Below are 127,844 nucleotides of genomic sequence, written 5' to 3' on the forward strand. Positions count from 1 at the left end.
GCTATAATAAAAAAACAGACAATAACAAGTGTTGAAATAGAGAAACCACAACCCTCACACATCACCAATGGGAATGTGAGATGGTGCAGCTGCTTTGGAGAACAATTTGTTCCTCAAAAAGTTAAACATAGCTTTATGATAGGACCCAACAATTCTCCTAGGGATCTAAGAGAACTGGAAACATGTGCACACAAAAACGTGTACACAGATGTTCATAACAGCATTCTTCACAAAAGTCAAAAAGAGGAAACAACCCAAAAATGTCCATCAACTGATGAACAGATAAACAAAATGTTGCATATCCATCTTGAAGTTTCATTCAGAGGCTCAAGCAACATTTCAGAAGGCTTTTGATCACTCTGGCGGTCAACCATGAAACCACCTATTTATGCCTACATCTATCATACTAGACTCTGGAATGCCAGTGACAGAGACCCAATTGGAAAGCAGCTTAGGCCTCCCAGCATGATTCTAAAGTGCCCCCTTACCCCCGCCCTCCTGCTGGATCCTTGGGTAGGCTCTGGCCAGCAAGGTGATCCTGCATCCCAATTGGCCCTGGACATTCTGGATGCAGCATACTGCCCCCAGCAGAGTTAACAGTTCCCCCGTTCACTCAATAGGGTCAGCGTTTGGACTGCGAGCCGGTCGACCCCTCTGGACCGGCACTGGGAGGGTAGGAATCCACATCCGCAGCCCCGCATGCTGCCAGCCCATGCCTATGCAGAAACCCCTGGGGTCACAGGGGCCGGCCCTGTCTCGACACACGGAGGCCACCCCACCTCTGTGTCGCCATCTGTCAGGTGAGGGGACTGCACTGATTTCTGTGGAGCCTGCCAGCCTCAGGGCTTCCTGACACACTCTCCTGGGCTCCCGGACGTTCTCTTAGTCTTAGGTCCAACAGTCGGTCGGAATTCTGAGAATTATGACAATCGTCAAACCTTCTTCCAGCCGCCCTTTGCAATGTTAACACGCACAGGGTTGCACTGCACGATCAGCCAAACGTGTATTTCCAAATGCTGTTTCTTTACATTTCCCCCCAAACCCTGGACAGGTTTTCATGCAACGCGGGGGCCCTCCTCTCTGGACAACCAGTCCCCCGGATATGTGGACTCGGCCATGATGGCCGGAGGCCCGCGCCCCGAGCTGGACATCCCCTGTGTACCGCGCCGCCGTACTGAGCGCCGCGCGTGGAGCACCCGGGGAGGCGGCCCCGGCGGGGGGTGGGGGGGCGCGCGGGGCGCCGCGAGGGGCGCGCAGCGGGGCACGCGTCGGGGGGGAGGGGGGCGCTGAGGGGGCGCGCAGGCCCGGAGTCGGCGTCCGCCCGGTGCGCGCGCCCGCCAGGGGGCGCCGGCCCCGCGCCCGCCCGCTCGGCACGGCTACGGCGGCGGCGCTTCCGCCTGGCGGGCCGGCGGGGCAGCGGCGCGCGATGTGGCTGGGGCCGGAGGAGGTGCTGGTGGCCAACGCGCTGTGGGTGACGGAGCGAGCCAACCCCTTCTTCGTGCTGCAGCGGCGCCGCGGCCACGGCAAGGGCGGCGGCCTCACGGGTGAGAGGCGCGGGGGCCGGCGGCCCGCACGGGCCTGGGCGCGGCCGGGCGGGCGCGCTCGCGGCAGCAGGCCGGGCGGGAGACGGGGACGGGGCGCCGCGTGGAGGCTGGCGGCGGCCTGCGCCCGCGCCCGGTGCCCGGCGGCTTCCCGGCGGCCGGCCGAGCGCCTGGCGCTTCCTGGAGCGGGGCGCCGCCGCTGAATGTCGGCGACGTCGCCGGGTCCTGGCCCTCCGCCTCAGTTTCCCCAAGCGCTCTGAGGGACAGGGGACACGGGCACACGTTTCCTTCTGCGCCTTTCGTTGCCCCCTCACCAGAGAATTGCCGCTGCAGCGAGAGCAGAGGTCGCCGAGTCGCCCCCGCTGCCCTCTGAGCCCCGGGCGCGCGGCGCTGGGGACGCGGCCTGGCCGGACTGCCGCGCGCCGCCGGGAAGCGAGCCGGGCACGCCGCCGGCCCCGAGGAGGCTGGGCGGCGTGCGCACCCGCGAGCGCCCACCGGGGCTCGTGCTCCGGGCCTGGCCGCCGCCCCGCCCCAGCCCGGCCGCTCCGCTCTGCGGCCCGGTGTCGGCGGACGGGACTTCCGGCCGGCGTGGCGGGTCCTCCGGCCCCCGGAGCGGACATTCTGTGGGCGCCCGCCGCGGCCCGGGGAAACCGGCGCCCCTCCGCGCCTCGGGCCTCCGCGCAGCCTGGGGCCCGGCCGCGCCCCTCTGCGCTCCGCCTCCGCCGAGACGGGCTCCCCCGGCGAACGCCCCGCTGCAGGCGGCTGGGGCGAGCCGGGCTGCCACCCCTGCCGCGGCCTGCCCTGCGCCGGCCTCCTGTCCCGGCTCCGGACCGTCGTCTCCGGGGAGGGGCGGCCGGCGCCACCCGGCCTCTGCCTCGAAGAGTAAGCCTATGCCGAGCTGCCCGCCGCGTGAAAAGCCCTCAGGTCTCGGTCGACCCGGTGGCCCAGCGGCTCAGTCCGCTGCGGCGGCCCAGGGTGTCGCCGGTTCGGATCCCGGGCGCGGACACGGCACCGCTCCTCAAGCCTTGCTGAGGCGGCGTCCCACGTGCCACAACTAGAAGGACCCACAACTAAAAATACACAACTATGTACAGGGGGGCTGTGGGAGAAAAAGGAAAACATAATCTCTAAAAACAAACAGCTCTCAGGTCTTACAACGTGAAGATGCCAACGTATAAAGATGAAAATTTCCAAGACCAGAAGAGAAACCCCAAAAGAAGACATGAAAAAAAATGTATTCCAAACGCTGATAAACTTGAATAAGCCCTTTATCTGCAATTTAGAGAGACATTTTAGAGCATTTCATTAAACCAAGTGAAAGATTAGAGACTGCTGGCTCGGGTGTATGTGAAGAGTACCTTCTTTTGTAATCGGTAATTTTATTAATTAAAGACTAGACAGAAAAATATAGTTAAAAATGGAATATGAAACAAGGGTTAAAGTCGTAATAAAACTAATAAAGAGTAATAAAATCAACAGAAATTATTCTGACATCAACAGGAAAATGGTAACAAAATATTTTCAGATCACACCAAAAGCAGTAGTTCATTAAAAGGAAAAAATAAATTTCCAATTGGAACAATGAACAGGCTTTTAGGTAGCTTGATAATGAAGAGGAGTGAATCAGATACAGTGGTCAAGGTTGGACGTTTCCTCTCATCTGCTGGGGAAGTAGTGACATTGACAATGGCTGTATGGGATGAGAAGGAAAACTAGAAATGTCCTAAAACGCTTCAGTTCAGAGATGGAAAAAAAACTGGATCAATCTTTTCCCAAATTGGACAATTCTAAAAATTTGCACGTCCTTTTCAGCCATGACTTTTGAGGCTGCAAGGAACTTCCTTAAACTTTCCATAATAAAAATGTGTGATTCGTTGGCAGAAGGACTGCATCATCTTCCTGTTGTTGATTTGTAAAATGATGTTGCAAAATCATTGTCTTATGAAAAATGCCATGGGAATACCATGGAAAATGTATCTTAAGAGATGTGTCTGGCAGTTAATAAAACACATTGTATTATTTTTCTGGATTTTGTGATATATGTGGTATTTGTTTTGTTTTTAATTTGTAAGTTATACTTCCTTATTCTAAAGAAATACTTGTTTTCAAACCTAATTTTGTATTTTTCTTAAAGAGAGCCTCCCAGAATTGTTTAAGCTTTGGACAGCCTCTGCCTGCCAGTGCTCCTGAGTCGGGGATGTGCAGAAGCTTCAGGAAGAAGTGGGAGGGGACTTTTTGATAGGGCTCAGACGCTAGTTGAAGGCCTTGGAGGGTAAAGATTTCTTGGACGAGGGTGATGCAGGGTGTCTCTCCCTCTCGGCTGGGGCACGGGGCGGGGGGCAGTCCTGGCTGCCTGCTGCCCGGCTCAACTCTCAACACAGCCTGCCCTCACCCTCCACTTTTCTCTGCCTTGCTCCCAGGTCTTCTCGTGGGCACCCTGGACGTAGTGCTGGACTCCAGCGCCCGAGTGGCCCCTTACCGCATCCTGCACCAGACCCAGGAGTCGCAGGTCTACTGGACAGTGGCGTGCGGTAGGTTTCCAGAATGAGAAGGGGTGCTGGGCAGGGCAGTCATCTTCCTCCTCGCAGGCCCCTTTCCCCTTGGTGTGAATGAATGAATGAAGGCTTACAACGACGAGTTTGTTCAAAGCCAAGCAGAGAAGCCCAGTAAGACCTCTGCTCTCCTGGTTCCAGAGCCTGAGTGGGGTGCTGAGGGGCTTCCTGTGGGTGGGACCATCCCTGAGGGGGCCTAGGGAGGTTAGGGTGTGCCTGGAGATGCTTTAGTCTATGCTGGGCCCTCGGGGTTTTCATCTGTCTTAGTGAGGTTCTTTCTCAGGGAGCAGAGGGGGAGGGCCCATGGCAGCGAGAGAGGCCCCTCCATGGGCAGAGAGCAGCGTGGCCTTGCTGTGTGGCTGTGTGGGAGCCCCTTTGGGGGCAGCAGGGCCTGGTGCTGGGAAAGGGCCTGCTACTCTGTGGAGCCCCAGCCCTTAGGCTTAGGCCGCACGCTAACCTGCTCTCACTTCTGCCAGACCCTCAGCCCTGCCCTGGTCAGGCCCCCATACTCACCTGCCCTGGCCTCTGCCCATGCCTCTCTCCCCCTTGCCCATGCCCTCGCCTTCAGCTCTCCCAAACCAGACAAGGTCCTGCTGGCACCTGCCCAGTGAATCCTGACTCCTTAGGCTGCCATTAAAGGACTTTCAGGGTCTGCCTGCCTCCATTTCTGTCATTCTCCCCCATGCTCACACCTGGCCTTCAGGCAGACCAGATGCTTGCAGGGCCTGAAGTTAGCACCACACTCGGCCTGGCTGGTATGCGTACCGCGTCCCCCACGTCCACCTTACCTCCTCTTGCTCTGTTGAGAACCTGTCAAATGTTACCTCGTATGGAAAACCTTCTCAGATTCCCCAGACCCATGTACTTAGCCTTCTTTCTTCTCTAGACTTGCCATGTCTCCACCAGCACTTTTATGCTGAAGGCTTGCTGCCTCTCCTCTTGGACCCGTGGTTCCCTGAGGGTGTGGGTTGGCTCTGCAGCCAGGCAACCTGGGTTAGAGTTATGATTGGGGTCACTTCCCGGCTACATGACTTTCAACAACTTACTTAACCTCTCTGTGTCTCAGCTTCATTGTTTAAAATGAAAATAATGGTACTTGTCTCCAAGATGCTCTAAGAATTAAATAAAATATCCCATGAAAATTTCTTAAAACAGAGGTAGCAGTTAATAATTTAATTAACTATTATATTCCTTGTACTCCCAGTACCTAGCATAGAGATGGCACAGTTTGTATTTACTTAGTACTAAATGAAGATGGAGTTCCTTTTAACCAATAATTCTTTTAAGTGCACATGTGTAAATATTTATAATTAAAGTGCAGATAGATCCTCACAGGCAGTGTGGACAAGATTTCTTCTGTTTTAGGTTGCCAGGACCGTGTGTGTAAAAGGGAGTGATATGGTAGTGTTGCATCATGTGCAAATTTAACTTCCAAATTCGAATGAGGGTTCTTGGCAAAAAGAGAGAGAGAAAGAAATCTCTTCCCTTACCAACTAGACTTTGGCCCCCATGAACCAGAGAAAGGAGCCTGTAATAGAAACGCAAAGGAAAATGAAAACAAAGGTAATCTATGGATGATCTGGGATAATTTTGATCGCCTGGTGCTACTCACTGTAAGTCATATGAGTCCAGGTTTGTCATTTTCACGTGGGCATCCTTGCGCAGGCCCACAGGGAAGGGTCTTTCTGCAGAATTGCTTGTGAGTGTGGTGGGCTGCTTGGGGAAATGTAAAGAAACAAATCAACCTGAACGGAGATGTGCCTGTGACAAGTGACAGAGCCATGAGCAGGTGCCTGGGTGGGGCAATGATGGGGACCAGCTTGGCCTGGCCAAGGCAGGGTCAGGACTCAGTTTTCATCTGGTGAAAGAGTGTTTCCAGGTAGCGAAGATGGGGTGACCAGGGATCAGGCGCCCACTGAAAATGTCTATGTCTGCAGCTGTGTTGGACTCGTGTCTTGCTAAGGCTCCGTCCGTGCCATGTATGCAGGCCTTCCCATGGGTCACAGGTTCGGCTGGGCCTTCTGGACACTCCCAGTCCCTGAGCCGTCTCACCCCAGGTCAGCTAGAAGGAGGCCTTCACTCCTCTTCTTATTCTTGTGACCATTCATTCAGGAAACAGTTCTTGAGTGCAAACCTAGGCACATGCAGAACTCCAAACAGTGGGGTGCCAGGGCAGGGGAGCCAGGCCAGGGCAGACCTTCTCTCATCCCTTTGCTTCTCCTGGGGCCCTTCTTGCCCAGTTCCTTGGTGGAGGCAGAGAAAACAGCTGCCCGACTCTTTGGGAGTGGTGTTGGTCTGCCTTGTCTGAGTTTTTCCATTTCCACTGGGCCTGCAGTTCCTTTAAGGGCCCCTCCCTGAGGAGGACAGGGACCACCTCCTAGGCAGGGCAGACTCTGGGGGCCAGCCAGAAGCTGAAGGGATCAGACAGGGGTCGCTGGAGGAGGCAAGGGTGGGGCTGGGATGTTAGAGGGATGAGGAGCAGGGGCATGGCAGGCAAAGGCCAGGGGTGGAGGGGTAGGGGGAGTGCGTCTGGCCAGCGCAGCAGGAAACCAGCCAGCCAAGGGCCTGGAGCCCTGTGGGAAGCTCCAGCTGCCACCTGTGGATGCCTGAGTTCTCAGGAGAGCTGCAGGCACTCCTGCCAAGTCTGGCTGTGTCTGATTAGTCAGTGATATATCAAAGGCCACATGAAGTCCTTTTATCTTGAGACAAATCTTTATAAGTAAGCACACCTGCAGGTGAGTGGATTGTTTCTAGGAGGACACGGGGAGCTAGTGATCACTCTCACTCTAGGCCCTAGGGGGAGATGGGGACTTTACTTTCTGCGGGACTTTACAGTTCTGCCTGAATGTTTTTATTTTTTGTTTTTATCGGGACCATTTATGACTTTTGTTATATACATGAAGTTTAAAAGGAAAAGAGAAGCAGCTTGAAGATTTTAGTCACTTAGATATACAAATTAGGTCGCCTGTTTTAATCTCTTTGAGTTTATGTTTTTTGGTTTTTTGTTCTTTTTAGCTTGGCACCTGAGCCAACAACTGTCGCGAATCTTCTTTTTTTCTTCTTCTCCTCCCCAAAGCCCCCCGTACATAGTTGTGTATTCTGGTTGTGAGCGCCTCTGGTTGTGCTGTGTGGGACACCGCCTCAGCATGGCCTGATGAGTGGTGACACCTCCATGCCCAGGATCCAAACCTGCGAAACCCTAGGCCGCTGAGGTGGAGCAAGTGAACTTAACCACTCAGCCACGGGATGGCCCCTGAGTTTATGTTTAAGGCCTGTGATTTTATGATTTTCCTTTTCTTTATTCCACCAAACTTCCTCTAGGTTCTTCCCGCAAAGAGATCACAAAACACTGGGAGTGGCTGGAAAATAACTTACTGCAGACACTGTCAATCTTCGACAATGAGGAGGACATCACTACCTTCGTCAAGGGCAAAATACATGTAAGGCTCGCCTTCTGCTGCTGGGTCCCCATCCTGCTCTGGGCTGTAGTGTTCGCCTGGTCATCCTCTTGACTCTTCAGACTACACGCTCTAGTCCTACCCCGCTTTACAGAGGTGGGGACCAGGAGTCTGCTGCCATTCTCTTGGTGTTGAAAGGGGCAGTTGACCTCCTTGCCCATGTAGCCCCCTCTTCTCCCGGCCACTGGAGTCTGACTGAGCTGAGCCGGGCATTTTTCATATGAGTCCTGTGCTGAGCACTTTATATTCAGGGGACTTGTTAATCATATGTGGTGTACTTAATGGAATATTTTACACCTATCCACATAATAATTATGAAAAGTGTACCAATGTGTAAAAACCAGCATCACGGTGATATTTAGGTTGTTTCCTCTCGGGCGATAGTTAACAGTATAACAAGCGTTTATCTGAGTGTACGTGGGTCTTGCTTCTGCTCCATTGTTGCCTTAGGTTAGAGTCCCCGGAGGCCTCTTACTGGTTAGACTTTCATTCTGCACAGTTGCTTTGGGCTTTGTGACGTCAGCACTTCGTAGACCTGAAGAGGCAGCACCAGGAGTTCCTCAGCTCCTCTCTGTGCACTTTGGGGTTCAAGGTGGGACCTTTGTTGCCTTTCTAGCTCCAGGAAAACAGGCAAAGAAAGCAGAGGCAAGTCTCCACGCTCCTAATGAGCAAGCTGAGCAATAACCGTAATAATAACAATAATAACAGCAACATTGTTGAATGCTTCCTTTATGCCAGGCCCACACAAACTAAACAAACAGACAGAAGAGTTCTAAATGACTCATGGGCCAAAGAAGAAATGGAAGTTAGGAAATATTTAGAACTGAATGATAATTGAAATGCTACTGCATATTAGAATTTGTGGGATGCAGGGGCTGGCCCGGTGGCACAGCGGCTAAGTGCGCACGTTCCGCTTCGGCCGCCCAGGGTTCACCAGTTCGCATCCCGCATGTGGACATGGCACCGCTTGGCATGCCATGCTGTGGTAGGTGTCCCACATATAAAGCAGAGGAAGATGGGCACAGATGTTAGCTCAGGGCCAGTCTTCCCCAGCAAAAAGAGGAGGATTGGCAGATGTTAGCTCAGGGCTAATCTTCCTTGGAAAGAAAAAAAGAATTTGTGGGATGCAGCAAAGCACTACACAGAAGGAAATTTTAAGCTATAAATTTTATGTTTTCTGGTATGAGAAGAAGAAAGTGGAAATTAATGAGCCAAGTGTCCAATTCAGTAAGAGAAACTAGGAAATTAGAAAGATGTAAATAATGAAGGACAGAAGTCAGTTCCATAGAAAACAAGGGAACAGTACAAAAGGGAAACAGATGAGATCCAAAAATATAAATAAACCCATGACAAAAGTGATCCAGGACAAGAGAGAGAACCCTCAAATAAGCAACACTGGGACAGAAATATGAGAAGCAGAGTTTAAAAGAAGAGAGAGAGGGTGCCATAAACAGCTTTAAGTCAGTAAATTTAAGAATTTAGACTAGATGGACACTTTTTAGAATAATAGGTATTAGCTTCCAATTGCTACCACAACAAGTTGCTGTTAACCTGGTGGCTTAGAACAGCACACCTTCCTTCTACAGTCCTGAGACCAGGCCTGCATGTGGCCTCATGGGCTACAGTCAAGGCGTGGCAGGGCTGTGCTCCTGCAGAGGCTCTGAGCGAAGAATCCGTCTCCTTGCCTTTGCCGGCTTTTGGGAGCCACTTGTACTCCTTGGTTGTTAGCCTGTTTCTTCTTTTTTGATGCCAGCAGTGTAGGTTCTTCAAATCCATTAGTCAGTCTCTCTCTGCACACTTCTGTGGTCTCATCCCCTTTGTGACTCCGACCCTCTTGTCCCCTTCTTTATAAGGACCCCTGTGATTGTATTGGACTCACCCAAATAATCCAGGATCGTCTCCCCATCTCAAAGTCCTTATTTAATCACATCTGCCAAGTCCCTTTTGCTCTATAAAGTAATGTATTCGCAGGTCCTCGGGATTGCTATGTAGACATCTTTGGGGGCCATTATTTGGCCTACCACATAGTATAAGTTAAATTGAGACTCAGGAAGAAATAGGGAACCTGAATATGCCTAAACCTATTAAAGAAATTGAATCAATAATTTAAAATCTGCCCAGTGATTTTTATAGTTGGGTTCTATCAGGCAACAAACAGGAAATCCCAGCCCTATGAGCCAGGCCAGCTCATTCCTGTTGGTGGGACCATTACTCTTGAGTAGAGACAGGTGGAAAATGCAGAGCAGGCCATGTTAGCCCCTCTGCTCCCTGCTTTAGGGTCTCCCTGGTGCAGCTGGAGGGAGTTGGGGGGCAGGGCAACTGGTGATGACCTACAGGCTGTCCAGAGCCCACCTAGTGTTTTCCAGGAGGGAGGGGATGCTAATAATGCAGAGGGCACTTTGCAGAGCCTTTTTTTAGATGTGGAGCTAGTTCCTGCAGGAGTATTCCAGGGAGTACCGGAGGCAGCTTGAGGGAGTGAAGACGTGGAGATCACAGCCACTGCAGTACTGGCTATCCTGAGATCAGGGGCATCGGAGCATACCCCACCTTTGGGTCCTCGCTCCAGTTGCTGGCTATCCTCCCTGCCCATGGAGGAAGGGACACAAGGCGGCCAGGAGGTCTGGCAGAAACAGCAGGCCCGCCCCATGCCCTGGCCTTGAGTTCCCTTAGTTTACTGAGTAATCGTCCTCCAGAAAATCTGTGTGCACACTTCAAGCCGAGTGTACTAAGAACCTCTTTTACCCCAAGAGGTTTGGGGCTGGCTCTGTGGCCCAGGGTGATGTCTCTGGGTAACCTGAGCCCAGTGAAGATGCTGGCAGGACACAGATAAATGTGCGCTGAGCCAGGTGGGCCCTGAGCTGGTCCATGGGTGCTGAGCTGGTTGTGGGCAGAGGTGAGAGGCAGGAGCCACCTGGTGTATGGAGGCAGAGGGGACTGTCTAACACAGAACATCCTCCAAGATGTTGTCATGGGAAAAGCACTTCACAGAACAGTGCCACATTGAGATGCCGTTTGGGTAGAGAGAGGAAGAGAGAAAGCTGCCTGCCTCAGTGCCTGCAGGTCTGGGAAGACCCGGCGGAGTAGCTGCAGGGCGGGAGAGGGAGACTCCGCTTTCACTGAAGACATTTTTCTGCCAATTGCATTTTTTACCATGTTTACATATTATATTTTTCAGAAATTTTGCACAAAAATAAATAAAATGCTTATTTTAAAAGTCGCCGCCCTGAGCCAGTGGTGATAATAGCTCAGGGAGCTGAGGGAACTTGCCTGGCATCTGTCCGACCATGTGTGTCGACAATGCACTGGCCAGATCAGCCAAGGGGGCCTGCCCATGCTGTGGCCCTTGGGCTGGCATCCAAGCATCCTGGTCCCACCACTGGGGTTCCCTGGGCCTCTCTGCTCCCGCCTTTGCCTGGCTCAGCTGTGGGGACCCTTGGCCTGCATAAACCAGTCCCCTTGTCCTCCTCCAGGGTATCATCGCGGAAGAGAACAAGAACCTGCAGCCCCAGGGAGACGAAGACCCGGGGAAATTCAAGGAGGCCGAGCTGAAGATGCGAAAGCAGTTCGGGATGCCTGAGGGGGAGAAGCTGGTCAACTACTACTCCTGCAGCTACTGGAAGGGCCGCGTGCCACGGCAGGGCTGGCTCTACCTGTCCGTCAACCATCTGTGCTTCTATTCCTTCCTGCTGGGAAAGGAAGGTGAGCACAGGCCAGCGGGTGGGGGCGGTGGGGGCGCCCCCGCATACCCACGTCCCCCATGTCCCCCAGGCCCTCAACTGGTCCCTCATCCTCAGTGCCTCTGACGTCCGGAAAGTTCACGGCCTCTCCAGACCACTGAAGTTCCTGAGGGGTCTCCCTCCTCTCAGCCCCCAGACATTCTGTCCCCACATACCCACCAGAGGGTCTCCCCAAAACCCAGTGCCACCTCAGTGGCCCACACCAGGAACGCCCAGACTTGAGCCGGCACACACCTGGCTCTTGGGGGCTCCTGTCATGGCCGTCTGCACCGACACGGCTCTTCACATAGTGACTTTCTACACAGGGCCTCTCCTCTGTGAGTTGAGTACTTGAGGGCACACAGTGTCCCTGAATGGCTCCAGGTTACGTGGTACCTTGGGCATGTGCCACTGCAGCCACTTACTGGAGGTCCCTCCCTGCAGGAAGCCTGGCCTCGGGAGATGAGGCAGACTCCTCATGACAGCCAGGACCCTCTGGTGCCATGTCATTCCCAGAAGGAGCCCCCAGGGCTCCAGCCAATTCTAGTATTTCCCCTCCTGAGCCAGGCAAGGCCTTCTGCCTCGTGCATACTTGTCACATTCTCCCCTACCCTTCTCCCCGCCACGCACCTCCTCATCAGTCAGGTGCCGGTGTCCTCTCTGTGCTGGTCACACCATGTTGTGACTTGTTCCCACATCAGTGTACTCCCACCAGATGGGCTTCTCGGGGCCGGGGTCAGCTAGCTCACCTCTGCACTTCCATTTGTGTCGTCCTGCAGCCATTTGTGGGGCAAACGTTTGCACCATCTGTTCTCAGGGCCGAGCACTGGATTGGCCTGAGACGCAGTGGGGGCCGCAGTGGCTCCATTTCCCCTCGTGGAGTGTGTGTCCCGGCACAGCCAGGCTTGGGCACGGGGAGGTGGCGGGCACGTGGTAAATGCTGCCCTCGGAGAGTGGCTCCCCTGCGTGTGTTCTGGGTGCAGGGGGACTCCTGAGCCCCGCCCTGCCCATGTGACTCACTGGTGTGTCTGTCCCCACGGGTGTCCAGTGAGCCTGGTGGTACAGTGGGTAGATGTCACACGGCTGGAGAAGAATGCCACCCTGCTCTTCCCCGAGAGCATCCGCGTCGACACCCGGGACCAGGAGCTCTTCTTCTCCATGTTCCTCAACATTGGCGAGACCTTCAAGCTCATGGAGCAGCTGGCCAACCTGGCCATGCGGCAGCTGCTGGACAATGAGGGCTTCCTGGAGGACAAGGCGCTGCCCAGGCCCTCTCGGCCGCACAGGAACATCTCGGCTCTGAAGCGGTGCGTTGCCCCCAGGGCGAGAGGGGCCCGCCCTCCTCACCCCTCATGGGCTCCCCTCGTGGGAAGGGGTCAGGTAAAGGGGTAGTTTTGGATAGCAGGGGAGGGCACCAAGGGATTCGCAGAGCAGTTGTCCTGAGGGGCCTGCCATTGACGCGGAGGAAGTGCTTCTTGTGTTCTTTCTCCAAGCCTTGGGATGGGGAGGTACCCTTACACTCATTGGTGTCAGACAGGAAGCTGAGGCACAGAGAGGTTGAGTAACTTGCTCAAGGCCCCTCAGCTAGTGAGTGGTGGAGCCAGGGTGTGAGCTGGCTGCCGGACCACCCTGCCCACCACCTGGGTCAGGGTTCCCCCAGAGGCTGCATCTGGAAGGCTTTGGTGAATCCAGGCTTAGGATGGACAGCCTCCATCCCACAGTAATTGACACCTCTTCCTGGACCCTTTGGCCAGTGGCCCCTCGTAGCCATGGTACCCAGTGCCCTGGCCTGGAGCTGAAGTGCAACCAAGGAAATGGCCTCGTGTGCACCTCTGAGGTCTCTGCTGCCTTGTCCGTGGGTATTGGCAGACAGAGGAATGAGTGATAGCGGCCCCTGCCCCCAGCACTTCTGTTTGCGTTCCTCAACTGTGGCTTCACGGGAAACCCGCAAGGCTGGCTGGGAGCTCAGAAGTTCATGGATTTATATCCATGTGCTCAGAAACCTCATCCCTGCCCGCCGTTTTCTGGGTGACATTCAGACTGGCCTAGGCCCAGACTCTGGGATGCACCTTCAGAACACCATCCGCAAGGATGTGACTCTCCTAATGCAAGTGACAAGGTTGCTTTTGGAACCTTCCAGAAAGAAAGTAAGCAGGACCAGGACTTGACACTTACGCTGGGCACTGTCCATCAGGGTGTGCCCATCAGGCCCTGCTCAGGCTTCTGGCAGTCCTCGTGGGCCTGTCGAAAGAGATGTTTATGAGAACAGAGCCACCAAAGGGGCGAGGAGCAGGGCACCAGGCAGCCACCTCATACAGCTGTCAGACAGGCAACAGCCTCGTGGGTTTTAGTCTGCACACTGCCTGTCAGGAGGTCCTGGTCTGGGTTTCTAGGTGGGGCTGGGTCTTCCCAGTGAGAAGTAGCTGCCTTGGGGCAGAGGCGTGCAAGCAGAGACAGGAAACCTCGAGGCACTGGGCACTGCCTGCCTGCAGTACTGAGCGAGCAACATGTCACATCCCGTCGCCTCCAGCTGTCCTCCTACAGCCATTGGGTTTCAATGGCATGCTGTTGGCTGACCGCTCCTCTGCTGGTCATACAAATGTCTCACATTATACTTGGCCATTCACGTGCGTGTTTTATTGAACTCTAAGATTCTTGGGCATGACTTGCTCATGGGAGGACCCCAACAGCCTGAATCAGATTAGGAAACCAAGGCCCTGAGGCCCCTCTTGGGTGTGCTGGCCCCGACTCTGGTCCCATTGGTTTCTCCAGAGACCTGGATGCCCGAGCCAAGAATGAGTGTTACCGGGCCACATTCCGGCTGCCCAAGGACGAGCGCCTAGATGGCCACACAGGCTGCACCCTGTGGACCCCGTTCAACAAGCTGCACATCCCTGGCCAGATGTTCATCTCCAGCAACTACATCTGTTTTGCCAGCAAGGAGGAGGATGCGTGCCACCTCATCATACCCCTGCGGGAGGTAAGCCCCAGCCCCAGCTGGCTCTGACCTGACTCAGTGGGGCACCTGGCAGGAATCCCTGGCTGGAATGGCTACTTGGCATTCAGTGATGGCCACATGGCAGGCATGTGGCGAGTCAGCACCCTCCCAAGTACCTGCCCTGTGCCAACCCCTCAGGAGTGGGTGCACTGAATGCCCCCTCAGGTCACCTCACCTTGCCTAGTGGGGAGACAGGGTGGGACCTCGGCACACCAGGAGAGCTCACATTGGGACATAAGAAAACTTCAGAGAGGACCCACACCTCCCTGGTCAGCCCAGGGGCCTCCTGCTGGTGAGTGTCTGTCAGTCCTGCCTGCCGGCCCTGAGGTTGGACGTCGGCAAAGCCCTGCTTGGACTGGGTTTGGAGGACTTTGACTGCACATGCCCCTCCATGTGATTCTCAGAGGCCAACACTGGCCTTGGCTGTGGCTCAGGCTCCAGCAGAGTCTTCAGAAGTCAGCTCTCACCTGTCAGGGGTAGAATCGACTCTTAGCTGTGAGAGGGAGGGGTCGGCTCTCACCTGTCAAAGGTATTTTTTTCTCGGGTTTCCTGGGCTCCCATGGCGATCCAGGTGGAAACAATGCCATTTGTCCTGTGCTGCAGTGAAGCGTGTGGACAGAGAGGGAGAGGGCCCCCGTCTGGATGGAAGGCACTGACCCCAAGGTCAGGGCAGGTCCCAAGGTCTCCTTTTTCTCACGACCTATCAAGGCAGACTGGCTCATTAATTATTGAAGTACAGTGAGGTTCTTCAGTTATAACCTAAATCACAGTATTTTGATGTTATTAAAAACCTAGAGCAACAAGACCTCCGTGGCGTTTGTACAGTGCCCTGAGTTGCAGGTGTAGCTGTGAGTAGGTGTGGGGTAATGTGCTGCCTCAGTTTCCCCAAGGGAAGTCAGACACAAAGAACTCAAAAGAGCCATAGTTCCAGAAGCTCCAGACTGAGGGGCTCAGAGGTAGCCCCTGACCCCACATTCTCTCTTGGTGCCAGTTCTGTGGCTTGGTGCTGGGCGCTGTACTGGCCTGGCCCTGAGGCCTGGGGGCCAGCTAAGGGGTCTCCTTAGGCCACAGCTCCACTCTGCTGCTGAGTACTGATGTTTCTGATGGCAGAGGGCTCTGGCTGAGCTGTGGAGCAGGACCACGTCATCCTCTTGGGATGGGTCTCTGCAGCTGGTCAGGATGGAGGCCTGGCCCAGCACTGACCGATCCTCAGCACCCTAGCCAGGGGCTTCACAGGGGCTCCTCCCTCAGAGCCAGCTGCACTCGTGTGTCCAGTGGGCCCCTGAATTTGCGGTCCCACACATGCTCTTTGCATCCTCACCTCAGGAGGCAGTGCTGCTTCCATCCATCCTCTTGGGTGAGAGGTGGAAGCCACCCTTGATTCTGACCGGGCTGTATCCCAGCCATAGCACGTCCTGTCAGCTTGCCCTCTGGGTCACCTCCCTTCCTCTGCACTAGGACACTGTCGTCTGCTTGGGCCACCTCGAGAGTGTCCTGCCCGCACCCAACCCCTTTAGGACCATCCACCCACAGCAGCCAACGTAATTCAGAGTGTCAGTCAGAGCATGTGGTGCCCTGCCTCAAATCCCCCAGGTTCTTCTCTTGTGACTAGAAGAATCCCCAACTGCCTGCTGTGACCTGAGAGACTGTCGTGAGCCATCTGCCCCTTCTCAGACCTCAGCTCACACACATGCAGATGTATGTGTGCACACACTCACATACACATACAGCACACACTCATGCAGACACGTGCATGCATAGGCACACGCACTCACAGTCATTCACGTACACATGCCACACACTCGCACACGATACACCACAAACTCACATGCACAGGCACAGGTACATGTACACATGCACCACCCCCACATACAGACATGCGCGTGTACACATATGCACCACACACGCATGCCACATGCGCGCATGCACACACACACGTATGCATGCTCTTACGCATACATCCACACTCACATATATATACACACTCACAAGCCCCATCCCACCCACCCTCACTCAGTCTGCCCCAGCTTCTCCAGCCTTTCCTTGTCCATCTGGCCAGTCCGGCCCCTCCTCAGGGTGGTTGCCAGCCCTCTGCCCCAGTTCCTCACCTGGCTGCACCAGGTCTCAGCTCAGTTGCTATCTGCCCAGAGGAGCCTTCAGCGCGAAGCAGCCCAGCGGCCTCCCTACTCAGCCCTGGTGACTGTGCTTCATTTGCATGCCCATTTTCTGCCCCCACCCTGGGCTGTAGGCTCTGCAGAGGCGCCCCCTGAAGACCATGCTGTGTCTTCCATGGCTTGCTGCTCTGTCTGCATGCCTTGGGGTCAGAGCCAGGCCGAGGACACACCTGTCAGCAGGTGTTCTGGGCACCAGTGCTTAGGACGGCTGTGCAAGGTGGGCTCCTCTGCGTGCTTCAGCGTGGGGGAAAACTGGCCATCTTTGGGAAGCCAGAAGGACCAGTAGCTGGGCTCAGCACTTTACGTTCTGCATCTTCATCTTCATGACAGTCCTGCAAGGCTGATGTGCTCACCCCCACCGACGGTGAAAAACGAGCTTAGACATGCACGGAACTTGCTCAAGGTCACCAGCAGCAAGTGGCAAAGTCAGAATATGAGTCAGGTTGGGCCCGGAGAGCCCCCCCGTCCACTCCCTGCACTGTGCCCCAGAGAGGACCATCTGAGGCTGCTGTGCTCTCATATTCACAAAACTGCCCAGCTCCACGTCCCAAGATACACCTAAACTGTCTTTGCCTTCTTAGGTGACCATTGTCGAAAAAGCCGACAGTTCCAGTGTCTTGCCCAGCCCTCTGTCCATTAGCACCAGGAGCAAAATGACCTTCCTGTTTGCCAACCTGAGAGACCGTGGCTTCCTGGTTCAGAAGATCTCTGACTTCCTCCAGAGGACACCGTCCAGGCAGCCGGGCAGCAGCGGCAGGGGGAGGAACACCAGTGCCATGGACCCGGCCCCAGAGGTGAGGGGACCCCTTGGGAGCAGCAGGGTTGCAGGGGAGTCAGGGCCAGGAGAAGAGCTGTGGCAGCCATCAGCATCTGTGCTGGAGCCTGCCCCCTGTGAGGTCTGCTGTGGGCCGTGGGCTAGGCAGGGTCCTACTGGGTGCTGGGTGGAGAGCCTAACCCAGTCCCCATCTCAGGTGGCTGGGCCACACACACATTGCCCCAGGTCACGTGCCTCTCCACCCGGCCATGCACCCCAGTCCTGAGCATCACCTGCCTGCCATGAGTCCCATTCACATACAGAGCCTCTGGCTGACCAGCCATCTTCGCTTCGTCCCTTGAGGATGTCTGTGCTCGGAGAGCAGGAGCCGTGCTGTTCAGGCCCATCCGGCTCGGCTTCGTTCAACTGGGGTTTCTCCCGTCTGTTTTTAGTCTGAGGTTCTTATAGGGAAACACCCCCTTTTTAAAGACTTCAGTGTAATATTATTATACCAACAAACTTAATAATAATTCCTTACTATGAAATACTTGTGCTCACATTTCCCACATGCAGGTGTGCCATTTGAATTGAGGTACGCAGAGGTTGTGCAGACATTACTGTTGGTTGATATGTCCCATAAATCTCTTCTATCTACAGACGTCTGCTCCCCTGAGCTCTTTCTCTTTTTCTTGCAGTATTTTGTTGCAGGAATTGGGTCATTTTTGCTGTGAAGGTTCTCACAGTCCAGTTTTTGCTGGTTGCTTCCCCTGGAGGCATGTATCGGCTCCCTTTGTCCCTGTTTCCTGTGAGTTGGTGGTTGAGTAGTGAGATCCACGTCAGATTCAGGTTCAGTTGTTTGTGTTTGGCGGGCAGGTCTTCTTGAGCAGGATTAAGGTGCTGTGTGCTCCCACCAAGGGGTATCCAACCCCTGGTCATCTCGTGTGCTGGTACAGCTTGTGGAGGTGCACTGCCAGATCCAGCAATTCAGTAGGGCTGCAAGGTGATGGCTCCCTAATGCTATCACTCCTTCTGTTTATTAGCCGGAGCCCTTTCCTGCTGAGAAACTACCCTCCTCACCCGCTCGGCTGCCTGAGGCACAGTTCAGATAGGAAAGGCAGAGTAAATCTTTTGTTCTTTCCTTTTATTCACCAGTTGTTAAAATGATGAGTTGCTTTTCTAGTATCCTCCAAAGGTGACCAATTCATTTTTATGTTTATTTTTCAGTGTAATTATATATGAACTTACAGATTTAAGCAACTTGACATTTTTTGATCCATGACAGTTATTATCCTCAGTCCATCCGTGACCAAAGGGAGCTTGTTCAGCTTGGCACCTGACTCCTTTTGGCACAACCCTGGCCATGTTTGCTCACTTCCTTGCTTCTTGATATGACAAGATGTGTTTGCTGTTGGTCAGTCTGAATTTGTGAAAACACTTCATGCTTAGAAGAGTCCATATAAAAATCCATATATCTGGTTTCTCTGGAAAAAGCAGCAGCCCTGGCATTACGGGCCCTCATTCGCACTGGGTAGCATTGGAACCAAGTGGTGGCACGTGCCCTCCAGCTCCCCAGAGCCCCACCTGGTTGGCCCACGAAGGCCTTTAAACTTTCCACCCCTGTAATCAATGCTCAGAAGTTATTCAGTAGATAAGGAGTGGATGGGAAGGAGCCAGGCAGAATCTGTGTGCACTGGAGACGTTAAGAAGGGTTTCTTGGGGGGGCCTGGGCTTGATCTGGGATTTCGAGAAAGAATGAGGTTAGATTGGGTGAAAACGGACATGAGCAGGACTGTTGAGCTGCCTTTATGAGGCCCAACACCACAAATGACAGGGCTGACAGGCCAGAGTGAGCACTGTGGCCCCTTCCAAGTGCTCTCCATTGGTTCCCCTCACACATTTCTGTTCCCTCCCGTTAGGTCCCAGGTGCTGTTCTAGGCACCAACAGTGAACAGAGTAGACAAAATCCATGCCTCTCAGAGCTTATGTTCTGCTGAGAGAGACAGATAGACAGCATATGAACATCCAGGAGGTCAGGGAGTGGTAAGGGTCATGGATACAAGTAAAGTGGGACAAGGGCTTGGGAGTGCTGGGAAGGAGGGGCTGTCTTCGATCTATTTTGTTTGTGGGCAGCCTCCCTGATCAAGTGGCATTTGAGCAGGAACTTGAAAGAAGTAAAGGACCAAGCCATAACGTGTGTGGGGAAAGGGTGTTCGAGATAGAAGGAATAGCAGGTACAGAGGCCTGGAGGCAAGATTGACTGGGTACAGGCTAGTAAGAGCAATGAGACCAGTGTCGGAGGTGAGATGAGAGAGCACGCAGGAAGCCAGATCGTGTGAAGCCTGTAGGCCTTTGTAAGCGCTTAGCTTTGACTCAGAGTGAGATGGGAAGCTGTTCGAGGGTTTTGACCTGAGGAGAGACACAATCTATTTATGTTTTAATCGAATTAGTCTGGCCACCATATTGAGAATCAGTTTGAGGTGCAGCTATCCACTACAGAAGCCACACTTGAGCACCTGAAATGCAGCTGGTCCAAATTGAAATGTGCTACAAGTATAAACTACATGCCAGAAGTTGAAGATTCAGTATGAAAAAGAGAATGTAAAACATTTTGATCATTTTTTACATTGATTCCATGTTGAAATAGTGTTTTGGGTATATTGGATCAAATAACATTTATTATTAAAATTAGTTTTCACCAATTTCTTTCATGTTTTTTAATGTGGCTACTAGAAAATTTTAAATTATGTATCTGGTTCTCATTATATTTCTCTTGGACAGAGCTGGACTTGAGAGTGGCAAGAATAGAAGCAGAGATGAGTTGGAAGGCTGTTGCAGTAGTCAGGACATAGGATGATAGGGTCTTGGTCAAGGGTGGTAGCAATGGTAGCAAGGTTGGTGAGAATTGGTCCAATTCAGGATATGTGTATATATATACATATATTTATATATTTTTATCGTGGTAAAATACACATAACATAAAGTTAACCATTTTTAAGTGTACCATTCAGTGGCATCAAGCACATACACACGGTTATACAACCATCACCACCATCCATCTCCAGAACTCTTTTCATCTTGGAAAACTGAAACTCTGGACCCATTAAACACAAACTCCCCAGACCACCCTCCCCCAACCCCTGGCACCCACCATTCTCCTTTCTGTCTCTATGAACTTGACTACTCTAGGGACCTCATGTAAGAGGAATCATACCGTATTTGTCCTTTTGTGACTGGCTTGTTTCACTTAACGTAATATCCTCAGAGTTCATCCATGTTGTAGCATGTATCAGAATTTCTTTCCTTTTTATGGCTGAATGATATTCTGTTGTATATATAGACCACGTTTTGTTTATCCATTCATCCACTGATGGACACTTGGGTTGCTTCTACCTTTTGGCTATTGTGAATAATGCTGCTATGAATGTGTGGGTACAAGCATCTCTTCAAGACTCTACTTTCAGTTCTTTTAGGGATATACCCAGAAGTGGAATTGCTGGGTCAAATGCTAATTCAATTTTTTTTTTTTTCCGTGAGAAAGATTGGCCCTGAGCTAACATCCACCACCAGCCCTCCTCTTTTTGCTGAGGAAGATTGGCCCTGAGCTAACATCTGTGCCCATCTTCCTCCATTTTGTATGTGGGATGCCTGCTACAGCATGGCTTGATAAGCGGTGCGTAGGTCTGTGCCTGGGATCCAAACTGGCAAACCCCGGGCCACCAAAGCGGAATGTGCAAACTTAACTGCTGCACCACTGGCCCGGCCCCTCAAATGCTAATTCAATGTTTAGTATTTTGAGGAATTGCCGTACCATCTTCCATGTGGCTGCACCATTGTACATGCCTACCAGCAATGCAGAAGGGTTCCAATTTCTCCCCATCCATGCCAACACCTGTTATTTTCTGGTTGGTTTTCTTTACAGTAGCCATTCTAATGGACATTAAGTGATATCTCATTGTAATTTTGATTTGCCTTTCCCCAGTGATTGGTGATGTTGAGCATCTTTCCATGTCTTGTTGGCCATTTGTATATCCGCTTTGTAGAAATGTCTATTCAAGTCCTTTGCCTATTTTTTTAACCAGGTTGCTTGTTTTTGTTGGGGAGTTGTAGAAGTTTTTTATATATTCTGGATATTAACCTCTTATCAGATATATGATTTGTAAGTATTTTCTCCCATTCCTTGAGTCGCCTTCTCATTCTGATGATTTGTATCCTTTGGTGCACATGAGTTTTTAATTTTTATGTAGTGCAATTTATCTGTTTTATTACTTATGCTTTTGATGTCATATCCAAGAAATAATTGCCAATCTAATATCATGAAGCTTTTACACTATGTTTTGTTTTAAGAGTTTTATAGTTTTAGTTCTTACATTTATGTCTTTGCTCCATTTTGAGTTAATTTTTGTGTATGGTGTGAGGTAAGGGTCCAACTTCATCATTTTGCATATGGATATCCAGTTTTCCCAACACCATGTGTAAAAACCATCCACTCCCCATTGAGTAATCTTGACACCCTTGTCGAAAATTTTTTACCATATATTCAAGTTTTCATTTCTTGGATCTCAGTTCTCTTCCCTTGGTCTATATGTCTATCTTTACAGTAATACCACACTGTTTTAACTACTGTAGCTTTACAGTAAATTTTTAAATCAGAAAGTACGAGACTTTGAACTTCATTCTTTTTCCAAGATTGTTTTGGCTGTTCGAGATCCCTTGGATTCCATGTGAATTTTAGGATGTATTTATTTCTGTAAAAAACACTGTTGGGATTTTAATAGGGAATAGCACTGAATCTGTGGATCACTTTGAGTAGTACTGACATTTTAACAATATTAAATCTTCTAATCTATCCATGAACATGGGATGTCCTTCCATTTATTTGGATCTTCTTTAATTTTTTTCAGCAGTGTTTTGTAGTTTTCAGTGTACAACTCTTTCACCTCCATGGTTAAGTTTATTCCTAAGTACTTTATTCTTTTGGGGGCTATTGTAAGTGGAACTGTTTTCTTAATTTCCTTTTTGGATGTTTCAGTGTTAGTGTATAGGCTACATTTTGAAGGCAGATCTGAGAACTGATGGATTAGATGTAAGAAATGGAAGAAAGAGTGGGGTTTACAAAAAGATGATGCTGTGGTTTTGGCCTGAGCAGCTTAGAGAAAAGAATGACCATTTAACGACAGGGAGAAGATGCAGGAAGAGCAGGTTTGGAAGAATTCCATTTTAGATGTATGAAGTTTGAGGTCAAGAACAGTGAGAACTAAGACCTAACCACTGGAGATGGCAAGGAGGCCCTGGTGGCCTTGACAAGAGTTGTTCCATGGAAAGACAGGAAGAAAAGGCTGATTGGAGTGTCCTTCAACTGGGACAAGGTGGCAGTGGCAGAGTAATTTAAAAATCTTACCAGATTTCCTCATAAAGATGCACAGAGCAACTTCAAGAGTAAAAGAAAAGACCATAGCAACGTTTTCAACAAAACCAGGTGAAAGGCATCTCACAAGCCCCAGCCTGCAAGTCGGTGGGTCAGACCACCAACTGCAGCAACAGTCTGTCCAGACAGAGAATGAGGAGCTGCGCGGAGGGAGTGGAGGGGAGAGGAAGAGGGTCTGACAGACCTAGGAGTTGGGGATTCCAGAATCACCAAAAACACCCGCCACCCCCACCCCGAGATGACTCACTAAACAGAAACCTCAGCAAGTGAATCTGAGAAACAACCAGAGAAACTGCGAGCAGATTTTTCAGGCTCCAGTTTACAGATAAGTGAACAAAACGAAACATGGAAATCCACTAACGGATGAGCAAAGATCAGAGGATGCTACGCCCAAGCCCTTGAGGATCTGAAACACCCAACAAAAACTCCCTTCCAAAGGAAAGAGGATCCCTGAGAAAAAAAGAGCTTGGACCAAGCAGGGCAGGAAGCCTGAGCGGTGAAGGGGAGAGAGAGAAGCTTCCGTCACTAGAGGGGATGGACCTCAGGAAGTCCTGGAAGAGGGCTACACAGAGAGACGACAGCAGACAGACCCTCAAACCGTGCAATTGGGAAAGCCACCCTGACCCACATCTATCCCATATGTACAACGTCCTCCTGAAAGTACAGAAAAATTCATGCCATTTACACGTGAGCAACAGAGAAAGTCATCATCACATTCTATAGAAAGGTACTGCAGGGGAAAACACCAGCCAAATAACCTTCCACAGACAATGAAAGCACACCAGAAAACTGTACCCTAATATTTCAAAATGATCTAAAAATAATTAGAAAAATGCTGGAAACTACTAAAGAATGGTATAAATAAGAATTATTAGAAAGGTCAAAAATAAAGTGACTAGTCAACATAAAAATGTGAAAAGAGAGTTGACAGGTGTCAGGAAAGAAGAAAAAGTACAGAAATATTTCAGAAATGAATGTCATATAAGCAAGAACGCAAGAATAAATGGACCCCACAGAAATCCATTAAGGGATAAGGAAGAGATGGGAGGAAATGGAGTAGAAAGAAATTCCAACAAATAGAGAAAGAGGGAAAAATAGTCAAGAGAAGCGATAAAGAAGCCAGGGGAAGAAGATCTAACTTATGTATAATGTAGTTCCCCAAAAAAAGGAAACTAAAGCTGTGGAATAGCAACTGATAGAAACTAATAGTCAAGAAAACATTTCTGAACACAAAAGAAGATTGAACCTGCATGGTAGAAGGGCATGTTGTACATCTGGGAAAATCAGTACAGAATCAGCAATACTGAGATAGGATCTAGTAAAACTATTGGACTTCAAAGATTAAAAAAATTATTTGGGGCAACCAGTCAAAAAAGACCAAGTCATTAAAGGAATGAAAACCAGAGAGGCATCAGACTTTGATAGCAACATTTTATACAAAGAGTGACATTTGTAAGATACACAATTTTAAAAAGCTATGACCCAAGAATTTTGTATCCAGCAAACTGCCCTCAGGCGAAGGACCATAGGCAGGCAGGAACACACAGGGATTCCAGGGGTCTGGAATCAGCTTTGGGGAATCTAATAGAGAGCAACCTTCAGACAACCAAGAAACGGTTAGAGAAGCTCTGGCAGAAGGTCAGGGGTGAACACTGAATGTATTTATGGTAGAAATAAGACCAGATCAGGAGGAGAGAGGTGATATGTAGTATGTGACTTTATTTGCTCAGATGACGGAGCTAGAGCACGGTGAAAACATGGGAGAAAAGGTGTGGGAAGTAGCATGCACTCATTGATCACGTTATTAACTAAGAGTCAAACTACATCACGCTAACGTACACATTGGCAGGGGAAGGAGAGGGCTGCCTGCTGACTTTAGCGTTGCCATAGTAAGACTCAACAGCCCCTGAACAGAGGCACCCAGGTGCTAGGTACAGAGATGGTTGTCAGCATACACAGGCACTCTGACAGACTGGAAGAAACTTGAGAGGGAAAAGCATACAGTGGGTTTAGGCAACTCTCTCAAGAAATTTTGTATAAAGGTCACCTGAGAATACCAGCGTCATTTTGGTGGGGAGGGGGCGCTGGGAGCGTCCCTTTTTACTTGAGGTATAATGTATATACACTGAACGCATGATTCTCAGTGTACAGCTGGATGGACTTTCACAAAGCCGAAGAAAAAGGAGAGTTTGTAGGGACAACGACAGCACGGTTCTGTGCTGACAGGAATGAGTCCAGGGGAGGGGCAGGTGCTTGAGGAGGGCCCTGGAGGTGGGAGGAGCGGGCCTGGTATGCACAGCCAAGGTACGGGCAGCTAGGCAGGTGGGGTGGCCGTGAGCGGTCCTCAGATTGCTCCTGCTTGCTTAGTTACACAGAAGTCTTGTTCCGTGGAAGTGAGAAGAGCAGGCGGTCCGGGAGGTTTGCCCTGAACAACTGTGTGTGATGGTTCCCTAGAGGAAGGGGAGAGGGCCTGGCCTGGGGAATGCAGGATTCCCAGGTGGCATGGCCTGCAAGCTTGTGTCACGCCGGGATGGCCCGTCCCTGCAGCGTGGGTACTGCTGAGTCTCATCCTTGAGGCAGTCTCCTTTCCGGCACTGAGATTTCTGATTCTCTGAGGTTCTCTGTGGCCTGCAAGTCCATTTGTGTCCGTATGCCTTTGGAGAACTTTGGGCGGGAAGCAGAATCTCAGCATCAGGGTGCTGTTGGTCTGGACTGGGGTCATGCCCTCTGGGTGCCAGCAGTTTGTCATGAAAATGTACTCTAGTGGACCCAAAATCCATTTCTAAAACACCAGCCAGGTGCAGAGGGGTGGCCTGTGGGCGTGAACCTATCAGAGTTCTCTTTATTCCCCCTTTTTATTAAGAACAGCTCTACTGAGGTGAAGTGGACATGCAATGTGCTGTACCTATTGGAGAGTACAGTTTGATGAGTTTAACATGTGTTCCCTGTGAGATCATCACAATCTTGGCAAGGCTTCTCACGTAAGGAGCACAGAGAAGGGGAGTGTTACAGGAACGCGTCCATCGCCGCTGCCCCTGCCCTGGTGGATGGGACCATGGCTGGGGAGATCAGAGCCCACAGGAGAGCGCAAAGTCAGGAAACCCAGCCCAGGCTGGAGCACGCCAAAGGGGGCTCACCAGCCTATGAAGCCGAGAAGTCTGTGCGGCCTGCCACCCCTCTTCGGAGCCAGCCTCTCGCCAACTGGATGTGGCTTTCTGCCAAGAGAGCGTCATTCCCAGGCCACGTATGGTACCAGGATGGTGGCAGCAGCTCCTGCATCCTCTTTGGCTCATCCTAACATTTCCCGTAGAGTCACCACTGCATTTCCTCGCTGGTGACTGGGTGACGCAGCACCCTGGAGCCCCCTGAATTCAGGGTGGGAAATGCTAATTAGCTCGGGCCATCACTCCAGGCCTTCAGAGCCCACAAAGCATTGGGCCAGAGCAGATAAAGATGTGCCCCCAGGTGAAAACGGAGAGCTGCTGCTGGTAAAAGGGGAAGTGAGTTCCAGGGAGCCAATGACCAGTGTCCACCCAAGAGCAGTGCTCCTGCCAGTGGGCACTCAGGGAGGGAGCTACGGGGAGAACAGAGTAGGTGCCAGCTCTGGACCCCCTTAACCCCCCAGGCCAAGAGACAAGCTCCCTGCACAGGCTGTTGCCAGTGAGCTCACCTAGAAGTCAGGTGCCTGCAGGCAGAACACAGCCCAGGGGCTATGTGAGCAGAGGGCAGGTGTCAGGTATCACCCACACTGTGCCTGAAGGGGCACAGGTGCTTTCCTGAGGAGCTGGGTTTGCATTCCAGCTCGAGACCTCCTCCCTGGGGGTCAGGCTAGGAACTTACCTGCTGACCTGCTGGCAGGGTGAGGGCTAGGGGCATGGCTCCAGAAAGTCGGAATAAAGATCCTGAAGGTCAGGGCTTCTTTGCAGACCTTTGTCCTGAATGCTCCCTCTTTCCTTCTGCCAGCCCCACATTGTCCTCCTGGGAAGTTCTCACAGCACCCCCGGGGCTCATTTCTCTTGTCCTTTGGCCGTCTGTGCAGTGGAAAGCAGCTCCCCAGGCTCCTACACTGGGGAGGGGCCTACAGCCCTACTAGGCCCTCCTCTAACGCAGCGCCCTGCTTATTAGACCTTTGGGAGAAGTATCCCATAGCAGAGGTGGTCCCCAGGCAGGGACCCCTCCCCACACACCCAGCTCTAGGTCTGTGTCTTTATCTTCACCCTCAAAGCCCTGGCAGCCTTGTTGGAAAACACAGCTGACTGTTGAGGAGAACTCGGTCGTGAGCTGGCATGAGTATCCAGAGCAAAGAGGTGATGTGGCCACTGCAGGCCACACCGCACATCAGGCATGTGGGCTGGTCAGAGGAAGTCCTTGCGGGCAGTGACCAGCCCTTGGAGGGTCTAGGAGCCCCTTCTTCTTCAAGGAGCCCTTGCGAGCACAGTGAATGGATAGGCCGAGGGAGAGAAGATTCTTTCCTCACTCAGCATCACTGAGGGTACCCACAGGAGGGGTCACCTCAGTTAGGACTCAGTCAGTCTGGAAAGGGGAGGCTGTCAGATCGAGACCATGCTGGGGGATCTGCCCCGACGTCACCCTGCCTCTGCTCCGCTTTCCCCATGTGGCTCGGTGCTGGGCTCCGTTGGGGGCCCAGTGCTCTTTCCCAACAGTCCCAACCTGAGCCGGTCACCGTGGCCAGAGGCCACATGCTCAGACTCTGCACCCCAGAGGCTGGAGCAGAGAAGGTGCCCCAGGGAGCAATGCGCCAGGTGGCCTGCCCGCTGTGAGCTGCCGGGCGCTGCCAGCCAGGCTCTGTAGGGGGCGCAGGCGTTCAGGAGGGGGCACCCAGGGTGTCTCCTGGGCCCAGTCTCCCTGGGAGAGGGCCTGGCAGGATGGGCCCCAGAACCCTCCTCATGAGAAACTAGCTAGCGTGGGTGGGCATGCTGAAGGGAGGACAGTGTAGGTGTCCAGCTGGCTGGAGAAGAGGTAGGGCTGGGCCGCCACATAGCCTCCTGCTTGGCCAGACTAAGTGTTGCCTTCCCACTGCCATCTGCCCCGTGGGTGGGGGTCCAGCTCTGTGACTGGCATGCACATCAGAGGCCCCATGAGCAGCTCACTCGTTTTGTTCTGTGCTTTCCTGCCCGTGTTGTATTTTCTAGGCATCCCCAGCTCCTGAGGCAGCATCAGAACAGCCTGCCAGCCCGACCTCACCCCTCGGTGGCCATCAGAGCTCCTGTGCGCAGCAGGCGCCCACCGCTTCCCAGGGCCTGCTCAAGCTCTTCCAGAGAAGCGGGAGCATGGAGGATCTGGGGGCCAAAGGGGTAAGCCTGGGGGAGGCCGGCCAGCTGTGACCTCATGCCTTCCTTCCGGTCACCATGGGCTCTGGGCCTCTGCAGGGAGGCCGTCCTCCTGATGCCTGAGGGCCGTGCGATGCTCAGCCCAGCCTGGGCTCCTGGCGTCTTGCCATGAGCCCTGGGAAATCAGAGATGGCGAGTCAGCACTTGAGATGGAGGCAGCCCTGTCCACCAGGCCTCAGTGGCCCGGGTGCACCGGTGAGGCAGCGGCGCTTGAGCCCACAGATGCCGGTTTGCTTTTCCCACAGGCCAAGGAGAAGATGAAAGAGGAGTCGTGGAACATTCACTTCTTTGAGTACGGGCGCGGCATGTGCATGTACCGCACGACCAGAACACGGGAGCTGGTGCTGAAGGGCATCCCCGAGAGCCTCCGGGGCGAGCTATGGCTCCTCTTCTCTGGTGAGCTGCCTGGAGGCACAGCCTCCACGGCCTCTGTGTGGGAGCTCGGCTGACTCCTGGGCCTCCTCGGTCAGCCAAGCAGGACCTGCCAGGCCTTTACAGGGCAGAAGTGGGGTTCAGCTGTGAGGGGCCTTGTGCAGGCCCACACCAGGAGGGACAACCTGGGGAGCAGATGCCAAGGGTGGGGTGCCATCACCAGGTAATGCCTTCCCGCCTGCAGTGGGAGGACGCCCCCCTAAGGCCTCCTTTTCTTGGGACAGATTCTGACAACATTTATACTCTTGGCCTCTGGGAAGGTTTCAGGAAGAGGGCATGTCAGCCATTCGAACTTGGGCGGAGCTACCCCTCCCAGGGGCAGTCACAAGGGAACTTTTGCCTCATATAACTGGCCCCACAGTTCCACTTCTCTGTGGTACATCAGGTCTCCAACCTGTCCTATCATTGCCCCCAAAGTCCCAGGAAAGGAGGAGGAGAGAGGCAACTGCCGGCTGTGTCTCCGCAGGGGCCTGGAATGAGATGGTGACTCACCCCGGCTACTACGCTGAGCTGGTGGAAGAGTCCACCGGGAAGTATAGCCTGGCCACGGAAGAGATCGAGCGAGACCTCCACCGCTCCATGCCTGAGCACCCCGCCTTCCAGAACGAGCTCGGGATCGCCGCACTCCGGCGGGTGCTAACTGCCTACGCTTTCCGAAACCCCACCATCGGCTATTGCCAGGTAAGGGGGCTTAGTGGGGGCCCAGAGGCAGCATCTGCACCAGAGGCTCAGAGGAGCAGGTCCCCGTGAGCCTGAGTGGTGGCCTCACACATCTGCTATCGAGCCTTGTTCCCTGCAGCAGAAGCCTCACCACAGAAAAAGATGTAATTAAGAACAATATTCATTGCTCACCTCATCCCCATGCCATATATTAAGTTGTTTTCTATGTGCTTCTGATCTGGATCCTAGAGGCATTTGATGTTTTTGTGTGTTTGGTATAATGCACGTAACACAAAATTTACCATCTTAACCATTTTTAAGTGTGCAGTTCAGTGGCATTAAGTGTTATGCAGCCATCACCACCATCCATCTCCAGAACTCTTTTCATCTTGCAAAAGTGAAACACTCGTACCCAGTAAACAACCCCCTTCTCCTTTCTGTCTCTATGAATCTGACTACTCTAGGGACCTCATATGAGTGGAATCATACAGTTTTTGTCTTTTTGTAGCTGGCTGATTTCATTAGCATAATGTCCTCAAGGTTCATCCACGTTGAAGCCAGTGTCAGGATCTCCTTCCATTTTAAAGCTGAATAATACTCCACTGTGTGGATAGATCATGTTTTGTTATCCATTCATTGGTCAATGGATGCTTGGGTTGCTCCCATCTTTTAGCTACTGTGCAAAATGCTGCTATGAACATGAGTGTGCAAATATCCGTTTGTGTCCCAGCTTTCTGTTCTTTGGGCTTTATACTCAGAAGTGGAATATCTGGATCATATGATAATTCTATATTTAATTTTCAAGGAATTATCATACCATTTTCCACAGGAGCTGCACATTTTACATTCCCACCAGCAATGCACAGTGTCCCAATTTCTCCCCATCCTCACCAGTCTTGTTGTTTTCTGTTTTGTGATGGGAGCCCTCCTGATGGTGTGAGGTGCATCTCGTTGTGGTTTTGATTTGCATTTCTGTCAGCATTTGATTGTCAATCCAGTGGGCGTTTTCCTGGACAGGTTGAATGGCTTTCTCTCTCCCCTAGATGGCATCGGATTTCAGAGAAGCAGGCCAGCTCCCCCAAAATCACTTTCTGTAGGACCAGGGTTCTGCATGACATCTTACTAGTGCATGGAAAGCCAAGTGTGCTGGCTTTAAATAATTTTTAAGATAATTTACCACCACTGAACCTTTTTCTTACAGGCCTTACTGTCAGCTCAGGCTGTGGGTGGTCCCTGCAGCCTTGGGGCTGTCACGTGGGTGCAGGGCTCTGCCACACAGTTCACTTACACGTCCACTGGGCCCCGGGTCGCACCTCCAACACCACAGACACCACTCTGAAGAAGTGCCACGTGCTGATGTCCACCTTTATGGTTTTCCCAGTGCCCACTGGCCTAATTTGAGGGACTTGGCTGACTGTTTTTATCAAATTGATTTTCTGAAAATTGCCTTTTAGCAAATTGCCCAGAGTTGGGTGAGACAACTTGTCATTGCCAGACTTGGCTTGTAGAGTGAGGCCATGCAAGTCCCTTGCGGGAGGGGACAGTTTTACTTGATGTCCCATCGCCATCTCTGTGCCTGCAGGCCATGAACATTGTCACCTCAGTGCTCCTGCTCTATGGCAGCGAGGAGGAGGCCTTCTGGCTGCTGGTGGCCCTCTGCGAACGCATGCTGCCCGACTACTACAACACCAGGGTGGTGGGTGAGTGCCGTGGCCCGGCGGCTCCCCTTGGCCGAGCACGTCCCACACGTGAGCTCTCAGGGGCCTCGCAGCCATGCTGCAGGCTGCACCGTCATGGTTCATTCGACAGATTAGGGAGCTGAGAAATGGTCACACAGCCGGAAAGGAGAGAGCCAGACCCCGACCCGTCGCCTCGCCCAGACTTTGTACAGATCCTCAGGAGCGGCTGCAGCGAGAGTTAGATGTTACGCAGTCGGGTTTCTGAAAGTTGGTTTGGGGCCTAAATTCCCATCCATCTAACTCAAACTTTTTTACTGTAGAAAATTTCAGACATCGCAACTAGAACATATAGTACACCTCCATGTACCTAATACACAGTTCAGCTGCTATGAACTTGCAGCCTGTGTTAGTAAATAGAAATGGGCTTACAAGTGTATTTAATTACATGTGTAAGTCTGTGATTCTAAGATGTCCTTCCCCTCCCGTTTGGTTTTTGGGGTTTACACTCTTGGCGTCCTTTAGAATCACATCTGTTCACAAGCTTCAGGGCAGGACACACAGAACCTGCTGAGGCCACGGTTTACTTCTGACGCTTCTAGGGAGAAGTGAGTGCTTCCCCAAAAGAAAATCCAAAATAATGGAAGAAATCATTGTTTTCACACAATGGTTTGGAAGCTTAGAAAGGAAACTCACAGGGTTCTTTTATTTCTTGTTTTCTCCACCCCACCCCACCCCCTCTAGCCCTCAGTGTAAGTGGAGCTGGCCAGGGACCGGGTGGGCTTCTTGCACCATTCAGACTCCTTCACCCTCTCCCTAGGGGCCCTGGTGGACCAGGGCATCTTCGAGGAGCTCACGAGAGACTTCCTGCCGCAGCTCTCGGAGAAGATGCAGGGCCTGGGGGTCATTTCCAGTATCTCACTCTCCTGGTTCCTGACCCTCTTCCTCAGCGTCATGCCCTTCGAGAGTGCTGTGGTCATCGTTGACTGCTTCTTCTATGAGGGCATCAAGGTGATCCTGCAGGTGGCCTTGGCCATCCTAGATGCCAACATGGAGCAGCTGCTGGGCTGCAGCGACGAGGGCGAGGCCATGACCATCCTGGGCAGGTGACCAAGCCAACCTCTGTCCTCCCGCTGGGGAGCTGGCCGGCATTCCCATGAATGCCAGAGCCCCACCCCTCACCAGCCCCAAGCTCTCCTGGGTCAGCACTCAGTGACCATGCCACCAAGCGCCTGGCCACGGCTAGACCCAGGGACACTCTAGGGGGCAGGAGAGAGCCTCCTTTCTGGTGGGAAACAAAACAGTACTGGGAGAAGATAAAATGGGCTGTGGGCCAGAACTTGCTGGGCTGAGGGCCTGGCACGCAGGAGGAAGCTGGAAAAGCAGGGCCTCCAGCCTCTAGCGAAGGCTGGGCATCTGTTCCTTCCACAAAGCAGCCCTGGCCATGCCTTCCCAAGCTCAGCAGCATCACAACCTCCCTGTCACCTAGACAGAGAGCCCAAGGCATCAGAGTCTGCAGCTGGTTTCCATGCCCGTCTCCCACACCACACACATTGGGCCCCTCAGGAGCTGGGGCCTGACTGGGGATGGGGCTGGAGCCAGTGGGTGTGGGGGACCAGCCACTCTCTCCCACCTGAGTGTGAGGCCCAGCCCCAAGAGCCTGGGAGGGCATGAAGTCCTGGCTGGGCGAGGCCAGCCAAAGTCGGGCCCTGTCCCGAGGCTGTATGCCTGGAGAAGCCAGGTTCCCGTGGACACCCTCCCAGCAGGCTTCTCCTGTGCCTTCCTCCTGGGACACTCCTTGGGCCCTGATTCTTCCTGGCCAAAGCAGGGGATTTCCAAAGCCCTGGTGACCTGCCAGAGGGAGGGAGCGTATTGTCCCTCCTACTGGGACAAACCTTTCTCCTGATGTGGTAGTGTCTGGGCTTAAAAGGGTCACCACCTACAGGACCCCCAGAGGACAGCCTGACTTCCTGAGACTTGGTGCTCACACCTCACAGGAGGCAAGGCCCTCTCTCCCCTGCCTCCAGGGGGGCATCCCAATTTGCCAGGGCACACCTCTTCCCTCGCCTCCCCTTCCAGCAGAGTCAGTGGCCCTTCTGGAGGATGCCCAACCCTCAGCACGCTCACTCATTAATTGGGAGGCTATGCAAATTAGGTCCCTGCATATTGCTTAGCTGTGGGTGAGATATCCCTGTCACCTGTAAGTGGTCTAAACTTCTGTCCTTCCACTTTATAGATACCTGGATAATGTGGTCAATAAGCAGAGTGTTTCTCCCCCTATCCCACACCTCCATGCCCTGCTGACCAGTGGAGATGACCCTCCTGCAGAGGTGGACATCTTCGACCTCCTGAAGGTGTCCTATGAGGTCAGCACTTACCGGAGCTGTTTGGCCAGGCCAGTCCAACCAGGGCCTTTTGGGTGCAGGTGGCCCAGGTGGGTGGCGGCCCTCTGCTCTGTGGTTCCACCTTCTCTCACTGAATCACCTCTCTCTGGCCGGTAGAAATTCAGCAGCCTGAGGGCCAACGACATTGAACAGATGCGGTTTAAACAGAGACTGAAAGTAATCCAGTCCTTGGAGGATACAGCCAAGAGGAGTGTGGTACGCACGGGGCAGAGCTCTCGTGGCCCCAGGTTGCTGGCAGGGGCAGGGCTGGGGGCAATGGCACAGCTGGGCTGCTCCTGCTCCTCAGGGCGGGGTGCAGAGCTCCCCAGTGCTGCCTTGTGTGGGACTGGATCCAGCGGTGTGGGTGCAAATTTGGGGAAGTGGGAAAAGGTCCCAGTCACTCTTTGCTGCTCATGGTTTCGTCATTGGGAAGCTTCTCTGACACCCCAGTGCCTACAGACCAAGCTTGATCTTGCTCTGCACTGAGCCCTCTTGGCCTGTCTTTGCCATCTGATCCCTGACCCTGGCCCCAGGTAGGGACACTCAGCCACCCTCTACCTGCCCAGACCACTGTGCCTCTGCCACAAGCCTTTTTCCCCCTTTCTCTGAAGGGAGCATTTCCTAGGAGGTTCTAGAACAGCTTCCAAAGAGCCAGTGCCACGGTCTTTCCAGAGACCCAGACAGCAGTCGCCAAGTGACTGCCCCCACTGGATGTTCAGGACAGAATGGCCCCAGTGCTCACCAGGAAGGAGCTCAGGGAGTGTGAACTAAGTGACAGGATGGGTGACGAGGGGAAGGTGTGTGACCACACCCTCTTTCCTGAACAGACTGCCCTCCTACGCTTGGCAAACTGGCCATACCAAGAGAGTAGTCTGTGCTTTTGCCCTCATCCACATGTGGATTTTCTCAAAGAACGTCTTGTTTTTACCATAGCAGGAACTTGAGAATTCACCAATACATCCTGCTTCTTTTTCCTTCTAGGTCCGAGCTATACCTGGGGACACTGGTTTCTCAATTGAAGAGCTGGAGGATCTTTACATGGTGTTTAAGGTGACACAGCAAGGGCAGGACCAGTACCCAATCCTAGTCCCTTAAATGCATTCTTAGCACAGTGGGCTCCTTCCAGGAAAGAAACAGATTTAAAAGCATCCTCAGATGCAGTTATCACAAACCTCACTTGGTAGGCTTTAATCCTTCTTGGAGTTTAGGCAGGACACTTTTAAGTAGCAGAAAATCCACTCAAGTCAACTTACACAGAAGAGGAAATGCAGTGGCTCAGGTAACCCCCAAAATTCTAGGAATGTACAGCTTCAGGCATGGCTGGATCCGGGTGCTCAAATGTGCTGTCAAGCTCCCCCACCTCAGATGTCCCTCTGGACTGCTCTTCCTGCAGAAAGGCAGGACTGTCATCAGCAGCTCCAGGGTTATCCTGTCCTTTCAGTAACCCAATGGAAAGAGAATTTTTCTTTCCAATGGTTTTAGCAAAAAGCAAAGGGTTAATTATTGGACTGACTCAAGTTAGGTGCTGTGGCTACAGGATGGTGTTTGCTGCTGGGCCATGCACCCGCTCCATGGCCTAAGGGTGGGATAGGAGGGCCTCTCCAAGAAAATTTCAGGTGCTATTAACAGAAGAAAGGGGAAAAGAGTTTTGAAGAGCAGGCACAAACAGCAAAGCCCACGCTGTCTTTCTGCCCTTTGGTTGGTTCCCATCTCCCCTCTAGCTATCTCTGGCTCAGCCCCAAGCTGGTCGCCATGCTGTGGCCAGCAGCAGCAGTGTTCTGTCCCCACTCCACGTCTGTAAAAGACAGCCTGATGCTACCGATGGGAGGAGTTCCGTGAGGTGCTGTGTCTGGCTCAGTGTTCAGCACCCCGGGCTCTGCAGACCTGAACAGAGGAGGAGGGTGGACACACCGACTGCCTGGCGATCCTAACCAGCTAGGGGCCTGGAGGCCGGGCCATCTCACCAGTCTGCACCCCCTGCAGGCCAAGCACCTGGCGAGCCAGTACTGGGGCAGTGGACACCCCGCAGCTGCACGTCGGGACCCCAGCCTTCCCTACCTGGAGCAGTACCGCATCGACGCCAGCCACTTCCGGGAACTGTTTGCCAGCCTGGCACCCTGGGCCTGCGGCTCCCACACACCTGTGCTGGCAGGGCGCATGTTCCGACTCCTGGACAAGAACAAGGATTCACTGATCAACTTCAAGGAGTTTGTGACAGGGATGAGTGAGTGGCTCCAGGGCCCATCTGTCCCCTCGCCCTTTCTGAATAAGCCTCCCAATGCCAGCCCTGGCCAGTCTTCCCACTGCAGCAAGCAGAGGGCAGCCCAGAGCCCTTGGCCCTTGATAAGGGAAGGGAGTTTTCTCACTGGGGACACGTGGGGCTCCAGTGGGGGCCCTTCCCTCCACCAGGGTCTGCAGGCTCCAGAGAAGGGCGAAGCTCAGGGGAAAGCAGGAGGCCCAGGGCTTGCTCCTGGGTCCTCTCTGGTGGGAGTCAGGCTGTGGGGAATGTTCCCCCAGATCCCACTGGAGGGGAGGGGTTGGGAGGTGGGCAAGCCCCAGGCTTTGGCACCCTCGTGCCAGCGCGCCCTCCTCTCTGGCCTTCCTCTGCAGGTGGGATGTACCATGGGGACCTGATGGAGAAGCTCAAGATGCTCTACAAGCTGCACCTGCCCCCAGGTGAGCACCCCCCCCCCTCCCCCCCCAACCCCCGCCTGTCCACAGCTGGGGCTGGAGCATCCGAAGGCTTGGGCACAGGCCTCTCTGGGGCTGCTGGGCCTCAAAGCAGCTGGGAGCAGATGGGACCAGGCATCGTGGAGGCTCCCCCATCCTAACAGAGGAGGAGGCTGGAATGCTGAGGCCCAGCCCCAGCCCCAGCCCCAGTCTTGGTCTGAGAGCAAGGCCATGATCTGGGAGGGGACGTGCAGGAGCATCCCAGAGTGGACTCAGCCCACAGGCAAGGATCCAAGACCATAGGCAGCTGGACTGAAAAACCACGAGGGGGTGAGGGGGTCACATGAGTGGAGATTCAAGTTTGAAACTGAGAACCTTTGTGTTGAGTAGTTTGTCCTTAGGTTTCTCAAAGTTCCTGTTATCCCCGGAGGATCAGACTGGAGGGGTGGCCTGGGGAGCCCTGTCTCAGGGCCGTGCACAGGGGCCGCATCTCTGAGTGGGGCCCTGGCCTCCTGGAGACGTTGACAGGCAGTGTGGTGGGCGGCTGGTCAGAAAGCAGGCTGGATCCCGCCGTCCCTGGACTCCTCCTGCATGGGCCCAGCTCACCCAGCTCAGCAAGGGTACCTGCACAGAGTCGTCCCAGGTGGAGTCATCCCTGTTTTCACAGGATGAAACCGAGACTCAGGCAGGGGAGCCTCTGGGCCTGGTGCTTTCCTCTGGGTGGAGCTGCCCTCGTCCCTGCTCTTGTTCACGGCTGCCCTAGAGGCAGCCCGAGCGATCTATAGAATACTGGTGCTGAGCTCAGCCTGCATTGACCTGGGCCCAGATGTGCGGTTTTAAAGCTCACCAGGATTGTTCTGTGCAGCCAGAGCTAGAAAGCCCTGCTTTTGACACAGGTGTTCTCACCTATGGCTGGTTTTTCCCTGTAATGTGACAAGGAACAGTGGCCCCAGGGACACCTCCAGGGAAGGTTGGTACTGGCCACATCTGACTCTGCTGAGGGAGAGGCCTGGGCTGGGCAGACCCCACTGGGACAGGATCCCATGGATGAGGGTACACAGGGCCACCCGGGCTGCTCCCAAGCCACGTCTGCCTGCCCTGCTCCATCCAGGTCTCTGGTGGACCACAGCCCACAGCCCGTCCCCTGCCCCCCATGCCACACATCGTTAAACCCCTCTCACTGCATCACCCTCTATACCACGGGGAGAATAAGCCCACACACAGAACCACGTGCATCCAAGACCCTGGGGACCACTTCATCACAAAGATTGCAACAGGCCAGTATGTACCGACATGGAACGGTGCCCAGGATACATAAAGTGAAAGGAGCAAATCACCTGTGATGGCTGGTCCTGCACATGTGCCTGCAGGAGCATGAAACATCCCCTGAGGAGCCTCTGGGCCTCATCGTCATCGGAGTGCAGGAAGGCTGACTGTTCACTAGACTCCCAACCACACTGGCTGGATTTTTACCTGGACTGTGTATTACGTTTTCAAACACAATGTAAAAGTCAAGAAGGTAACAATAACCAGGCTCGATCATCAACACTGTGACCACACACTGTGCCGGTGGGCAGGAGCGGCGGGGCGCACCTCGGGGGAAGCTCGGCCTCGGCCAGGACTCGGGCGGTTTGCTTGGGTGAGAATCACGTTGTTCTCTCCTGCCCTCACTGTCCTTTCTCTCTGAGTACAGCTCTGAGCCCAGAGGAGGCCGAGTCAGCCCTGGAAGCGACCCATTATTTCACGGAGGACAGCTCCTCAGAAGGTGAGCACTGCTGGGACACCAGCGTGAAGTCTTGCTGTGGGGCCCATGCAGGTGGCCTGCAGCCCTGCAGTGGGCTCAAGTGTGGTGGGCTCGGGAGCGTGCTGCCTCGGCAGCTCTGGGATGAGGAGAAGGGGAAGCTGCCTCCCGCTCCAGGCCAGGTCCCCTGGGGTGTTCTCATTCCTTGTCTCTTATCTCTTCCTTCCTGGACCCTGGCTGCTTCTTCTCTCTGTCCTCCACTCCTTCTCCGCTGTCCCTTCCAGCATCTCCTCTGGCCTCAGATCTGGATCTTTTCCTGCCCTGGGAGGCTCAAGGTCAGTCCCTGTAGGGCAGGACGCCCCTTTGCACTGGGTGTGCCCAGAGCCTTGGGCTCCATTTTCCTAACACTCCCCTGCATGGTCAGGTGGCCTGGGAGCTCTGGGCCCCAGGGCAACCTCCTGCATGGGTAAGTCCTGAAGAGGACCCAGACCCATCGGCTCCTCATGGACTGGGGAGGAAAGGGGTGCATCTGTGCCTGTCATGGAGGTGGCACACGAGGCCATGCAGCACAAGGGGCATTGTGCAGACACCAGGATGTCAGCTCCGTGGTTATATGCAAAAAGTATTCTGTCGTCACATTGATAGGAGGAAACACAAACACTCTCATTGAACGGTGTGAGGCTAACAGCAGACCAGTGGAGGCGGAGGAGTGTGGAGGTGCTTTCCTTGGAAAACGTTGTCAGGTTCTACACAACTTTGCTGTTAAGGAAAAATACATGTGTTGAGTGTCTGTTAGAACTCATCCCTGTGCTACGTTCTGGGCCTGGAACTCGGCAGTCAAGCTGGTGGTGCATAATGCACTTAGAAAACTGACCGTAACTCCACTCTGTAATTTCTTGTGGGGGATAATGTACACCAAAGATAGTACACACCCAAAAGGGAAATTAAGAACTGTGTCTATCAAGATCCCCGAGGCAGTCCTATTGACAGTGCCAGAGGCATGCAGGACTCGACTGTGAAGCTTGAGGACCTTGATCTCAGGTGCAGAAACTGAAGAAGCTGATGCACCTCTGTCATACACAGAACCTGGGCAAAGCAAGGGTGCATTAGGCTTGTCACAGGCATTTCTGGGAGGGGCCAGGGACCGGGGATGCAGAGTCCTGTCCTCAGACCCCCTGTGGCCCCCAGCAGCGGGTCTCCATTCCACCTTGAAAAGCCTGAGCTCAGAGAGGTGCACCTGTCCCTGCCACCACCCAGCATGAAGGGCCGTTCAGATCCAGGATGCTGCCGCCCCACCAAGGGGTCCTCACCAGCCACGCTGCCTCAGGGAACAGGTCCAGCGGAGCTGGGCAGCCTGCTTTCCCCAAGTTCATGGTCTTTGTAGGGAGCACGGTGTGTGCCAACTCCAGCACATGTGTCACTTTAACACATACAGTGCTGAGCACAGGACTCATGTGCATACAGTTCCTCGTCAGCTGGTGAGGCGGTTACAGGTGGAATTGGTAATGAAAACTCCCCTGAGTTTGACCTTTTTCAGCAGAAACCATAGAAATCATTAGTTCTCAGACTTTCTGTCCATACCGCGCATCATTGTTCACTGAACGCTGTGTGATGAGATTGTCTTCCTTGGAGAGGGAGGCAGTGAGGGCTCCGTGGCTCTTTGGTCTCCTGTGGCAGGTGAAGAGCTGGGCAGGTCCTGCTGCAGTGCCGTTGGGGCAGCAGACAGAACAGTCCACAGGCCCAGCCCCTGGGGGAGGGCACAGACGAGACCGCTCACAGTCCTCAGTGGTTTGGAGTTACCACGGAAGAATGTTCTCCTTGTTCTTTTAATTTTTCCGGTTGTCCAGAAGCACTACAGCAGGAACAGCCAGAGGGAGCTGGAAGTGAGGAAGTCGGAGACAAAAGAGAAGGTATATACAGGCTGATCTCTGTGGGTGCTGGTAGAGACCCCAGCGTGTGTGGGATCTGGGCACCCCATCACTGCAGGAGAGCCCCCCACCCCAGGGGAGATGGCAAACTCATGCCAGACAGCCTGGCTGTCCCTGGGGAAAGGGCGCTGCTGAGAAATGAGTGCCTGGCCTATCAGCTGCCCTGCTCTCGACAGCCCCAGGCCTGAAGCTCTTGTGGCCATGAGCACCCCCAAGTGTCAGCACCTCTCCCCAGGCTGCCAGCTTTCTGCCAGGACTCCTATAGGTACCCAGCCAGCCTCTCCTCTCGTGCTGTCCCCTGTCTATTCTCCACGTGGTCCTGTCACCATCGGGGGGCAGACAGATTTGGGCCCTCCTCATCAGCCTAGGTCAGACCTATTTCAGCGTGACTTGGGGGAGACTGTGGTGTTCGGAGGGCTTCTTTCCATCACCACCTCCCCAGATGCAGAGGAGCTCTGTGCTGGAGAACCCCCATCAGACCCCTGCCCCCACCCCCAGCCCTCTCAGTCAGCAGATGGAGATTCATCTTCTCTTCTGACTCGCAGAGGAGAAGGGCGCCAGCCCTCCTGACTGTCGGCACTACCTGCGGATGTGGGCCAAGGAGAAGGAGGTTCAGAAGGAGACCTCGATTAAGGATCTTCCCAAGATGAACCAGGTAGGCCGAATCAGAGCCCACAACAGGCATTTCTGGAGAATTCTGACCAAGGCAGGGCCTTCCCTCCCCCACTCCGCACCCTCCCTCCTAGCACCTCCTGCAGGGTGGGAATTCTGCCTGCCTCTAGAGCCTGCTGGTCAGAGGGCAGTCAGGGATGAGTGTACAAAGACAGGAGGCCAGGTGCTCTGGGGCCTTGTCCTGGTGGTGCTTCATGGTGACGACTTGCTCACAGTCAGTCAGCATCCATGAAGCAAAGAAGCACTGGGGTAGATCAGCCTCTGACAGACGGGCTCGCACCACCTCTTCCTGGACAGCATCAGGCACACCACCCCAACCCTGCCCTGCACGGGCGCTGTGCACACAGAGGCCCACCCAGCCTGCGGCCACCTTCCTTAGCTGCTCTCCAGGCCGGGAGCCTGGCGTCCTGCCAAGGTCTCACAGTTAGGACCGCAGATATCTCACCAGGTGGTTCCTGAGCTGCAGCCTGACCATGGCCCTGCTCTGCCCAAAGGGCACCAGCAGCCTTGGCACTCTCTTACCCACAGGCTTGAAGAACTGGGTGCCCCAGGAAGTGAGGCTCCATCCCATTCTCAGGCCAGGAGGCCTGACTGTATGGTTTCAGGACCTGGAGTCTGACCTCCCCACAGCCCTCAGCTGACCCAGGCTGCACTTGTCATCACCCTCTCGAGAGTTTTGTAGGGGCCAGCCTGGTGGCGCAGCAGTTAAGTGCGCACATTCCACTTCGGTGGCCTGGGCTTTGCTGGTTTGGATCCAGGGTGCGGACATGGCACTGTGTGGTAAGCCATGCTGTGGTAGGCATCCCACATATAAAGTAGAGGAAGATGGGCATGGATGTTAGCTCAGGGCCAGTCTTCCTCAGCAAAAAGAGGAGGATTGGCAGCAGATGTTAGCTCAGGGCCAATCTTCCTCAAAAAAAAAAAAAAGGAAAAGAAAAGAATGGACATAGAGACAAGGAGAGATCCCAAACCATTCTCTCTGGGCCTCTGGGCTGAAAGAAAGGCAGCTGGAAAAGAAAATTCTTTGAAGGGCTGTGTGACATTGGTCAAGTCACTTTCCCTCTCTGAGCCTCAGTGTCCCAATCTGTGAAATGGGCATGACAAGGCACAGCTGTGTGGAGACAACTAATAAGACAACACCCTACACCAGTTAGAATGGGCAGCTTTGTCAGTCTGGCTAATCCAAGGGCAGTCTGACCCATCTTTTACCATCTCTCTGCCCTTTTTCTGTTTTTCCCCTTAAAAGGAACAGTTCATTGAGCTGTGCAAGACGCTTTACAACATGTTCAGTGAGGACCCCATGGAGCAGGACTTGTACCACGCCATCGCCACGGTGGCCAGTCTGCTGCTCCGCATTGGCGAGGTGGGGAAGAAGTTTTCACTGCAGCCAGGCCGGAAGCCCAGGGACCGTGCCCCTGAGGAGGATGAGCCGCCAGCCTCTGACCCACCTCAGGACCCGGCCCAGGAGCTTCAGCCACCAGCTGCAGGCGACCCCCAGGCCAGCGCGGGCGGAGACACCCACCTTGGGAAAGCACTGCAGGAGAGCCAAGTGGTGGGCGAGGGGGGCAGCGGTGAGGGGGGGGGCTCCCCCCCCCAGCTTCTGTCCGACGATGAAACCAAAGACGACATGTCCATGTCCTCCTACTCGGTGGTCAGCGCTGGCTCCCTGCAGTGTGAGGACCTGGCAGACGACACGGTGCTGGTGGGTGGGGAGGCCCGCAGCCCTGCGGCCACCACCCGCTGCGGGGGCGCTGTCGACACCGACTGGTGCATCTCCTTCGAGCAGATCCTGGCCTCCATCCTGACAGAGTCTGTGCTGGTGAACTTCTTTGAGAAGAGGGTAGACATTGGACTCAAGATCAAGGACCAAAAGAAGGTGGAGAGGCAGTTTAGCACCTCCAGTGACCACGAGCAGCCGGGGGTTTCAGGCTGACAGCTCTGCCAGCTGGGGCTGGCCTCTCCTCCCTCCCGCCCCTCCAGCTCTGTTTTCTCCTTAAGGACGCAGCCCTCTTGCTCTCCCCAGAAGCAGTGAGTTGTAAATGGAAGGAAGGCTGAACAGCCACAGTTGGGGCCCAGGCAGGGTCTCCCCGCCCCTCTCCTCCTGCCTGCCTGGTGGGCCCTGCCTTGGGCCCTGCGTGGTGACAGACAGAGGCTCTCAGATCGGCCCGCACTGTGACCAGGCCACACTGCATCCTCTACCCATGGGCGCACTCCTGCCACTGCATGCTCCGGGGGCTTTCCTGCAACTGGGCGCCAGGTAGGGGGGTCACATGCTTGTTGGGCACCAAAGTGGTAGGACCTTCAAGGTGCTCTCCAGGAGCCCCTGAGCCTGAGCTCCTGGCTGGGGGACACGGGCAGGAAGCGTCCACTGCACTGGAGTGGGTGCCACGCAGGCATTACTCTAAATGCTCTTTCAGCTCATCATCCTCACCATTAACTTTAAAAGCACATCCCTCAGGTCCCCATGTATTTCCTTGTATTCATTTCACTTGGCTAAAAATCACACTGTGCTCAATGCCTTAATAAAATCCCTGAAAGAACTAAAAACCACACTGTGTACAGAGCCATACTGTGGCCTCTGCTTGGGGCTCCTGGCTTCTTCCTGGGCAGCTGTGGGCCCAGGCTGTGTTCCAGAGGTTCCAGGCACTTAGACCCCCACGAGGGGTGGGAGTTCAAGGCCCCCAGGGAGAACGGGGACATGGGAGATGCTGATGCAGGCTGAGCAGGGCCTGTGCTGACTGTGCCTTCAGGAAGCCCAAGTGCTGCAGGTCCAATGCAGGAGGCGTGTGCTCGGCCTGGGCAGCAGCAAGCCCTCGGGGTCAGGAAGTGGACTAGGGGCCACAGGCTGCCAGCCGCACCATGAGGACCCCTCACTTTGCAGCCACGTTTGCCCCACATGTGAGGCTTCTCTTCTACTAAAAGATACATTTCTGTGGCTATTTTTTTTTAACTTAATAGCTTTATTGAGGCATAATTTACTGTAAAATTCACTTGGTTTTAAGTTACAATTCCATGATTTTTAGTAAATTTACAGAGTTGTGCAACCATCACCATAATGCAATTTCAGAATATTTCCATCACCCCAGAATGACCCCTTCTGCAGTGTACAGCCAGTCCCTGTTCCCACCCCCAGATCTAGGCAACCACTAACCTGCTTTCTGTCTCTATAGATTTTATGGCTGGTTTTAAAAATGACAATCTCCATGATTTCCTCTTGTTCACAACTGCTGGGCCACATCTCAATACAGGCAGCAAAGCAACATCAAGGAAACTGACCAACTGTTTTCTTTCTTAACAACAAAAAGTCATTATTTAATCAATATAATCTCTTTTCCAGTATTTACGCGAACTGACCATATGCTTTGCCATAAAGTAATTTCAAAGAATTCATACCAGAAAGACTGTGTTCTTGGCCAAGATGAAATTAAGTAAAGATATACATAAGAATCCCACCCAGTTGGCAGTCAAGTCTTAAATTGATTGTAATCAATTAGAAAGATTTAAGTAACTTGGAATTTGGATAAATGTCTTATAAACCATGTAGAAGTGTAAATTTGGAAATATACCAAAGAAATTAAACAGAAGAACATAAAAGAGGAATCTAGCCTTTTCCTATGATAAAAGAATGTAGAAAAATCTACCACAGTACTTTCATCTTCTCATTCAGCCTGGGATGATGTTCAAGATGTTTAATAACCAGAACAGTGACACTAAATAATATATGGATAACACAGTTTTAAATATATTTTTATTCTATAAGTAAACATAATTGTATATTTTGAAACTGCTTACCAAGTGTTATGTTGTACCAAACTATTGAAGTCATTCATATAATCTCCAAGAAAAAAAATACATGTATGTGAATTTTTAAAGGCTTACCTGTGAGCCAGCCCTGATGGCCTAGTGGTTAAAGTTCCATGCTCCACTTCAGTGGCCCAGGTTAGATTCCCGCATTGGAACCACACCACCTGTCTGTCAAATGCCATGCTGTGCCAGTGGCTCACATAGAAGTAAAAGGACTTGCAACTAGAGGGCTTTGGGGAGGGAAAAAAAGAGAGGGAGAGGAAGATTAACAACAGATGTTAGCTCAGAGTGAATCTTTCCCAGCAAAAAAAAAAAAAAAAAAAAAGGCTTACATGTTTATTGCAGAAAGGAGGAAAAAATACAGAAAAGTAGAAAAACTGTTTTTCCTACTAGTCAGTATTTAAGACTAGTACTGTTTTTTCTATATTTTATCTTTTTCAAAGTTGATCTCATAGTCTACATGAGATTTTTATTCTGCTCTTTTCATTAAGCATAAAACGTTTTTTGCAGAGGCCTTCTGCTTTCAGCCCCAATAACTCAAGTCTGTGGAACTAAAGACCTAAATGAGAACAGGGACTATTTATCCAGAGCTTGCTACAGAAAAGGAGGCCGCTGCCATCTGTTGTCTTTGGCAGAGGCTCAAGGGCAGGCAGAGGAGTGGGCATCCCTTACAGTAAAAACAAGGGACGGCTTCAGGTGTGCTGTTTAGAGCCTATTGGCAGAAGCTGAGGCTGCCTGCCTAGATGTCTTCTGTTTGGGGAGCATAATTGGCTTTCTCTGATTGGTCCTGAGATGGAGGGAGGTGCAAAAATTAGGGAAGCTGACAGTCATTAGACAAGTCCTGGCTGCTCTGGAGGCTGTAGTTTGACTTGGTGGGAGGAGGGGCTGGCTGCTGTAGAGGCTGTCATATGTGGTTTGGTCTCTGTCCATTTGTGTATACGGTCTCTCAAACATAATTTTTTTTTTTAAAGATTGACACCTGAGCTAACAACTGTTGCCAATCTTTTTTTTCTGCTTTATCTTACCACCACCCCCCCCCCAACACCGTACATAGTTGTATATCTTAGTTGCAGGTCCTTCTTAGTTGTGGGATATGGGACACCGCCTCAACGTGGCCTGAGGAGCGGTCCCATGTCCGCGCCCAGGATCCGAACCCTGGGCCGCCGCAGCGGAGCGCGCGAACTTAACCACTCGGCCACGGAGCCAGCCCCCTCAAACAATTTTTTAAGCTAATTTGTTTTTTTCTAATATATGCTACTGTGCAAAGTTTGGAAAATGTAAAAAATTTAAAATCATCCATAACCCTAACTCCCTACGCCTGGAAATAAATGACTGGCTTTACATAACTGAAATGCACACTTTCCTTGTAACCTTGCTTCCCAACATACACATGCCGCCATTTTCACTTCAAACTCAGACTTTGAAATGAACCTGAATATTGATCCATGCCGTATTATCATAAACATTCTTTAGAACATTTATTTCCATTTACATTTCAGTGAAACTAGTGCATAAGTAATAAATCTGAGCGATCCAATTATTTTCTTAGGATAGAGGTAATTGCCAAATTGTTTTCCATAATGGTTTTCTCATTCTACCAGCATCATGTGAGAAGGGTTCCTCTCTCATCACATCCTCATCAGGACTGGATGTTATGATTTCCTTTTAACAAGATGGCTTACGTTGTCAGAACGAGTGAATGTCTTGGAGGACCGGCGTTAGGGTCCTAGGGCAGCTGCGACAGGAGTGCGATACTCCTCCCTGCTCAGAGTGGGACTTGCTCCTCCACTTCCTGAGTGGGTCGCGGTGTGGCTTGCGGGGTTCGGGGGGCAGTAAGAGGGACTGATTTTGTTTTCAGCCGCCTCCTGTCCGTCTCCGGGAAGCGTGGGCCTGGTGATACCTGTTTTCCCGGGATTCTCGGTTCTCCGGCCCTATGGGCTTGGACTCAGAGGTTAACTGACTGCCTCTGCCCAAAGCTTCTGCAAATTCCAACCACGGGGCCCAGGCAAGGGCCGGAGCAGGGAGGCGCCCACCAGCTCCCTCTCTGCGACTTGGGGAAGTCGGAGGAACGCGGTGGGCTGGAGGTTCTGCCCTTGCAACGGCAAAGTCCCCAGCGAGCCTAAGCGCAGACGCTGCCTTGGAAAGAGATGGGAACCGGCCGCGAGTTCGGACAGCGAGTCGGGGACCTGGCGGATGCTCGCAGCACAGGGAGAGACTGGGCCCGGAAGGGGCCTCAGGCAGTCACCCGAGCGCACGCGCGCGGGAGGCGGTGCGGGGGCGCTAGAGGAGCCCGAGCGCGTGCGGGGCGGAGCCGGGCCGGGCCGAAGCGCAGGGCGCACGCGCACAGGAGGCGGCGCTGCAAGCGCTGGAGGAGCCCGAACGCGTGCGGCGCGGAGCCAGGCCGGACGGGAAAGTGGAGAACCCGCGCAGCGGCCGCGGCGGCCGCAATGGCGCAGCCACAGCAGGCTCGGGTCCTGCGGTGCTGCAGCTGCCGCCTGTTCCAGGCGCACCAGGTGGGGCGGGCGCCGGCCTCCTCTCCTCCGGGCGCGGGGACGGCGGTCAGGGCTGGCGGGCGCCGTCTCCTGCGGTTGCGGGTGTACCTGGGGTCCGGACAAGTGACGACGGCTGTCCTGAGGACCAGGCTTTATTGATGTTGCTTCTCCATAACGCCGTTCTACGCTTTTTTCTTTTTTTGCTTGGTGGTTGTAAGATTCGTAGAAACCAGGGGTAATGGTTTCTGCGGAGGCGGCCTCGTGAGTTCCAGCAGGTAGTTGGGAAAACCAGGTGGAGGACAGCCTCTGTTATGCACGCGTAGCCCCGAAAGTGGCTCTTTCTTCGTTTAACTACAGGGGAGCTGACAGTTTTTAAAACTGAGACGGTACTGGGCTCCCCCTGCTGTCCCTCCCTCGCTCTGCCCGCACCTTTATCCGCGTGGTGAGGACGCCTGCTCCCTGAAGCGTAAACAGGAAAATCGGTATTTCTAGAAGGTATTGCTTCCCTGACTTTCCAGTGCCAGATAGGGGATGTCACTTCACCTCCTCTTTCCTAGATGGTATTCTGTCTCCCTGTTCCATGTCACCTAACGCGGCTGTCAGCGTCTCTGCTTCTGAGCATCCCCTCCTCCTCCTGGTTATCTGCCAGTCCTGTGCCCTGAAAAAGGATAGCATCAAATTTCTTTAAAATGTATGTTTAGAAGTCAGTAAGATGCTGAGTATGCGCCTGTGGGCTTGCCGAGAGTCTGTAAAGGCTATTTTAGGGGCTTAGAAGCTGTTTTCACTTGTTTCATTTTTTGGTTCTAGGAGTTAAGAATAAGTGGGAATTATTTCCACTTTTGAGTTTACACATATATAAGGTTTGATGCTCTCGTGGTCGTTTTCAGCTCTCTGAAAAGTGAAACCAAGGAGAAGAGAGTTAACAATTTAATCCAAGTCTGCTATGTACCAGGCGATTTCACACATCTCATTTAATTTCAGCAACCTCTGGATTAAATATCATTCCCATTTAACAGAGACAAGAATACTGAAGTCCAGAGAAATCAAGTGGTCTCTCCATCTAATAAGTGGCAGAGCCAAGGCTGTCCCATTGCAAAGATCCTGTTACACCATGCTACCTTTCTCCAGCCCCCTAGAGCTAGCCAGTTTCCAGTTACTGTGTCCTTCCAGACCTTTCTATTTTTTTAAATGCATTTCTTACTTGCATATGTACCCATAGAAGATAGACAGTATTTTTATGGTGTTGGAAGGTAGATGCTGAGAAGTAGAATTACCAAATCTTAGGCTGTAACTACTTAAATCTGTAGATGCTGCTTGTCCTCCTTAGACTCCTTCTGGGTACTTCCCCAAAAGCCCTGATGATTTTTGTATTAGGGTCATATTAATCATACGGATTTTATGAATCAACCTATACATCTTTATGATGTTAATCATGCTATTTGGGCCAGCTCTGTGGCCTAATGGTTAAGTTCGGTTCGTCAGCCCAGGTTCATGAGTTTGGGTCCTGGGCACAGACCTGCACCACTTGTCGGCCATGCTGTGGCAGTGACCCACACTCAGAATAGAGGAAGATTGGCAATGATGTTAGCTCAGGGCAAATCTTCCTCAGGGGGAAAAAAAATCATGCTGTTTCATTCCATTTCTCAAAGCAAATTTGGTACCCCTTGATAACATTTTCTTTGTTGCTATTATAAAATGGACTCTTCTTCCATTATCTCTTCTAACTAGATGTTTGCTTATATTAAGGCTGTATTAGGGCCAGCCCCAGTGGTCTAGTGGTCAAGTTTGGTGCCCTCCCCTTTGGTGGCCCAGGTTCCTGGGTGTGGACCTACACCACTTGTCTGTGAGTGGCCACAGTGTGGCAGTGGCTCACACACTAAAAGAGGAAGATTGGCAGCAGAAGTTAGCTCAGGGCCAGTGTTCCTCAGCAAAAACATAAGTTTTTGAAAAGGCTGTATTAATTTTTGAAGATATATTAATTTTCTACCAAGCCCCTATATTAGGTTGTTTTACTGTTTTTAGTAGTTTTTCATTTGATTCTCTTGGGTTCCAGAAACAAAAGGCATCTGTAAATGATGATAGCTTTTTTTTTCTCCTTTCCATTTTCATACCTCTTAGTATTTACTCTTTTACAATTCCATTGGCTTGTACGTGCAGAAAAAATGATAAATAATAGTGGGGACCCTGGCTTGTTCTTGACTTTCATGGGAATGCTGGCAGTGATTCTGCAGCTTTAGAGCTCAATGTAAGGCCTTTTCTCATGTTAAAGAGAACCCATCCAGCCAGATTTATCGAGAATCCGATTAAGTTACGTTACGGGATGACTTGAGAACCGTAGGTGGTACAGGTCTGCGATCTTCCATGTGGGGTGCCAGTGTTCCCAGCGCCACCTATTAGATAATCTGTTCTTTCCTCACCTTGATAATATACTGAATTTTTATGCGTATGTTTTGGTTTGTTTCTGGACTGTTTGTTCTTTTCCATTGACCTTTTTAAATTATTTCGGATCCAGTGCCACCTGTTTTAAGTAATTATCTAAGCTGTATTTCTGAAATTTCGTTGTAGATGAAGAAGAGTCTCAAATGGACATGCAAAGCCTGTGGGGAGAAGCAGGCGTTTTTGCGGGTGAGTCCTGGGAAATAGGGCGTCTAATGCCCCTGCCAGAAAGCAGGTGGGACCCAGCCCTGCTGAAGCATGTTTCTCACGGAGTCCCAGCATTCCACGATTGGGATCAAGTTCTGGAGAAACAGGGCTCCTGCTCTCTAGGTTGCTGTTCCTTCAGAAAGTAAAAGGGAGGGAGCAGTACCTGGAAGGGTGCCTTCCTGTGTTGATTTAGGCAGCAAGGGATTACTGAGTACTTCTGTGTGCAGGCACAGCGGAAACAGTAGAAGGTAAGACCATTGTCATCTTTGCCCTCACAGGTTTGCTCGTGTGGAAGTGGAGGAGAAGCTCATCCACACACGTGTGCCTGTGCACATGCATGCACATGCACGTAATTTACAACTAGACTGAGCACAATGAAAGGACAGTGTAGGGGCCTGTCAGAAGATAACTGGAATCAGACCCAACCAGGGGTGGGTGGTCAGCTGTGGGTGGATGCAGGGGTGTGCGGGAGGGTGGGCTCAGGAGGCAGGGCAGTCAGGAGAGACATAGGGCTGTGTGCACTGAAGGGAGCAAGTTGTCAACGCTCTTATCTAGCTTGCTTTTTTCACCTAGCGTCACAGTTCAAGTCCACACCTGTTGACCTACCTGATCTCTTTAATACCACAAGTTGTCCTGCATCTTTTGCCTCTTTTAGCCCCTCTTTCACCTGCTTCAGCCCTTGATGCCACCTCTCCAGCCTCATCTCATCATTCTCCTCCTTCAGCCATAGGGCCTTTTCTGTCTTTCTTTTTTTTTTTTATGAGGAAGATTGTTGCTGAGCTAACATCTATGCCAGTCTTCCTCTATTTTATGTGGGTTGCCACCACTGCATGGCTTGATGAGCTGTGCTTTGTGCGTATGGGATCTGAACCTGCGAACCCAGGGCCACTAAAGCAGAGTGTGTGAACTTAACCACTATGCCACCAGGCTGACCCCATAGGGCCTTCTCTTTCTGACCTTGAAGTAATCCGTAGCTGCTCCCTTCCTAGGGCCTTTGTGCTCATTGTTGAACAGGGCTTCTCCTCATCCTGATCGGAAATTCTGTTTGGGTGTGTTTACATGGGTGCTGTCCACGTCAGACTGTAAGCTCCATGAGAGCAGAGGCTCTGCCTGTTGTGTTTACTGATAACACACATGGCGTGTAGCACAGGGCCTGTCAGATGGTAAGTGCTCGCTTGATAATAAATATTTGTTGAATGAGTCGTGCCCCGTTGCCCGCCGGTGGGTTAGTTGGTTTTGGTTTCCATGGTTCTGCACAGCTGCGCAGTGAAGCTTCTCACAAATGCCTCTTTCTTCACCTGACCGACTCTGCCCTTAGGACAAATTCCTTGAAGTCAAAGTGCTGTTTCAAAGGATATCTTTCAACCAAGGTTCTTTTAGTTGCAAATAATAGGGGGGAAAAAAAACCCTTCAGAATAGCTTCAGCAAAATAAAAAAACGTACAGACAAGGTAATGGGGTGTCTCGGGGGTCCAGGGGCAGAGCTTCCTCCTGGACTCGTTGAAGACCCAGCCCCGGGAACTGAAAAGCTGTCGACACACAGGCCTCATCTTTCCCTCCCACTCTCCCCTCGCATCTTCTCCTCCCTCTGCCTCATCTCCTTCCCTTCCTCTCTCTTCCCAGACATTCACAGTACATACTCTGCTCACAGACCACAGCATCTCCTTTCAAGCCAACTGAAATAGCTGAGTCCCGATTGTAAACTCCTGGGAAGAGCAGTCTGGGTGGCCTGGTTGACTCATGTCCACCTCTGGTCCAGTGGCTGGGGTGGCTGGGCGTGGGGATGAGCAGTTGCTGATGCTTGTTCTGAGATGGGCCTGGCTCCTGTTTTAGAGGTCAGGACGTGTTTCTAAATCCTCCTTGAGGAGGCTTTGCCTTCTTTCGGTGCCTCCATGCATGTGCACGGTAGATGACTTATGGTTGACTAGGCCACAGTAACAAATAGACACCACAGTTGTGGGGACTCAGCAAGATAGAAGTTGTTTCTCTTGCTCTTGTAACAGTCCTGGGAGGAAGCGAGGTGAGCAGGGCGGTTGTCCTTGGTGTGGTCATTCAGGGGCCAGGCTCCTGTCGTCGTGAGGTCCTGTTATTCCCTGAGGCTTGTCTCCTGCTGCCTCTAGCCACTGAAAGGGGCAAGAGCATGGAGGAGCTACCCCAGAGGCTTTTCGGGGCCAGGCCTGGCAGTGGCTCACATTCCACTGGAAGGAACCTAGTCTATGGCCACAGCTGACTGTAGGGAAGACTGGAAAATGTAGTCTAGTGTGCACCCAGATAAGACGAGAGTGCATTTTACTACTCAGCCGGCGGTCTCTGCCACGCGGGGAACAGGTACGCTACTGGTTAGGCCAGAGGGAGGTTATCGGTCTTTTTAAACTTTGCTGTTCACCTTTCCACTTCCTCTCCTCCCATTCTCACTTGAACTTACCCCAAATGGGATTTTACTCCTCACCAGTCCATAAAATTGCTCATGTCAAAGTCAGCAGTGATCTCCATGTTGCTATAAACAGTGATCAGTTCTCAATCCTCAAGTGACTTGAGTGATTGGCAGTGTCTTTCAGAGTTTGTCACTCCCCCCTCCTTGAAGCATCGTCTTCACTTGAACTTTCAGTCATCCTGCTCCTGGTTTTCCTCCTTCCTTGCTGCCTGTGTCTCAGTCCTCTTTGTAGTTTTTCCCCATCTGCCCAATGTATAGACATCAGAGTGCTCTGGAACTTGTTTTTTCTGACCTCTTCTCTAGCTACGCTCATTCCCTTCGTATCTGAAGTGAGCTCATCTGACAGCTCTAGACCGTCTGTCTCAGACCCCAGGCCTGCCCCTGAACTAGTGTGTGCTACCACCCACTTGGCTGCTACTGATTATCCAACAGGCCTCCCAAACCTAGTATGTCCACAGCGGAAGCCCTCACCTCACCCCCCAACTTGCTCTCCCATAGTCCTCCCCATCTCTTAAGTGCCAAGTCCCTCTTTCTAGTTGTTTGGGATAAAAACCTTGAAGTCCTCCGTGACCCCTCTTTTTCTTTCACTCTCTGCATCCAGTCCCTCAGCACGTTTAGTCGGCTCTGCCTTCACACTATGCCCAGGCTATGCCCGCTTTTTACGACAGGGCTCTGAGCTGCCGTGTTTGCAGCAGCCTCCCGATGGGCCACCTGTTTCTGCCATACCGTCTGCTTTCGGCAGCGCAGCCGAAGGGGCCTTTTGAGACATAGGCTGGGCCGTGTCTCGCACTCAGACCTTCCAGGTTAGAGGAGTATCTGTGGTCCTACACACAGGGCTGGGTTTGGGGGAGCCCAGTGCAAAATGAAAATGTGGAGCTTCTTGTTCCAAAGCAGAAAAAAAGTACCGTTAAAGGTACTAAAATATTAAGCTTTTCTTTCATGGTCTCTCAACTTTTCATGGTCTTTTATTTACTACTTGATGTCTTTCTATATAAAGAAAAACTAACATTTTAAATTATTGGCATGAATTTTACCATTTATATTGTGCAACACTCGTTTTAAATGCAAAGAGCATTTAGAACATATGCAGAATTTATACAGAATAACATAAGAACATGCAGGGTATGTGCAAAATTTATACAGAATAATATAAGAGCATTTAGAACATGCAGAATTTATATGGAATAATATAAGAGCATTTAGAACATGCAGAATTTATGTGGAATAGTAAAAGAGCATTTAGAACACGTGCAGAATCATGAAAATTGCCCAGGTGGTATTTTGCAGCTCCGCATGGCTGCGTGTTCCATTCTTACTGGTACAGTGGAAGTGCTGCCCAATATTAACTCAGCTGTGTTCACTTCGCTTATTGGTGCACACACATTCTTCCCACTCTGCCTTCAGCTCACTGATAAGTAAGGAAGGACTGAGAGGAACTGTGGGCTGCCGTAGCTTTCCCTCCCTTCTGTGTCGTCATTTTCAGCATAGGAGATTGGCTATTTCAGGGAAGTAACAGGAGTAGGAAAAGATATGATAGCGTTCTGTGGTTGTTCATGCCTTTCAGAACACCCTTGCCTTTTTTCTACATTTGAAGCAAATTCTGGTTCCAGTGGAAAGCCTAGCCTCTCAGACTGTGGGGCACCCCCCACCACGTACTCAGGCATAGACAGCACACACTTAACGTCTACACTCAGAGTTTCACTCAACTCTCACGCATTGAGAGTCCACCGGAATTCTGTGCTCCAGGGGCACTGAGCATACTGAAGCAAATGGGGTGGCAAGGCGCAGTGGACACGTGTAGCGTGCGTTTCTCCTCTGCTCACAGGCATGCTCCATTGTCCCATCGTACTTCACTCACACAGCACAAGTTCTAAGATAAGATTATTAAGAATTGCAAGATGGCGACAGCAGAGGAGGTTTCATGCCCACGAAGCTGACTCTGCCGATAGCAGGGACTACGCTTTCAAAATTCATCTCCTGCCATCTTCCCCCTAGACCACTCAGTTCCAGCCACATGGCCTCCTCACTGTGCCTGCAGAGTGCCAGGCTGGGGTCTTTGCCCTCATCCTCGTCTCGTGACTTCTGATGTCCTCCCCCCAGGTATCCACAGGGCCCCTCCCCCATAGCTCCTATTTTGTGCTCAGATGTCGCGTTCTCAGTGACCCAGACCGTCACCACCTTGAGCCCCCTGTGTAAAGTTGTGTGTCCTGGCCCCACTCCAGCCCACCCCTTCCATCGCCTTCTCTTCCTCGCTAGCACTGCCCCCTCTGATGGCCAGGCAGTTGACTGAGGCGTCTGCTGTCTGTCTCCTCACTAGAGTGTGAGCTCGTGACGGTAGGGACTCTTGGCCACTCCTGTGTTGTACACTCCTTACCTGGTCCGGGGCCTGGCCCACAATAGGTGCTCAATAAGTATTTATTAAAAAAGGAGTAACTGTTAAGTGAAAAGAAGTACCTCACTTTATTTTCTGCTCCTTTGATTATCAGCGAGGGTCAAGTGTCATTTCATATGTTTTTTGGCAGTTTGTGTTACCTCTCTTCTGAGTTTCTTATTTGTGCTCACTGACCACTCCGTGTGGGGTTCTGGGTTGAGCTGGCTTGATGTGTGGAGTTCAGATGCTCAGAGGGCAGCCAGCTAGACTGAAACTGTCGGTTCCTGAGACTGGTCATTTTGTAAGTCACTCCAGACGCACCAGTCCGCTGGTAGGATTCCTGCCTGGTGCTTCAGGCATCTGTGGGCCTTGCAGAGTGCCCCTGTCCCCTCCCTGGGGTACATCTCTAATGGATCTGTTTCTCAGCATTCTCTCAACGCTTTTTAAACTTACTGTATTTTTTTGTTTCTCAGGCTTACGGTGAGGGCTCTGGTGCTGACTGTAGGCGCCATGTCCAAAAATTAAATCTGCTGCAGGGACAAGTTTCAGAGATGTCACTCAGGTACAGTTGTTTGAGAACGACACGGTTACCTTGCCTTGTTTTTATCTTGAGTGGACAGTGACAGTGCACAGTGGAGAAGTCCCTTAGATCTCCATGTCTTACAATGTGGACAGTCTTCCAACTGAAAATGACTAAAAATACCAACTACAATATTTCAAATACACTGATGAAATGATAGGAAAGTAGATAATTATCAGAAGTCAAAAATGAAGCAGAAGCCCAAATCCAGAGAGTCAGCAGCTGGCTTTTGGGGGCATGGGTGGCGGGAGCTCTGGGCTTCCATTTGGACAGCTGGGAGGATGCGGGAGACAGAGACGCGGCCTGGGGCCTGTCCAGCGCGGGGGTCAGTCAGAGACGCTGTGTAAAGCTGAGTCTCCAAAGAACTCCACCATCAGTGTGCAGATGAGCTAGAAGTGCACCCCTTCTGCAGGGAGCCTGCCTGTGTCACCTTGGCACTGGCTGAGGAGGATGTCGACTGAAAGAGAGAGTCTAGGTGACATTAGTGACAGAATTTATTCAGTATCAGCGTGAGGAGTTCGAGCCCCAGGAAAACAGTCCAACAGAGCACTGTGACGGAACTGCTCTGAGGGGTGTGAGTTTAAGCGCAACTTATATCTCTCTCACAAAACAGCTAATGTGCAGGGAGGAAGAAGAGAAAAAAACTTACAGCTAGATTTCATATATGTCCAAAAAGGAATAGAGTACACCTGGGTTTTCCTCTAGATTACACATTGGAGGTAACAGAAACAAGAATTCCTTGGTTATACATCAAAGAAGTTCTGGGAGGGCCGGCCGGGTGGCCCAGCGGTTAAGTGCACACGTTCTGCTTCAGCGGCCCAGGGTTCGCCAGTTCGGATCCGGGCTGCGGACATGGCACCACTTGGCAAACTATGCTGTGATAGGCGTCCCATGTATACAGCAGAGGAAGATGGGCATGGATGTTAGCTCAGGGCCAGTCTTCCTCAGCAAAAAAGAGGAGGATTGGCAGTAGTTAGCTGAAAACAAAAAAACTATAAAGCATTGCCGAAATTAAAGATCTAAATTAATGAAGAGATACAGCATGTTCATGAACTGGAAAATTCAATATTGTTACGATGTCAGTTCATCTATAGAGGCGACCTAATCCCAGTCAGAATTCCAACGGGCTTTTTTTTTTTTTTTTTTTTTAAGAAATTGACAGACTGATTGTAAAATTTATATAGAAATGCAAGGGACCTAGAATTGCTAGAAGAATTTTGATAAGAAGAACAAAGTCAGAGGACTTCTACTGCTGACGGCAAGATTTACAGCAATCGGGACACTGTGATACTGATGAAAGGCTAGACATACAGACACTTCAGAAGGTGAATGGGTAACAAGCTGTGGTGTATTCATACAATGGAATGCTATAACAGAAACACCGTGGGCAAATCTCAGAAACACTGCTAAAGCCAGACACAAAAGACTGCACACCGCAGGGATGGCTGGCTTTCTGGAGAGGGAGGAATTGCCTGCAGAGGTATATAAGGAAATTTGGGGGGGTTGAAAATTTTCTGTATCTTGTCAATTATATCAATAATAAATTTTTTTTTCTTTCTATACCTTGATTGGGGTGATAGTTTCAAAGGTATAATTTATCAAAATGTATCAATTTATCATCTAACTGTACATTTTAGTGTGTATTATTTATACCGCAATAAGTTAATTTCAAAAGTTAGAAAAATCTGCCCTTGGACACAACAACATAATGAAATTGCAGAACACAGAAGACAAAGGGAAGAGCTGAAGAGTAGCTGGAGAGATGACCTAAAAAGGAATAGTGGAGCCAGCTTCTCAATGGTAACATTGAAAGCGAGAGGACACACTGGTGTCTTCAGAGTGCCCAGGGGTCCTCTGGTTCATGGGGCTCCTGAACCAGACAGGTGAGCGCAGCTCCGGCTGGGAGCTGTTAGGACGCTGCCCACCCGAAGGCTGGAGTACCTACCGTGTGGTGGGATAGGAGTTGCGCGTGCATGATTTCATTTCATCTTCATAATCACCCTATGAGGACCAATAGACTTCTTTTTCCAGATGAAGAAACTGAAGGAGAGCTGCCCACGTTTGGGAGAGGTTGGGGTTCTCCCACTTCCCTAGAGCGTGCCAGTTCGATTGCGTGGTGCAGTAGGCCTGTCTGACATGAATGGACATGACTTGGGCTCTAACCTCCAGCCCTCACACGATAAATGTTTCACTGCCCATCCAGCCCCACTCGTGGCTGCAGAGGCTCCGACTCCTCGCTCTTTATGTGGTGAGAGAGCCCTGCGGTCCCTGGGAGGCTGGGAAGTCACTGAGACACGTCAGACTCAGTAAAACGCCTTCTCCCCTCCTGCAGTGGTGGAGATGTAAGCACTGTAAAGACTGTCATGTGGCCTGTGTGGTGGAGGCCCCTCCACCACTGACGGGAGCAGCTCTGTGCTTCCGGAGGCCAGCAGACATTCCTCTCTGTTCCAGGCCGTAAGCAGGGCATGTGCACACGTGTTATCTTATTTATCTTCACGATCAGCTGTGCAGTATTATCCCCACTTGTGGATGAGGAATCTGGGATACAGCAATGAACCCAAAGTCCCACCGTCATAATGACAGCCAGTCACTGGCAAAGCCAGGTGCAAACTCTGGGCTCTGTGGGTTAAGAGTCTGCCTTTCTGCCCTGTGTCACTTCTCCTGTTGATGGAGGGCTCTGCCAGTCTCAGTCAGGGAACAAATGGTCCCTCTGTGCAGCCGCCTAAGCTGCTGGAAGATTACTGAACCGCTTCAAAACAACAGGAGATCCCAAGATGCCCTGGAGAAGGGTTTTGATATCCATGGTCAAGTCCTTACATCCTGCTGTTCCCATCTTCCCTGTCCTTGATCTTCCTGATCATTTTCAAGAGGACCTATGTATAATCTTTCTTTAAGGTCTTTGGAAGAACCTGTAAATGCCGGTGAAGAGGAAAATGCAGGTCCTTGGCAGGCTGAGCACGCGAGGCTGCAGGTAAGCCAGCACCACCTGTCTTGGCTCAGCCACCTGGGCTGGCTTTTTGTCACAGGAGGGAGTTTCATTTGTTATTCAGCAAACACTTGCTGATGCCACCAAATGACAGGCACTTGGCTTAAAGCTATAGGGAACACAAAAATGAATAAAGCTGTCCCTTTTGTGAGGGTAGAAACAGCCACGTGTACAAATAATTACAATGCTCCATGAAAAGGGCTTGCACTTCGCCTCCTGTGCTCCTCCCTTGTCCCACAGCGCTGGGCAAACTTCTGGTGGGGGAGGGGTGCTGTCGTGGAACGCCTGGGTCGTGTGTGCTCCACAGCCTGAGAGCCAGAAAGAGGTTCTGTATCTGTGCCTGGTGACTAGGTGCTCCATCAGTGTGGGGGCAGTATCTGTAGGAGCTTGAGTGAGTAGGGGCTGCCGTTGGTGTGTGGAACACTGTGTCCTGCCGGGGCAGGGGCAATGGGAACAACTGTCAGACAGGCTCCCTGCCCACCTGAGGACAGAGCCCCACTGTCGCGCTCAGTCACACTGGGCGAGCCCTCTCCACATGCCCTTCAGATTGTTTCTGTAGACAGGGAATGCTCCTAAGCACACCACTTCAACACGGGAGCTCCTGTTGCATGTCATTCTTCTGTGTTGCTGTATGGTTTTCAATGATTGCCATTTTTAAAAGTTTCTACAGAATATAGTGGACATACCCATATTTATTCCCTTATCGGGCATTTAGGTTATTTCCAACCTTTTGCTACTATAAATGTTTGTTGTTATTTATAACACTTTGATGAGCATATTTGTGCTTCTGTCTTCCTTTGGAACCACTGGGCCAGAGAGCGTGGACATTTGCAAAGTTCTTGATAAGCTGTGCCCGACAGCTTTTGCACAGCCTGTGCCAGGGTGCCAGTGGTGTCTCAGGACATCTGTCTCTCCGTTGCCCTCCAGCCAAATGCCTCTCCTGGTGACGGGAGACATGGGTCCTGAGACCCTCGGGCCTCAGAGTTGGGCTGGGGATTTTCAGTAAAAGTGCCTGCTTTCCAACTCTGAAATAAACACCCCATCCTATAGGGAAAGCCGCAGCCCTCAGAGAAGGGCTGGATGAAGGATCTGGAAGGGGCCTCCAAAGGACTGCGGCTGGAAGGAGGAGTGGGTTTCAGCCGACAGCCCCAGGCCAAGACGGAGGAGCCAGAGCCCCCCTTCAGGACAGGCCTGCCAAGGAAAAGGTGCCAGCCCTTGCCCCGCTCCCGGTGACTCACAGATGGGCGCTGATGATCGGCTTCTAATGGGCGGCAACGTGGCAACGTGGGTGAGCTAGTGGGTGCCGTCACCACCAGGCGCTACTGGCCAGGCGCTGCTCTGCAGGGGTCGGGCCGGGCAGAACCCAGCGTGGGTGCCTTTTCGATGTTCAGGTAGTGCTGCCTAGCCGATGGCACTGATCTCGGGAGGAATTTATTTTGTGGGCAGGGCTGAGAAAGTGACATACTGCTCAAGTAGCCACTGTGGCTGGGAGCTTTCAGCCTAGAGCAGGAAAGACTTGTATAGGTTTCTTCTGCAGACGTACTGTGCGTTTCTGTGAGGTTTTTGAGACTGCTTTATCCAGGTCTTTGGTGGCTTTTATGGGGCAGGCGCTATTGGGAGGTAGGTTCCAGTTCAAAATAGGAACTTTCTAATAACTACAAGCTGTGGAGCAGAGTGGACCGCCTTGTATGTAGGTGGGCAGCCTGTTACTGTCTGGAGGGGACCAGCGGTACGAGCTGAGCCAGGCACCTGGGAAACTGTAAGGAAGACAAGGTCCTCACCTGTGTTGGGTGTCAGACCAGATGACCATGGAGTCAGGATCTGGCCGCTGTGCAGTGATAGGACTGGATTCTTGACAGCACTTTCTCTCTGCCAGGAAATGGAGCCAGAGCACGGTTCAGCTTCCTGACGGCCAGGACTCAAGCAACTCTGAGCTCACCTTGGAGCCCCAGGTCAGTGATTGAAGACAGCATTTCTCTTCTGGTCCCAGTGACCATTGGGCACACACAGGATTTTTTAACACCCAGATGTCTTGTCTTCTCTGTCCGAAGCCAGCTCCTTTCTCTGGCCTGTGGCCTGTTTCCCTGCCACACTCATCCTCTCGGTAGTGTTAACTCCTGGTCAAAGGGGTGTCTTGATGCCCTGGCGGCAGCCCAGGTTGACCAGGAGGGCTTTTCTGAGTCAGGACTGCTCTCTCCGTTCCGCATAGAGTGGAGCTCTTTGTCAGACTGTCGCATGGGACCTGCCTTGGCTTTCTGAGCAACTGTGTCATCCTCCCCTTCACTCACCCACATGCATTCTTTTGCACTTGAGGCACTCTCTTCACCTAGGATCTGGAGTTGTTCCTGATGCTTCAGACCCACCGCACTTCCAAGGCCACAGAATGCTTTCCACTGTCATGGGAGCTGCCAGCACTGAGGCAGAGGAACTCAGCTGGGTGTCAGTCACTGCTACCCCCCAACATAGGCCATGGTGGGGAGGTCAAACTTTGGTGTTGCCACTAACTAGCTGTGTGACACCAGGTAAAGATGTGGCCCTGAATCTCCAAATGCTAGAATAATCATAATGACAGTTACTGAGTCTATCATATGCCCGTCCCTGAGCTCAGCATTTCCACTGCGTTATCATGTTCAGTGCTCAACACAGGACTGTTTTGTTTTGAAGATGAGGGACCAAGGCTGGCAAAGTGGTTCAGTGAGGTCACAGTCAGTCAGTGGCAGCGACACTTCCACATTGCCTGGGGCTGGTGATGCAGGATCCCACCTCTCATTGCTTTCAAATCCCTTTGTAGGCAGTGAAACCCAATTTTCAGTGCATCGTTGGTTCCTCAAGTGGAAGGGAGAAGCCAGGACCCAGCATTATTGTTGGATCCCACAGGTGCCTTTGTGCAGCCACTCCCAGTTTCGAAACCCTCAACACAGTTCTGCAGAGACTTTCCCCATCCGACTGGCACTGAGCAGGCAGGATGGAGTGTCTCCATCCCTTCCCAGATGGTCTCTAGGGCCCTTCTTGCTTGCACTGCCTCACAAGCGCCCTCTTCCCTGATCCTAAGGTCCCCATGAGATGATCGCCTGATTGCATGAGAGTATCTTGCATTTTTGGTAAGCCTGGTCAATAGAATTGAGCAGAGGATTTGGGGTGAGGTTGAGGGCATTAATTTGCTTTGCTAAATCTCAAAATCAAAGCACATCCCTAGCCTGCCAGCCTGAGGACTAGCTAGTAAGTAGAGGATGGAGCAGAAAATGTCAGAATCCTGAGGCAGAGATGAGGATGTGGCAGTGGAGGCAAGAGGACCCTTCTCTTCCTGTCTCTCAGTCCCGCTGGGCAGGGGGCACTTATTCTGAATGGAGGCTATGGCCATCTGCTGTCGTTTCCATTTCAGGGCCGCGTGGGCCTGGCAGGGAACATCAAAGAAAGAAGCAGTCACGAGGACTGGGTCACCAGGGAGCTCACTGTTCCTCAGGGGGCACCATCACATCCTGCCCAGCAGTTCAGGCCCATGTCTTCTAAGTGGGAACGATTTCTTCTGCCACCTGGAAGCAGCTCACACGTGGACATGGAGCCCCCAACACCCCTGCACAGAGGCCTCAGGCCAGCTGAGCCAACACAGGCTGAGCTGGGGACCCTCAGGACCCAGACCCCAAGAGAAAGGCTCCTCAGCAGGTCCCCCGGTGCACCCCAGCTTCCTGAGGCCACACACACTCTCACATCTGGGCCCAAGAGGCCCTGTGGGAAGGCCCCTGAGCAGTTGTGGGGCACAGCACATCGGGCAGAGGGTGGGCCCTCAGTCAGAGGGACACAGGAGCCCCCACTCATGCATCTATGTGACCTCTTTAAAACCGGTGAGGACTTTGATGATGATCTGTGAACCAAGACTAGTATATTGTAAATTTAGACACATTTGTTAAATGAACCCTGCGCCACTAGACCTTATGCCACTGGAAAGAGGGCTCCCTAAGTTGCTTTTAAATAGGACTGAGGATGATTTATGGGAACTACCGAGAACTGACAATAAAAATCACTATCAAACAGATCATCTCTTGTTGCAACATCTTTGATTAAAGTGCTTATACCATTTAATTACTGAGTGTTTACAAATATAACAGAATGGCCACAAAAGGATTTTCTCACTTTAAAAGCAACTGACACATTTGGAAGTGAGGGAACTCTAGTGGTTATGAAACAGAGACAGGACTCAGTGAACACCATTGCCTCCACTATCTACCTTTTCTGATTCCCACATAGGAAGGCCACAGTGCGGGGCTGTCCTCCCCTACTTGCTCCAGGACCGCTGCCTCTGCCCCGACAGAATGTTGGCTGGACGCTAAACCTGGAGTATATCAGGTTTCTAGCAGAAAATCACCTACATATCAGCGTACTATTAGTCATTTAAAAAAAGAAAAAGCAGAAGGCGAATGAGCAAGATATGTTCTGGGCTGCTGGTGTAATCCTGGGGGGAGAGCAGGCATGTGATGCAGTGTGGCCTCGGTGTCCTCGAGCAAGGAGTCTCGCTCTGCCAGAGGAAGCCTCTGGGGCCCGGCCAGGCTACCCGAGAGAAGCTGGTGTTTCTCAGACATGTGCACATTCAACTCCCCACTCCTGCTGCTTGTCCTCCTGCCCTAATGGCTTCTTGCATCCCCGCCCCCAGAGCCTGGAAGAAAAATACAGAGAAAGTGGCCCTCACAGAGGCCCTAGGGTTCTACACTAGCTCAACACAACTATGAGACAAGAAAGGGACACAGAGCAGGTGCGGAAAAACTGTCACAACGGCGGGGGGTGCTTTGAATACTGGATGGTGTCCAGGGCAGCCCCAATGTCGTAATTCTTGGTCTGGAGGAGCCTGGTGAGCCAGCCGCCTTCATCGGAGAACCCCATGGACAGCATCTGGGAGAGGGACTCGATCAGCCGGGGGTCAGCTTCTGCCGGAGAGTAATGAGAGCCATCAGGGACAGTTGCTGGGCCCCATGGAGTCCAGACACAGCAGCACCCTGTCCAGCCAGCAAGTGCCCAGTATATGCAGGGCCCAGCTCTTCACAGCAACCCTCCGAGGCAGAGGCTGGCAAGGTTTTTCCATAAAAGACCAGAGATGAGAGACTGTAAGCAGCTTTGCAGGCTGCCTGGTCTGTCACAGCTTCTCAACTCTGCCCTCAGCATAAAAGCAGCCAGACTTAGGTTCAGTATGTGAACAAATGAGCACGGCTGTGTTCCAATGAAACTTTATTTGTGGATGCTGAAATTTGAATTTCATATAATTTTCATATGTCTTAACTTTTTTCCAACCATTATAAACATGAAAAAATCATTCTTGGCCCATAGGCTGCACCCTGCTCTCAGGCAGAGGAGATAGACTGGTGACCCAAGGGCAAAATTTGGCCCACAGATGGGTTTTCACTTGAATATTGTTTTAACCCTCGTCGCCGTGGAGAGTGATGAGGCAGAGCAGGCATCAGCCGCCTCTTTCATCAGTGTGCGCTCTGGCTGCCAGGTCCCACCCACCACCCTCCGCACCCCCTGCTTCAGACAGCTGCCTGCCTGGCTCCTTACAGAGATCGTGGCTGTGGCCCCTGCTCGAAGCTGCCTTCGTGCGGAAACAGTGAGGATGGACTCTGAGTCCACTTTTAGTAGCGCACGGCAGGCCAGAGCCAGTGCCACCTTCTACACCACATCTGCCTTCGCAATTCTGGGTCTGGATGCTAATTAGAAATTACTAAAATGAGCTGCGCTCACTGGGGCTCAGTATAGACACCAGAGAAAACCAACTCGCAGTTTTCTCTCATGTCAGTAGCCGAGCCCCATAGTAGAGAACACGCCATCTTCTTGTGTTGCTAAAGGCAGGTAATAGGGTGCTCCGAATGAAAAAGAAATACAAAACAGCTTGAAATCACTTACCTGGTGGAAGATGTGGGTACAACGCAGCTTCCTTCAGCCCTGTGGGTCCTTCCCGGGAAGGGTCCAGAGAGCCTGGCCCTTCGGATCCGGGCATCTGTAGAGACTGGAGTTCACCTGTGGATGGGTCCACTTCTTTTGAAGACAAGTGAGTCCAGTCGTCATCTCCTCCTGAACAGTTATCAGACTCCATCTGTTCCTGGAACAGAACACCCATGAGCACACGAGGGATGTGTGCAACAGGCCCCGACGGCAGCCCCAGCGCCTGGGCAAGGGGGTGTGGAGGACAGCAAGGAGCTACAGGCAAGCATTTTTCTTTACAGAGTTCTAGCGGGAGGTTCACAGAATAACTTAAGTGCCACAGAATTAACTCCGTGACAAACGGGGTCTCACTGGCTGCGTAGGTGCTGGGGGGGGGGGGCGGGGGGGGTGCTGTGGCTGGAGGGATGGGAGACGCGCCGGGGCGCAGCCCGGGACAGGCAGGAGGGTGCTTGCCTCAGGCTGCCCCCCCGACTCCAGGGCTATCTTGTTCATTTGCTCTGCCAGAGACTGCGCTGTGCCCTCCATGTCCCCATCCGGTTTGTTAGGGTCGGAAGAGCAGCTGCTTGGCTGAGAGCTGCACTTCTCCTCTGTGCTGGAGCTGCCTGGAGAGACGGAGGTCAGGCGGCTTCTTTTTCCGCCATGTTCCACGTCAATATCAACTTCGATACCTAGAGGCCACGGAGGAAACAGAAATCTAAGTCCTTCAGAGGGCTAACCTGCAGGCAAGATTCATCACTTGGGGGACTGTGGGCTTACAAAGCTCTTTCAAATCTAGTCCCCAGGAGCGCGTGTGGATGCAGACCGTGGCACCCAGTACAGAACCCAGAGTCACAGAGCTGGTACAGGATGGGGCCAGTCTGCCAACCCAGCAGCCAGAAGGCAAATGGATGCTTATCTGTGATCTGCAGGGTCCCGAGGGCTGAAGTGCTCCTCCCCATCTCCCGGCCCCAGATTTTCTTGGTTTCTACAAAACTCTGCTGACATGCCCACCTCACTGGACTTTTCTCTTTCTCCAACGTAGTAAAACATTAACCTCAGCTAACATCCCAGATAAGCTTCGGAGCCAGAAAGTCCATAAAGAGACCTTGTTTTTCCCTAACTATGCAGGACAGCAGCCACACGGCAGGCAGGGCCAGGCCCTAGGAACAGGGTGGCAGCCAATCCCACATGTGACCAGAAATCCCCCAGCCCAGCACTGGGGACCACACGAAGCACGGTGCTTTTGTGCTGGGGCCTGGCACTGTGAAAACTACCCCCACTGCCACGTGGGATTCTGCTTAGAGGGCAGACAGCCATGCCAGCTTCCTGTGGGCCATGAGGCAGGAAGCACAGCCCCAAATGTCCACCTCCAGTCTCTCGTGCTCCGGGCACATGCTCACTGATGGGGAGGGAGGGCACAATCACCAGCGCTGTGTTTTTAATGAGTTTTAATTTATCAAAGGACTACATGCCCACAGCTCAGAGTCAAACAGCCCAGAAGGCTCTAGTGAAAACGACCTGCCTCCCCCAATATACGGCCTAGCCCACCCCGGTCCCCGACAGCTCCCATTCTGTTTATTTCCTACTCTAGAAGATCCAGTTACCCCTCCCCATCCTTTCAAAAGCTCAACTTGTAGTGAAAATAGCATTCCGTGTCTGTTAGTGCCATGGCAGGAATGTTGTTGTCTGTGGGCCGAGGAGCAACTTGGTTATTTCCTCGGAGTGTGGGGTTTGCAGCAGTAGCAACGCCCTTTTCTCTCACGGCTAACTCTCCCTGTTCTCCAACAGCTTCTCTAGAGGGTTTCTACAGCGGTTCAGCATGCTGATACCCTGCAGTTCTGGTTTGTCCCTGGAGACCGTCCCTTTGGCGGCAGCCTCTGGCTCCCCCTGGACCGGCAGCTCTCCAGGCCAGGGGCACAGCTACTCTACCACGACCGCCTCTCCTCCCATCCTGGTGACAGCCATAGTCTCCCTCCTGTGCTGGGTCCCCTTTTGAGGACCTCTCTGTTCATTCATGTTGGCTGGAGGGGGGGTTCAAGCCCAGCTAAGATGAAGAAGACCTGGAAACAACTTTGTTCTGCCCTCACACCTGATCATTTTAGCTGAGTATAGAATTCTAGGTTGGAAAACCATTTTAGCTGACTTTGGAAATCACTAGTTGTGCACTGTCTTCCAGCTCCCAGTGCTGTGCCGTCTTCCCCCAAGCCTTTCCAGTAATCTGGGGAGTGGGGGAGCCTCTCCATCCCAAAGGTTCTGACACTTGACAGCGACGAGCTTTGTTGGGGAGTCATTTTCAGTCACTGTCCAAGGGGTTCCTTACAACCCAGAGGTTAATGTCCTCAGGGCCAAGAAATTGTCTTGTAGTCTTTGTTAAGTTCCCCCCTTCAGCTTTCTCTGCTCTTTCTGGAATTCCTAGTCATCCTATTTTGGGCCTCCAAAATTAATCCTTGAATTTTTTCATCTCTCCTCTCCTGCCTCTATATTTGTTTTGCTTCTGGAATATTTCCTTGAGATGATCTTAAAATCTAAGCCTTCTTTTTTTTTTTTAAAGATGGCGAAGGCCAGCGGTTAGCAGTTAAGTTCACATGCAACCTGCAAACGCAGGCTGCAAAAGTGGAGTGTGCCAAACTTAACCACTAGGTCATGGGGCTGGCCCCAATGGTATCCCGTTCTCTTTTCATGGATACAAATACTTTTTTGTATCTCACTGAGGATGTTGTCCTTCTCTCCCTAAGTCCTTCCCCAAGTTCCCTCTCTCCCATGTGCAGAGGTTTTTCCAAACGGTTTGTCGCCCGTGACTGTCTGGTCCTAGGGAGCACGAGGAGAAGGCTGCAGGAAGCACTCTCCCCGGGGCCAGGCCACATCCCATCTGCAGGGTGGCTGAGGCCTGGCAGGCATTGGATCCTAGATGGCAGAGCTGCAGGAAGTTTCTCTGGCACATGCAGCCTCTCCTGAGCAGGCATCCCTGAGCTCCTGCTGGACCCATGCTCACTCATGATGTCCATTTCAGGCTGGCGCCTCACCCCGCCTTCTGTCCCTGGTGTCCCCAGAGCTGAAGCTTCCCTAGGCCAAGCACTTCAGGAATTAAACATCAGGGCTGCTGCAAGGGCTGGCGAGGGCTGTCATCAGGCTGAGTGGGGCCCTGAAGTCGCTATGTAATCCTTAATAGAGAACTTCAACTTCTCCCTTGTTCACTGGCCTCTCGTGGTCCCTGAGCAGCTGGTGTCACTTCTCAGCAGAATCCCTGCACAGGCGCATAGGGTTCTGATGCCTCCACTGCTGGTTACCACCCTCCACCCATTTCCCATCTTCCAACGTTGGATAACATCGTTTTATCTTGTCCTCTATGACTTTTTTCCCTTTTCTTTGTCCATGTGGCTTTATACTTTTTTTTAAATCCCTGTACTGTTTGAGAATCGAACAGAGATAAAAGCAGGCTTACGTACCAGTACCCCCATCTGCAATATTTAAATTGTTTTTCCCCTTCCATTTCCCCCCAACTTTTCATTATGAAAGGTTCAAGCAAACAGAAAAGTTGGAAGAACAGTACACTGAACACCCATGACTGTCTCACTTCTTTTGTTTTCCCCTGAGGAAGATGAACCCTGAGCTAACATTTCTGCCAGTCTTCCTCTACGTTATATGTGGGCCACCACCACAGCATGGCGGATGAGTGGTGTAGGTCCACGCCCGGGATCCGCACCTGCAAACCCAGGCAACTGAAGCAGAGCACACCAAACCTCACCACCAGGCCCTGGGGCTGGCCCCTCACTTTGTTAAATGGGTCAATCATGCGACTCTTCCGTAGCCGGATCAGAGGTTATAGAGCAAGGATTTCCCCAACCCAGTGATGAACCCAAGACTTCAGGGCTCACAAGACCGTGATAGTCTGTGCCCCGATGCCCCACAGCCTGTGTGTGGGGGGTGTTTATGGAAGAGCCTGTGACAAGGAAAGGTCCTGCTGTTTGAAGTCCTAGACGTCAGGGACTACAACCTCAAGCCAGGAACAGTCCTGAGCCTCGGCGGTGGGCCAGTTCCAGCGGCTCTCACAGCTCTCACCAAAAAAAGGCGTTGGGTTTTTACGTTCAGGTCACTGACTCACTGCCACGGACTGCTCTGGGGACAGTCCCTCCTAGGCAGGCAGCAGCGTGAGTCCTCCCGCCTGTCAGTTCCTCACGAGAAAGGAAAATAGCCTAACTCCAACAGTAGTCTAACCCGCTCCTCCGATGGCTCTCCTCCACGGAACTACACACAGGCACGCTCTGCCCCGCCTCCTCGTTTTGCAGAGCTCCAGGGCCCTCCCTGGCTGGAAGAAAGCAGCTCTATCCGCTTTGAAAGATCCGAAAAGACCTTTATCCTATCCCAAAAGACCTGTGAGCGCTTCCAAAATTATTCCCATGTATCCTGAGTGGGGAATCCAGGTCACGTTCTGAAACACTCCACAAGCTCAGATGGGTCTCAGGGTGGCCAAGTGCAATCCAGAGACACCTGGGAAGCCTTCAAAACGCACAGACCCTGGGCCCGAGCCAACACCTACTTACCAGCATCAGGAAGCTGGGCCCTGGGACTCCGCACGGTTGGAAAGTTCTCCACCTAAACCTACACTTGGTTTTGTGACTTCCCAGGTCGTCCCACCCAGTCTTTTAGTAAAGGACTCTGTTCTTCAAAATAATTAACTTTAATGAAGTTTCCATACACCAAAATATATACCAAAAAAACCCAAAACCTTTGTGGGTGATTCTGATGCTCAGCCAGGCCTGCCTGAGAAGCACTGCCCGTTTACTGTCTCTTACAGAGAAACTTCCCGTGGCCCCTCAGTAACAGCCAGTTAGTTAGATGACCATCTCTCAAAACTACTCACTCTCTCACACCTTCACTGGGTCTTAAGGGAGTGGCAGACAGTGTAGACACAGCTTATCTCCCAATTATAATCTGAGCACTGCCCCACTGTTTTATCCTCCTTGGAAAGCACTGAGAATATCAGTTGGGGCTGGCCCTGTAGCATAGTGGTTAAATTTGGCGGACTCCACTTCAGTGGCCCGGGTTCATGGGTTTGGATCCTGGGCATGGACCTACACCACTGATCAGCCATGCTGTGGCATCGACCCACATATAAAGTGGAGGAAAACTGGCATAGATGTTAGCTCAAGGATGATCTTCCTCAGCAAAAAAAAAAAAAGGAATATCAATTCTTTTTCCTCATTCACTGGGAGCCTCTAACTCCAAATGGAAACCATGTATGATCTCAGCTGTTTCAGGTAGCAGCAATGCCCAGATGTCACTGCTGCTTCCAAGCTGCATCCCGTCCTGGGGCAGAGTGAGCACTGAGCAAAAACAGTCTCAGGTTGGAAGCAATGGCAGTCATGCCCTGTAAGCCACAGGGTGGCGGGTAGGTGGGGTTTGGGCACCCTCCTATCAGCATTTTTTCAGACATTGGAGACAACTTTTTTTTTTTTTTTGAGGAAGATTAGCCCTGAGCTAACTGCTGCCAATCCTCCTCTTTTTGCTGAGGAAGACTGGCCCTGAGCTAACATCGTGCCCATCTTCCTCCACTTTATATGTGGGATGCCCGCCACAGCATGGCCTGTCAAGGGGTGCCATGTCCACAACCGGGATCCGGGCCGGTGAACCCCAGGCCACCGAAGTGGAACATGTGCACTTAACCGCTGTGCCACTGGGCTGGCCCCTGGGGACAACTTTTGGACACACTGGACAGTTCCTGCCACAGCAGTCACGAAGCTGAGCTCTCTTCTCGTCTGAGAGCTTGGACCCATCGTAGCACTGAATCAGAAGTCCCCTTCACCGGCTGATTCCCAGTGCCGCAGGGCCTCACCCTGCAGTGCCCTGGCCAGGCTAGCAGAGATGATGGACGCTTGCTTGGCCAGGTCACACCACTGTGGGGGGTGCACACTGTGGTTCACCCACCCAGGGGCCTACTGTGACCCTGGTGTCACACAGCACCTTCCTCCATCACTGCCTGCTCCCGGCACAAGCCCAGCACTCAGGAAGTACCCGGAAACGTTGGGGTTGCAAAAAAAGGAGGAAAAGAGAAATGGCATCTCAACTAACTACTCACCCAAGCCCTTGAGTGAAGCCCAAGGCTCACATTAGGGGACATGCGGACTGCTCTCCCCCAGAGGACGGACAAGCAGACGCTGAGCAGCCTTGCAACTGAGCCTGGTCACCCTCCCTAGCGGGATTATCCCAACCAAGTGCTGGCTCATCCTACTCCACTCCACGTGAAAGCTCACGAATCTGTCAGGGCATTCACCCTTGAGTGGCCGGTGGTACAACACTCGGCAAAGGGCCACGTGAGGCAACAAATCCTGACAGTCTCACGGTCCAGCAGTACCACGCCTCCACAGCGTCCCAGGGAAGGCCACCAAGGGCCACCCAACACGCCGACTTACCAACACGGCCTGCCGACACCGAAGGACAGACAGGGTAGCCACTTACCCAGAGGGCTGAGGGCGGCGGCCACACTCTCCCCTACATTCTTGAGGAAATTCACACTGGGATCCTCTGATGGTCCAGAAGCTTTGATTTAAACAAAACAAAACAAAACAAAGGTATCCTTAATTCAGAGTGTACTTCTCAATGACCTGGATGGCTGCCTCAGTCCTACCTGCCCCGCCTCAGGCGCCTCCCCCAGGCCACATCCTGGCTGCCTACCCTCCCAGCACCTTCCTCTCTCCCTCCGGCTCCAGCCACTCCCTGCGCCCTTCCTCCTCCAGAACGGCTCCCCCCTTTGTCTGTGACCCTGGTGCTTGGAAGCCCATGGGGGACCCAGTACACAGTATAAAATACTGGCCACATCCTAAATATGTCATTGACTTAAAATCAAACAAATATCCCCACCTTTGTCCCAAAGAATGAGATGAATCACAGAACACAATAAGATTAATAAAATCAGAATAAAACCCAGAATCCAAAAATCTAGAGTGTAAGCTATGTGGAAGTTTTTTAACTTTGTGACTATGTTTAAGAAGATTTGACAAGTTTGGCTGTGACTTTCCTGGCTGCTAACACACAAGAGGAGAAGGGAGCGTGCGAGAGACGCAGGTGCTGGGAGGGCCTCCCGGCCTCTCCGGGAGGGCACCTGAGAAGGGCAGAGTGGCGAGGCGGGAGCAGGGTGGCAGGGTCTAGGTTGGTTTAGTGCAAGTGAATTAGTGGCCGTGGGCACTTAGGTGCCTCAGTTTTCCCATGCGTAAAATGGAAATCATGCTCCACACCTGCAGGGTTTCACAAGGGTTAAATGCCACGAGCGGCCGTGAAGTGCCCAGCCCAGGCACAGGCACAGGAGGAATTCAGGACACAGGGAAGGCAACTCCACCAGCCCTCCCATCTCGCCCTTCAAAAGCCAGAAGACAAAAGCCTCACCAGATTCCGCAGCAGGGCTGGGGCGGCCATCCCCTGCTCGAGCAGGACGCGGGCTCCAGTTTCCTGGTGGGCCCATCTCCCAGCCAGGCCACCCGAAGTGCCCGTGTTTCAGCTTGCGGAGCCAGCGGCTGTGAGAGAAGCCCTGGGGAAGAGCAAGTGGAAGGGCAGGGCGGTGCCAGGTCAGTGGGCTCCTGCCACCACACAGCTGCCCCAGGCCCACAGGGAGGCCCTGCTCACCTCAGAGAGGTGCCCGAAGGGGCTGGGGAAGGCAAGCTTGCTGTGCTCCCTGTGCATGCCCTTCCCCTCGCAGCTGGCACAAAGGTCATAGTCAGGGCAGACACTGCACTTGTAGCGGGTCCCTACCACTGGCCCATTGCAACCATCGCAGATCACGTTGGGGTGCACCATGTTGCGAGGGGCCTCCTGAGCACACGGGGGGCGGTGGTCCCGCCGGCACTCCTTCTTCTCTGCAGGGAGGGCAGAGAGATGAGAGGTGGGGCCCCATGAAGTCTCCCGCTTGTCACCACCGCGGGACTGTCAGGAGCCCAGACACCAAGTCCATACAGAATTCAGTTGCTCAAGTGACAGCAAGAAAGCCACCTGAGAATCTGCCAGGAGGTTCCCCAGTCCCCATACCTGTTACCCGGACACGTAAGACCCACACAGAAAAGCAGCAGCAGGGAGCTGTGTCTGCACCACTGTGGCCTTACCCCTCACTAAAATAGACCCCACAGTGCCCCCAAAGTCGCCCCAGCCCATGGCGCTTGGTCTGGGCACAATCCAGAATGAACCCGGAGACCCTCCAACCCCTGCCGTGGTAGATCCGGACTCCTTTCTCAGGCCAAGCCCAGCGATGATTACGTTCCCGTCTTAAACAGCCCAAGTTCCTCAACCCTTCCTTGGGGGAATTTCTCTATAATCTCAAGCTGGTTTTACTCAGCAGGGAGCACCTGGCTTCAGGCAGCCCCCTAAAGCAGCCCCTTACCTTTAATGTAAATGCGGAAGATGTCATCCTTCACGTATGACAGCGCCATTGTCAGTTCCTCATCGCTGGAAAAGGCGACCAAGTCCCCATCCTCATCTGGATTGTTTACAAGACAGTATGTGAGCACTCAGGGATTCAAGGCTGGACACAAGCACCGAAAAGGGCTGAGGCCAGTGCCAAAGGGGCACTTGCAGGGCTCTAAACCGAAGCCCACCTGTCTGAGCCAGGGGGAAGCTGGGCTGAGGCCAGACTGCCCCCGCCCTGCCCATTCACTCTGCCACTGCCTGGCAGGACACACTCCAACCTGGGCCCCGGGCGCTCAGGAGGCAGCCCGTGTGCGCAGGGGCAGCAGCGGGAGCAGCTGCCACCTGGCCCTTCAGAAGGGGCTGCCTCAGTCCACAGCTGACCAGGTCCAGGCCCATCTTCAACTGTGGGCGATCCCCACCTGTGGCCTGCTCCTGGGGGCGCCCAGCTCCTCAAAAAGGCTGAGCCTCTTGTGGCTTAGGAGAGTAAGTAGACAAACACACCTGCCTGCTTCCTCCCCCACAAAGCCAAACTTAGGTGTTGGTACGCAGTCGCCAGTTCACATATGCTGGCTCAAATGGTTGTAAAGCACCACCGGGCATCTGCAGGCCGGCCAGGTCTGGGGGCCACCAGATGCCACGTCTACCATAAGAACAGGGCAGTGTCGGGCCGGCCCGGTGGCGCAGCAGTTAAGCCCGCACATTCTGCTTCTTGGCGGCCCGGGGTTCGCCAGTTCGGATCCTAGGTACAGACATGGCACCGCTTGACACGCCATGCTGTGGTAGGCGTCCCACACATAAAGTGGAGGAAGATGGGCACGCATATTAGCTCAGGGCCAGTCTTCCTCAGCAAAAAGAAGAGGACTGGCAACAGATGTTAGCCAAGGCTAATCTTCCTCAAAAAAAAATAAGTAAATAATAAAATTTTTTAAAATGAAAAAAAAGAACAGAGCAGTGTCAAAGTGTGGCAACAACCGAGACATCCATCAACTAATGAATGGATACAAAACGTGGCATGTCCATAAAACGGGTTTTATTCAGCCACAAAAAGAGACGAAGCACTGACACCTGCTGCAACATAAATGAACCTTGAAAACATCATCCTAAGTACAGAAGCCAGTTAGGAAAGACTATACAGGGGCCAGCCCGTGGCCGAGTGGTTAAGTTCTCACGCTCTGCTTCTGCGGCCCAGGGTTTCGCCAGTTCGGATCCTGGCATGGACAAGGCCACGCTGAGGTGGCATCCCACATGCCACAGCTAGAAGAACCCACAACTAAAAATATACAACTATGTACCAGGGGGCTTTGGGGAGAAAAAGGAAAAAAATTTTTTAAATGTTTAAAAAAAAATACTATAATTGTATGACTCCATTTATATATTTATATGAAATGTCCAGAGTATGGAAATCCATAGAGAAAAAGGAGATTTGTGGTTGCTTGGGGCTGAGGGGAGCAGAGTGAGATGACAGGGATGGGAGGAGAGCTAAGGGTACAGAACTTCTTTAAAAAGTGATGAAAAGTTTCTAAAATTGTAATGATGATTGCAGAAACCTGTGAATATGCTAGAATTGTACACTCTAAATGGGTGAGTGTATGGCATATGAATTATAGCTCAATAAAATCGTTACAAAAGAAAACAAAACCAGCCAGGATCTAGCCAGCGGGCAGCACTCCTGAGGGAGGTCCCAGCACTGCCCCTCCCAGGGGCCGGCCTTGGCTGCCCGCCTCCTCCCAGCCACAAAAACCTTCCCAACCCCACCCCAGAAGCCACTAGTCACACCAGTACCGCAAGACACTGAGCTAGTTCCCGGACTTCTGGCCCTACACTAACACTTCTGAAAAACGTCGTGGTCGTGTTTCTCTGACCGCTGCCAACGGGATAACGCCTGCACTCGGCCCGGCCCGGGCGTTCTGTGGTCCGTCCCCGTCTCCTCCCCGCCGGCCCGCACCGCCCCCGGCCCCCGCACCCCACGCTTGTTTACCCGCGTCACTCCTCTCCCTGCCTCCCCTGCCTACGCGTCTGCCCGCCCGGCCTACGGCCTCGGGGGCATTATCTGAACCCCCTACCTGGCGCCGGCAGCCCCAGACTCGGCAAAGCAAGACGTCTGTAACCTGAGTGTCCGCCTGACCAGCCTGTGCCCGCCGCGAACCGGCGAGGACGCCCAAGCGCGCCCTCGCCAAGATCTGCGACATCATGGCGGGGGGAGGGGTGGCGCCTCCCGCCCCCGGGCCCGAGATCCGCCCGGAGAACCAGGCAGCGCCTAGCCCCAGAGGCGCCGGCCTTGGTCACCACTCCCGGTCACTAGGCTGGCACCCGAGGCCGAACTGGGGCCCACGCCGGCCGCCGCCCATCCAGTGAGCCGCCAGAACAGACCCCCGCAGACACCACCGGGCCCGACGACAAGCAAGGAACGGCCACCCCCGCGGGCCGCCTGCGTCACGGCCCCGCGCCGCCCCGAGGGCGCCGCCCGCTCACCGCGGTAGTGCGCCTGGAAGCCGCCGGGCCGCAGAGCGGGGAACAGGGCGGCCACCCGGCTCAGCAGCCGCTCGCAGGGCCCGGGGCCCGCCGCCGCCTCGGCTTCCGCCTCCGGCTCGGGGCTGAAGCAGAAGCTGAAGCGGCGGATCTCGCGAGCCGCGTCCTCCTTGCCCAGAAGGTAGGCCTTCACGGTGAGCGATGCCATCACACCGGTCAGGAAGCAGGAGCGCAGCAGGCGGCGGCCTCAACCGCCGCGCGGCTTTTATAGGGAGCGCGAGAGGCCCCGCCCCGCCCGGCCTCCTGGGGGCGGGGCCCTAGCGCGCCCGGCCCCGCCCCCACTGCCAGGCCCGCGGCGCGCGAGCCGCCCTGCGGGGGCCCCGCGCCTGCCGCCCCCTCCATCCAGTCGCCGCCGCCCGTACCCCCTCCTTGGGGACCCCTCTCCTCAGTGTCCCTAGTGCACCGGGGACCCCAAGAGGCCGGCCGAGCGATCTGACAGATGTCTGGACTCCGGCCTCTGCACCTGGGGAGGGACCCGCAGGGGTCCCGCCCTGACCCCTCCCAGGCGTGAATCTGACGGTGACTCAGCAGAGCAGAACCCGGGTCGCCCGGGGATGCCCAGCTCCGGAGGGAGGGGCGCAACAGAGGCCCGAAGCCAGGAGGTTCCCAGGCCCTCAGCAGGCACCGCCGGCCACAACAAACTGGCTCCAGAGGTGCTGTCCTGACCCTGCCACTCTTAAGAGCCCCCCATCCATTCGAAGGAACCAGCTTCCCAGGTGGCAGCCCACTCCACCATACCCAACATCCTCCATGACGGCCTAGTCTGGTTCCCTAGTCACAGCCCCTTACTGGGTGAGGGACATACCCCCAACTCAGACTTGACCATCAGAGAAGCTCCCAGTTGAATAGGGGAAGAGCTCAGAATCCGCCCCCCCAACTCCACCCCAGCTGGACGGCCAACTAAAGCTTCCTGGAGCCTCAGTGGTCACAACGTGGTCACTGCAACGTGAGAGACTCCCCAGGGGCGCCTGGGTTCAGTTCAGCAGGTTATATCCAAGGGCCTCAGAGCAACAGCCCTCCAGCTAGGAACCGGGAGACACTGCTTTATGTGTGAAAGTGACCTGTCCGCAAGGCCTGGGGAAGGGGGCTGGAGATCTCGGAAGGATGTGGATGGGAAGGGTATGTCAGCCTATGAAGTCTCTGAGGTGAGGTCCTGTGAGTGAAAGTACAGACTTGCTGAATCAAAGTCATGTCCTTTCATAGTGGGGTTTGTGCGAGCAGGTAAAACTTCAAGGGATGGGAAACCCAGAGACCACAGAGGGTTGGGTGCATTTGGATAGTCAGGTATGAAGGTGATATGCCCATGGGAGCACAGCAGGGCCTTCCGCAGATGTGGCTGGTCCTTCCCAGAGGACGGCAGGGCAGGCACAGCTTCACACCCCTGCCCAAACTGGCCTGTAGAGAGGATGGTCCCCTCTCAGGCCCCTCCCTGCATCCCCACTGTGAGCCTGGGAAAGTGGTTCTCTGCCCACTGCCCAGCAGACGGGCGGAGGATGCAGCGGGCCACAGCTGCCCCTGCTTGTGACTCAGCAGCCTGGGAGCTTCACAGCCTGGCCCCTGCTGGGCCTAGAGCAGGCTTCCCACCCCGCCCCCCACCTCCCCTCCCTTACCCCCGCCCCAGCTTCAGCATCCTGCTTCGAGTGGGTGGGGGGCACAAGGCAAGCCCTGTGGCTCTGAGGAGCCTCTGGTTTCAGGAAGGGCCCAAGGTGCACGCCCTGTGCAAACAAGCAGCAGAGAGGAGGCCGATGGCCAGAACGCCTTGCTTTGTCGCTGTTTGGCCCCATTTGGGGCCGCGGTGGGTTTGCCGGGAAGGATGGAGAGCTCAGGGAGAAAGGTGGGGCAGGAAATGGGGCCCTGGCAAGCAGCCCGTGAGACCCCCGCCCCTGGAGAGCCCCAGGTCCGGCCTTCCCAGCATGCCCCGCTGCTGAGCCGGCCCTCACCCTGCCGTGCTCCTGCCCTCCCCCCAGGCCGGGAAAGGTAAACAAGGCCGAGGGCCGGGGAACCCCCTAGCAGGGCCCTTTCTGCCTGCGGCGGCGTGGTCAGGTGGTCTGGCCGGCAGTGAGTCAGTGTCCCATGACCACTGTTCTTACAGGGGGGATTCCCCGGCCCCATGCTACCAATCTCAATGACATCTTACCAGCCAGCCAAGCGGCAGGGGTGGGGAGGGGCTGCATGGGCCTCTGTGGGACCCCAGAGCCAAAAGAGCCCACAGAGGCCAGAGTGGCAGGGAGCTGGCAGCGGGGAGACCAGAGCCAACCAGACCTTGTCCCCGTGAACCTAGGCCTCCTTCTGACATCTGCTGTCCTTTCCTCCCTGGGCAGCCAGGAGCTCCCCCAGCCTCTCCTGTGCCCACTGCCTCCCTCCCTACCCTCCAGAACATGGGAGTGCACACTCTGCAGCAGGGGGAATCTTGGCACCTGAATAAGGAGACCGATATCCACCAGCCCTGCCATCTTTGAGCAAATGCGCAGCTTCAGTTGCCTCATCTTTGAAATGGGGCTGGAGTGGGACGACTTGAGTTGCCCCTCCCAGGTGATGCCCCTAAGTGTGCCGGTGGTCGTTTGGCTGCCTTTGTCAGCTGGTGGTGGGGGTGAGGGGTAGTCAGGAAGGAAGGAGGTGCACCTACAGTAGAAGTGAAGGAGTGGGGAACGCTTGTGACAACGAAAGTGACAAGACCTGAGTCGAGTTTTGGGGGGACTGGCAGCAGGGGTGGCTGAGAGGTCATCTGATTGGATCTGGTGTGTCCTAACCACTTCCTCAGTCCCCCCTCCTCCCTTCCAAAAGTAACCCCATCCTTTGACAATAGTTTTCTGAAGTTCCCTTTGTTTTCTTTAGGGTGTAGAGCCAAGCCTAGAGGTGGGTGCTGGGGCAGCGGGAGACAAGGCCACTGAGCTGCCCCAGGCCACTCTTGAGAATGAAGATCACCAGGGATCGAGCCCCTCCTGACCTCGGTATGAGGCTCAAGAGATGCGTCTGCTTCTCCACGGGGAACAGGGTCGTGGATGAGGTAGCCTCCATGCAGCACTGTTCTGGGACCCATATGCCACTCCCTTCCGCCCTCTCACACCGCAGGGACACACTCCCTGCTTGGTCCTGACCGTGCCCACTCATTCCACCTGAGGACTTTCTCCTGGCTCCTCCCTCTGCCTGAAACCCTTTTCCTGCTGCCCAGCAAGGCAATCTCCCACCCTAAATGGCAACTCCTCAGTGGGGCCTTCCCTGACCACCCCCTGGGGAAAATCCCCAGGCACTGGACATCGCTTGGTTTTAGCCCTTCCTGCAAAAGCCCACAGCCTAGCCAAGAGGTGTCAGGGACTATGGGGGTGGGGGCGGGGTTCTAAAAGAAAAGGGGTTCAAGTCCTCGGTGGGGGAAATGAAAGCCACGAAGAGACATGGCTGGAGAGTTCGGTAATGCCAAGCTGTCGGGGTGTGGGAGCACGGGGCCCTCCTGCACAGCTGCTGGGGGGCTGGAGCAGCTGTGCTGGGCTTGGCTGCGCTCAGTAGACGCGGGGGCGGGACGCCTGCGCCCTCCTGGGGCATTGAAGGGGTGCCTGCCGCCTGGGTCGTTGACGTGCCATGCGCTTGGGGCGGTGGAAACAGTTGTCATCTACCCAAATGCGGGAAGGTGAGGCGGACCCAGGGCTAATGCGGGGCCTCGTCTGCCTATCAGAAAGCCGGGCGCCCGATCGGCGGAAACACTAAGCCCGACGGGCGGCGCTAGGGACCTCTCCGGCTGAGACCCCAGCCCCACGCGCCTGGTCCGCAAGGAACGTGCCGCCCGGTGTGGTAGCGGTAGGGGCTTGGGCCGGGGTAGGGGTGGGGGCTGTTCGTCCCTGCAGGGGGGCCGCCCCCGGGGAGACTGGACCCGACCCCGCCCCACCCAACCCCAAGCGGCGTAAACCAGCCAGCCACCTCTGCCCCTGCGTGTGTCCTTGGGCTCCCAGGGCTGGGTGGGGTCTTTGCCCAACTGAGACCGCCGGCCAGCGCTTCGGTTTCCAGGGAGAGCACACCTCGCTCTCCGCCTCAGACCCGCTGGTCATTAGTGGTCCGGTCGGGCTGTTCATTGAGTGGATCTGCTCCCGGGGCGGGGGGTGGGGGGTGTCGGACGAGTGTCACCACTGAGATCCCAGGACCCCGCCCCTCGCTGGCCTTTCCCTTCTTCAGTAGAGACCTACCCCGGGCCCGGCACTGCCCCCAAGGCACAGGGCCCGCGTGACTGCAGAAGGTTCTGGAAAGATGAAAGGAGGAGCCACGAGGTGTCGGGGAGGGGAGCTGTGAAGAGATCGCGCGATCACCCCGGATGAGTCCAGGCGTCCCAGGCCAAAGGGAGGCCGGAGACCGCGGAGGCGCCAGGGCCTGGCGGGACCAGTGGCAGGAGCTGAAGACAGAGCGGGAAGAGGAGGCGCGGGAGAAGGGTGGGGGCCCCAGCTTGGCCGGGGCGGCAGAGGGGTCAGCGTGGCCCTCTCCAGGGAGGCCGGGCCCTGAGCGGGTGCCGGGGCCCACGCTCTCCGCAGCGGCAGGACTTTGGGGTCACGTGGAGAGAGCGGCCGCTGCGGGTCAGGCTCAGGGCCCTGTCCCTCCTGTGCTCCTCTCGTCGGACACTTTCTGGAAACCTCTGGCTGTGCGGATCTAGCCCTTTCACGTGCTCCCGAGCCTCCGCGCAGCCCCCCCGCCGCCGGCCCGGCCCCCACGCCTGAACCCGCGCCGCGTAACCCGGACAGCCGGGGCCCTTGCCGCACCCTCGGGGCCGGGCCGCGGGCTGCAAGGGCGCAAGTCACCGGGGAAGGGAGGCCGGGCCGGGGCGCGGGGCGGCGGCCGCGCCCTCAGCACCCCACTCTGCCTGGCGCCCAGGGGTTCCTGTGGGGCAGGCCCTGAGCTGAGGAGAGAGCGGCATAGACTCCCCGAGTTGGCAGGACGGCCACCACTGCCACCTGGCTAAAGGCATGTCAGGTGGGGAGAAGCTGGCAGCTCCTGAGAAGGGCCCAGCCCCCCCGGGCTGTGAGAACATGCGCTCCTCCGTCCTCAGGCGCTGCAGGTCTCCAGGCGCCGGGTCCCCTTCGTCGGGAGTTCTGGTGAGGCGAGGAGTAAAGCCCTGGCTTCCAGATTTCATAAGCATTCCTCAGTCCTTTTGCCGTGCTCAGTTAACATCCCTTTTCTGGATGGAAACTTTCCTTTGGGGATTCATTTCTCTGCTACATTGGGCATAGGGTGCGGTAGGCACAGGACCTGCTTGGCCAACCAGAGCATGGTAGCCTCCTGGGGCTGGGATGGGCATGTAGCCCAAGCTGGAGGGTGAAAGGCCCACTGGGGCCGCCTGGAAGCAGGAGCCTGCCTGTGAGCATCCGGGCGGCAGGCCTGAGGAGGGATCCTCAGACAGCTTAAGCCAGTTGATTTGGGTCTTGGTCAGTTGTATCCAAGATGAGTGGACCACCACCTCCTCACCTCTCATGCCTGCGGCAGATTCCCAACGGCATTGATGGGCATGACCGCGTGCACCAGAAATGCAGGGTCGGTTGTAGCCATGCCATGCCCTCAAACCACCAGCTTTCTCTTGATTGTACTTCCTAATAATCACAGCAACAGCACTCAATGCTTCCTTATGCCAGGAAGCATTCTGAATATTTTATATATATTAACTCCCCTGCTCCCTTGAGGTGACACCATGACCAGTTCTGGCCAAGGACCCAACAGAGGAACCACGCATCACTTGCAGGCAGAGTGTTTACTTATTTGCCACACCAGAGCTTCTGGAGCTCTCTCCCTTTCCCAGGGAAGCCCGCAGCCTTCAGGTGCTTATTCCTGGAGCCTGGGCATGAACCGCCAGGAGCAGAGCCCCCAGGGGACCCTTGATAGATAGACAGCTTTGAGAAACACACCTTTATTAAATCACAGAAATTTGGGGTTATTATAGCAGCATAATCAAACCTATCCTGACTCATTATTATCCCCAGTTTACACCCCAAGGAAATGGGCACAGAAAGGATTAAGTAACTTGCCCAAGGGCACAGAGCCTGTGTCACACAGTGGTGGGACCAATATGACAAACCCAAGCAGGCTGTCTCTCTAGTCCACACTCCTGAGCTCAATGATAAACAGCCTCCTAAAGTTTGTCCTGAACCCAGCTACTTTTCATCTTCAACCCCTGTCCCCCGTTCCAGACCATCTCTCTCCTAGATGCCTATGTCAGGGCAGAAAAACTTCTCCTCTACCCTCTTAGGTTCAGTACATGACACTTGTGAATTAAACTGACAAAAGCAAGAAAAAATATTTTTATTTGCATTCTAGGCGATTAGAACTTGGGGGCTCATATGCCAATTTAACAGAGGAAGCAGAGAGGGCAGATGGGGAGAGAAAGCAAATGACTTTTAGGAAAGATAAATGGGTCCTTAGGAGAATAGATGGGAGGTGTGATTGATAGTTTTGTGACAATGTCTGTTTTGTTATCAGGTGTTGAGTCCATCTTTCCCTGGTTGCTCCTGGGGAGGGATTTAGGACAACTGAGATCTTTTGGAGGCTGTGCTTTTAGCAGATAGTTCCGGGGGGAAAAAGCCTATTCTCAAATGCATTCAGCTCAAAATAAATTTTATGCCACAGTGGCGGATTCTGGACTGGTTCTCAGCCCTGCCCCTGCCTACCCCAGGCCCCCTCTCTCACAGAGCCCTACCCAGGCTGGCCTGGGGGCTCCTTGAATGTATTTGCATATTTATTTGCATATGCTGATCCATCCTTTGCTGAAGCAACTCCTCCTCTCCCCTGCGTCAAACTCCTAACTTCACTTTCCCAGGGAGGCCCTCTGTCCTTTGGCACAGTAATTTCCCCCATTATAAGCTTTCTGAGTTCCATGAAACTTACCTTTCCAGCACTGGGCACGGTGGCTGCAGGCAGGACTCTGGCAGGGCAGGGACCAGATCAATGTTAGCACACAGTGTGTCTGTATCTCTAGTGACTCAAGCACATCTGGCCCATGGTGGACACTCAAAACATGTGTTCTGAATGAATAAGGGAGGGAGACATCTTAGGAAAGGGCCAGTGGAGGGATGAGGCAAGGGATACTCAGGGCAGGACTGACAAATGCCCACTGTGCCAGCCACCATCAGCCTCTGGTGAAGACCAAGGACCCCCCAGAACCATGGTTCGAAATGCATAAAATAAAGTATATCACATTACAAAAAGACTACTAGTATTGAAATGCAGATATCAATATAGAAAAACACACAAATTTGTGATATAGAAATACCTGCAATTCTTTATTAACTCATTAACTTATGAGATATAGAGGCAGGACTAATGAATAACAGAAATATGAAATAGTTGTGAGTGTGTAATGGTTATTGAAGCGTCTGCAACACCTGTAGTGAGTATGAAAAGCTCTGTGATTTCTGTGTGGCAGTCACATGTACTACTGTCACCTTGGGCGTTCCAGGACCAGTTCAACTGGCCCCATCTTATCAATAGAGTAATGAAGAAACTGTCTTTCAGAAAATTTGCAAAGTTTTATTAGCCAGAGCATGCACAGAAGAAATCTCAGGGCCGGCCCGTGGCTGAGTGGTTAAGTTTGCGCTCCGCTTTGGCGCCCAGCATTTTGCTGGTTCGGATCCTGGGTGCGGACATGGCACCGCTCCTCAGGCCATGCTGAGGCGGCATCCTGCATGCCACAACTAGAGGGGCCCACAACTATAAAAAAATATACAACTATGTACTGGGGGGGTTTGGGGAGAAAAAGCACAAAGAAAAAAAAGATTGGCAACAGATGTTAGCTGAGGTGCCAATCTTTAAAAAAAAAAAAAGGTCGACTCTTAGCAGAAGTGAAGAGTCCGTCATGCAGGAAGATCCGGTGTTCAAATTCCTTCCCCACCTCATCAAACATGCTTAGAGTCCTGTGGTAAAAGTTTAGAAGCTCATCAGAAATGCTTAGAACCTCACCATAGTGCTTGAAGCCCACCAGTCAAAACCTATCCTGGGGGCTGCCCGGTGGCGAGGCGGTTAAGTGCACACGTTCTGCTTCAGCAGCCTGGGTGGCTGATTCGGATCCCAGGTGCGGACATGGCATCGCTCGTCAAGCCATGCTGAGGCAGTGTCCCACGCATAAAGTAGAGGAAGATGGACTCAGATGTTTGCTCAGGACCAGTCTTCCTCAAACAAAAACAAAAACAAAAATACCTGTCCTGCCAGCATTTCTGCGTGCCAGCCTGTTCTCCTAACCTCTTAAATTTGGCCCCAAATCATGAATCAAGGAGACAGATCTGAATCAAGGAGATAGATCTGAAGGCACACACCCAGTATCCTTGCAGATCGACCTCACAGAATATAGCTGAACTCTTCTCCCAAAAGCTGAAGCTGTAATTAATTGGCTTGTTTATGTGCACCACATAGGAAACTCCCCCTTTTTTTTATTTTGAGGACGATTGGCCCTGAGCTAACATCTGTACCCATCTTCCTCCATTTTTTTTTTTTTTTTTTGAGAAAGATTAGCCCTGAGCTAACATCTGCTGCCAATCCTCCTCTTTTTGCTGAGGAAGACTGGCCCTGGGGCCAGCCTGGTGGCGCAGCGGTTAAGTGCACACGTTGTGCTTTGGTGGCCCACCGGCTCTTTGGGTTCACCGGCTTTGGGTTCACCGGCTCGGATCCTGGCTGTGGAGATGGCACTGTGTGGTAAGCCATGCCGTGGTAGGCGTCCCACATATAAAGTAAAGGAAGATGGGCACGGCTGTTAGCTCAGGGCCAGTCTTCCTCAGCAAAAAGAGGAGGACTGGCGGCAGATGTTAGCTCAGGGCTAATCTTCCTCAAAAAAAAAAAAAAAGACTGGCCTTGAGCTAACATCTGTGCCCATCTTCCTCTACTTTATATGTGGGATGCCTGCCACAACATGGCTTGATGAGTAGTGCGTAGGTCCATGCCCCGGATACGAACAGGGGAACCCTGGGCTGCCAAAGCAGAGTGCCTGAACTTAACTGCTATGCCACCAAGCTGGCCCCCTCGAACTCCATTTTTGTGTGGTAACACTGCTCATTCGGCTGAACTTTGCTGCCTCCATTCATAATTAAAGGAAATACCAAATTTTGGTTAGAGGCTGGTGAAAATAAAGACAGATTTTTTTTTTCTCACCTCAGCTGGACTTGCCCAATTCTGGATCCCTGAGCCACAGGTTAAGAAGCCCTGTGAAGAAGGATGGAAGGACCGGCCACCTCCAAGAGCTGTCCCAGACAATCTCCAGGAAGGCAAACTGAGCTGAGGGCTGGCATGTAACCCCAACACAAAAGGGCATTTTCATTCCGTGGGAAGCAAGAAGAACAAAGGAGGAAGGGCCCACAGCCTGGGGTCTGAAGAGAAAGCAGGACTTTTCTGTGCCCATTTGGCTCCATCCTCTCTCCTGGGTGGGGAATGGAGTTACTGTCCCCAGGCACAAGAAACTGAAGCCTCAGGTGAGGGGGTGCCCCACCCTGGGCCGCAGGGTGACAGGCAGAGCTCACCTGCCTGGAAGTGCCCGGGAGGAGTCTGAGTTGCAGGCGGGCCCCGAGGAATTCCTTACCGCAGAGGCACGGAGAACAGGGGAACACTAGCCCTGTCTCAAAGGGAAAAGTTGGGAGTACGGAGGCCACAGGAAGGGTTGGGCTAAAGGCCTCTCAGCGCTGGGACAGCAGGGCCCAGGCCGAGGGGGGCCCTCGGCAGCAGTGGGCAGGAAGAATGAATGACTGCACACAGGAACTAATGAAGCAAGGATGTCATTTCTACAGACCCTGGGTGACTGGGGAAGCTTCCGCTCCCTTTCCGTGAGCACCCCACTTCCAGCCCCCTCCTGCTGGTAGCACCCTGGCTTTCCTTCAGGGTGTCTCTTCTCACCGGTGACAGCCCTGGCAGGATAGTCAGGCCTGGTGCTGACCCATTCTCAGACAAGTGGTGGGTGTGTGCCCCTTTCATAGCACAGAACACCCCTCCTGGGATTCTGCCTGGCAGTGGGGAGGAGCCCGGACAGGCAGACTGGCTGGGGGACTCTGGAGAGACTGCCTGGACCCCTATGGCTGCCCAACCCCAGCCATCAGTTTCAGGGTGTGGCCCCTCCAGCCAGTCACCTAGGCCCTGTCCCACTCTCCATCCTCCAGATCTCACACTTCCCAAAGTCAGTCCCCACTCTTCTCCGGACCCTGGCCATGGGCACTCCCATTTCTGACAGAGGCCCTGCACTCTCCAGGCATCAGAGCAGAATTCCAACCCCCTCCTGGGCTTCCCTCACCCCTGCTCCACCTCCCCAAAGCCAGAGTGTGGAGGCCGAGGGGACTCAGGTGAGCTGCCCAAACTTTAGTCACTGACAGATCATCTCTTTAATTTTTACTGCTTTAATAATTTTCGTTAAATCAACCCACTTTTAAACTTAAATACACATTTAGAAAAAATGTTATACCCTTTGTATCACAGCCCAGATGAAAAAGCATTATCTCTGGCCACAAATAGAAGATGCCTGTGAAAACACAGGAACTTCTTACAAAGCGAGACAGTGTCCTGCAGAAGGCTCTGCCAAGGCCCATCTCAGTTCAAGTTCATTAGCGAGCACACTCCCGCTGTGTCAGCATTAGAATCCGGCCTTCAGGAAAACAGGCCTCCCTCCCCGGCCCTGCCTCACCTGCTGCTGGCTAAGTACCTCTGCAGAGGCCAACGCCCAGCTTCTGGCATGCTGCCCCAGGTGTGGGCCTGGGCTGGGAGAGGAAAACAAACCCCTAACGCCTCCCAGTCTGAACCCACCCCAAGAGTGGGCCTCCAGGGGTCCTTGCAGCCAATGCTGGGAACCAGGACTGAGGAATGCTGCCCAGGCCCAAGCAGGGAAGTGACAAGGGCGCTGCCCCAGTGCCTGCGCTGGACGAATCCCTTTACTGTTTGTACCCTTCCCGGTTCCACAGAGGGCTGAGGAAAGCCTGCAATTAGGACAGAAGGAAGGTGTAAACTCCCTGCAGTGAAGGCAGAGGCGGCGCTGGACCTTTAGGGGCGGCAGGCCGCACCACTCTGCGCTTCCGCCTGCCACCTGCCCGTATGCGCCTGGTGCTGGAGGCCAGCCCCGCTGAGTGCCCAGCACCTACATACGTTGGCTCTTTTATTCCTGAAAATGGCCCACTGTCCCTATTTTACAGAGCAAGAGCACCTGCCCATTCCCAGCACCCTTTACCCGGCAGTCTAGAGAAAGGTCACGAGAGGGGGAGTGCCCGTGGGCGCCGGTGCAGGCTGCTGTCACTCCGCCGAGTCTCCGAACGGGAGGCAACACCAGCTCCAGCCATACCTTTCCCCTCCCACCGCTTAGACCCCTCAGACCTGGGGGCGGGGCCTGAGGGTCCCTGCGTAAATGGGACCGGGGTATGGATCTGGGGGAGGCTTCCTAATGGAGACGTTCCGGAGAAGGGGTTCGGGGGCCCCGGCGCGCCGCCTCCACCGCAGCCGACGCGCACTCACGAAGACCCCAGCCTCGACCTACCTGAGGCGGCAGCCCCAGGGCGGCCCAAAGCCCGGGACGCGCCGGCCCACGCTGGGCCGCTGTCCCGAGACGGCGGGCGGGATCCCGGGGGCAGGTCGCCTGCCCCGCCCCCTCGCGGTGCTGGTGGCGGCGGCGGCTGATGCGGCCCCTTTAAATCCGGGCCGCCCCGCCCTGCGCCGCCGACTCCGCGGCGGCCCCGGATCCAGGCCGGGCCCGCGGCTCTCGCCGCCCAGCCCAGCCCTGCGCGGCCCGGCCCGACCTGGCCAGCCCCGCCGCGGAGCCGAGGCCGCGCGCGGCGCCCGGCCGGCCCCCGCCCCGCTCGGCCCGGGCCCGCAGCTCCCCCGCCCCGGGGCCGGGGCCCCCGCCGCCCCCTGGCCCCCGCGCCCCGGCCCCGGCCCCCCGGGCCATGCGGCCTCGGCCCCGCCGGCGCCCCCCGCGCACCCGAGGAGATGAGGCTCCGCAATGGCCCCTTCCTGACGCTGCTGCTCTTCTGCCTGTGCGCCTTCCTCTCGCTCTCGTGGTACGCGGCGCTCGGCGGCCAGAAAGGTGAGCCCCCGGCCCCGGCCCCGGCCCGCCCCGCCCCGGCCCCGCACCTGGGCGCCCGGGGCGCCGGCCGCGCGAGGGGGTCCAAGGAGCGGCCGGAAGCCCACGCCGGCGCCCTTTCCCCGCCCGGGCGGCGCGGCAGGACGCCCCTCCCATGCTCGCCCCCACTTGTTTGCTGCCGGAATCACGAAATTCTCTCCGGCCTGCACTGGGCCGCCTGGCCGAGCAGTCGGTGGGTGCCCCGTGCGGCACTCGGCCCGGCCACTGTGAGTACAGTGATGCCGAGGTTAGGGTGGCCGCTCCCACTGGCCAGCTGGGGACCTCAGAGTTCTCAGAGAGGGACAGAGACACAAGGTCACGGAGGTGGCCGTGACTAGGTAGTCCCCAAGGTACCAGCTCCAGGCACCCGGGCAAGAGCAGGCAGTGTTTCCGAGACAGGTGTGAGGGCGCAGCCAGACACCCAGGCAGCACCCTCCACCCCAGCCCGCTGCGCCTGCTGCTCCCTGGGAACTCTGCAGCCCTCCTCCAGGACATCTGGCCCCAGGCCTCCTCCAGAGAGACCTGGGTGCTGGGGAAGCCTTGCTGTGGCTGCTGGCCTGGGGAGGGTGTGGAGGGCTTCACGAGCTGCCAGCCTGGCCCGGCCACCCGTTAACTTACTTTGTTATCTCACTGGGCCGTCGTCCCCCCGCCCCCCCCCCCCCCTACGAAGTTTGGTCAGGTTGGCCAGTCCACTCCCGTGGCCCTCTGAGTTTAGCTAGCACACTTGGGGCAGGGGCAGCACTGGCTGGAGTCTCTGGTGTTGGTGGAGGAGGCTGGAGCTAACGGGGGCCTTGGCCAACCGCTCTGGAGGCCTGGGCAGGCCCTGTCCACCCAGCCTGCAGTCCAGGAGGCACCGGGAAAAGCTGCTTCCTTCCTGCCCCTGGCCTTCCTGCAGGAAGCCGAAGCAGGATCCAGCTGAGGCCAGCTGCCCCCTGGCTCTCGCTTCCTGCTTCCCTGTTCCCCAGCACCACACTCAGTGAGGCTGGGGAAGGAGCCGGAGCCTGCCTGATGCTCCAGGCTCCAGCCTGCCCGGCCCAGCCTAGCCTACTGCAGTCTTCCTGTTTGGGCGGAGGCCTGGCCTGCCCTTGGGGCTCCAGGGGCCCTAAGGGGACACCCCTAGGGCTTGGCGCAGGGAGGGTATGGCTGGGGCAGAGTTCTCTATAGCTGTGTAGGTGAGGTGTGTCACCCAAGGGAGGGTGTGGCTGGGGCAAAGTTCTTTCTAGGTGGGGTATGTCACCTGGGGAATGGCATTTTGAACCCTTAGGAGAGTGGCCACATAAGCAGACTGGCACGGAGGCCAAGGTGGGGCCATATCCAATGGGCTGGGGCACATCTGTCCCGTTGTGGGTAAAGTGACAAGCCCTTGCACCCTGTCTTCAGCCAGGCCACAGTTCCTGTGTGCCTCCTGCAGCAGCCACGTGCCCTCAGCCTGATGTCAGGAGCTGAAACGCAGGGCCCCCACCAGGACACCATCTCTAGGAGCCTGGCTGGCCACAGGGAGCCAGTGTTCCAGAGCAGTGGAGTGAGGGGGATACCAGTGACTCCATTAGGGCCCACTCTCCATGAGGGGGGCCATCCAGGAGGCCAGCACTTTAAGGGCCTGGGGACAACAAGAACACTGCCGGCCAAAGAAGTGTGGGGTTCCTTGTTCCTGGGGTGTGGAAGCCCAGGAGCCTGTGAGGCATGGCAAGGGGGTGACCTGGGCTGTCCCTGTCAAGGGCTATCATTGTTTGCAGGGACTCAGTAGGGCCAGGTCTTTAGAGGACTCAAGAGAATTCTGAATCTGGGCTCTCATGTGAATCCTTGTCATTCTTAGTACATCTGTAGACAACTGTAGTAAGCCCACAGAGAGGCCAGACTAGCCCTTGGCTCCCACTTTGCAGTGAGTGGGGGGCTCAGCATGCACCTGGCCTGGGCACCAGTACTTAGGAGAAGGGCAGAGAAACCTGGATGTGTAGGGAAGGGAGGAAGTGGGCAGGGAGCCAGAGAGGAAGGAGGCAGCAGGAGCAGGTGGCATCCTGGAAGCCCAGGGCCAAGGGCCAGGAAGGACAGACAGGCTTTGGCAAGACGGAGCCTGGATACAGGTTTGGGGCCCACTTTCACATCTCGCTTTGGGCCAAATTTGTGCAACAGCTCCACTAGTGCACAGACTGTGGCCCTCGGCCAAGCACCTGCTGAAGGCCCGTCCCCAGGGAGGACAGCACACCCTCCAGGGGGCCAGCCTTGGCCACATGACCCTCTCCAGTGTCCAGGCTGTCCCCTCTCCTCAGTCCTGGGCCAGGCTCACCACCCAAGCGGCCCAGACTTCAGCAATGATGGACACCCTACTTGATCACTGTGAGGGTAGGTGCAAGTGCTGGGGAGGAGGTAGCTGTCTGCCCCTCTTCACCCCCGAGCCCCGCTTGTGGCTTAATGGCATCCACTACGATGGCCACAGCTGCAGTCCTTCCCTGGGGCCAGCTGCACCTGGGACCAGGCCCTCACCCCCCCCGCCCGGGGTAGGAAGGTGTGGATGGAAGAATCTAAGGTCCCCTCAGTTCTAGCTCCCAGAAACTTCTGCCCCACCCCGCAGAGGCCAGGAGCACCCCCGGTCTCTGCCCCTCTCATCACTTCATCCAGCCACCTAGCCCACGAAGGTTGTGGAGTGCCAGCACGGTCTGGCAGAGCCCCGGCATAAGGCTCAGCCCATGGGAGGTCACAAAACGTGAGTTTCCAGCTTTGATAGGCACGGTCAGAGTAGGCCCATGACCAGAGAAGCCAGGGACGAGGTTCAAACTGGGGACCTGGCAGGCAGGGCAGGAACAGGGGCAGGCTGCTGAGGGACAGGACCTGCAGTGTTCAGGGAAATGATAGAAGGGTCAAAGCCCTCGGAAGGAAGGCTAGGATAAGGAGCAGGCTGTGCCCAGGCCTCGGGGGTCAGGGTGCTTCAGGGAAGCAGTGCCCAGCACTGCCCACCCAGCCTGCCCACTGGAGCAGGCTAAGACTGCCAGGGAGGGGAACAGGCGGCAGTGAGGCCTTCTCACTCTCCCCCTACTTCACAGGGGGCTGCCTTGGGCTTGGCCAGTGGCACAGGGGTTGCCCCTTCAGGAGTCAGTTGCTTCACTTCACTGCGGTGGGCATTGGGGAGCAATAGGCAGGTGGGTGGAGACTCAGCCACGCAGGAGGGAGGCCACCTGCAGTGTCAAAGAGGCTCTGAATTCCCTCCTGCTGGGCTTCAGCACCTCCAGTCCCCTCTCTGTCAGTGGCTGCTGGGTTAGGCAGGGGAGTGTCCGGGGTGGCTGGCTCCCATTCAAGGGGTCAGGTTTCCAGGATAACCTGGCCTTGGAACCTTGCGCAGAGCCTCGTGGATTGGGTAACCTGACCCCCTCCCACCCAGGTTCTGAGGCACAGGTGGCCTCTGCCTTTAGCCCCAGGCAGGCAGGGAGTGGAGGGAGGCTCGCAGGAGCTGGGTTTGGAATGCCTCTCGAGGATCCGTCTTTCTCCCCCTCCCTCCTCCTAGGGGCTACCCTCTCCTCTTGCCCTGGACTTAGCACTGAGACCTTGAGACCTTGGCCCTCCAAGGCAGCTGCAGAAGGAGGTGTGGCCTGAGGTGACCAAACTTTGCCTTGGTTGTGACTTTTGGTGCACAAGGCATTCTGGAGCCTGTGACCCTACCAGGGACCAAGGAACAGAGCGCTGCCTGGAGTGGGAGAGTTCTGGAAGGCTTCCTAGACTTGGAGACTTTGACACCAGGCCTTGAAGGCTATGTGGCTTTTCATTCAGCCCGGAAGAGAAAAGGGATCCCAGGCGGAAGAGACAGCATGCGTGAAGGCACAGACAGTAGACAAGGGAAAGGAGTTGTGTGTGATGGCAGATGAAATGGGCAAAGTGAGATCAGAGAAGGTGTTGAGTGCACCTCAGGCAGGGTGTTGTTTGTGACATTCTTGCTCGCTGGGCCCTGTCAGACCAGTGGAGCCAGGTACTTGCACCCTGGGGATTCCTCTCCACCATCAGGCAGTCCTACCTCTGTGTTCTCCTGGCCCACCTGCACCCCTAATGCCCGCAGCTGAGGCCCAGCCAGAGGCTCTGACATAGGTCCCCCAGGGTAGCATGCAGGCCCTTTGAGGTGGCCCAGGCCCAGCACAGGTCTCCAGAGAAGGAAGCCTCAGGACATTCAGAGCTTGTGTCCCCTCTCTGCCCACTGACTCGCTGAGTGACCCTGGGCTCATTTCTCAACTTCGTTTGTTCCTCTGAGTACTGGGGGCTGCAGCTGCAGCAGCCCCCCAGGGTGTGAGACTGGTGCCCTGTGCAGAATGAGCAACCAGGGACTGACTCTGAGGACAGTGATGGATAGGCCCGGGGCTCAGTCCTACTTGGAGGTTGGGGGGGGGGAGGGTCCAGGGAGGTTATCTATCCCCAGAGGGTCTTGGGGATGGGGCTGCCTGTGATCTCCTCCGTGCAGGAGGGTGGGGAGCAAAGTGCAGAGGCTGAGAGGTGGGAGAGAGGAAGGCTGGGGGCTAAGAAGCCCCTTGAGGAAGGCTGCGTCCTTGTGCCATGGATGGGACATTGGGTGTCCCACCTCCTGGAAGGAGCAGATGCTGTAAGAAGCAGCAAGAGGAGGCTTGGGGAGCCACTCTCTGGAGAGGATTCAGTCTGAGGCTGTTCCAGCCCCTGCTTAGGATTGTCTCACCTGGGGCTGAAAGTGATCCGGCAGACCTCCTGCTTCAGATACCTCCTCAAAGGAGAAAGTATGGGGGGGTGGATACTGGAGAGGGCTAATCTCCCCAGTGGAGGCTCTTCTCCCCCAAGTGTGAGTGTTGGTGACCCACCTGGAACATCAGGTAGAACAGATGTAGATGGGCTGTAGCACAGATGGGCTGCAAGTGTGTGTGCTGGCACACTCAAGGGGCAGCGGGCCAGCTCCAGGCTGACAGCGTGTGTACCACGCACAGGCGATGTGGTGGACGTGTACCAGCGGGAGTTCCTGGCGCTGCGGGACCGGTTGCATGCGGCTGAGCAGGAGAGCCTCAAGCGCTCCAAGGAGCTCAACCTGGTGCTGGACGAGATCAAGAGGGCCGTGTCGGAGAGGCAGGCACTGAGAGACGGGGACGGCAACCGTACCTGGGGCCGCCTAACTGGTGAGCGGCGTTGGGGCCCAAGCGGCAGGGGAGGTGGGGCTGACCGAAGGCCGGCTGTCTGACCCGTCCCTTTGCGACCCACCAGAGGATCCACGACTGAAGCCGTGGAACGCCTCACACAAGCACGTTCTCCACCTGCCCACCGTCTTCCACCACCTGCCGCACCTGCTGGCCAAGGAAAGCAGCCTGCAGCCGGCCGTGCGCGTGGGCCAGGGCCGCACCGGAGGTAGGGGCAGGGCCGGGAGGGCCAGAGGCGGTCGGGGGGCCGTGCCGGCGCCCTGCCCAGTTTCGACCCTCCGCGCCCCTGCAGTGTCGGTGGTGATGGGCATCCCCAGCGTGCGGCGCGAGGTGCACTCCTACCTGACAGACACGCTGCACTCGCTCATCTCGGAGCTGAGCCCACAGGAGAAGGAGGACTCGGTCATCGTGGTGCTGATCGCCGAGGCGAGTGGGCTGGGGCGTGGGGTCGGGGGGACATTCAGAGGAGGAACACGGCACAAAATCACAAGAAGGAGAAATGAAAACAGAGCGACATTCCAGAGGAAAAAGCTACGAGAAGTTCAGTTTCATTCACAAATTTATCGTTAAAAAGAAACATTGTAGCGCCCCCTCGTGGATATGCCAGTTACCTAGTTCGCCCTTCCCCCCCGCCTTGGACCCAGGTACCCCAAAGGGCTTTTCCGGAGGGACCCGTGGCCTCGAGGCCCAGCCTTACTTGGCCCTCAGGATGGGGGCTCACCCCCTCCGTGTGTAGGGCCATCCGAAGCTTGCCTCCTCCTCCCTAACTCCTTCTTCCAGGCCATGTGGGGAGGCAGCCAGCTTAGGGAGGGCAATTGGTCTCCCCACAGACTGACCCACAGTACACCTCGGTGGTGACGGAGAACATCAAGGCCTTGTGAGTACTGGCAGCCCCACAGAGCTAGTGGAGGGAGGGCCCTCTGCAGGGTGTGGGACAGGCAGGTGCCCGCCTCCCACACGCGATGTGCCTTTCCTCCGTGGGAAAGGGTGCTTCCCATCTTGGCTGTAAGGGGGTGGGTATGTAGAGGTGGCTCAGCCCCTCTGGAGCCTCACTGCCTCCGTGGGACAGGTGTGGTGTTGAGGGATGTCTGCCTGGTGGGCCTTAAGAAAGAGACTGGGTCTGGGTGGCTCAGCTCTGTCCCTGCTGCAGTCCCTGGGGGCTGCACACCCACTGTGCCTTCCTGTCCCCCAGGTTCCCCACGGAGATCCATTCCGGGCTCCTAGAGGTCATCTCCCCTTCCCCCCACTTCTACCCTGACTTCTCCCGTCTCCGAGAGTCCTTTGGGGATCCCAAGGAGAGAGTCAGGTACCAGCAACCCCCCCCCCATGCTCTCAGCAGCTGGCCCACCTGTGCTGAGAACCCAATCTGTTGGTGTCTGAGTCCCAGGCACTTCCCTGCCAGTGCCTCTGTTTCTCCACTGGAGGACCGCCACCTGGGGAGGAGGGTGGTAGTCACCCTGGAGGTGGAGGGGTCTGAGCTCCCGAGGCCCCTCCCGGCCCACAGGTGGAGGACCAAACAGAACCTCGATTACTGCTTCCTCATGATGTACGCACAGTCCAAGGGCATCTACTACGTGCAGGTTAGCCTGAGACCCTGCCCCCCCACCTCCCTGCTGCTGGGCCTGGGTGGGGAGTCCAGTGCTACCCCAGGGCTATGCTGAGTCCAAGCCCCTTCTGTCCACCGCTGTGCAGCTGGAGGATGACATTGTGGCCAAGCCCAACTACCTGAGCACCATGAAGAACTTCGCGCTGCAGCAGCCCTCAGACGACTGGATGATCCTGGAGTTCTCCCAGCTGGGCTTCATCGGTGTGCCACCCCCACCCCACCCCACTGACCTGCCCAGAGCCTCTCAGTCCCGCCCACCTCCGCCTTTCTGTCATCACCTCTCAGACCCCTGCCCTTCACCCCAGCACCATGCACTGTCATGCTGTAAGCCTTTGCCCAGATCGGACCCTGCATGGAGCGCCCAGCGCAACTCCTGGTCTGCTCCCATCCACCCTCTGCATCGGGGATCACTGCGCTCACCATCCCCATTCACCCCTTTGTGCGCACGCCTGCCTGCAGCCAGCCCACAGGGTTTGCTGTGAGACCCTCCCCGGTGGCCCCCACAGGAATTAAGAGGAAGTAAAGCAGGGCAGAGCTGCCCACCCAGTACCCCTTTCCACCCACTCCCACCTCCAGGGAAGATGTTTAAGTCGCTGGACCTGAGCCTCATTGTGGAGTTCATCCTCATGTTCTACCGGGACAAGCCCATCGACTGGCTTCTGGACCACATTTTGTGGGTGAAGGTCTGCAACCCTGAGAAGGACGCGGTGAGCAGGGCTGCGCAGAGGCGGGCGGGGCGGTGGAGCATGCAGCCTCCAGCATGGACTATGTCGGTGTCTCCGCGCATGACGCAGGGAGATGGCGCTGCTGCCGTAAGAAGCACTAGCCTGGGAGGCAGGGCTGAGCTGAGCCCTAGGGTGTCACCCTTCCTCCACAGAAGCACTGTGACCGGCAGAAGGCCAACCTGCGGATCCGCTTCAAGCCATCCCTCTTCCAACACGTGGGCACTCACTCCTCGCTGGCCGGCAAGATCCAGAAACTGAAGGTGAGCTCTTCCCCACTGGAACCTGGCCCAGGACCCGCAGAGCCCAGGCGGAGGCGGGGCGAAGGAGTGGCAGGGCGCGTCCAGACCCACTCTGGCACTGCTGTCCCTCCTTGGTTGCAGGACAAGGACTTTGGGAAGCAGGCTCTGCGGAAGGAGCACGTGAACCCGCCGGCGGAAGTGAGCACCAGCCTCAAGACGTACCAGCACTTCACCCTGGAGAAGGCCTACCTGCGGGAGGATTTCTTCTGGGCCTTCACGCCCGCCGCGGGGGACTTCATCCGCTTCCGCTTCTTCCAGCCTCTGCGTCTTGAGCGGTCAGTGGCAGTACCCACAGGTCCACTTTGGAGGAGGGGCAGGGTGGCCACCAGGGTACAGGCCTCACCACACATTTCTGGACCTGCATATGTCCCTCTGTGACTCCCCGTAAATTACTTAACCTCATCATGCCCCAGTTTCCTTATCTGAAAAGTCGGCCTCATAACAGTAGCTAGCTTGTAAAGACTGAGTCAGGCATGCCCACAGGAGCTCAGCGACATTGCCCATCACCATCGTCCCTATCAGTAAGGCCCTGGTTGCCTAGCGCAGCCTCCCCCGGAGCCCACCTGCTGCCACCCAGGCCAGCCCGGCCTTTCCCTGCTGGGCGTGCCTGGCCTGCGGCAGCTCACAGGCCTGTCTGGCGCAGGTTCTTCTTCCGCAGCGGGAACATCGAGCACCCAGAGGACAAGCTCTTCAACACGTCTGTGGAGGTGCTGCCCTTCGATGTGAGTGTGAACGCTGTGGGGGTGCCCTGAGGCCTGCCCACCCCCAGCCACGGGCTTCAGCCCCTTGATTTTGCCTCCAGAATCCCCAGTCTGACAAGGAGGCCCTGCAGGAGGGCCGCTCAGCCACCCTCCGGTACCCTCGGAGCCCTGACGGCTACCTTCAGATCGGTGAGTGGGGTCAGGCCCGCAGAGGTGTGGGAGAGGCTGGGTGACAGGGGTCTTGGGACGGCCTCTCAGCGCTGCCCTCCCCCAGGCTCCTTCTACAAGGGTGTGGCGGAGGGTGAGGTGGACCCTGCCTTTGGCCCCCTGGAAGCACTGCGCCTCTCCATCCAGACAGACTCTCCTGTGTGGGTCATCCTGAGCGAGGTGAGGCGAGGCGGGGCGGGGCGGGGCAGGGCGCAGGGAGCTGTTCCGAGTGGCTAGACCAGGGCGGAGCTCCTAGGTTCCCCCCCCCCACCCCACCCCCACTCCCCCCACTAACCCTGAGCCCGGCTCCTCTAGATTTTCCTGAAAAAGGCCGACTAAGCCCAGGGCTCCTGAGGGTCCACTTCGGCTGGCCATGAAGCCCGAGACATGGGAGGTCGTAGCTGCTGCCCCCTGGAGTGCCAGGCCACGCACCGCCACCCCAGCCCGGGAGGTCCCGTCTGGCGCCCGCTGGCGACCTGGGCTTGCCGCTGGCCCGGAGGCCCCAGGAGCTGGTGCTGCCCCGCGCCGGGCCGCGGCAGAGGTCGGCGGCCCCCACACTGTGCCTGAGGCCGGCCCTGGAGCCAGGCCGGTGGAGAAGAGCTTTTCCCTGGGCGCCTGCTGTCTCCGGCGCGAACACTGGAATGCGTATACTACTTTCTGTGCTGTGTTTTTTATTCTTGGATACATTTGATTTTTTCACGTAAGTCCACATATACTTCTATGAGAGCGTGACTTGTAATAAAGGGTTCATGAAGTACGTGCCTCACATGGGAGCGCCCCACGCCCCCGCCCGCGGCCATCTCGGCGGCCGTGCCACGGAGGGGAACTCGCCCTCTGCGCGGTTTCGCACGTCACCATCTCCCGGGAGTGTCCGGGCCGCCCGGCTGGTCGGTAAGTGGCGGTGGAGCTGCTGCGGAACGAAGTCCGGGCGCCCAAAGCCGCCCTCTCTCCATGAGGACCCCCACCCCCGTGCGTCCCTTAGCTCCCATCATCCCGCCCCAACCTGCGGCGGCCTCTCAAACCAAAGGCGTCTCCCCGCCGCCTCGTCCCCCCTTCTTCCTGGGTCTCAGCCCTGTCCTCGTCCACAGCCCCCAAGCCTCGCTCATCTCTCCGCCCCGGGTCTCTGACATATTTTAGGGTCTCCGGCCCATCTGGAGGCCTTTGCACACGCTGTTACCCTGCTTGGAAAGCTCTCCTCTGCCGGCTCGGCTACAAGTCGCCTCTTTAGGGGCACTCTGTCGACCACCTTCCCAGGGTCTGGTCCCCCGAGGCACCCGGACGTTTTTTTCAGAGCGCCTATCACGACTACACCGACCACCTTCGACGTCCCCATGGCTTCACGGGCAGGGTGCCCCGACACCTATACTGTTCTAGACGCCCGGGACCGAGGGGTGACAAAATAAAAAGGTCCGTGGTGTTGTGAAGGCCAGGAGACAAGGAATAGGGCGGCTGAGGGTCAGTGGAGGGCAGGCCTCCGAGGAGGGCCACAGGAGATCAGAGCGCTGACCTCGGCGGGAAAGGGTGCCCGCTGGTCGGTCGTGAGCGGGTCGGTAGAGAACCGGCTCGAGCTCCGGTCCCAGGGAAAGGCCCCTCTCCTTCCGCGGCCGCGCCCGCGCCCCTGCCGCCCCCGGAAAACCCGCCTGGCTGCTGCGACCCCTCCAGGCTCCACAGCCTGCAGGGCGCGAGCCCCTCCGACCCAGAGAGCGCATCCAGGGTCCGGTCACAGGCACTTTAATTCGAGGCTGGAAGGCGGGGGCGAGCACCCCTCCCCCGCCGTCCAGGAGGCCCGGGCTCTCCAGTTCCGCCGATCCGGCGTCCTCCATCTCAGGCCCTGGGCAGCACGGTGCGGAGCCGTCCGAGGAGCGCGGCGCGCAGCGCGGCCGGGACGAAGTGGGCGAGCAGGCCGAGCGCCGCCAGCGCCAGCAGCAGCCAGAGCGCGCGCGCGCTCGCGTACAGCGGGGCCAACCTGCGGGAGGTGCTCAGCGGGGGCGGGGCGGGGCGGGGCGGGGCTCCGCCGGCCGCTCCCCGAGGGGCCCGCCTCCCGCCGGCCTCCCCGGCCCGCCGTCAAGTCCAGGTCCACGAGCAGCCCGCCCCCGCCCCGCGCTCCCTCCCGGAGCCCCGCCCGGGCCCTCACCTTTGCTGCGGCGAGCGCGCGTAGCCCTGAAAGTAGCGGAGGCGTGCCAACAGGTAGACCAGGCCGCACAGGGCCGCCGCGCCTGGGAGCGGGGCGGGCGGGGCGCCGTGAGCACGCTGGCGGGCCCCTGGGGCTCCGGTGCGCGCCCCTGCCCCGTGCTCAGACCTTCGTGAAAGAAGATGCCGGCGACCCAGAGCGTGGCGAGGAACAGCGGGAAGTACTCGCTGCAGTTCACTCTGCGGGGCGGGGCGGTGTGAGGGCGCGGCCGGGGGGCCTCGGACCCTGCCCCGCCCGGGACACGCACCTTCCCGCCCCGCGCCCTCTCGCCGCGCCTCACTGGGCTCGGTAGACGCGCTCGAACTCGGGCGGGCCGGTGGTGAGCGGCGGCGACACGCGGAAGAGCCTCCGCGCCGAGATCACCTGCAGGGAGAAGTAGGCTGGGGGCGAAGCGGGGCGGGAGTCAGGTCTGGCAGCCCAGACGCCTGCAGCCTCCCCCAGGCCCTGCCTCCAGCCCGGCCCTGCACCTTCTCTTCTCCTCCCTTCTGTAGCTGACGTCGTCACGACTCCCCTTTAAAGCCCTCCCAAGGAAACTTCCCGCCCCTGCTCGTCTCCGGCCTTGCCCAGTGTCCACGACGCTCAATGGGGAGGGCAGGGTGCGGGCCTTGGGCGCGTTGTCAGTGTAGGAGGAAAATGATAGTCACAGGCACACCTGCCCAGGGGTGGGGCTGCCCGGGACTTTGCTCCTGCAAATCATTTGACTAGCAAAACAGAGGCAAATACCCAGTTCCCACTCTCTAGGCAAGGACCTTCGCTTTGGGGCCCCCCAGGCAGGGAGTGCCACCAGGGTCTGAGGCAGAACTGGCTGCTTCCTTCCAGGTGTTGGGGAGCACACACCCTGTGGCTGACAGTCCCTGGTCTGCCACCTACAGAGCCCACCAGGAAGGACCTCCTGACCCTGCTTCAGGCCAGGGTCACTCAAGCCTGGATCCCTGTGCCTCCAGACTGTCGCATGGGCTCCTGCCTCAATTTCTCTGTTCAGGCGCTCTGGACCCTTGCCTAAATCTGACAGGCTTCCTCTCTTCTGCCCCCAGGTGGTTGCAGCTGGAAGTTTTCCAGTCCAGCCCCAAGCCCCTAGGGTTCTGCCGCCCTCCATTACAGCTTTTTTTTTTTCACTTTTAGATTTTTTATTTTTTTTCCTTTTTCTCCCCAAAGCCCCCCGGTACATAGTTGTATATTCTTCGTTGTGGGTCCTTCTAGTTGTGGCATGTGGGACGCTGCCTCAGCGTGGTTTGATGAGCAGTGCCATGTCTGCGCCCAGGATTCGAACTGACAAAACCCTGGGCCGCCTGCAGAGGAGCGGCCGAAATTAACCACTGGGCCACGGGACCAGCCCCTCCATTACAGCTTGAGTGGGTGCTGAGGGTGGGCTGGCCCCACGGGAACTCTGTAGGCAAGGACCCTTGACCCCAGGGCAGGCCCCCACCACACACAGCCCTAATGCTGAGTGTCCCCCACTGTCTTGTACGTGCTGTGCTCTGGAGCCCTCGGTGCCAGGCCCTCTGCAGACATGTCTCATCCAAGTGCACTGAGGGTGCCAAGGGCAGCCATGCCAGCACAGTGTAGGGTCTGGAGGGGGCCCTGTGGCAAATGAGGAGGGGCTGAGGGCCAAGCTTGTTGGCGTGGCTGGCGGTGAAGTCAGCCTGTCTGCTTGGCCCCTGCAGGGCCCCGGTCCTGGGCTGTGCCTTGTCCTAGCCCATAGACTGTGCAGCAATGGTATCCCAAATAGCAGAGCTGTCTGGCTGACGAATGAGTTCTCTAGGGCCAAGCTGAGATGGGCATCAAGCAGGCAACTTTGGGGGGCCTGGGGAGCAAGTTCCAACCCTGTCCATCTCCACGTGGTCCCAGCATGAAGAGGGTGCCTTTGAAGGCAGGGCTGGGGAACGGGCCTTCTTGCTGGGACACCCAGGGAGCGGGCAGCTGGTGGGGGCAGGGACTGGCCGGAGCAGGGCTACTCCGGGCCCATGACTGTCCCACTTCTGTACCCAGCACCACACCACCTGTTCATCCAGGCACACCTCCCAGGGCCTACAGCCCAACACAGCTGGGTGCCCCACCTGCTCTCTGAAAGCCCCCTATCCTCCTCCGGGGTTCTTTATGCTGGTCTAGGGGCCACCACCCCACCCCCAAGCCAGGCATCTGGCATGCCTACCTCAATCGTCCCTAGGGGCATTTTTCCATCACTCCCCCTTTCAGCCTGGTCCCTGCCCAGGGTTTCGCAGTTCATCCTGCAGACGGCTCTCCAGGGCTTCCCCCCTCCCCTGGGAAAGTGCAAGCCCTCAGCCCTGGTGCATCCCAGCCTCCGGTGGTGGGGTCAGAAGAGCTTGGGCGCCAGGAGTCTGGTCTGGGGGCCCTGCCTCTACCCTCATCTGGGCCTGTGCTCTCCAGCACCTCCCCAGGGTCTGGAAGGCAGAAGGCAGGCTGCAGGCGTGTAAGGCCCACCCACCTTGCTGCAGGACTCCCAGGAGGGTGACAGCAGCCAGAAGAGCCACCTCGTCCTTCATGGTGCCCGCAGCTCTGTGGGCCCAGCTGGCGTGTGAGAGGGCTGGCTGCTGAGCTCCTTTCAGCCCCCGTGTGCTGCTCGGAGGCTGGCCCAGGAGAGGAAGAGTGGCTCGTTCTCCTTGCCTCTTCTCGGGGGAGGGGGAGGTGGGGGAGTGGGGGAGGGGCGTGACGGTGACCAAAGAGCCAGGGAGCCCAGGCAGGCTGGGCAGGCGGAAACAGGGTCAGACAGCCTGGGCAGGAGATAGTAACCAGCTGGGGACAGCCCGGCCACTTCCTCCCAGTCCTTGTCCCTTTTGAGCCTAGCCCTTTGCTGGCAGAACCCAGCCTGTGCACCCAGGCACGCTCCAGCCGAGTATGTCCAGCTGCCACGCCGTCCCAATGTCCCTCAGGCCCTGCACCTTCAGCAGGTCCCAGTTGGCCCTCCATTCCTCCCTTTCTCCTGGGTCTGGTCCCAGGAAACTAGGGGCTGCTGCCTGAAGCCCCCACTGCCAACACTTCCCATCTATCACCAGGTCCCACACATTCTCAAATCCACCCCCATTGCCACCTTCCAAGCCCCACCCTGCCCCAGTCATCTCTCACCTGGGCACAGGTCGCAGGCTCCTCAGGAGCTCCCAGCCTTGACCCACCCCCCACGGCCCCCGCAACTGGTACACACCCACTTCTCTGTTTCCCCTCCCCCAGCCAGGGCTGTTTTGTAACATGCAACTCTGACTGAGGGCATCCGGGCACCAAGACCACACTGGGCACAGCCATGTCCTTACTCCTCACCAGGAAACCTGGTGTCCACCAGCCTCACAGCTACCTGTGCTCCATGCACAAGGGCCATCCTGAAGGCTGCCCGGCTAGCCTGACAGGGTGAGTCACCCCCCTCAGGATGGCTGAACCCATCCTCTTCCAGGCCTCTGATGCCAGAACAGTCACTTGCTGTTTCTGCCTGCCCAGCATCCCTGCTTCCTGAGGCCCCGACCCTCCCCACATTCAGGTCCTGTGGCCTGGACTAAGCTGCCTCCCGCCCCTCCCAGGCCTGTGGGATGGACATGTGAACCAAAAATGACTGTGTGAAACAAGGCTGACTCAAGATGGTGAGATGCAGTTCTGGAAACTTCCTTAGAACTTTGGGAAAGGGAGCTAGGAGTGGAGAGGGAGATAACCGAGGGTCCACTGGTATGCCCTCGCCACCCTGAGTAGGATGGAGCCAACATGGGGCCATGCTGCAAGGAGAGAAGTGGCTCATGTCCTAGAACCCTGGGGCCACCACGCCTGGAACACCCCCTGGCTGTTTAGCCGTTCCGTTTTATAAGATGACCACTTCTCCTTTTGGCGCAAGCTGGCTTGAGACCAGTTTTGGTCAGTGGTGGCAGAGTCCAGACTGATACACAAGCACAGGCAGAAGGCGGCGAGGCCCCAAGCAAGCACAGGCCATGCTGTGGGAGGGATGGGTCCTCGGGGCTACTGCTACAGCACCTGGTCCTGGGCCACTGCGGTGCCCTGGTGCCCCCTGGCTGGTCACTCTGGGGGTTCGCCATACATCAGGGTCGTGTGACCTCTGGAACTCCGCCCTAGCCTCCCACTTGGCCTCCTTCCTTGCTGTGTCCAAACTGAGGTTCCAGCCTGAGGGCTTTGCTGCCTTCTGGGCTCCCCGAGAACCCCTTTTCCCCTCTCATCACCTGGTGGATGCCCAGCGAATGCCCTTTGGCCATCACCACCCCAGGGACCCAGCTGCTCCCCAGCTGGGGGCTCTGCGGGTTCCTCTGGGGTAGGGCCGGGTCTCCATGTCTGTGCTCCGCTTTAGACGAGGCCTGACAGTGGTGGAAGTAGCTGCTCAGTGATGGAGGAATGACTCGGAAACAGGAGTGCCTGAGAGCAGATGACAGACGCGTCCTCAAGCCCCTGCTCTGTCCACTCAGCCCCCTTCTTCCCTGAAACCTGTCCTGACTACAGCCCCCTACTCTGGTCTCCCCTCCGGCCCTAGCCAGGCTGTCCTGAAGGGTGGGACATATGCCAAGGGGTGGGCGGTGTGCCAGCATGATTGCGTGAACCATGCGTGTCCACATGCCCTGATGCCCATCAGTCAACACGGCGTGCGCCCCGGTGTCTCAGGGCCCCTCGTTTGCAAGTGTCTCGGAGCTCGTCCATGGGCTCCAAGTGTGTTCAGGCCCTCCTCTCTGCCAGGTTCTCATTTCCTCCAAGGCCTAGACACCCTCCCTTCTGAGCTCATCCCCTTCTGCCCTGGGGACAGGAAGCTGGAGCCTAACATCAGCAGCTTCTGAGGAAATCCCTGGGCAGATGTCCCAGAGAGGACTGGGGTCTCAGCCCCCGGAGCCTCCCAGGCCCCTTGGTCTGCACCTGCCTCCCTCTGAGCTTACCTGGCCTCTCAGGTCCTTGCCGGGGCTGGGCCTGCTGAGGCTGACAGAGGGCCAGCCTGCAGTCCTCCAGGCACAGGCCACCCACCTGTCCTCCTGTGCAGCCCTGAGGTGCCAACATCACAAGGGCAGTGAGAAAGCCCCTCCCTGAGCCCCTACAGGATGTGCCTCTGTGACGTGGGACCCACACCCTCTGTGCTACAGCTCCTACATGGCCCTGAGGAGCCTTCTGGAAGCTGAGCTCGCCAAGGAGCTCTGGGGAGTGGAAAGGCCAGCAGAACTGTTATGTTGAAGAGACACCACAACTTTAGTGCAATAGAACATCATAAGCAGCACAACCCAGAGCCTAAGCTTGAATTTAAAATATATATATATTTTGAAATTATTTTACTTCCAAAACAAGTTGCAAAAATAGTACACAGTTCCAATATACTCTTCACGCAGCTGCCTCTAATGTTAAAATCTTGTATAACCATAATCCGATTATGTAAATTAAGAAATTAACATTGGATACAATTCTGTCAGCTGCACTACAGATCTTATTCAAATTTCACCAGTTGTCCTACTAAAATAGTACAAAGACCTCGAAAACATTATGCTAAGTTGTGCCAGACACAAAAGACCACATATATGATTCCCTTTGTATGAAATGTCCAGAGAAGGCAAATCGATAGAGACAGAAAACAGATCAGTGGTGCCTGGGGCTGGGAGGGTGAAGGATCTTATCTGGGTGATGAAAATGTTCTAAAACCAGGTTATGGCGATATTTGCACAACTTCGTAAATTTACTAAGACTTATTGAATTGTACACTTAAAATGGGCAAATTTTATGATATATGAATTATATGCCTCAATAACCTTCTTTTTTTTTATTTTAAAGGTTTCATTTTTTTCCTTTTTCTCCCCAAAGACCCCTGGTACATAGTTGTGTATTTTTAGGTGTGGGTCCCTCTAGTTGTGGCATGTGGGATGCCGCCTCAGCACGGCTTGATGAGCGGTGCCGTGTCCGCGCTCAGGATTTGAACTGGCAAAACCCTGGGCGGCCGAAGCAGAGCATGCGAACTTAACCACCCGGCCACAGCAAAGTTGTTCTTAAACATTGTGCAAAGAATGTTTGTGTACCCTTCACCCATCTTCCGCAAATGTTAGTATGTTATACAATCACACATAATGATTAAAATCAGGAGAGTAACATTGATCCAAGACTATTAACTAATCTACAGACCTTATCCAAATTTCTACAGTTGTCCCATAATGTCCTTTTTCTGGTCCAGGATCATGTATCCTTAGTCTCCTTCATTCAGGACCATTGGATGTTTGCTCAGTCTGTCTTTGCCTTTCATGATCTCAGCACTGTTGAGGAACACCAGTAGTTCTTTTGTAGAATGGCTCTCAATTTTGTTTGTCTGATGTTTTACGTGATTAGACCAAGGTTCTTCATTTTTGGCAAAAATGCCCTAGAAGTCATGTGCCCTTCTCAGTGCGTCACATCAGAAGGAACATGGCGCCCACACGTCCAATCACGACCCTAACTTTCTACACAAGGAAATGACACCTCTGATGATGGCAGGTCTTGCTCCTGACTGAACCCACCCTGTCCCCAGCCCATGCTCCACCTTGTGGAGTCACCTTGAAGACTGCTGGCTCTGACCTCAGCCCTCTTCAGCCTGATGGCATTCGGGTGCCTAGAGTCCCCCATGCACCCCCAGGACCCCCGAGCACGCTTCCCTGGCAGCTGTTGTCCCTCTCTGTTTTCCATGTTAGGTTTCTATCTCCCCACCCTTCCAGAAGGGTCTGGGAGGAGATGGCTGTCCTCTGCCTGGTCCCCTGGCCCCATAAGTAGTAGATGCTTAAAGAAACACACCTATGAATGAGCAACTGAACGATGGCCCGGCTGGCCTGGTTCCCCTCCCTCCACCCTTCCCCTGGAAACCACTGAACTTTTTACTGTCTCAGAATGGCATATGGTTGGAATCATACAAAATGCAGCCTTTTCGGACTGGCTTCTTTCACTTAGTGATACGCATTTAAGTTTCCTCCGCATCCTTTTGTGGCTTGATAGCTCATTTCTTTACAGCATTGAATAACATGCCATTGTCCAGAGGTACCACAGTTTATTGATCCATTCATCTACTGAAGGACATCTTGGTTGCTTCCAAATTTTTGCAATAATGAACAAAGCTGCTACAAACATTGTGTGCAGGTTTTTGTGTGGACATAAGTTTTCAACTCATTTGGGTAAATAGCAAGGAGCGTGATTGCTGGATTGTATGGTAAGCTTTGTAAGTTTTGTATGTAAGTTTTGTAAGAGACTACCAACTTCTTTTCCAAAGTGGCTATACCATTTTGCATTCCCACCAGCAATGAATGAGAGTTCCTGTCACTCCACATCTTCACCAGCATTTGGTGTTGTCAGTGTTCTGGAATTCGGCCATTCCAGTAGATATATAGTGGCATTTTTTTTTTTCTTGAGGAAGATTTGACCTGAGTTAACATCTGTGCCAGTCTTCCTCTATTTCGTGTGTGGGTCACTGCCACAACATGGCTGCTGACAAGTGGTGTAGGTCCACGCCCAGGAACCAAACCTGGGTGGCCGCCAAAGCCGAGTGTGCCGAACTTAACCAGTAGGCCAGGGGGCTGGCCCCTCATTATTGTTTTAATTTGCTTTTCTCTAATGACATATCATACAGAGCATCTTTTCATGTGCTTATTTTCCATCCACATATCTTCTTTGGTGAGGTGTCTGTTCAGGTTTATTGTCTATTTTTAAATTGTTTTTTTTTCTTATTGTTGAGTTTTAAGAGTTCTTTGTATATTTTCAATAACAGTCCATTATCAGATATGTCTTTTGCAAATTTTTTTCGAAGTCTGTGGTTTGTCTTCTCATTCCCTTGATAGCATCTTGTGCAGAGTAGTAATTTTTTTTAAGGAGGAGGATTAGCTGTGAGCTAACATCCTCTGCCAATTCTCCTCCCTTTGCTGAGGAAGACTGGCCCTGAGCCAACATCCGTGCCCATCTTCCTCTACTTTATATGTGGGATGCCTGCCACAGCCTGGCTCAATAAGCAGTGCATAGGTCTGTGTCCAGGATCCTAACCGGCAAACCCCAGGCTGCCAAAGTGGAGCGCATGATCTTAACCTCTCTGCCACCAGGCAGGCCCCAGAAATTTTTAATTTTAATGAAGTCCACCTTATCAATTGTTTATTTTACGAATTGTGCCTTTGGTGTTGTGTCTAAAAAGTCATCACCAGGGCCAGCCAGGTAGTGCAGCAGTTAAGTTCGCACGTTCTGCTTTGGTGGCCCGGGGTTCACTGTTTCGGACCCCAGGTGCAGACATGGCACAGCTTGGCAAGCCATGCTGTGGCAGGCGTCCCACTTATAAAGTAGAGGAAGATGGGTACGGATGTTAGCCCAGGGCCAGTCTTCCTCAGCAAAAAGAGGAGGATTGGCAGCAGATGTTAGCTCAGGGCTAATCTTCCTAAAAAAAAAAGTCATCACCATACCCAAGGCATCTTCTATGAGTTTTATAGTTTCACATTTTACATTTAGATCTATGATCCATTTTGAGTTAATTTTCGTGAAGAGTGTAAATAAAATCTGTGTCCAGATTCACTTTTTTGCATGTGGATGGCCACTTGTTCCATCATTATTTGTTGAAAAGTCTATCTTTTCTCCATTATATTGCCTTTGCTCTTCTGTCAAAAATCAGCTGACAGTATTTATGTGGGTCTATGTCTGGACTCTGTTCTGTTCCACTGATAGACGAATAGTCCATTCTTTCACCGATACCACACCGTCTTGGGGACTGTAGCTATATAGTAAGTCTTGAAGTCAGATAGCGTCAGCCCTCCAATTTGTTCTCCTTCAATGTTGAGTTGGCTATTCTGAATCTTTCGCCTCTCCGTGTAAACTTTAGAATCAATTTGTTGATGTCCACAAAATACTTTCCATGGAGTTTCACTAGAATTGTGTTGAGTCTATAGATCCAGTTGGGAAGAAGTGACATCTTGGCAATACTGAGTCTTCCTGTCCATGAACATGGAATCTCTCTCCATTTGCTGAGTTCTTCTTAGATTTCTTTCATCAGAGTTTTGAGTGCAGCTTTCTAGTCAGTTTTTTTTAGATTTTTTATTTTTCCTTTTTCTCCTGGTACATAGTTGTGTATTTTTAGTTGTGGGTCCTTCTAGTTGTGGCTTTTTTTTTTTTTTAGATTTTTTATTTCTAGTAAGTTTTGAAACCAGAAAGTGTGATTGCTCCAAATTTATTCTTCATTTTCTGGATTATTTGAGCTATTCTGGATTCCATGAATTTCTATTTGAATGCTAGGATCACCTTATCAATTTTTGCGAAGAATTCAGCTAGGATTTTGATAGAGAGCGTGTTAACTTTGTATATTAATTTGAGGAGTATTGCCATCTGAACAATATTAAATATTCTGATCTGTGTACACGACGAGTCTTTCTATTTATTTAGATAGTCTTTAATTTCTTTCAACAATGTTTTATAGTTTGCAGAGTATGTTTTGCATTTCTTTTGTTACATTTATTCCTAAATATTTTATTCTTTTTGATACTACATAATTGGATTGCTTTTCTTAATTTCATTCTCCGATTGTACATCACAAAATATATAGAGAAATATAGTCAATTTTTATGAGTTGATCTTATATGTTTCAAGCTTATTGAACTTGTTTATTAGTTCTCTTAGTTTTTTTAATGGACTCCTTAATGTTTTCTAGATACAAGATCAGCCATCTGCCAATAGAGAGAGCAGTACTTCTTCCTTTCACGTCCTTTCATTTTCTTGCCTAATTGCCCTAACTAAAACCTCCTGAGGTGGCAAAAGCCCTTATCTTTTTCCCGATCTTAGGCGGACAGCATTCAATTTTTCACCATTAAGTATGATGTTAGCTCTGGTTTTATGTAGATGTCTTTTATCAGAGGAATTTCCCTTGTAGTCCTAGTCCATTGACTGTTTTTATCACAAACGGGTATTGGATTTTGTTAAATGCTTTTTGTACATCTATTGACATATGCTTTTTATCCCCTTTAATCTATTAACATAAAGTATTACATCAATTGATTTTTTTTTTTAAGATTTTATTTTTTTCCTTTTTCTCCCCAAAGCCCCCCGGTATGTAGTTGTATATTTTTTGTTGTGGGTCCTTCTAGTTGTGGCATGTGGGATGCTGCCTCAACAGGGTTTGATGAGCAGTGCAATGTCCGCGCCCAGGATTCGAACCAATGAAACACTGGGCCGCCTGCAGCGGAGCGTACGAACTTAACCACTCGGCCACGGGGCCAGCCCACATCAATTGATTTTTTAATGTTAAACCAACCTTGCACTCCTGGTATAATTTCCACATGGTTATGGTGTATAATCCTTTTTATATGTTGCTGGATTTGGTTTGTTAGTATTTGTTGAGGATTATTAATACTGTTCTTTAAATCTTTAAAATAAACCTTATGTCATCGCCGTTAAAATGAAATCAATATTATTTGTCATAAATAGAAAAAAAATGTAATTAAATTCTAGCTAGATATTCTTATTTGCCCCAGGCTTAAGACCTGTGCCTTGTCATCATTGTTCTTGTTGTTGGAGACAAAGAAGAGAAGGGATGATTTGTCATGGATAAAGAATAATGGTGGGGGGGCCGGCCAGGTGGCGCAGCAGTTAAGTGCACACGTTCCGCTTCTTGGTGGCCCGGGGTTCGCAAGTTCGGATCCCGGGTGTGGACATGGCACTGCTTGCCAAGCCATGCTGTGGTAGGCGTCCCACATATACAGTGGAGGAAGATGGGCATGGATGTTAGCTCAGGGCCAGTCTTCCTCAGCAAAAAGAGGAGGACAGGCAGTAGTTAGCTCAGGGCTAATCTTCCTCAAAAATAAAAAAGAATAATGGTGGGGCCAACCCAGTGGTACAGCAGTTAAGTTCACATGCTCCGCTTTGGTGGCCCAGCGTGCACCAGTTCAGATCCCAGGCGCAGACCTACGCACTGTTTATCAAGCCATGCTGTGGCAGGCATCACACATAGAAAATAGAGGAATATAAAATGGGCACAGATGTTAACTCAGGGCTAATGTTCCTCAAAAAAAAAAAAAAAAGAAGAAGAATGACTGCAATTTCTTGAGACATATCAAATATATGAATATTTAAACATTTGTAATGATACTTAAAGTTCATGGACACCTTTGGAAGTTGCTAAAGGACTAAATCATTCTTCTGATAATTGACAAATAAAAAGGAATAAGAAAGCATTTGTTTTATGTTCTGTTATGAGACGGCCAGTGAGGTGCGGCCACAAGAGGAGACGCAGGAGAGGCTTAGAGAACAAATTGATTATACCCACAGACCCTAGAGACAGGAGGCACAGCATGCCTCGCGGGGCTACAAGGGAAGGACACCAGGGTGGGCAGGGGGCCGAAAACAGGAGCAGGAGGAGGTCTAGGTCAGAGCCCTTGGGGTTTCCTCGGGAAAGGTGAGGCAGGGCACGGTGAACAGCTGGGACGGGCTAGTTGGAATAATTTCGGTGGGCTCGAAACTATAGGGGCTGTCCCTAGGTGCCTGGCACCTGGCCTTGGATGGTTAAGACAGAAGAACATTGCCTCCTGGGCTGTATGGCCAGGTGGAGGAGGTCTGACTCTGGCCTGGTTAGTTTGCATAGCAAATGCTGGCTCTAGGCAGAACTAGTTATCTCTAAGAATTGGCTGGCCCTGGGGAGGGGCAGTCTCTCCCCAGCCAGAAAGGGTTTTTAAGATGCCAAAACATCATAATAAATAAAAAAATTTCAGGGACAGGTCCCGTGGCCGAGTGGTTAAAGTTCTGCACGCTCTGCTTCAGCAGCCTGGGTTTGCAGTGCAGATCCCCAATGCAGAGCTACTCCATTCATAGCCACGCTGTGGAGGCATACCACATACAAAAAAGAGAGGAAGATTAGCACAGATGTTAGCTCAGGGTGAATCTTCCTCAAGCCAAAAAAACCCCAAAAATGAAAGATTGGCAGTAGATGTTAGCTCAGGGTGAATCTTCCTCACACACACACGCACACAAATTTCAATACATATATACACACACACAATACGGCATCTATCCTGCTTTGTTTGTTCAAACTGTATATCAGGGCAACCAAATAGTAGATGTGGGAAAATCGTTTCTTTACAGCTGAATTCTAGATAATATATGAAGTAGGAATGAGCCTGTGATGACATCATAGGTCTGGATCATTAACAGCTCCTAAAACCAACAGGTGGCAGGTTGAAAGGGAACTTAAGTAAGGAGGGGCCAAGGCTGTCACCACGTGAACCCCTCATCAAACAGCTTCTCTGATAGTGGAGCAACCAGATGTCACATTGCCTCCGGAGGAGGCAGTGAGAAGCTCCACCCCTCCCCGAAGTTCTTCTGGCTGGAACTTGCTGTCTGTTGGAAGTAGATGGGGCAGAGGACACCACAAGGAAGCCCAGATACTCATACATCTCAACAACAAAACCAACAACCCAATTAAGAAATGGGCAAAAGATCTGAACAGACGTTTTTCCAAAGAAGATATATGCATGGCCAACAGGCACGTGAAAGGACATTCAACATCATTAGCTATCAGGGAAATGCAAATCAAAACTACAATGAGATATCACCTCACTCCCGTCAGAATGGCGATAATTAACAAGACAGGAAACAAGTGTTGGAGAGGGTGTGGAGAGACGGGAAGCCACATACACTGCTTGTGGGAGTGCACACTGGTGCAGCCACTATGGAAAACAGTATGGAGCATCCTCAGAAAATTAATAGAACTACCGCATGATCCAGCTATTCCACTGCTGGGTATTTATCCAAAGAACTTGGAAATACAAGTATGCATTTATCTTTATGCATGCACCCCTGTGTTCATTGCAGCATCATTCACAATAGCCAAGACTTGGAAGCAACCTAGGTGCCCATCAAGGGACGAATGGATAAAGAAGATGTGGTATTTATATACAATGGAATACTACTCAGCTATAAAAAATGATGAAATCCAGCAATTTGCGACAGCATGGATGGACCTTGAGGGTGTTATGCTGAGTGAAATAAGTCAGAGGGAGAAAGTCAAATAGTGTATGATCTCACTCATATGTAGAAGATAAAAACAACAACAAACAGTCACATAGAGACAGAGATTGGATTGGCAGCTACCAGAGGGGAAGGGGGAAGGGAGGAGGACGAAAGGGGTGATTAGGCACATGTGTGTGGTGGTGGATTGTCATTAGTCTTTGGGTGGTGAACACGATATAATCTACACAGAAATTGAAATACAATGATGTACACCCGAAATTTATATAATGTTATAAACCAATGTTACTGCAATTAACAAACAGCAAGCAAGCAAGCAAGCCCAGACGGATGCAGAACATGGGTCCATCATAGAGGAGTCCTGGAGACAACGGTAACAGCTACAGTGTTCTCGTGCTAAGGCGTCATGATATACTTCCTGCCAGTGCGCCCCGGGGACCCTGCTTTGCAGGAGTAGCTGAGAATCAGACGTGGGAAATTTGCGCTCAAGGTCACAGGAAGTGGAAGTCAGGGCTGAGGGACTTCCACTACCTGGCAGCTCCCGAGAGTTAGGCTGTGTGTGTCATGCTCAGTGCTATGTGCCCTCAGCAATTAGTGGGTGCCTGGTGCTCGATGAACGAGTCGAGAACCGGTGAATGCCATCACTCACGACATCAGCTATGACAATAAGTCTTCTGTTGACTGAAGCTCTAACTTGTACTGGGTGACAACAGGAGACACAGAGGTCTTCCGCAGAGAGCTGCTTCTGACAGACCGGCAAATCTCTGCCTTGGGCACCTGTAGATGCCAGGCTCCATGCTGGGTGCTGAGGAGCCTGAGTGATCCCACTCCGCTGTCGGACTCCTTAACTCTCCTCCTCACTCTGATGCATCAACTGGAAATGTCCTCCTCCTCCTGCTGAGGCTCCTAGCCTTCCTCCTGCTCCTCCTGCTGCTCCTCCCCTCCTCCTCCTCCTCCTGAGGCCCCTAGCCTTCCTCCTGCTCCTCCTCGCTCCTGCTCCTGCTGAGGCTCCTATCCTCCTGCTCCCTCCGCAGATGCAACTTCTGCTCCTCCTCCTTCTCTTCCTGTCTCTCCTGCTTCCCTCTCCCCTGAGCCGTAGCTACTCCTACAAAGCAGGGACCCGGAAGTGCACACAGCAAGGAAATAGAAAATGACTTAGTGGATGAAACCCCTTAGCACAGCAACAGTTATCACACAAGACTTGGTGTAAAGCCACAGTAATCAGAGCAGCCAGGCTAGGACATAAAATTAGACAAATAGACCAGTGGAATCTTAGAGAGTCTAGAAATAAGCTCACACATATATGGACAATTAATTTGTGACAAAGATGAAGGAGAATGTAGTGGAGAAAGACTAGGCTTCTCAGCAAGTGATGCTAAGACAATGGACATCCACATACCAAAAAAAAAAAGAACTTGAATCCGTACCTCGCACCCATCCAAAAAGCACCTCAGGATGAACTGTAGACCTTAATGTAAAACCTAAAACTAGAAAACTTCTAGAAGAAAACACAGGAGAAAGTCTTTGTGACCTTGGGTTAGGCAAAAATTTCTTAGGACACCAATGATCCATAAAAGAAAAAATAAATTGGACTTCTTCAAAATTTAAAACTTTTGCTCCTCAGAACATCCTACCGGGAGAATAAAAAGATAAGCCATAGACTTGGAGAAAATATTTGCAAACATACATTTGATAAAGGGCTTGTATCAAGAATATATAAAGAACTCTCGCAACTTGACAAGAAAGCCGTGGGCTGAGTAAATGGGCCTGATCCTTCAGAGAAGGAAGGGAGAGACTCTGGCCGAAGCAGAGCCGGCTTTACAGGGGCCTGGCCTCCACTTCGGTCAGTGTTCTGGGTCTGAGAACTGGTTCGGGCTGGAAATACGACAAGAGGTCCTCAGTTTTCACTGGGCGGCTGACTTGGCTCTCTGCTTATCCATTTGCAATCTCGTTTGGTTATATCTGTTAAACAATCTACCTTGTCGCCTGCTCATCTCTCTTGTCCCTACGAACACCACATTCCATGAGCCATCCCTCTAGATCCCGCCATTGTGATCTGCTGACCATCAAGGTACTCACTGACACCTGGCTTCTGACAGTCCTGTGCTGCCACTTGGCCTCTATTATTTTTGACTTATCATCTCCATTGTTCCGAGGCGCCCAGTGTGTAATGGCATCTCCTATCCCCCATCCCAGATGACAGGAGGGCCACTGGGGACTTTGGAGCGATGCTCGTGTGCCCCTCCCCAGTGCATCCCTTGTTGCCTAGGAGATGGCATGCACCGGGGAAGGGAATACTCAGAGCTTTGCAGACTGTGGGATACAGAACTGAGTTGTACTGACACCCAGGGACCCAAAGTACCATCCTGGCCCCCCTTTTAGTGCAGGGGACAAGTGGGTCGGGTAACCATCCAAGTGCGTTCCAGACCTCCCAAATAGGGTCCTAGCCCAGGTCCATTTCACGTGGATCCACTGAGTCCAAGTCCCCTGGGTCATTTCTCTGGTTCCTGGATGTATCATTAGAATGGTCCTACCAGGCAGGTGCAGGGTGCAAAAAACAGTTAGACAGCAAGCCTGAGACTACTGTCCTTGCAAACTGCTGGCCAAGTTGGCCCTTGGCTGGTATCTGGGAACTGAGATTTCAAGAGGGTTCCCACCATTAACTGTTAAGAATGGCTCACTGTGGGGGCTGGCCCCGTGGCCGAGTGGTTAAGTTCGCGCGCTCCACTGCAGGCGGCCCAGTGTTTCGTTGGTTCGAATCCTGGGTGCGGACATGGCACTGCTCATCAAGCCACACTGAGGCAGCGTCCCACATGCCACAACTAGAAGAACCCACAACGAAGAATACACAACCATGTACCGGGGGGCTTTGGGGAGAAAAAGGAAAAAATAAAATCTTTAAAAAAAAAAAAAAAAAAAAAAGAATGGCTCACTGTGCCTCGTCTATTTGGGGTTAGGTTGAATACCTGCTTTCCTTTGGGGATTCTGGAATTTTAGTTCATGCCAGACAGAGGGTACCTACATGACCAGCCCCCAGTAAAAATCCTGGGTGCTGAGTCTCTAATGAGCTGCCTCAGATGGCAACATTTCACACATATTGTCACAACTCATTGTGGGGAGAATTAAGCATGTCCTGTGTGACCCACAGGGAAGGACTCTTGGAAGCCTGCGCCTGGTCTCCCCAGACTTCACCCCACATGCCTTTCCCCTCTGCTGGCTTTGCTCTGCATCCTCTCACATAACACATCAGAGCCACTACTGACTACCAGGAGTCATACTGTGGGTACCACTATTGCTGAGCGCTGGGACTCCTCCTAGCGCATTATGGAACCTAGGCTGGTCTCGGGGACCCCCTGACACAGGCAGAATCACACATTGGTTCCTGGACTTATAGATGAGAGGTACTGGAATAGGAGAAGCCAAGTGGAATCTCCTGAAACTGGTATCCCTTCACCGAGAGAGAACATTTAAGAGCAATATTGCATCCGGGAGGAGAGATAGAGATTAGTACCGCATTGAAAGCCTTAAAGGATGGAGGGCAGTGGTTCCCATCACATCTCCAGTGTACTCACTGGGATGGCCCCAGGAAAAGCAGGGAAGTCCTGGCAGAGAGCAGCAAACTACTGCAAACGCAGCCCAGTAGTGGCCCTAACTGCAGCTTCTGTGCTAGATGTGGTACCGTTATTTGAGCAGATTAACAGAGGCAGGAGTAGATGACGGGCAGCCATTGAACATGTTCTTTTCCATTCTCATCTGAAAAGAGGATTAGAAGCAGTTCATATTCACACGGGATGGGCAACATTACAAATTTACTGTCTTGCCCCAGGACTATTTTAATTGTCCCTCTCTCTGTCATAATATAATTTGGAGGAACATTGACCTTCTGGACATCTCCCAACGTCACACTGGTGCACTATATTGATGATGTCGTGTAAATTCACCTGATGAGCAGCAAGCGCCAAGCACATCAGAGGCTTTGGTAAGTCACAGGCACTCCAGAGGGTCAGTGGCTTGTCCCCTCAGTGAGGTCACTAGTCGGTGGCATGTCAGCCATCCCCTTGGAAGTAAATACAGGTTATTGTAATTTGTAGCTCCTACCACAAAGAAAGGAACACAAGACTTGGTGATCCTCTTTGGGTTTTGGATGCAGTACTTGGGGACCCTGCTGTGACACATTTATCAGGTGACACAGAAGGCTGCCAGCTATGATTAGGGCTCAGAGCAAGGAATGGGCTTTGCAGCAGGGCCCCGCTGCAGGGCAAGTAAACTTCTGCTTGGTTCACAAGGTCCAGCAGGCCCCTGGTGCCAGAAGTGTCTGTGGTAGAGCATGAGATGTCTCTGGTAAGCCCCAGCAAGAGTCACAGTGCACACCCTCGGGGGCCCAGAGCAAAGCTACATCTTCCCAGCAGGGAATGTACATCATTCCAAAAACAAAGCAAAACTCCACCATGGGACCATGGGACATTGGTGCACCAAGTGACTATGTGGCCAGAGCAGCCCGTCACATGAGCTGGTTCTGTGGGACCCAAGAAGTCACAGCAGTGGCCCGTCACACCAGGGAAGGGATGCTTGGCATCAGCTGAGTGGGGTCCAGGGCACAAGTAGACATCTGAGTCACCCACCACTGTGGCCCCAGCACCTCTCCCTTAGCCACCGGCCAAAACTGGCCCAGACCAGAGGCTGTGTCTTCAGGGGCCCTAGGGTGGTTTTTGATGCACGGATCTCTCTCTTTTTTTTTAAAGATTGGCACATGAGCTAATATCTGTTGCCAATCTTCTTTTTTTCCTTCTTCTCCCCAAAGCCCCCTGGTACATAGTTGTATATTCTAGTTGTAGGTCCTTCTGGTTGTGGCATCTGGGATGCCACCTCAGAGTGGCCTGATGAGCAGTAACGTGTCCACACCCAGGATCCAAACCAGTGAAACCCCGGGCCACCAAAGTGGAGCGTGCGAACCCAATCACTCAGCCACGGGCCGGCCCCCCAAGCTCTTGATTTTACTGTAAGAAGTTTACCCACATTTTATCTTATGGTTAGCTCTTTTCCTGTCTTATTTAAGAAATTCTTTCCTACCATCAGGTCATCAAAATATTCTCCTATGTGACCTTATAAAAGCTTGATAACTTTGCATTTCACACTTAGGTGTTTAATCCATTTGGAATTAATTTGCTTATGGTATCAGGCTGGGATTGCATTTTTTCCCCAAAACTTTTTTTAAACAAAATTTCAGACTTAAAGAAAATTTGCAAGAAGAATGCAAAGAATTGCAGTGTACCCTTCACCTAGGTGTCTGTCATTCTACTGTAAAGTCATGCGCCACGTAACAATGTTTCAGTCAACAACAGACTGAATACACCACGGTGGTGTCACCGTAAGATTCATACCACATAGTCAAGGCGTGCGGTGGGCTTTACCATCTAGGTTTGTGCAGGTGCACTCCATAATGGTCACACAACGACAAAATCACCTAACGATGCACTTCTCAGAATGTGTCCGTCGTTAAGCAACTCATGACTGTATCTGATTATCTGCGTCTTTTCTCCCTCTCCACACGTGGCCAGACACAGACACACACGCACACTAGCCTTCTGAGCCATTTAAGGGTAATTTGCAGACAAAACACCCCTTTGCTCCTCAATACTTCTGTGTGTGAACATTCTCTTACATAGCTACAGTACAATTAGCAAAATCAGGAAATTGACAGTAAGTCAATATCGTCATCAATATATACAAATATCGAACCACTATGTTGGACATCTGAAACTAATAGAATGTTATGTATCAATTATATCTCAATTTTTAAAAGGACAATACTATTATCTAATCGACAGATCTTAACCAGATGTTGCCAATTGTCCCAATACTGTCTTCATGGCAAAAGAAATTCCAGGATTGTGCATTGTGCTCCATTATCAAGCGTCTTCAGTCCCCTTTAGTCTGGAAGGGTTCATGAGCTCATGGATCTTTCTGATGCGGGGTCGGTGAGTCGAGGAGTCAAAAGAAAGATTTCTTGGACTCTCAAGGTCTGGCAGTAGTGCTCTTTCGTTCAGAGAATAGTGTGGAATAGCATGGGGACAGGACCCATGGGCAGTCAGAGCTGCTGCAAACATGGGTTGAGGGTAGGGCTAAATTTGAGGCATAGGTATGTGAGTTATCTCTTTACAAGTCAAAGGAAAGAATATGTTAAAAAGTTGTTAAAAGGGTATCAGTGCAGATGGGGTCTGGTTATTGGGTGGTCCTATAACTTTAGATAAGAGTCAGATCGGATTAAGTCAGGATGCCCTTGCCTTCCCCATTAAGAGTTTCTAGAGATAAAGTCATCCCCCGCTCTTCCTGGTTCAGAGAGGGAGACACTCCCACAGATGGAGACCTCCCTTACAAACGCGAATGTCTCTTAACAAAGGGCAAGTAAATTCCACTTTTCAGAGCCTCTTTCCTGTCTGCAGTTTTCAAAAGTAACCAGCCCAGAATAATCCTCATCATTTCCGTGTCCACACAGGCCCTATTTTGCAGAAGTCCGCCCCGATTGGGGTTTATCTGAGGTTTCCACAGATTGTAATCAATCATGTGCCTTGGGCAGGATTGTCAGAGCAGTGGCGCTGTATTCTTCTCAGGGCATGTCAGGCAGCGCGTGATGTCAGTCTGTCCTGCACTGGTGATGTTTTAACTGTGCTCTCAACATGGTATCCGCTGCTTCCTCTACCGTAGTGAGAACTGCAAGAACTCTCGGCATACCAGTTCTGTCCGAACCCCTTGTACGAAGAGCCTTTGCCCAAACCCTGCCATGGCTTCTAGCAGCCTAAGGCCGCGTCCCTGGGATGACCCAGCCCCCCTGAGTGCCAGTCTGGAAAAGCTCAAGGCTGACAAAATAACTTAGCATTTGTTCCAGTCAACACTGAAGATAGGCTCCTGACCTGCCATTCTTAGAGCGTTTATTTAGAAACCTTACAATTGTAAGTCCTTCCTGTCCCTTTGAGATGTATGTGTAGCTCCGACAACCCAGGCGTGTCCTTCCCAAGGGCCTGAAAGCCATTCTTTTGAAATGTCATCCTCAGCTGTTACTGAACCGGGTTCATCTTGCCTGCACGATTATGCCAGTCACCAAGATGACAAATCTGCAGGAGAGAAAGGGTTTAATTTACAAGGCAACCATGTGATGAGACAGGATAAGCAATCTCAGATCCACCTCCTCGAAAATGGGGATTAAGGATATTTATGGGATGAGGGGCAGAGTGGTCTGAAGTGTGGGGGTAGATGATTGGGGCTGACGAGAGGTGAGTAACTGACGATCTGCGCAAGTGTAGTCAAGCTTCATGGCTCTTTACAGGACACATCTTCACAAAACGGCGGTGTTACCACCATCTGCAGGTAGAGTTTTTAGCTCCTTGGCGTCAAAGGGTCACCTATTGGTCATCTGTGCAGACCCAGTTGACGAGTCGTGGCTTTAACCAGCCTGAACTGGACAAGGAGTCGACCCTCAGTTCCTGAAAGACTCAAACACCCCACCTGTTACCGTGTCACCCAGGTGGAGATGCTCCCCAGAGGGCGGGCTTTAGGAGCGCATTGTCTAACTGCTTTTGCAAACAGACAACCGAGTACAGTTAAAGCAAGCGGCCCCGGTTTCACAGGGAGGCCAGGGCCTCTGTCTCCCGCTCTCTGAGGGAGGGGAGAAGCCTAACGTCAGGAAGTGCCCGTTAGCAGAGAGGACGGCCAGATCACCTTGACAGTGACCAATGCTCTCACCTGCTTTTTGTAATTTTTCACTCCCTGCCTCTGCTGGACTCCCTGCTCCATTTTTGCCTCCCTTACCTAATGTCCGGCTGTGTCTATCTTTGACAAAGGTAACTCTTTCTCCCATTGAAATTCATAAGTATCTTTGTAGGGCTATACTTTGAGATTATGTAAAAAGTCTGTTACTCCTCAAACTTTCACCCACTAATTTTAACAACTATTGGTGATTCTTGCCTGAATCACTTATTATTAGTGATGGTTGCAAACGGTGATTTTCTGATTCCATCGTCCTTTGTACATTTATTAGTAAGAAAGAACTTTCCCTTCTCCTCTACTTATTTCCTTATTTGATCATTGTGGATTCATAAATTCTTAAATTAAAAATAAATTCTTGGGGCCAGCCCTATGGCCGAGTGGTTAAGTTCACGTGCTCTGCTTTGTGGCCCAGGGTTTCACCCGTTCGGATCCTGGGCGTGGACCTAGTGCAGCTCATCAGGCCACGCTGAGGCGGCGTCCCACATGCCACAACTAGAAGGACCCACAACTAAAATATACAACTATGTACTGGGGGTGTTGGGGAGAAGAAGGGAAAAAAAGTTAAAAAAAAAAGAAATAAATCCTTATTTTGCTCAATGGGTTCTATTTCTTTATCATTATTGTTTATTTTGATGTCCGTATTATCCCAGATTCAGCAGTGGGTACCCCTTCACGCTGGCTCCTGTATCTTTGTGACATGCCCCTGTCTTCCTAGAGCATATCCTGATTTTCTATCACAACAATATTCTCAGAGTGCATCTAAGTACTTCCCTTATCCCGGTCTGGAATCTGTCATTCCACCAAGGACAAGAAGACCTGTTCGTTTTAGTGAACAACAGTATTTAGAAACCAAGCTCTGGGCCCAAGTGCGCTTACTGCCACTAGGGTGTCACTGCTTCTATGCTCGCTCCGTGGAGAGACTGGGAAACATATGTATGTATACACACACACGTTTGTGTGAGTACGCGTGTATATGTATGTATAGTGTGTATGTATTTATCCATATACATATAGAGAGAGGGCTATATACGTACTCTCACATGTATCTCTATCCATGTTAAAAACCATGAGTTTGCACTGAGATTTTTGTTTTAAATCTAAAACTGCAGGATTCATTCTATTCTTCCTCCTGTCCATATTTATAACTCCAACTATCTTTAACAGTGAAAACTCTAGATCCCGTTATCCGCGATGTGCTTTACTTATTTGCCCAGACAGGAGTCTCTGTGGTTAACGCAGGACTCCAGAAACCTACAAACTAGAGTTGAGTATTAGTTTAGAATTCCTCTTGTCTTCAGCCTGACCGTGTGTAGTCCAAATGTTATTCACTTCAAATTCTGTTTGGTTTGTTTGTTTCTGTTTATATTCAATTTTAGGGTTTTCCCCTCTCATCCTTGTTGATTTTATTTACTCTTTTTTCGAGAATGTAAAACATCAGCATGCTTCCAAAGATCCGCTCAGAGAAGCATCTGCCCCATCCCATTCCTTCTATTCTTCCATTCCCTCCCCACCCATACCTCTAGTAACTTATCCTTTCTGTTTCTGGTTTATCTTCCCTGTATTTCTTTTTGCACAAATGAGCAGACACACGCAGATTTTCTTATTTCCTCTTCTTCCTTACACAAAAGGCAGGTACTAGCCATGCTCTTTGTTTTGTTTTGTTTTGTTTGTTTGAGGAAGATCAGCCCTGAGCTAACATCCATACCCGTCTTCCTCTACTTTATATGTGGGATGCCTACCACAGCATGGCGTGCCAAGCAGTGCCATGTCCACACCCAGGATCCAAACCGGCAAACCCCAGGCCGCCGAGAAGCAGAACATGTCCACTTAACCACTGCGCCACCAGGCCAGCCCCACCATACTCTTTTGCACTTTGCTTAGCAAAATATCCTGGACAGCACATCCTACCAGTTCATAGAGATTGTCCTCATCCTTTCTTATAGCTGCAGGGCCTCCATGGTGGGGGGTATTAGAGTTTACTTCACAATCCTGCAGCATTGGCATTTATTTTTATTTTTTATTATTATTTTTTGTGTGTGTGTGTGAGGAAGATTGGCCCTGAGCTAACATCTGTGCTAGTCTCCCTCTATTTTATGTGGGACGCCGCCTCAGCATGGCCTGATGAGCGGTGCTAGGTCCACACCCAGGATTCGAACCTGTGAACCCTGGGCCGCAGAAGCAGAGCGTGTGAACTTAACCACTATGCCAACTGGGCAGGCCCCAGCATGGGCATTTAGGGTTATTCTAATACTATGTGATCACAGAGGAAGTTTCAAAGAATACTGTGGTTGTAATTTTTTAATATTATTATATAAAATTTAATTTTCTATGGGGCTGGCCCCGTGGCCGAGTGGTTAAGTTCACGTGCTCTGCTGCAGGCGGCCCAGTGTTTCCTTGGTTCGAATCCTGGGCGTGGACATGGGACTGCTCATCAAACCACGCTGAGGCAGTGTCCCACATGCCACAACTAGAAGGACCCACAATGAAGAAAATACAACTATGTTCCCCGGGGGGCTTTGGGGAGAAAGAGGAAAAAATAAAATCTTAAAAAGAAAAAAAAATTTTCTAAATATCTAATACAGTCACTCGATTCAAATACAAAAATATAAAAACCAGTTACTATAATTCTTTATTAAATGATATATAGGAAATTTTGATGCAAAATAATCAATAACCATTCTATAGATGAGACAGAAGGCGAGTTTACTTCAGCCAGAGTGAGGATTATAACCTGGGAAGGCAGTTTCCACAAAGGAAGAAAGTGATTCCACCTGCACTCTGCATTCTGGGAGCTGTAAATGGCTGGTGCCAAGGACATAAACGACAGAGCCTAAGGAACTGCCGCACATGGCGGAGACCAAGGAGGCTCGACAACTCAGAGCAGTGTGATCCTGGAGCAGAAAAAGGGCCTTACGGGACAACTGTTGAAATTTGAATAAGATCTGTTGAGTAGCTAACAGTCTTTGTTTCAATGGTAATTTCCTCTTTTTAATAATTGCATTGTTGTTATAAAAGATGTTAACATATGAGGAAGCTAGGTGAAGGGTGTACAAGCATTCTTTGTACTATTTTTGAAAACTTTATTGAGGTGTATAATTTATATACATTCCATAAAATTTGCCCACTTTAACTGTACAATTCAATGACTTTTAGTAAACTTACTCAGTTGTGCAAGCATCGCCGTAATCTGGTTTTAGAATGTCTTCCCCACCCCACTAAGCCCCAGCCCCGATCTACCACTCGTCTGTTTTCTGTCTCTATCACTTTGCCTTTTCTGGACATTCATACAAAGGGAATCATACAATATGAGGTCTTTTGTGTCTGTCACAACTTAGCATAATGCTTTTGAGGTCTTCGTACTATTTACAACTTCTTTTTGTAAGTCTGAAATTATTTCAAAATGAAAAGATTAAAAAAAAAGAAAAGAAAAGATGAATCACTGCCCCTTCCATTGTGGGAGGGACCAGGGTGTTACCAAGTGGCTAGTTGGTCTCCTCAAGGGATGGGCTGACGCTGAGGTTTGGCATTGGTCTCTGTCCCTGGCAGGGTGGATTTTCAGCAGTGATGTGGAGCTGCTGGGATTGTGCAGAGCGCCACCACTGCCACCATAGCTGGGCATTTTTGTCCAGCACAGTGGAGGGGCCATGCAGAGGCCGGCTGACGTGTATTGCAGCTTGCAAGTTGGGCTCGACCTAGTGTGTTTGCAGTAGTTCACAGTTATCTACCAGGGACTATCTGCTCTTGGTAGGGACCAGACTGGGGACTAAATGGGCATATGGGAGGAGACCACCACCCCTGCATCCCACAGGCTTTTAGGCTGGCACTAATTTCTGCCTTTCCCTCCAGAATGCAACAATGCTTTTCATCTAGTCTGTTGGTTAAGCAGCCGTTTCAGAGGCTTCCACTTGGCCAAAAGGAGGGCTCTGCAATGGTCAAGTGCACCCATTACGGTTAAACATCAGGGTCAGGGAATGACCAGGCAAGGCTGTGGACCAGTGGTCGCACCGTGAGCTGGGCCGGGGCCAGAACTCTGGCTCTTACTCCCCTAACCTAACCGGGGAGCCATGATGGCACTTGGCACCCCAGCTATCAGTGTCAGCTCTGACCTCCTATCCGAGGGCCCTAAAACAATCTAGGTGTTCCTCTGCCCAGGGTATGTCTCTCCGAGTAAACGGCCATAGGTCTCTTTGGGCAGGACCAGGAGAGTCATTACTGCATCGCTCATGGTGATGTTGGAGAGGGCTCCCTAATGGGATCCGGCCTCTTCTTTAGTCTAGGGGTTCTGAGTCTGAGAACGACCTCAGGTCTGGAAACTGGGCGATGTTTTGTAACCGTCTTGGGGCAGCTTCCTTCAGCCATCCAGTCAGCGATCCAGCGTTGATTCCTTCCAGTTGTATAAGGAAGCCAATCCCTTGTCAGCTCCCAGCTATTTGCCCCAGGCTACACCAGGATCTGTTAATAGCTCCCTACTCTCCAACCTGGCTGCTGATTTCGATAATTGCTCTCACCAGGCTTCTGAAAGGTCCATGCTGCCACCTGGCCCTATTGCTTTGGGATCTTCCCAACCCCATTGCTCTCAGGGAGCCTGGTTCTATTACAACATCTTCTGCTGTCAGTCTGGGCCTTGGAGGAACGGCCACCCAGTTTCTCAGTCATGTGGTGCCCCTCTACGAGGCACCCTCTCTTTTTGGTAAACGGCATGTCCTTTCAGTCCTCTTGCAGGACGCACTTGTCAGTAGGTTTTGTGGCCTGTCACAAATACGGAGTATGCCTGTTCTGGTATGCCCTTCACTGAACGTTTGACCCCTTCCTCTGTTGCCAGCTGCAGCAGCTCCTGCATTTCTACTGCCCTTAGCACGGGCCACGGCTTCCTCAAAGCGTCCGAGAGCCAAGTGGCAGCATATTAGCACTGTTTCCTGGGGGTGCTGCATCCAGGGTAATAAGTCCTGTGTTAAAGCAGGGTGCCCCCACATGGATAAGCTGTCCCTGAACCAACTTCTTCTTAGAGCGCCACCCCCCGCCCCCAGCCCCCTTGGTCCCATACACACCCCGGGCTCCTGCTGGGCTACCTGGCAAGGTCCTGCAGGGCCTTCAGCATATCGGCCCTTTCCTCTACTAGCAGGCCCAGCACTTCCCCAGCCGGCTTATGTTATCACATGACCCTCATTATTGGTCAGGAGGGGAGGTGGGGGGCAGATCCCAAGGGGAGTGGGAGGGCTGTGTGTGATTTTCAAGCAAGAGGAAAGCACCAGCCCTTAAGAGGGAGGAGCGGCCCGCATCTGCAAGCCCAGAGGTTTCAGGCGGACCTGTGCTTTCAAGGCTTTCTAGGGCATCAATCAGATGTCCCCATCTCGAGTGTCAGGGTCCCACTCCTTCGTAAGCAGGACAGTGACCTTCGTGTAGCAGACTTGGTGGGTTCAAAGTTCAACCTTTGCTCTGAACACCTAAGTCCTGGCCTGACCCCCGCCGCTTCGTCTGGCCTTCTCACAGGCTGCCAAGGAGGCCCTCTGACTTCACATTCTGCCTGGAGTCAGTGATATTCATCCTTGGTTTTCACTGTCTTTCTCCAATGCATCATGGATGGCCACCAGGGACAGCCCTCTGAAGCCAGAATTTTTTTATTGTTTTATTTTATTTTAAATTTTATTGTGGTAAGAAGACAACATGAGATCTGCCCTCTTAAATTTTTAAGTGTACAGTAGAGTATTCTTGACTTTGTTGTACAGCGGATCTCTAGAACTTACTCATTTTGCTTCACTGAAACTTGATTAGCTACTCCCCATCTCCCCTGCCCCCAGCCCCTGGCAGCCACCATTCCACTCTTTGATTCTCTGAATTCGACCTCATATAAGTGGAATTATACAGTATTGGTCTTTTTGTGGCTGGCTTATTTCACTTCACGTGTTCTCAAAATTCATTCATGTTGTTGCATATTGCAGAATTTCCTTTTTTAAGACTGAATAATATTCCACTGTATGTAAATACCACATTTTATCTATCCATTTATCTGTCGATGGACATTTAGGTTGTTTCCACATCTTGGCTAGTGTGACTACTGCAATGAACATGGGAGTGCTAATAGCTCCTGATTTCAATTCTTTTGAATAAGTAAATACCCAGACGTGGGATAGCTGGATCATATGGTAGTTCTACTTTTACCTTTTCGAGGGACACCCATACTGTTTCCCATAGCGGCTGCGCCATTTGCTTTCCCACAATAGTACACAGGGGTTCCATGTCTCCATCCCCACCAACACTTTTTTGTCTTTTGTTCCATAGTTCTTATAATTACTCCTTCCTTTAAACTTCTTGGAGGCCTAGGATATTGCATTCCCTTCTCCAGTATCATATCCCAGTATCGCTATGCTGAAAGGCTTTAAACGACAACATGCCAGCAGCTCTCCCTACCCCACGGTCACCAGCGATGGGGCTCCTGTTGCTGGGCAGCTCCCAGTGCAGAGCTGGCTCTGAGAGCACTCCTCACTCCAACCCTCTTAGGTTGGCTTCCCCAGAAGCAGCTTTCAGCGGGGGTCAGCACACAAGGAACGCCACCTGTGAGTGTGGAAGGGCGGCTGGACTGGGCACGGACCAGTTGAACTGAGATGCGGTTACAACATGAGGCATCAGACGATCCCACAGGCACCGTGGAGCTGCGGTGGCCCTTTGGAGATGTCCCAAATTACGGAAAGGGGCTGGGCCTTTGTACTCCCATACTGAGCAGTCTCCAGATGTGGGCTGCCCCTGGGAAGGGGGCATAGTCATGGGCAAGGCGGCTCCCTTCCACTGCAGGCAATTCCCAGCAAGACTCAGCTGTGAGCTGGCAGCAGCCAACTTCCTGGCGTGTGGGGGAAGGAGTCTCTCGGCCCTGAAGGGGCAGCAGGCCCACCCTCGTCCCGAGGGGAGCGCTGTTCTCTTGCTCTGGTCTTCCCATAATGCCACGGAGTGGCTATGATTCCATGGGAAGGTTGGATGGAGAGCGAGGATAACGGAGCAGGTGGGGTAGGACAGGTTCAAGGGAAGGAACGAGAGGCAGCTGCAGAGTTTAAGAAAAGCGTCTTTTACTGCACAAGCCAGTGTCAAAGAGAAGAAATGGCGTGGGGGGAAATGTAATCAATAAAGCAGATTTGGACTTTTTTACTACTCTGGAGCTAAGACTCCCTCAGGTCTCCAGCTCTGAGGGTGACATGACAGGAGGAGGGACAGCAATGTCTGCAGCTCTTGACTTTGAAGGTGACTATGTAGTTGGGCTCCTCCCCGAGTTGGAGAAAAGCACCTGGGTGCTTGGGAAAGTAGAGAAGCAATCTGCCACCGTACCATTCAAGACGAGAGGTGCTGACGGTGTCAGTGATAAATCCAAAGGGGATCCAGTGAGCGCTCATCTCGGCTGCATCAAGTGGAATTAGATCCTTCATGACTTAAGAATCTATCATTCTTTTCCTTCTTTAAACTTGAAATGTTCTGCTTTCCAGATACAGGGACAAAGGAGCCCTCTGCGTGGACGCCTGTGACGCCCTAACATGCGCCCTGCTCCCCCCGTGCCGGCTGCACGGGGCCTGTCACCTCAGCGGGGAAGGCTTCCAACTTGGCCACACAGGACAGAGCAGGGAATCCTGCATCCCCATGCCCCTTGGGACACTGACATATGTCTCCTGCTTTCTGTGGCAGATAGCATCGCCTTTTCCTCATGCAGGTTTCCCCTCTCAGAGACTGCATTCCAGGACATTGATAATGAGGTGGATCCATGAGTTCTGTCCTTGTCGAGCTGGTTTCCACTTTGGTTGAGGGTCTTAAGTTATTCTTCCAATTTTCATGAAATGGTCTGCATGCACTGACTAGAGTCTGCAGCCCAGCTCTTGCAACCATTCAGAGAGCAAATTACCTTTGAAACATAAGCCCAGTCAATCTGAAAAGTGGCAGGTGCATTACCAGCTCGAAGACAAAAGGGGAAAGGTCCAGTAAGGCAAATTTATCCTGTGTGCAGGAGGACAGGTCTGTTTCCCAGACATCGCCCACCATTGCTTGTGCTGGCCTGGGGGGTGTCTGGAACTTTTAGTTGAATTCAGCCACTAGCCTTGGACCAAGTTCACAGGCAACCACCACTTTACATCTTTCAACAGGTTTACAGCCACAATGCCACTTCCAGGCCCTCATCAGCCAGCTGGCCTTAAGGCTGCCTTATTGATAATGCTGCTGCTGATGATGATAGGGGCAGTCCAACCCCAGGGTTGAACATGGGATCCAGTCTTACCTTGGGTGTCTCCTTAGCCTGGACTGGCAGAGGCCCCGGGGTAGCGCAGGCCCATATTGCAGACACTGCTGCGCTCAAGGCACCCCATAGCAGGACAAGGGCCACTCCCCCACTATATGCAACAGCACATCCTTCGTGTTTTTAATTTCACGCACGTTGGCATCTGTTAATTTTGCCTGTTCAGCATTCCTCCTGTTAACAGCACCCCTCTTCCTTTTGGGAACTTCCTTTCCTGTCCCTGTGGCCGTGAACTGCTCTTCCCCTGAGCTCTGGCTGGCTTTTTTTTTTTAAAGATTTTACTTTTCCTTTTTTCTCCCCAAAGCCCCCCAGTACACAGTTGTATATATTTTAGTTGTGGGTCCTTCTAGTTGTGATATATGGGACGCCACCTCAGCGTGGCCTGATGAGCGGTGCCATGTCTGCGCTCAGGATTCGAACGGCCAAAACTCTGGGCAGCTGAAGCAGAGTGTGCAAACTTAACCACTTGGCCACGGGAGGCTGGCTCCTTTCTAGCACTCGGCCTCAGTTAAATGTCTCCTTGGAGGGGCCTGCCCTCAGCATCATATCTAAAGTCATCTTGGGGTTCCCCTCTATCCCCTCAGCCCCAGCGCCTTCCATCTCCTCACCCTGTTTCAGTTTCTCCCTGACACTTAACACTCCAAAATCATCTTGACCTGTCTATGATGATTATGTTACACAAGACTGCAGACTCCAGGAACAGTGCCTGAGCCCTCCTATGCTGCTCCTCTAGTCCCTGGCTCCTAGCGCAATGCCTGGCCACGGCACGTGCTCCGTAAACATTTGCCGAGTCAGCTGCCTCCATCGCCCCAAGAGCCCAGCTGGAGGCCTGCAACAGATGTGGGTGGTGACCGAGTTCCAGAGATCTGAACTGCCTGGCTTTCGCCCCTCCTGAGGCCTGTTTAGTGCGTCCTTTGATCTGGGAGTTACCTGCTAACCTTAAGAACGGGCTAGGAGCAGGGAATTTTTAGGGTTTTATTAGCCAGATTTCTTTTCTATTGGCTGATAACACGAAGCCCAATAAAACCATCATTCCAAGTTACTTCATAAATATTTAGAAATGTTTAAAATAACTGTATCATATCTCATCAGATGGAAGTACCACAATTTACCTAATGCACTCCCTTTGACAGCTATTTAGATTCTCCTGGTTTTCTGCAGTCACACACTGTGCCACTATGAACACCTGTGCTATGACCTTTCTTCTGCACCCAGAATTATTTTCAAGGACGGCTTCTCAGAGTTGGAATTGTTGGGCTGGACAGATGGCATTAACATTTTGAGGAGCTTGACGCCTTCTTTAAAATTTCTCCCCACAAAGTTCTACAGGAGCCTGCCTCTCCACTCCAGCCAGCAGAGGGTGATTACCCTTTACTCCTCTGATGGGCAGAATCATCTCATTTTCGTTCTAATTTGCGCTTCTTTGATCACTGGTGAGGGTGAACCGTCCCCGACCCCGCCCCAGCCCTTCTGCGCACCTTCAGCCAAGACTTCAGAGTCTTGAGTTTTTCCTTTCCTGTGCTTCCTATACGAGGCTATATGTAGGTTTCATTAGAACAACCACAGTTAATTCCATCACAGGACAGTTCTTGCCTCACCTCCTGGAAGGCTGCTCTTCCCCACCCTTGCAGGCACTCTGGCTTCTCCAGGTCTGACCCCACTGCTAGCCCATGGTCACCAAGGTGAGAGTTCACTGAGATCTGCTTTCCAGGCTCCTTGGAGTGGCT

At 53.2% G+C, this 127,844-nt stretch overlaps 5 protein-coding genes and 1 long non-coding RNA gene across 18 annotated transcripts; 3 read left to right on the forward strand and 3 right to left on the reverse strand.

Annotated features, from left to right (window-relative positions):
• Positions 1-1,335: 1,335 nt before the first annotated feature.
• Positions 1,336-42,701, forward strand: TBC1D9B (TBC1 domain family member 9B). 7 transcript variants are annotated; one of them, XM_044777526.2, is made up of 22 exons: positions 1,336-1,544; positions 3,962-4,072; positions 7,415-7,533; positions 11,022-11,250; positions 12,316-12,574; positions 14,040-14,247; positions 17,021-17,233; positions 27,772-27,933; positions 28,215-28,365; positions 28,868-29,082; positions 30,644-30,761; positions 31,558-31,843; positions 32,974-33,103; positions 33,239-33,337; positions 34,103-34,171; positions 35,105-35,345; positions 35,732-35,797; positions 37,485-37,556; positions 37,817-37,867; positions 39,380-39,442; positions 39,959-40,115; positions 41,379-42,701. In XM_044777526.2, the coding sequence occupies exons 1-21, from the start codon at positions 1,427-1,429 to the stop codon at positions 40,108-40,110; spliced, it is 3,132 nt and encodes a 1,043-aa protein (XP_044633461.2). In that variant the 5' UTR covers positions 1,336-1,426; the 3' UTR covers positions 40,111-40,115; positions 41,379-42,701. The 7 variants fall into 7 exon arrangements, 6 of the variants coding, with proteins under 6 accessions (XP_044633461.2, XP_044633457.2, XP_044633462.2 ...); XM_044777522.2 differs by having other exon boundaries at positions 39,380-39,441; positions 40,002-40,115; XR_011505693.1 differs by lacking the exon at positions 37,817-37,867 and adding an exon at positions 37,162-37,310 and having other exon boundaries at positions 1,337-1,544; positions 40,006-40,115.
• A 1,310-nt stretch (positions 42,702-44,011) lies between these two features.
• On the reverse strand, positions 44,012-45,757 carry LOC139046124 (uncharacterized). The gene is made up of 2 exons (XR_011505695.1): positions 45,619-45,757; positions 44,012-44,166 (listed from the first exon to the last, which is right to left on the reverse strand). It is a non-coding gene; the product is annotated as an uncharacterized lncRNA (long non-coding RNA).
• A 485-nt stretch (positions 45,758-46,242) lies between these two features.
• On the forward strand, positions 46,243-61,467 carry MRNIP (MRN complex interacting protein). 4 transcript variants are annotated; one of them, XR_011505694.1, is made up of 7 exons: positions 46,244-46,449; positions 48,994-49,053; positions 54,349-54,437; positions 57,351-57,426; positions 58,492-58,729; positions 59,318-59,393; positions 60,824-61,467. XR_011505694.1 is itself a non-coding variant. In XM_014860870.3 (7 exons), exons 1-7 carry the CDS (start codon positions 46,384-46,386, stop codon positions 61,307-61,309), a joined length of 1,008 nt encoding a protein of 335 aa, XP_014716356.3. In that variant the 5' UTR covers positions 46,249-46,383; the 3' UTR covers positions 61,310-61,330. The 4 variants fall into 4 exon arrangements, 3 of the variants coding, with proteins under 3 accessions (XP_070373015.1, XP_014716356.3, XP_070373016.1); XM_014860870.3 differs by having other exon boundaries at positions 46,249-46,449; positions 58,492-58,646; positions 60,824-61,330; XM_070516915.1 differs by having other exon boundaries at positions 46,280-46,923; positions 58,492-58,646; positions 60,824-61,330.
• Positions 61,468-61,479: 12 nt separating this feature from the next.
• On the reverse strand, positions 61,480-74,496 carry SQSTM1 (sequestosome 1). 2 transcript variants are annotated; one of them, XM_014860873.3, is made up of 8 exons: positions 74,212-74,496; positions 71,714-71,809; positions 70,966-71,195; positions 70,729-70,870; positions 69,805-69,885; positions 63,823-64,037; positions 63,331-63,526; positions 61,480-62,360 (listed from the first exon to the last, which is right to left on the reverse strand). In XM_014860873.3, the coding sequence occupies exons 1-8, from the start codon at positions 74,414-74,416 to the stop codon at positions 62,203-62,205; spliced, it is 1,323 nt and encodes a 440-aa protein (XP_014716359.2). In that variant the 5' UTR covers positions 74,417-74,496; the 3' UTR covers positions 61,480-62,202. The 2 variants fall into 2 exon arrangements, with proteins under 2 accessions (XP_014716359.2, XP_014716360.1); XM_014860874.3 differs by having other exon boundaries at positions 73,803-74,451.
• An 11,563-nt stretch (positions 74,497-86,059) lies between these two features.
• On the forward strand, positions 86,060-95,738 carry MGAT4B (alpha-1,3-mannosyl-glycoprotein 4-beta-N-acetylglucosaminyltransferase B). 3 transcript variants are annotated; one of them, XM_044777531.2, is made up of 15 exons: positions 86,060-86,272; positions 91,240-91,425; positions 91,511-91,651; positions 91,736-91,869; positions 92,274-92,320; positions 92,636-92,749; positions 92,948-93,023; positions 93,136-93,250; positions 93,626-93,756; positions 93,927-94,034; positions 94,155-94,348; positions 94,717-94,795; positions 94,856-94,963; positions 95,049-95,161; positions 95,297-95,738. In XM_044777531.2, the coding sequence occupies exons 1-14, from the start codon at positions 86,176-86,178 to the stop codon at positions 95,154-95,156; spliced, it is 1,638 nt and encodes a 545-aa protein (XP_044633466.1). In that variant the 5' UTR covers positions 86,060-86,175; the 3' UTR covers positions 95,157-95,161; positions 95,297-95,738. The 3 variants fall into 3 exon arrangements, with proteins under 3 accessions (XP_044633466.1, XP_044633467.1, XP_044633465.1); XM_044777532.2 differs by having other exon boundaries at positions 94,885-94,963; XM_044777530.2 differs by having other exon boundaries at positions 86,061-86,272; positions 94,876-94,963.
• Positions 95,634-99,904, reverse strand: LTC4S (leukotriene C4 synthase). Its single transcript, XM_044777533.2, has 5 exons — positions 99,619-99,904; positions 97,453-97,552; positions 97,281-97,351; positions 97,116-97,197; positions 95,634-96,947 (listed from the first exon to the last, which is right to left on the reverse strand). Exons 1-5 carry the CDS (start codon positions 99,674-99,676, stop codon positions 96,806-96,808), a joined length of 453 nt encoding a protein of 150 aa, XP_044633468.2. The 5' UTR covers positions 99,677-99,904; the 3' UTR covers positions 95,634-96,805.
• Positions 99,905-127,844: the final 27,940 nt, after the last annotated feature.

The sequence above is a fragment of the Equus asinus genome, chromosome 9, assembly GCF_041296235.1.
Source record: "Equus asinus isolate D_3611 breed Donkey chromosome 9, EquAss-T2T_v2, whole genome shotgun sequence".
In the NCBI taxonomy this organism is placed as follows: Eukaryota; Metazoa; Chordata; class Mammalia; order Perissodactyla; family Equidae; genus Equus; species Equus asinus.

Bases quoted from the DNA above. Each gene is read 5' to 3' on its own strand.
- SQSTM1 (XM_014860873.3), bottom strand. From the start codon at position 74,416: ATGGCATCGCTCACCGTGAAGGCCTACCTTCTGGGCAAGGAGGACGCG. The intron at 70,871-70,965 runs GTGAGCAGGGCC...GCTCTTCCCCAG, and splicing joins CCTTCGGGCACCTCTCTGAG to GGCTTCTCTCACAGCCGCTG. The intron at 64,038-69,804 runs GTAAGTGGCTAC...CGTGGCCTCTAG, and splicing joins CGCCGCCCTCAGCCCTCTGG to GTATCGAAGTTGATATTGAC.
- LTC4S (XM_044777533.2), bottom strand. From the start codon at position 99,676: ATGAAGGACGAGGTGGCTCTTCTGGCTGCTGTCACCCTCCTGGGAGTC. The intron at 97,352-97,452 runs GTGAGGCGCGGC...CCCGCCCCGCAG, and splicing joins GAGCGCGTCTACCGAGCCCA to AGTGAACTGCAGCGAGTACT. The intron at 97,198-97,280 runs GTCTGAGCACGG...CCCCGCTCCCAG, and splicing joins CGGCATCTTCTTTCACGAAG to GCGCGGCGGCCCTGTGCGGC.
- TBC1D9B (XM_044777522.2), top strand. From the start codon at position 1,427: ATGTGGCTGGGGCCGGAGGAGGTGCTGGTGGCCAACGCGCTGTGGGTG. The intron at 7,534-11,021 runs GTAAGGCTCGCC...GTCCTCCTCCAG, and splicing joins TCGTCAAGGGCAAAATACAT to GGTATCATCGCGGAAGAGAA. The intron at 37,557-37,816 runs GTGAGCACTGCT...TGTCCCTTCCAG, and splicing joins GGAGGACAGCTCCTCAGAAG to CATCTCCTCTGGCCTCAGAT.
- MRNIP (XM_014860870.3), top strand. From the start codon at position 46,384: ATGGCGCAGCCACAGCAGGCTCGGGTCCTGCGGTGCTGCAGCTGCCGC. The intron at 49,054-54,348 runs GTGAGTCCTGGG...TTTGTTTCTCAG, and splicing joins AGAAGCAGGCGTTTTTGCGG to GCTTACGGTGAGGGCTCTGG. The intron at 59,394-60,823 runs GTCAGTGATTGA...TTTCCATTTCAG, and splicing joins AGCTCACCTTGGAGCCCCAG to GGCCGCGTGGGCCTGGCAGG.
- MGAT4B (XM_044777530.2), top strand. From the start codon at position 86,176: ATGAGGCTCCGCAATGGCCCCTTCCTGACGCTGCTGCTCTTCTGCCTG. The intron at 92,321-92,635 runs GTGAGTACTGGC...CCTGTCCCCCAG, and splicing joins ACGGAGAACATCAAGGCCTT to GTTCCCCACGGAGATCCATT. The intron at 94,796-94,875 runs GTGAGTGTGAAC...TTTTGCCTCCAG, and splicing joins TGGAGGTGCTGCCCTTCGAT to AATCCCCAGTCTGACAAGGA.